This window comes from Rhopalosiphum padi, chromosome 1 (assembly GCF_020882245.1).
Source record: "Rhopalosiphum padi isolate XX-2018 chromosome 1, ASM2088224v1, whole genome shotgun sequence".
NCBI classification, from domain to species: Eukaryota; Metazoa; Arthropoda; class Insecta; order Hemiptera; family Aphididae; genus Rhopalosiphum; species Rhopalosiphum padi.
Window position 1 is genome coordinate 81,338,259 of NC_083597.1, and position 122,801 is coordinate 81,461,059.

Here is a 122,801-nt window from a genome sequence, read left to right on the forward strand (position 1 = left end):
TTTAGCATAATAAACTATAATACAATACAACAATAATATTATTATAATGAGAAAGAGATATAAAAAGATAGAGATAGATAGAGACAGATAGAGAGAAAGAGAGTGAGAGAGAACTTTTCATTGACCTGAATATGCAGAACTAATGTATACCGACGCCTAAGGTATGACCTAAGAAAAGGACTTTAATCCCCCTCTCCTAAAAAAATGTTTAGAAAAGTAAATAGGTATATTCAATACTATTCATCGGACAGATATACGGACAATATGCATTCCAACTAGTATTTTTGAAATTGATTTCCTGTAAATATTCGACGTTGCTGTAGTTGATGAGATGATGATTGCCATGCAATTTTTTATTTTTTGCGTTATTTAGAAAGTATCATGTATGTTAGTGCTCTAATAAAGCTATGATATTATATATACTAAACCAGGAAATCATTATGCATACTATCATACTATTTGTGCATTAGTTTTATTGTTATCTATAGCGGAAGGGAGTCGTCTAATATTTTATGTTAACGTAGTCGTATTATATTAAACGAATGAGACCGATGAAATCTAAAACAGACTGTATATATTATAAGGTATTTAATATTTAGATATAGTCATTAGTCACGATTTTTTTTTATTTTTCTGTTGTATGTCTAGGTACTGCTTCAACGGAAGGACACAATAATTAATTATGGACATCAACACCCACTAACCCACACATTTAGCTACCACGACTTAATCATGCTCACAGTAGTGCACGCACTTTTTTTTTATTTTGTATATATATTATTTTCTGATTTACATTACAATGTATACATTTGTAGTATTGTATTAATTTAATCGTTGTCAGTGGCGGATCTAGGATTTTTTTTATGGTGGGTGCTATTTTGTTAATAATAATAATCATAAAATACTTATTATGTACAATTTGGAGAAAAAAATTAATAATTTGGTACTTAAACATAATTAAGCAATATACAAATTATAAACAATTTAACATACTATATTTTTTTTAAATTGGCGAATTATTAGTAATTTTTAATAAAAATAAGCGAAACGGGGGGTGCTTCAGCTCCCAAGCACCCCCCTAAATCCGCCACTGATCTTTGTCTATCAGCATAATAGATGTCTAATACGAATTCTATAAAATCATTAATGTGCAGTATGCACGTATAAGATTACGATCGCGTTTTGTCAAAATAAGATTTCGTAGGAATATTATGAATTTATTTTTTACTGATAATTAAATTAATATAAATACTATAGATACAAAAAATTGAGAAGATCGCGTGAACTAAATAATTTTGCACTTTAAACAGTTGTCGATATTATTGAAATCGTTTTACTCAAGTTAATTATTATAATTTTAACGATGAAAGCGTATTTTGGCCAATTATATAGGCTATTATAATAATTGTTTTCGGTTTTTTAAACTTGAAATTGATTTTTTTAATAATACATAATAGTTACACGGTTTGAATAACGTTAATATACATCATAAATAATATTACCTACTAATACTAATGAGTAATAAAACATACTTTTGTATATTATTATATTTGTATGATGTGTGTATATACAATTTAAATTCTCTACTATTGGGGATTATGGTACAAATTGAAACATAAATGTATATGGAAATCCATAATCATAGAGGACGTTGGTTTACACGGAACTTACATAACATATGTTCAAATAAAAGTATTAAATCAAATTTGCATATTTAGTAATATGAGCAACCTTTGTTGGTGTCATGTTTAATTATATACTAATGTGTATTTCAAAAGTATATTATAATGTGACAAACGACGATATTCGAGGTTAATGAGAAAAATTGATATTGATCAAAACAGAATAAATCATCATAATATATACACTGTTAACGGTATCTGTTCGTTTTACGCGTAATATTACAGTTCCAATTCTTAATTGGCTGAACATTAACTATCGTTTATTCCCTAATTGTAGATCCATAAATTTTGTTTTTAAAAAACTTTGTTTAATTCAAGTGTCAGTGATAGTGTTTCCTAATTTGTTACATTACATTTATATTAATAATTTTCGTGAGAAACAGAACAATGACAAGTGGCGACGAATCTATTAGTGAAATACAACAATTTTTTAAAGGAACTAACGTTTTCATAACTGGCGCCACCGGATTCATTGGACACGTTTTAGTTGAAAAAATTCTTAGGTACCTATATAATATTTTTATTTATTTTTTAAACTTTATTAGAAAATATACAATCTGTGTCCTATTGCTCATACAAATATGCGCTACTAGAAAAATAACACGAAAAATGAAAGGGAAGAAGCCATTTAGTGATAGCACTGCCTAAATAATATAAATTAATTTTTATTCTATAATATATATTTTAAAAGTAAATGTAATTTATTTATATAAACGTTCAATCGTGTTATGGTCTTATGTGATTTGTGGAAAGCTTATGGGTATAATAAAATTTCGTAGTATATATACCATTTACTCATTAGTAACTGGAGTGTAAACATGTAGAAAATGTTTAAAAGATCTTTTGCTAAAATTATATATATATATATATTATATATATGTTATTTAATAATCTTACATAATGTAACAATATGTTATGTTGATATAATGTTCGGAGACAGATTTACCTGTGGGCTGCAAATATCTATAATCGTGTCAACAAACAGTTGGTACATTTATTCTTCAGTCGTATTAAGTATTATAATGACAAAAATAAATAAGTATATGTGTTGTGCGTGTTAAGTTAAAAGTTGATTTTCTATTTTTCAAATTTTTTTTCTTTGTGATTGTTTTTAATAAAAATTTCCGTTATTGTATTTTGTATCTACGCTTTTTACTTTACATGAAATTACGTTAAGAGTATCATTACAAGAAAAAATCAGCATCGATGACCAAAATAATGTTTTATGTGCAATTGATTATTATTATTTTTTTAATAGGTTTTTCTTTTTTATAACATTTTATTTTAATTGTATAGTTACAGAAATTTCATAGTATTAAATTCAATACTAGATAATTAAGATAATAATATTAAGCAGTTAATATATAAATTTCCATTTTTTATTCAAAAAAAAAAATGCTTGCAGTGATGATTAATTAGGTGTGTTTATTTATTTTGTTCAATGAACATAACTTGTAAGTAATATGTAATCAAATAAAGAATTATACAAACCTTATAGATATAATTTTACCCCTTAATACTGTTTTAGAGCTTGTACATTTTTTATTTACTATATTTAGGTACCAGTAAAAAACTTCCACCTTCTGCAGTTTGTGTGGTACGCCTTTAGTTTCTTAGATTCTAAATCGCTTTAATTATTATTATTTTTTTTAGATCATGTTTTGTAAACAAGGTGTACCTTTTAGTCAGGTCGAAGAAAAACAAAGACCCGCAGACTAGATTACGTGAAATGTTTAGTTCCCCGGTGAGTTTTGTGTGCTATTAGAAATGTTTGAAAATCTTAAATGGTAAAAATAATCGATATTTTCAGCTGTTTACGCGACTATGGGAAGAGCAACCGGACTTCATCGAAAAGGTATTGCTTATCACTGGCGATTGCGTGGAACCGAATCTAGGTTTATCGGCTGCTGACGAAGAATTCATGGTCGCCAACATGGATATTGTTATTCACTGCGCCGCCACGATCAATCTGAATGGACCACTTAAGCACACAAGTTTCATCAATGTCAGGTCTACCAAAGATTTACTATTGATTGCTCGGCGTATGCACAGACTTAAAGTAATTATGACCATTTGGAATAAATAAATTAAAAAAAAAACACCTTATAAATACGTTCAAGCATTGTTATACAATTATAAGTGTAATAAACTTATACGATTGGTTTCCGATGTTTATAGTCATTTGTGTATGTGTCCACTGCGTTTTCGAACCCAAATCAACCGATTATCGAAGAAATAATTTACGATTGTCACATACAAGGGGACGCTTTGATCAACATGGTCGAAAACATGTCGGATTCAGTTTTGAACTCGATAACGCCCGAGTAAGTTTCAACCTTTATTACTTACCAACGTCCAATGGTATTTATTTTTTTATATTTATGTTGGATACAATAATTTCTTATATTTCGATATTGTTTATTCGAATTGTATATTATGTTTTAAGACTTTTAGGGACGTGGCCAAACACGTATACGTTATCGAAATGCGTCGCAGAGAATATCGTAAAACAATATGGTCAAAATATGCCGATATGTATCACTAGACCGTGCATTGGTAACTATATTACAGTATTATTTTATACATACAAAAAATAGTTAGAGAAAATCTGAAAATATTGTGTCAAATTAACTAGACCCATATTTTTAGTAACAGCAGTAAACACTGACCAATCCAATAATACAGATTAATAATCATCACTAAAATAAATTAAATTAATCATATAATTCATCAAAACAACATAATACAACTAATAACTATAATAGTGAACTATTTGTTTTTCAATTAATGTGATAACATACAAAAAATTCATTATCATATCAATATTTACCCACTGTATATAATATACATAAATTATTATACGAGAGCGAGCATGCTTGGTGAATCACCCAGTGATTTCGAGAACTGGATAACATAAAATTATGAGAGATATCTATAAATAGGTAAAAAATCTTAGACGTACAAAATTCAAGCAAAGATTGGAGATTGGGTTCGATTAATTATTTGTTAATAATGTGTTCTGAATACCACAACATTTTTCATATCCTTGAAGAGTTATGCTTTAGAATATTATAGTATAAAAGTATAACCATTATATTATTATAAGTTTATTTATGATACCTGGTTGTGGATTATTTAGTTATAATTCTTACGTTGCAGTTGGACTGTGAAGTAGTTAAGTATGTAAAAATCGAAAAGTGATCAAAATATTATAATTTTAAAACTTGAAAATATCATGAATTTAAAAGATACTTAAAAGAACCTAACCTAAAATTAATGGTAAAAATTCATAAAATGTTTATGCAAATTTTGATCCCACTTTACTTCATGTAATGGTATTGCTAGAATTGTTCAGAATGGGTCTATTCGCATAAAGCAATGTTGTTGAATATAAAAATATTTAATACATATACCTAGCTAGGTATATATAATAGTATTTTTATATCTAATTATGTTCTGATTTTGTTTTCAACAGTCACGTTTACAGACAAAGAGCCGATAACTGGATGGGCAAATACAATGAAAAGTGTACCTGGTTTATGTATAGGGTTGGGATTAGGAGCTATACACGTGGTATATCTAGATCCGAAAATTCGAGTAGTATTAATACCAGCTGATAATGTGTCAAATATGATTATTACTGCAGCTCATCATGCGTCTAAGACACGGTAAAACCAATAAACAGAAACTACGATATTTTTGTGTAAAATATATTATTTTCAACCGAGACTGAGTTTGTTATTTGGAACGTTAAAAATATTTTACAGGAAATATTTCTTCACAAATCACGATATTTTTTTTAATATCATATAATTGTTTTAAAATTGTATAATATACTATTTGTACTATTTGTCATTTTTGACGCTATTAGTCTGTTACATAAATTATTTATGTGCTAAGAAAAATACATTGTTATTTAACTTCAATAATACGTATCAAATACCATACCCAATGCACAGAGCTTGTTCGCATTAATATTGTTTATTTTTTAATTTTATGAACAGGTTTCTAAGATCTCTTCTTTGTATTAAGTTTGTCAAAAGTAAGAAATTCCTATTTATTAATTTTCAGTAAATTGCAACATAAAAAAAAAAAATAATTGACAATTTTTTACTTTCTTGATGGTTTCAATACACAAACCTACTTACTTCACCTTACCTTTGTTAATTATATTATTAGTCTAGTTTAATTTAAAATAGGCTTTTATGTACTGTTTGGCCGATAAAATAATGTTATATTTAATAATTTATCGTTATTATATTTCATATTTAATTTTAAATATTTATACTTTTATTTTATCAGTTCAAAACCTATAATCCCAGTATTCAATTTCGTTCCAAATAATAGTGCACCACTATTGACATACGGCCAGGGTTTAAAGTATATTATGGATAATATGTCGAAAAATCAATTATATTCCGATAAACAGGTAAATATTTGAATAGAACAATAATTAAATTCAAATAATTTAAAGTATAAATAATAATTATATAATTGTAAATTGCAATAATTGCATTCGTTTTATGCTGCAGTTGTGGAAACCAAATGTGGTTGTAGCAAGATCAAAAGTATCATTTTCTATACTTTTTTTTATATACCATTATTTACCAGCATATTTCATTGATTGTTGTTTATGGATTACGGGGAATAAAATGAGGTAAATAATATATTTTTATTGAAGACAAATAAAACGTATTAAATTTAAAAAATGATAGGTACACACTACACAGGGTGATTCTTTTATCATTATACACTCATTATTTTGTCAATTACTGAATTTTTTTCATTTTTTTTTTTCAAAATATTTTGTATCATGCTCAAACTGTATGAAAATTTTATTTTTTCACCCCTTTATTTAATATTAAAACCACTATCAACTTTAAATTTTCAAATGGCAACTTACATTTAAAATGTACTACATTAATATGGCTGTTTTTTTTTTTATGAATTTTAACATTCAAATTATTATTTTTCGTTAATTTTTTGGCGAAATATAGCTTTTCAAAGTTGGGTGGTTTTTGGTTTTTATAATATTTCTTGTTTCTGAAGACCAATAGTCACATGGGTAATAGACAATAAAAGGTACATATTTCATATGTAATAATCTCGTTATCGTCTATCGACGCAGTGATGAACTTTGTACCGGTAGTTATACCAACACCTCGCAGTCGTAATAACCTGTAGGATAAACACCTAAAAACTTCAAACCACCCAACTTTGAGCAGTTATAACTCACTAATGGACAACGGTTAAATGAAAAGTAATGATTTTAACGTTAAAATTTATAAAAAAATTAGCCCTACTATTTTAAATAAAGGTTACCATTTGAAAATCAAAAGTTGATAGTGGTTTCACTATTAAATAAAAAAGTGGACAAAATAAAAATTTCATACAGTTTGAGAAAAGCCTGATACAAAATATTTTGAAAAAAAAATGAAAAAAAGTCAATACATGACGAAATAATGAGTGTATAATGATAAAAGAATCATCCTGTATAACATTTCGACGTTATGTTTTGTACTAAAATATTCTAGATACAAAATAATATATACAAAACTACATATTTTTATGACTTTAATTTTCTTATTATCTTATAGGTATGTAGATATGGTGTGCATATGATTTTTTGGCGATTAGTATTTTTACAATTTGTATACGTTTTAGAGGAGAATGGTGAATCTTTATCATGGCAATCCCTTGGCATGTTAAAACACTTAAAATTCAGCAACACATTTGATAAAGTTAACTTTAAATAATTAACTATAATAAATAAACTTGTAAATATCTCACAATTTTCCCTGGTGAAAGTTTTTAACTATCTATATTCCACTTGAATTTGTATTTTTTAAATAAAGTTAATATGTACTTTATATGTTTAACCTGTATAAACAGCATAATGTTTTTTTTTATAGAGCAACAAAAATATACAAAAAAGTAAAAGTTATGATGAATGAAATGATTTATTTTTCTACCACTGACTTTAATTTTGATGACAGACATTTAAAAGCTCTCATATCATCACAGAGTGATCAAGATAAACAATTATTTAACTTGGATATAACAAACATGAGATGGGATAAATATTTTTTAAATTCCTCATATGGAATAAAAAAATATATCTTAAAAGACTCTGAAGATCCAACAGTTGGCCAGAAACGATACCAAAAGTAATATTTAATACATAATTTAGTAAAATAAACATGTTATATAATTTAACTCGTATATTATTTTATGTTTGTTTTACAGAATTATGGTGGCTTATTACATGTTATCTGCAATTATTTATGGTTGTCTTTTGTATTTATCTTATTTATTATTGAAAATGGTATTTCCTATAAATTAATGTGTGTTTAAAACATTATAAATAGATATTAAACATTTAATATTATAGATTAACATATTAAAATAAATTTAAAAAAAGTACCTATAATAATTAATTTAATATTAGTAGTTTATCAAATTTTTATTTTTGTTATATTTTTAGGTTTGTGTGCTCTTTTTTTTATTAGAAACGCATTTATAAATTAAATAACATTTCATTCAGTTATTAACTTCCTTATAATAATTTTATTATACAAATTATAATTTATAAAATTCATACACCATAAAATATCACCCTATCCCTATCAATATTTATTTATATTCTATATGTATATCCTTTACTGAACCAAATATCAGTCATTTTTTTATAAAAAGTAGTCTTTGTAGCCCTTGTACACATATTTATTTATTTTGGGGAAAAATATATTTGTTTTGTTATTGAATAATTCATTACGTACCTACCTATTTACCTATTTAACCATTTAAACACGAAACTCTAAAAAGTTATTTAACATTATCGTGTAAATTATAATTAGTTACAATAATATGTTAGGTGAAGTATTGTGCATAGTGCTTATGATTATGAAATTAAAAAATTTACTATCTATCAAAAATCTAATCAAACGTTTGATAGTGGATTAACTGAAAAACTAAGGACAATATATAAAATATGACACTAAAATGATATTTTTCTTAAATTTTCTAAAAAGTTAATAATAATGAATGTTATTTATTATTGATACAATCACATTGACTATCAAACAATATTATATTCTGTGCGTATTTTTATCCAACATTGAACATTGGCATGAAAAAAAAAAAATTGTAAAATTAGATTGAATAAATTTATCATTTTTATCTTTTATCTTCTAATTTGTCATTTACTCATATTTTACGTATATTAAATTTGCTTATGCAGGGATTCCACAAATTCGACTTTGATCTAATTGCTCGTTTAAATATTCATTCGTTTCGTTTAAAAATATAATTATTAATTATATATTGCGATGACGTGTGCTGTATCGGATCTAGGAAAAATTAAATACAGTGTTATATTATAAGAGAATATTTATTATAGTTATATAATAATAATTTGGCAATTTTAAAAACTAAAAAAATAGAGTGTACTCATATTAATTAAACAATAGAAAAAGATAGTAAAAACGCCGATATCGTGTAAAGGTCGTGTGTGCTATCGTAAGTGATTAAGTATCGTTAGTTGATTTCTGATATTATTATTTTTAATGGTTGTGTATTGATAGAATTATTAATTATTATATTAAATAATAATATTTGTTTAATTATAAATAATAATTAATATAATGCACTATTAAGGCTGATTTTTTTAACCATTATTATGCAATTATGTAATTTTACATAAATAATAATTATCTATTTCTGAGAGACATGGGAGTAGGCAACTATAGTTTAGTCGTTTAGTGTATAAAACTCTTTTTATTTACTATTAGGATAAAAAGAAATTGTATTAATATGCTTTTGTAAGTTTTTATTGGATATTATTTCTATGAGGTATTTTTACCAGCTGGTATTTTTTACTGGGTATATTATCTGTGAGTATTTGTATTTCCTCCGGAATTGGTAAATTGGGTCCCGGAAAAAATATTTAAGTTAAAATATATATGGTTTTAATTAATTACGTTCTAAATAAGTAATACTTGGATGGTATAAAATGGTAGAAATATTGTATAAATTATAAAAATTAAAGTATATGAGGTTTTTATAATATCATGTTCTAAATAAATATTATAATATTGTATTAATAATTAAAAAATTGTGTCCTAGAAAAAATATTAGTACGCTAAATAAAGCACGAGCAATTTTAAAATATTTGGTGTAAATAATAATGGTTTAAATAATTAAAAAATTAAATCATGGAAAAAAATGTTGGTACGTATAAATATCATGTTTTAGGTAAAAACTTAAATGATAAACATTTAACGAATTTTAATTGTACGACTATATTATGCAACATGACGTATTATGGTAACAGAATTATTCAAAAATAAATTGTAAAAATATAAAATATTAAAGTTTTATGTTTTTAATATTTTAGATCTAGTTGCTGCACCAATGATTTATAGCCGGGACCCAACTTACTGTTTTCAAAATGAACACAAATTATCGCAGACCCAATTTACCTAATCCCATTTCTTCCTTGGGTATTTTTACCGATTACCGCTGTATTATTGCAGTGAATTATTTTAATTAAATGCATAATTATCACACCAGAAACACAAATATGATAACAGTTTTCAGTCCCTTACTTAATTATGGTGTACTATTTATGAGAGCAGACCTAACTTCAAATGTTTTATATGCATATAAAATAATGCTAGTCGTGATTTTCGATTTATTTACAAAATTGGCAGAACAACCTGCACGTGTAGATTTATCCTGAAAATATATTTCGGTTGTAAAATGCAATCAAAATAAATCTAAAAATGAATAACATTGATGCTGTAAATTTAATATAAGTAGATGCATTTGTACATACTACATACATATTGTATTGTATTGTATTGTATAAAGTATTTAGGTAACATATATAATATAATATTATTTTATTATATTATCATTAATGAAGCTCAAAAAATGTATTAAAATAAAATCAATTAACGATATTTAATATATTATTTTAAATGTATGTACAGCTGAGCACAAATTGTTATACCAATTTTCCTTCTGTTAGAAATATACGACGATATCATGTTTGAAACTAAAATCCAAAATTATTATTTTTATTTTATACCCTACAGCCACTGCTGTACTACGGTCCACTAACCGTTGATAAAGATTTATTGATATTTATTTATAATGCATGAATTGGATACATGGATGTACATTGTACACAATAACAAATACACACATTATGGCAATATAATATAAACGTATTAACGAACAGTTAATAGATAGGTATTAAATAAGTTTATTGAATAAATTGGTATAAATCACTAATCAGTATTTTAAGATAATTTAATAATGAATATTGAGTACGTTTTGAGGTATTTTATGTTAAAAATTTCTTTTAAATGTCATAGTTAGGTCTCAAATTTTCATGTAAATGTAAATTATTTTCTCTTAACTTAATATTTTGTTTCCATACTTGAGTAAAAAACAATAGAAATAAGTTCTTACTAGATAATTGTATAAACATTTAAAGTTAAATATTTTATACATATAAATATAAATTTGACTTAATTTGTACAATATTAAATTTATAATTTGCTATCAATGATATTTAAACTGTTATATAAATATTCTTTTACTATTTTTCAATTTTTATGCTTACAAATTGTTATACCACTTTTCGAGATACTAATTATTTACCTTTAAAAGAATCATTTTGTATATACTTATATTAAATTCTAACTCTTAAGCAAACAACCATCTCGATGTATACACGGTGTATGTATATACCGAGTATTAATCCAATTGTTTTTTAGGTGAAATAAGTGAACTTTTATCGTTTATTACCACTTCTATATTGGCATAAATCAGAGATATATTAGCGTTGTATTACTAAAATTCTATAGTATTTTAAAGTTTGCCAAGTTTTTACACTGCACAATTTGTTTGATGCTTAAATAGTTAAACGTCCTTAATATTTATACATAAATTATGTTTGCATTAATACATGATTACTCCACACGTCAACTATTTTAACAACTTAAAGAAAGTGTTCGCAACTAAAATGATAACCACCTGTATGGCTGTATAACCACAGGGTGGTAAAAATTCTACAACTGATGACGTTTCTGATTGTGATATCATATCTACGATTAGTTAAGTCTCCTTATATTTAATTTAAAGGGACCAGAAAAAAGTTTGAGATAGGAAGTGCCAAGTGTATTGACCTATCGTTTCACACGGCAGTAACCCAAACACGGAAGAAGTGGAATAACTCCTTTATAATTTCATTCATCATTATCGGAAAACGTGAACTACTGCACGTATGATTATGACGGTACTATTTATGTGTGATAACTTATAATTAATTAATAAATGGACGCTGAGAAAACAATATAAAATAAAACGATTTAGATTTAACAATTTTTTTCTAATTTGCACACTGTGAGTAAATTACTATAGGTTACCTCGTGTGTAATAATAACATCCGTAAAAATATATTAAATATAATATATAATATGTTTATGATGATGTTATCCGAATATCAATGTCCTTGGTCTGCAACACACCGTACACCATTGGAAATATTTTTCGCTGCCGCTGGTGTGTTGTATGATCGAATTTTATTTGCATAAATAGATGATTATTACGGCGCAAATGAAAGATACAGTGTCCGTAATAAGTAATAACCAAACGATTGAAGTCTAACCTTGTAAGCGTGGCCGTCGCTGTCTTTGTCCGTTTTCGAATTTACACGCAGCGATGACTATTGTTATATTATTTTCGAACAGTCGTGTTCGTACTATACTATGTCCTTTCAAGTCCCCGGATCAAGTACCTATAATTAAGTAGTACGTAGATATAACGCATATATAACGCTCGATGCCTTGGCTCTTGGTGAATATAGATAATTAAACGGAATATCGTATATAAATACGATATCTACATTAATACATTATGTTAATATGGCATTCATTATATAATATAGTGCAGATGTTAATATAAAAATTAATTATAAATTGATAATTTGCTTTTGCAAATTTTTATTAGTCAGTGAAGAAATTAACATGTTTAATATAGTGTGTACAATTTAAATTAGCATAATATTTACCTAAAGTGCATATTTAACGATTTAATTAATTTTTAATACGATTATTTTTCAAAATTTATAACATATTATATTATTCATGATACGTATGTGGTATCGTTTTTTTTTTATTTCTTTTTTTATAATATATTATTGTTATGGTTTAAAACTATAAATAATTGTTATAATAATAACAGTGGCGATTTTGAATATGAGTTTTAACTAGGTGACTACATAAAAGATACTATTAAATTATTTCCTCAATAAAAAGATATACATGCACATCATAAAAAAAGTGATTGTTTTTAAATGTTGTGGAAATCTTATAACGATACATTTACTAAAAAAATTTTAAATTTAAAAAGTATATAAAATAAATTATGTAAATAAGTAAAAATATGAATTATTTTCGTTCAAATGCAAAATTAAAGTTAAGGTAAAAATAGATCGAAATGTTTAAATTATAGACGACATCATTGAATGAAATTCAAATATTATATTTTATGAATTTGTTTTAGTAATTCGAAGAAAGAAAAAGTGTGTAGGTATTTTTCTTTAATGATAAAAATAATTAATAATTACTTTAGGCATTAAATTAGACAAGAAAAGTGTAAGTTTTCTTCTATAAATTATAAATTGTAACATATCTAAGCATTCGAAGTATATATGTGGGAGTCAACTCTAACTTGCCCTACAAAACTTATTTTCGTTTCACTATACACTTATCTCGACATAAGATGTAATTATACAGTATTTAAATATTAAATTATTGTAGTGTGTGATTTTAATTTGATGCTAAATTATCACACATGAGCAATATAATAATCGATAAAGAAAAACTATTTATTATAAAGTATAATCATTATAAATTGTAATAGATATTATTATTATTTTGTTGAAATTGTATATTATTTAAAAAAAATTAAAATATGATTGAACGTTTCATGATTACGTCTAATGTATACATTATAGTATTATACATATTTTTAAATTATTATGTATACTTAACATTATAGCTATAATTGTACATTCCGTATAGTACCTATACAGTTATCGATATCGATCAAAACAATTGTAATTAAAGCCAATTTGTTACCTTGATGAATTTATGATTACCTACGTTTTTTTAGCACGTTTTAGTGTTATAGTTTAAATTATTGTTTTGGAGCATAAAAAAAATGGTCTATTATCGTGACTATATATTTACTATACCTACCTAGTTACTTTATTTCTTATAACTAATAAGTAATCATATTAAGTAAAATCATAAGTATTCTAAATAATGCTGTTTCTATATAATTTCAGTAGTGTTATTATTTTTGAGGAATTTGAAGTCATTTATGGAAATGCGCTTTTTAAAACGTTAAGAATACGACTGGTTATCACAGATAGAATTTATGCAAATTTAACGGATCCAAACTAATTGTATGCATTGGTATATATTGTGAAGCATATAAGCTGTGTATACTATTTTAAGGTCTGTTGTATAATTTATAGTTAATTAAATAGAAAAAGTAGTATTTACATCAATACTTTAATTTATTTATTTTACGGTGTGTGATTAAGGAAACAATTAAAAATTAATTTTTTTGGCCTTATAAATAAACTTATTATTATTTGATGCAGTGATGTAGTCTTGTTACCGTAATATAGACCTCCTCAAACACGTCTATAAAGTTTTTCAGTTTTTTCCATCCACAAATTTTATACATCGTGAATCGTGATCAATAATGTGTACTGTATAGTTTGTAGAGCAGAGTTAAAAAAATAAAGAAAAGAAATAAAAAATTTTACAATTGAATAAAATCAATGATATTACTATTAAAGTAATTAATTTTATTATTGGTATTACCTAGGTTGATTAAATTTTTTTTTGAAAATATAATTGTATTTAGTATATTATTATAATCATCATAATAATATACAGTTGTATGTGGTTAATTAGAAATCGTCGATACCTTGAACTTTTTCTTCGGGCTCTAGAATTTTCTATTTAAACAATAAAAAAAAAATCATGATTAATACCAATATTTTCATATATAACTCAAAGTTTCGATTTTTTATAAAATTATATTTTCCTCGTGTATGATCATTTACTATCGAAAATAAGGATATTAGTGTTATTATTGTTACAAATAAGTGGTTTAGAGTGTTTATCAACTATATCAATATAGATAATGATTTGCAAGTGTGTGGATATTTATCAGATTGAGGCATTTTGTCAGCTGTAAGAACTGTGACAAATACTTAATCATCAGATAAACAAAGAGGAACAAGAAAATACTGAATCCCCCGCACCCAAAATTGCACAACCATTTATTTCTGGTAGATTTTTGTTTTTATTTATAAAGAAACTTATATTACATTTTCAAAATTAAAATATATGTAAAATTAATTTTGTTCATAAATTTCTTATAACTTTAAACAATATTAAAAATTTTAATTTTGTCGAAATTATAACTTTAAAGTATATAAACATTTGTTACGGACTCACCATCACTTTTTTTTATTTCTATTAATAACTTATGAGAACCTATTGTATCACATTTTAAAGATTTTTGGCTCAGATAAAAACTTGTTAATTTCAATTTTCGACGATAACTTATTGGATTTTGAATAAAATAAATTAAAAAAATTAATTTTATCAAAAACTCGTTTAACGTAATAATTCTTGTTTTCCTTAATTTTTGTTTTTGTTTTTTTAGATTATAAAGAAATACTAGGCAATTTTGATCTCTTAAACAACCAACTATGTTTAAGGGTTTCTGAAAGTTTTTGTATTATATTATAATCTCTTTGTTTTGTCTGAGCAAATCATTTACTTATTAAATATTTAGTAAATCATTATTTTCTTTATAAGAAATGTTTTCGTTATTTTTCCATGAGACAATTACGATATAATTTTTGAAACCAATTGTCTCTTTTAATTAACAAGCCTTGGCTTGTTATTAAGTAAGTCATTGTAAAAAATGTGTTAAATTTGAGTTCAATGATAGTTCATTGTAAATACATATTGATTTTGAGTGAAGATTAGAGATACTTATATATTGTTATTACTAATTTACCAATGAGGTATTTTGAACTAGTTTTATTAAAAAAAAAAAAAAATCGCATATTATATTATATTATAAAATAATAATAAATTATAATATTATTTCATATAATATTACTAGTTATTGCGATGTTTAAAACATTTTGATAAAAAATGTTGGTTAAAACGTAATCATTTAAATTAATTAAAATTTAAAAATGTATCTTAAAAGCTAAAAAATATCAAACTTTAAAATGATACCGCGTCTAGAAAATTATAATATAATTCATTATTTGATAAAAGTGTAAGAGTCTATCACAGTTATTCATTTTTGAATTACAATAAAATATCAAAATCGATATTGTCAACTTAAAATTTTAGTATTGAAGCATTTTTCTACTATAAGATATAAGAAGTTGAAACATACAAAATAAAAACAAATCATTGGATAGCTATTACATTCGTCGCTCCGCTCAAGTTAATTTATTACATTATTATTATAAAAAAATCTTGAGCTTAATTCATCTATATAATATTTTAGCTTTGAGACACATCGGTGCACAATGGAGATATTCCAACAAAAATATACGAGTAAGTTATAAAAATGGAAAGTCATCCTTATTCTTGACTTTTATTATTATATAATTATATAATAATAGGCCGAGTTATACAGTATACACTATATGTATATATAGTGCTTTTATTTATTTTGCATTATTATTTTTCAAAGTGGTTCATTGCATTGAAAATTAATCATAGCAAACATATAGTCTTTCGTTTATAGATTATTTCAAAGACGCAGCAAGAATATAATTAGTTTATAATGTAGTTTGTTTTTTGTTGTTGCTTTGTTTGTAAATAATACATACCTACTTTAATGGTATAGTCAGTGTAGGTACTATGTCTACCTTTATTGAGTGACGTCTATGATAATGGTGATTTTAAATATTTACTAATCTCGTTTTGTGATCCGATAATATGTTAGGAAGTCATTTATAAACATTTATGAGCATAAATTTGAAATTTTTAATTGATAAAGTAATATAGGGAACTAAAAATACGAAAACTACAAAAAATTATTTTTACACAACTTTTATAAAGTTGGAAGTTGATTCAAAAATTTGCAATTATGGAAAATATTATAATGATTGATAGAATGACAATATTTTATTTTCAATATTATTGAATATTATTTATTAAAATTCAGAACATAGTACATTTTATGTTTCGTCATTTATATTTTATTTTAAAAACATCAATCATATTTTTACTTTATTAAAAAAAATAAAATGACGTTATCAAAATTTTTTGTATTTATATAGGAAATTTTAGATAATATCATATATTATATAAAGAAGTCGGGCCAACGTCCGACCCCAGATAGCTAGGGTTCGTCGCCACTAGAATTATCATAATATGAAATTGTGCCAGGAACACGATTTGCATTACAAATTGTAACAGTAAAATATTTTGCCACGTCAAAAAAACATTTTGGGTAATTTATTCGCTGTGCGAGTATAGATAGGTATCTGATATATATGTGTAGTGCATCATATAGGTAGTAAACCAATAAAACAGATACTTATTCGTGTATCATAACTATACATTACTAAACCTAAAAATCGATTGATAATTACAATTTTTATTTTTATTTGAATCGATATAAAATACCAACATGTATACTTTTGCTTAATTCGACATAGGAAGCAATAAATGAACATTGTAGAAGTGCGAAAAAATATATCATTATTAAACATTTTTCCTTGAATAACAACAGTCACGTTTATTAGAAATAATTTTATAAAAAGAATCAATAAGTTATACTTTATAATAATATATCGAAATAAATTTCGCACAAGTAAATACAATTTTATAAATGAGTAATAAAATTATACATTATTAAGCAGATATTTCCTTATGGTTTACTGCTCTTTGATTATTTTACTATAAAGGAATTACTTATCTGTCATCTGTATACTATACATTGTTTAGATTCATAGCCTTCTAAATTCTCACAACAAAGTTATTTGGTGTATATGCGTTTCTAATGTTTCCATTAAGTACACATTTGTTATTTAAATCAACATTTATTTCTTACTTCCTGTAAAAAATAATAATTGGTAGGTACCTATAGTTTGAAATATTCTATGTTAAATATTAGTAAGAAATTGTTTTTAATTATAATACAGTGCAATAGACCTCCTATTAGATCACCCGAAGGTTGAATAGGTTGATACAAAATATTACATATATATATATATATAATATACTTATTTAAAATTATACATGTGATGAAAAGAAAAAATAATGTTTTAACTACACATAATACAATAATATTTAATTTACATAAGTATACAAAATTATGAATATATTTTTGAATTCTTAAAATATTGATTATAATAATTCACTACCCATAATATCATTGATATCGATTGAAACCGCATATTTTTTAACAGCTGTATTTAATAGATTTCAGACATAATATTCACAACAGTGTGTCAGTTACAAAGTTTTCCGTATAAACACATTTTCTGCAATAACTTTTTTAATCCGCTTAGTATTTACTGTTTACTAAGGACTATAGGTTATTAAAGATTCGTTTGAATGTGTATTTGATTGAATTATAAATGAAATATAAAAGCAAATTTTAGTTTAGGGTTGCTAGATTTCTTACTAAAATATGTATAAACTTATAATATTTAGTCCACGTTAAAAAAAAAAAAAAAAACTTAATAATTAATATGAAAGTATGTTCAATGATAAGGTTATATGTATATATTATACACGTTTTTTAATTTTGTAATGAGAAAGTTAATTTTAACGTTGGTTTTCTAAAATATAATATATTATAATTAAAGTGTTAAACAAATTTACAAATTATAATAACATATATTACGTATAATTAAGATTTAATAACCATAATATTTTTAAACGCAATAAAAATTTATAAATTTTTGGTTACTTTGTAGAAATAGTCAATAGGAACAAAGTTATAAAATAAAATATATCTTATTCAATTTTATAAATGCTTACGCATACTCATTATATCTGTCAAGTTATTGATCTAAATTTAAAGTCTGAATTATTAAATGTTTTTAAAACAAAACGTCCATATTTTTGATAAAATATTGATGTTTTTTAGAAGGTAATCTATAACGAATAATGATATCAAGTGTTGATACCTTAAAATAAAAAAAACATGAGGTCTAAAGAAGATATTTTAGTGTTGTGAAGATTGTTAGCATAGCAAGACAATTATTTGAAAAACGGTACATACCTGTTAAATACAATATGTCGTGTATCATTAAAAACGTTAAATTGTAATCATTTTTTTAGGTTTTGAGCGAAGTGATAAATGTTTTAATTTTACAATTATGTGTTTTTTTTCTGTCATCATTTTTTGAGGCAATAAAAATGCTTCAGTTTTCAATTTAAGTGGTGGTTTCTGGTTGTAAATTGGGTCTAGTTGGTATTTTGGGAGGTTAAAAGATCAATTCTATGTACTTTTCAAAATGTATATAAAGTTATATAATATGTAATGTTTATGTGTTGCCAAATAATGTTTACCAAACTTTTCTTAATAATTGGAAAAAACAAAAACAAATTTATAATAATAGGAATTTGTACGCTAAACCAGTTTTTGACATATTTATTTTTTAAATTCAAAAATGAATAACCGAATAAACGTAGACGGACGATTGTAAATTCCACCAATTTATTGGTTGGTAGTCAATTTTTGGGTTAAATTTAAAACATGTAAATTCCACCGGTACGTATTTTTGACCCGAAAACATGTTAACTCCATCGAATGTAAAATCCACAGATTAAAACTATTTTTAATATAGCTACACATCAACTGTCAACTATGTGTGTTTTATTTTAATTTTTTTTCAACTACCAAATAGTGATTATTATTAATTATTATATATTTGTTTTAAATTTGTGTAAACAATGATATAAGTATCTGAATATAATATGTATAAATTAAAAATCTGTACATAAATTATGTACCTTGTACCTATTACCTATTGTAATTTATTATTATTATTATTGCTTACTAATTTTATTGTTATTGCGTGTTTAATAATTTATATCATACCTATATACTGTAATACTAATTAAATTATCTCAAACGAAAAGGGTAAATCTTGAATATCTGAATAAAAATAAAAATGATGTATACTGGTGGAATTTACATGCGCCCATGTAAACACTTGAAATTTGTAAATTATGTAAATATTTTGATTTTTTGATCTGTTTATAGTAATTTTTGATTTTTTTTTTTATAAATGCTGATAAAAATGTAATGTGAAATATTTTTAAGATGCTTAAAAAAATAATACAAAGTTCTAATAAGTTTTTCGTTTCCTAATTCAAAAATACAAAAATTTATAGTCCCAACATTTTTTTATAAGAATTTAAGGTTAGAATTTCAATGAAATTCGTCAAAATCTCGAAAATTAAAAATTATATTGCAGTTAAAGATATAACAATTTTTCTATTTATACCATAGATTTCAAAAAAGTATAAATACTTATAAAAAAAGTTTTAAAACCTTTATTAAAAATAAATTTCTACCGGAAAGTCGAATTAATTTTTATGATAGTTAGAATAAAAAATGTTTACGTCAATGAATATTCACTTGCATCAAAATTCTTAAAGAATCAATATAAAATCCCGTACAAGTTGATCTTACGAATATATTATCTGTATAAAAATATTAAAAATATATAGTTGTTTAATTATCGGTTTCTATAATCTAAGTGACAACTTTTATGCACACAATAATTCTGGGAAACCAATAAAAACCATTAAATTGATTATATTATTAATTATTATATATAAATCAGATACTTGTTAACATAAATAATGTATGAATATTCATTTAACATTTAAAACGTATGGTTATTGGTTAGTATGTAACTAGCGTAACATGATAATTGATAATATATATTTATGATAACTACAAAATAATATTATATAATATATGTTGTATGTAAATGCACTTGTATATACTGTATACTGTATAGGTATAAAAATGATTATAGACAGTTTAAATCCCCAAGGTGTAGGAGGAATATTTTTGTATTATCCATGCACTTTTCTAGATAAAAATGATTTTGGGGGACTTTTAGTGATTTTTATATTTTTTATACAAATACAGTACGTACTATTATAATAATAATATATTGTTTATTATGTAATATAATATTATATAACTACAGTGTGTACCTAATACCGAATAAAATACTTCGAAAAAACGTCGTTTAACATGAAAAAATATTTAATTCGTTGGGGTTCAGTCGTAGTCTGCCGATAACGGGTTTACGAAACAGGAAATGCCATTTTTCATATACACGATGTATATTATTTTGTAAATCAGTGATTTAATTAGATAACAAACAAAAATAACGAAATATAGTTTGTTAATTGTATGCTAATGTATGGATAAAACAAGCTAAACTGCACCACATGTAATATAATTATAAGTATGAAAAAAAAATCACTTAGTATTGTCAATGGTAGATTTACTACGAGAAAAAAAATTGTTCGGTTGCATCACCCAGCAACAAAAACAATTGTTCTATGAAATCGTTTCGCATTTTATTTAGATTTATATACATAATATAGCGATAGGTATGTAGTATATACCTAATATAATAGATACCTACCTAATACCTATGTGGTGTTCGCTTTATTGTAAATTCGGTTTACGTACCTATTGTAAAGTTATAATATTAAATACATTTAAGATTGGCGATTGCATATGTTGCCTGACACTATACAACACAAGTAAATTTTACCAATAAAAAAAGAAAGATCATAATTATTGTGAACGAAAACTTTAATAACAATATATATATATATAGTATATACGTTACGTAAAATCATTAATATTACAACAACTTTTACGATACTAAAATTGTTCTCAAATTTTAGAATTTCAGAATTCCTGAATAGGTAGTATAATTTTAAATAACAAAAAAATATAAATTAGATTGCAATTAGATCTATTAGTGATCAGCTCGCTTTAATTAAATTTAATGTTAATAAAAGTTTTTTTATCTCTTATACATTATTGCTACAATAGTACCTACAGTTATTGTGAGGCGAATAATTAGTATTCTGTGAATCCAGTTTTACACATAGATAATATATATATATATATATATATATGATTTGATTGTTAAGTTTATAATTACAAGAAAACAGAAGACTTATCTAGCTTGTATAATTTTAGATTGGCAAATTATACCTTAATTAATATTTTATTATCTATAGTAAATTGGGAGTTTCTGTTTGTATCAAATAGTTTTAAAATTATTCTCGGCAACATTATTAATGAATATATATTAATATATTATATAATACATACATAAATAAAATAAATTATCCAAAATCGTTAAATTATAAATTACGTAAGTTATTAAAAAATAAAAATTAACTCATAAAAAAATTAAATATACAAATAATGCAAACGACCTTTTGTTAATCTTTACTTTGTGTTCCCAATGTAAGAAATTAAGTAAAAAACTTCAATGTTGTACGGGCTGATTGCGTAAAATTACATGTGACCGGTCACTAAAATACCTTGCATGTTAACCACCAATCAGACTTATTTATTGTGTATGTATATAACAGATTAAAGGAAGTGGATGGCAGGATTGCTGAGCAACACCATTGAGATTTTGTGTGTGTTAAATATGTATTTGAGTACTGTACATGTGTGTGTTGTTTTTTTTCATTTTATTCTTCAAGAAGATAATAAATCCCATTAAAAATGTTCGTTTGGGGGCTAAAAATATAAATATGAGAAACAACTAAAAAAATGACAATAATATAATAAGTTAAATGTCAGTACAATACGCAATATAGACAAATAATAGTAACACAAAATGTGTAATATAAATATTAACTCAATTTGCTCAACATAAAAAAAATATTATAAGAAAAAGTGGTACTTACAGTCAGTCACAAATTATAATAGTGCGCATACTGGCCGAGTACCTAAACCTAAATAACATTGAAATGCACATAGACAACGACAATTGAACATTTTTAATTGTTGTATGATATTAAATAAGTGACAAATGTTATAAGAAAAATCTATTATTTAAAACAAATTGCGTTTATAATAATGACAACCACTTCAGAAAATACGTTTGAAAATTTGCAGTATGTATATAATTTATATAATATAAATAATAATGATTTGGAGATTGGCGAACAATAGAACAATAATAATAATATGACGATTCGTGGCCATAATAAAATAAAATTTAAAAAAATAAGAATCATGAAATACAATTATATAAAATAAATATTTACAAATTTACACGCAAAGAGGGTTAGAACATTTTATGCACTATAAAAGTGATACTAAAAGCCATATAAAAATAACAACTACCATACAATTTAAATAATAGATATAAAAATAATTCACAAGAGATTAATGATATTGTTATGTATGATGTGTTTGTATGTCAGGTAACCGGCGATGAACTTAATTGGACAGCTTAATCTAACCTAAATCACAATGACGGTGTAGTGATGACGTACGGGGGTAATTTTTGTGAACACTTTTTACGGCGTTAACACTGACAAATATTTTACATGCACACATTTCCTTTGATATAAATCTACGTTATTTTTGGAAATTTATAAAAATTTGTAAGAAAAAATATGATCAACCGACAACCAATGTCCATGTGCTATGAACATATTTTTTCTACTCGCAAAGTGAAAATCGCTCATCTGTTTGAAAAATATTTTTCATCTACCAGGACCCACTAAAATTCGATATTAATATTGCCAATACAATATTAATTTAATGAAAATAAATATATTAAAATAGTACGAGTTTTATGTGAAGTTATTGGAGATCCTAATTAACATTATTCTAATGTAACTCCCGGTCCCGATAAGATTACCGCGTTTTTTTTGTTTTATGTAATTATTCTTCAACTTACACGATTTTATGTAACGTAAACTACAACTAACAGATTTTATAACTAATCATAATGATTTGCACAAATTTTTAATTTGTAGATCGGTGTTGTTTAAATTATTTTAACATAAATGTTAAAAATTATTTCCAAGTCCCTTTTACACATCTAGGAAATCCATTAATTTTTAATTATACTATTGATAATATTAAATTAGTAATTATTGTAAAATCGGCTAAAGAATTGAATGTTATTTTGACCCGCGATCTTTCACTTAAATTACATATTAATAAATTAGTATGAAAAATTGTTCACTAAATTTCATTAAGGAGCGGTGTGGTTCAACGCCTTAAGCAAAAAACCATGAAACATGATAAATAGTATTTTCATTTATAAATTGGTAAGTAATATGTTTGATTATTCAGAGATTTTAGAAAAAGTCTCTTGGATAAATCTATTATAACTACTCGAAATTTTTCCTCATTTTATGACGCAACCTATATAATTACTTATTCATATTTTTTACACTTAAACAACCTCCACAAGTCTACGACCAACCGAAGTGTTGTATCTTTATATGCGCCGTTTTATTAATTTATAATAAATTATGACACCCACAATCCACATAATCGTTCATTACTGTTTTTGTGATTTATGTTCTTACGTGCGTGAGTGTAAGTAGGTAGGTATAGGTTGCAAATTACAAATTTAAGGTTATTTGTATTTCGTATTTATAAACCAATTGTTGTATTTATAATTTATTCTGATATTCATACAGATAACTGATCCGATTAGAAACGAACCATTTAATTTAATATTTATGTATTATTATACATTATATAAAATAGTTTTCTATATTTTGTCTTCCACATAATATTATTCGTTTTAATTTTACTTTTTATGATGTAGATATTAGGGTTTAAGGTAAGATGTCTCACTGAAATCTACAAAAATATATTGCACCACGTCAAAATACTAATAAGTACAATGCATTTTAAATTACCAATTTCGTTCACCGGTGTAATAAGTATACTAGTATTATTATCATTTATTGGTATATTAAATATATTGGATGCAGATAGGTACTTCAACTATTTTAAATCAACGCAATATAACATTCACGGTCATATTATTGTATTATATTGACTAATATTTTTTTAATTTTATTAATATACACTGGTATGCAATTTTTTTAATTTATCACTAACCAATAATGTGACATATTACATAATATAGTATCAATAAAATTAATATAAAGTATTAATTATAAAATAAAGTACTTAGATTACAGAAGATGCGATTAACTGCAGTTTTTATTTTCCAAAATTCAAAAATTTGCTGGAGGTATAGGTTAGGCCTAGCGAGGTTGCTCCTGGGTTCGATATAGCTATAAGAATGAGTTATACATCTTGTATCTTTGTACTACTTATTTAATAATATATTAATCTAGTACCTATATAAAGATTTGGTTGAATATTTATACCTGGTGTACCTACTTACTTTTTTTACTTTGAATAATTGTTTTTTCATGTAGTTTGCTTGTAGCATTTTGATTATGACGATCGTTTACACATGACAACAACGGTTTTTTTAATAAGGTAATGAAAGGTTCCAAATTCCTACTGACCACTAATTGTATAGGTATATTAAACGCATAGGTAGGTCCATCGGTGAAAACTGTTGCAGTCTGCAGACTTCGGAAAAGGTAATCACACCAAATCAGACGTAGCTAAATCCATTGGTTATATAAATTCGCCGACGGCGGGTTTTTGGATAATTGTACTTTTTTTTTTAATTGTGTGATGATGTTGATGTTGTTGTTGTTGTTGTTATTCTGTAAATTCCGGTAACTATTGTGACGTATATCATTAGAAATTCGAAATGAATGTACTGTAGCCAATCCACCGTAGCCAACACTCACAGGATAATATACGTATTCATTTTATAATGACGAGGAAATAATAATTATAATTAATAATAATTGTCCAATACGTGCGTCACGTTTATAATTTTTTTTTTTGTCAAAATCATCCATATTGTTAACCGCTTAGTAACTGAAAGTATTCACGATACTATATATCATACTATTAAATAAGTATATTTTTCATTATATATTTCCATTTTCTGCCTAATTAAAAATTCCATTTTAAAGATTTTGGGATCTTTTAGTAATATAAAGCTGTTTCCTATGACTAGTTAATAGTTTACTAGTTTACTTTTCAAACTACCCCGATAACCAAATGAGCAAGTCATTTGTTCATTAAGTATCCCAACGACTGTTATATTTTTCAAGTATAATATGTATTTTTGCTGTTCCTTTGATTATTGTGTCACGTCTACCGACAAATACTATTATATCGTTTCAACGGAATGTAAAGTAACCACCAAGTTTATCAATCATTAGCAAAGTTCATTAACTGTGGAAATGTGTCTTTAAATAAAAATATTTTAATAAAATTAGAAATTTTAATATTTAGGGTCATTATAAATAAAGTTGTATTATTTTTAAAGGACTAAAAAATCTTTTTTATAATATTTATTAAAATGTGCACGTCTTAAAAATAAAATAAAAGTTTTACGCCTTACTTCATAAACTTAATAAGTGAATTTTCGAACAAAAATGGATTTATAATATGTGTACAACTTTTTATCTGCGTAAAAGCTATACCTATTTAATGAAATTGTAAAAATAAAATATCTTAGATGGATTTTTGATTAAAAGTAGTGTTATAAGCTTCATATAATAATAATTGTAATATCAGTAATAAATATTAATATGTGGGATTAATAAAATATTATATACTTAATACTTAAGATTTTTAATTAATAAAATCGTAAATTTGTTACTATGTGTAATACTAATGCTTACAAAATAATAAATTAACACGATTTTTTATAATCCTTTAAAGTTATAATTTTTATTAAAGCACTTTAAGTGGAAACTACGTATATATTTAATTTTTTTGTTTATAATAAACAAATAATCTAAAATTATCGATCAAAGATATTTATGTCTCACATAAAGCACTGTATTATATAGTTATACATATTTTGTACCAATTATGTATTAGAAAGTTGTTCTAAACTACTATTTTCCGTAGAAATATAAACAATAGTTTTTAAATATTTTCGTTCTAGAAACACGTGTTACTGTGTCCACCGTCCCGTATAATTTTCGTGCTTAATAATGATAAGTCAATCAGTATAGATGGATTTAATGTATATTATTATAATTGTGAAAAAAGTTATTTCGTAACAATTTATTCATAACATAGTTACGTTATAATATCATTATATTATTACCTATATGCTATTGGACGACCTTGGTCATCGAAGGCTATTCTTAGGAGTTACGGAGCTTACGCTTATGCTTTACGATTAACAACTTCTCCCATTAAAATATCAATACTCGACACGTAACATGCATTCCTTCCTATATGCCTACAGGTTGACATTACGAATAATGGAAAACAGGTGCCAGCTTCTTAAGAAAACACAATAAAGAATACATAATAATTATATGCATGCATTTAATATTGGTTATTATATGTATTGACGATGATCAATTGTCTTTATTACGGGCTGCATAGACTGTGACTATGTGAGTCAGCAAAAAAATTAACAAGGAAATAATATTCACGGTGAAAATGTCAGAAATCAAGAATTATAAAATTATCCAAAATCGAAAAAAAAATGTTTTAAGAGTATCGAAATAAAATTAAAGAGGATTATTCTGTAATATATGTTAACATTGTTAAACACTGTAAAAAAATAAAAATAATATTGGAGTAGTAAATAATCTAAATATTGCAAATTTCTTAAATATTATATACATTATTAAATTTTAAGTAATATTATATGTTAATATACGATTTATTTTTTTTGTAACTAGACATTTTATTTTAAGCTAGCTGATCCTGCATGGTGTCACCCGTGACAAATTAAATGTCTGTGTTTTTAATCCCTTCTTAAACTACGTTAAATGTAAGCTCCAAAAATGCCTAACAAAAACATTTGCATGATTTTAACAAAATAGGTACAAAATATAGTCCTAAAATGATCTCCAATTATAACTTTATTGTAACCAATGATAATCTTATATAAAAATAAACAAATATTCGTTTTTTATGAACTAACAAAACTGCCGTGTAAGACCTCTTTAAAATGCAAAATTAAAATAATTGGCTTTGAAAAACACATCCTCGAGTATAAGATTACATTATTTATATAATAAAATTCAGAACCACGAAAGCAATAGACTTATTTGTAAATCTCTTACACAGATATACCTAAATACTCAAACATTGTTATTTTTTCTATATAAAAGGAATAATGATGTAGTAAATTGATGTTATTTATAATTATTTTTTTAAATGGAAATCAAGGAAAAATAGAAAATTATGAAATATTATATTATACAGGTAGATACAATAAGTGATTGATTAAACCAAATAAATTGATAAAAAAAAGCCTAAGAGGATATTATGACATACTTATTCCAATCCGTTTGAACTTCGTTGTTAAATCTGCTCATTCCTATTTTTTCTTTAATAATAAATTTATTTGAATTCTGATTATTACTTTTTATTCCTCTATGTACTTATAATATGTGAGTTGAATCATATTATTATTTTATGCTAGAAAAAAAATATTTTACCACATCGTTTTATAGAGTTAAACATTTTTTTTACGGTAATTATTTATTCATTTGTCTTGTATAATTATTAATTAATTATTTTTTAAATAGTATTGTTAGATTATAATATATGTCGAGGATTTCTACCTTTTAAGTATTTAAAAATAATAGTGTAAACATGTCCAAGTGAACAAAAAAAAAATATTCATACACACGCAAAAAAGAACTGTGGTTATGCTGAAGAACTTGTCGATTATAAAGGATAAGTAATAAATCAAACATTAGAATATTTCAAATATTTTTAAATGTGTTTAATACATTTTTTATTTAAATAACTATTAATTAGTTATTAATATTGTTTTTAGAAATTATCAATTTACTAATTATAAATTATGTAATTTACGAAAACAAACTTAGGATTATTTCAAGTAATTACAACTTAAAATATATAAATTAAAAACTAATAACGTAAAAACTATTTATGATTTTACGTGAAAATTTCACTCAATCGTATATCCGGGTGTGATTAGTGAGATAAACTCCTTCTTAACCTTAACTGTTAATTATAAATAACCTTATAAAAATTAGATATTATGTATTGTAGTCATGTTCAATTTCATTCGTCTATTTATTTTATTTTCCAATATACGATTATGGGATGATACGAAAAAATTAGGTTTGTTCTCCGACCAAAACACTATCACCAATAACATCATGTATGAGTATGAGTATAATAAAGTTTCTAAGCTGTTTTTAGAACATTCGCAGTAACCCGACACAACAGTGACAGCAGTAAAGTTCGTGGGCGTCAGTCGATGGCTGTTTTACAACGCATTAACCTCATCACACCTGTTAATGTTATTCGAGTGAAGTCCTGCGGCATAACAATCAGTATTTATTCAATTAATTCTTATAAAAAAATGGTAAATTAATAAATAACCATACATACTTTTTAATCTTTGAGTTTTTTTGTTAGTGTCCTTAGATAAATATTAAAATTAGGTACCACTTCACTACTTTACCAATACACACATACCTAATTGGTGTGTATTAATGTATATTAATAAACATTTTATTCAATTTGTGGTGCATTTATAGGTCTATATAGACTTTATAAGTTAACATTCAAAATATTTTGGATAAGGTTTTTAAAATGTTGAAACGCTTAAACTATTCAATCATTTAATGTACGTGTACCTATATATATATTTATATATATTACAAAATTAACCTAATCTATATATTATATAATTATTTAAAGTAAAGTGACATTGAAATTGGTTAATTTTAATTGCAGGATATTTAGTAAGATTATGTTTTGTAGTATGATTAACAATAAATAAGAAGAATACTGCATGAATAATATTTCAAGGATCACCAAAGTACTATTCTATTTTAATAAATAGTATTTAAAATAAATGTATTTTAATATTAAACTAAGTTTAAAGTATCTATTTTAGTTTAGATATTAAATGCGTCGTCAATTTTTACGATAAAAATAAACACTCCGAGTTAAGTTATCACATGCTATTAACATTTAACAATGTACTATATTATTATTATTTTTAAATTAAAATGTATAAACATAATTATTTCTGAACCTAACTGCTCTTACACTTTTAGACTCATTGATAATACCAACCTTGGAACAAAACCGTACAATGATAGGCACTGAAGGAATGGATCGAAATCCTCGAGGACTCGCCTTGATATTTAGTAACTAATCTGCAGTGTTAAAATGTTGTGGTTAATTGTGGTTTTTGGAAACAAATCGTATTTAATTGGTAATTTCCTTAATACTCACAATAACGTAGGCAAAATTATACAGAAAAGCGAGAATAAGCATTTACACACACTAATATTTGACTAAATCAATTTTGTGGTTCTGCTAATATAAAATCAAATATTTATATTAGATATTTTAAACATGGTATGGTTTTCAAAATATTTAACCTTTTTTGAGATATTTATAGACATTAGAATTTGTCCATTAATTTATTAATATTGATAAAAATGTTATGCTCGGTCAAAAAGCTCGAATATTTAATACAATGTTTCTCATAAGTTATGTATAATAAATAAACAATTATCAATTTAAAAAAATATTTAAATAACATAATATACACAATTTGTTTATACACATTTTAAGCTTCAATTTCTATAAAATTGGACGTGTTTACAAAAAATAATGGTTTTATAATGATTGGAAAAAAAATATTACTCATAGTAACTTGAAACTTTTTGAAATTATTTATATTTCTACTAATTATACATAATAATATTTTCGAAAATCTAAACCAATTGTAAGCGATATATACGAACCTATTCATAGCATTCTACAGTTCGTTGTCTGTATGTCGTATGTCGGTATCGACTTAATACCTAGTTATGAATAAATAACGATCAAAAATATCTTATTAGTTATTATACTAATATCTTAATATCTAAACAATAAATTAATATATTTTTTCCATAGTTGATGTTAAATACAAAATAAAAAGATGACGAATATATAGTACATCGGTTCAGACTTAAGAACGAGATAAAGTTATTATTTCTACCAAAAATGAATGTAAACTTTGATATTACTAACAAGGAAATATAATTTAATATGAAATATCCCTAGAAATATATACTGAAAGTAAACAGATATAATATGATTAAAACTATTAATACCTATTATAAAGAAATATACTCGTATATAAATCTTCACTCAGAATCGTTTTCGAGTACAATTGTTAATTAATAATTAGTTGGATAAAAATAGTGATAAGTATTAATTAAATATTACACATATCTTATAAAAATTGGCCGAGTATAATAAGTACTAGACTTAGTACTACATTTACTTTATATTCAATACAAAACTAAGGATTATTATCATTAATATGATATAAAGATTAACAACTCAGAAAATATAATCATTTGAACTATTAGATGCATTTCTGATGCATCATCATTTTTAAAAATTAAATTAGCCATCTTCTTTACAACCAACAGTAAGGAAAATGGTTGTTATTTCAAAAAAGTTTAAAAGCAGTTTATACTTAAAATTATTAAAGGATAGTCCTTAAATTGTATATAAATAATCCTATTAGTACACCACACATAAATATGGCAAAAAAAAAAATGAAGGTAAAATTTCATAAAGCATACTGGTAAGAGCAGGTTGAGTATGCTTTGTAAATCATCCTGTATGGTCGTCGTAGGTTATGTACTTTGAAAAACATTACAATTTCCCGATACAATATGTATATTAACAAAAAATTATATCGAAAAAAACAGATGATCCAACACCGGTAATTTACGTATACATGTAATTTCTCAGCTGTGAATATATGATGCGCATTTCACCTGTGGGGAATTTCCCCTGTTTCACGTATGACCTAGACCGTCAAATGGTATTTAAGTGTATTGGCGCATGTTGTTGATGCGGATCCACTGTAGTTAGTTCCACTAAGGCAACCGGACAGTGCACTTGCGGCAGACCTCACGATTTCGAACGATTTTCTGTTTTGATTTTTATTTTTTACGATTCTATAGAAATATTGTACTTGTTGCTTGGATAGATTTTTATCGTAATTTTTTTTCCAAGTAAACAGTAAACAGTATATTATATAGTCATATACACGTATTATAAAACAATTATAATAGCAAACAGTATAACGTTGCGATTAGCGTGAAGTTTCCGCACCAAAATATTGAGTACCATACATTAGAGCGAAGATTTTACAGGTAATTTATATTTTAAATATCTTTATAAGTATGAAGAATATTATAAGAACAATTTGAACAGTTTTAAAATTTTAATTTTTAGAATATTTCGGTATTATTTGTTACATTTTATATGTTGCTAATCCATTGTTAGGAGTTTTTTTATGTCTTTAATTCAACTTGTTATGAAATATCTAATCAACTATAAGTCCTTACTCCTTAGAAATTATTAGGTACATAATATATGAATTATATGAATTAGGCAGATATTTATTGTTTATATAAGTTTCAAAATGTATTTATTTAAACTAAAAATAAAAATAGTTATATATTATATATACGTTTAAAAATGTATCGCTGATCAAAAAGAAAATATTTAGTACAATATTTTTAGAAGACTCATTTATATTACCATCCTATACATTTTGTATGAACAAATTGATTTCAACAATTACAATCTATGTTCAATTCAGCTCAATAAGCAAATAAGATAATCCAATTCAATTTATACAGTATAATTTATTTTTAATGTGAAATTTTTATCCAAAGAGAGAATATTTATTTCTAAGTATTTTTTATTCAACTAGGTAAACGATGTAATAGTGGTAATCAGGTAATATAATAATAATACGCGTAATTATTTTTAATATTTTTTTTTATAATTTATATTTTAATAAGTTATATCTCAGTCTATTAAATAAGTCTTCAAAATTTAAATTTATTTTTTAGTATTCAAACCTCTTTGAATATGATAAATAGAGATTTGAGGGCATAAAATTTATTTTTATTTAATTCGTTATCAGAAAAATGTATATAACTATTTGCTTTAATAAGTTCTAGTTGCTTTTCTTTTTAAATTGCATATACATTATTTAATTTCATCAATTTATTTATTAAAATAAGTGTATTATGTATTCGATTTGTGTTAAATCCACTATAAGAACTCTTTAAATTGTACTTTTGTATTTTTTCGCAAATAGTAAAATTTGAAAAATATCATATTATGCTTATACGACATCAGATTTTGAATCAATATAGTATACACCTATTAAAAATATTATAAACATTTTAGAATTTTAAATTATAATACACTACGTTCAATACCCGCTTACTTTAAGCAAATTCTATTATTGTTTTATGGTCAAAGGTCTTGACATACGATATTATACATTCATTGTGTCAATGGAAGACCGATTTGTAATTTATAATTAACACGTCTGGTTAATGTAAACATATTTAAAGAGAAATACTTTAATATTTAACCACCATAATATAACCTTTAATTATTATTTCAAGTTCAAATTTACGAATACCGGATTTTGTTAAAATATATATCAACATATTACATAGCAGTTAATAATAAAGTGTGTCATAAATTCGTATAATAATAATAATAATATGACTGTTAATCTAAACAATCTAACATTTTTGTTTCATTTATCTTTAATAGTTAATTACTCTACTCAAAAGGCCATTAGTTATAACACTTAATTACTAGTTAAAATTACTTTAAGTATTTATGAAATGTTACATTATAATATTATTATTAGATTATATTTTAGTGATCATATTGGTTGATTTTAAGAAGTATAACATTTTCTTGTTTTACTCAGGTGTCCAAGTGTAGCATCAAGGTTTTCAATCGTGTTGAGGTTTAGTTAGTCAATGTTCTTCATATCATTAACATTCCGTTATAATTGTTTTACTGTGAGCGTAATACCACATGTTTCGCATATAGGAGGTTATTTTTTGCCTCGAGAAATTCGACGAATCTAGTGTGTACAATTCTTAATCAATTTATTATTGTTCCTTAATTTTGTTTAAGAGTCGGAACTGCCTGAGTCTCATCTGTATGTCGATTTCTTAATTTGATTCGGTTTGATGTTCTAATTATTCCCGAATACATACCATTTGTATCTCACGTGTATTTATATAAAGTTTATACAGTTTTTAAAGTCATAGTAAGGAATTTCGATATAGTACGTAATACATCTGCACACGCTATACTTATAATATAACTAAATCATGTATTTTGTGTTTAAATATAAAATTCTGACATTTTTTATAAAACAATTTATAGCTATGTGTATACGTGTATTATGATAAATATATACAATAGATATACTAACAGGTATACTAGGTACAGCATCCAAAGACAAATGTTAATAAATATAATTGTATTTCGCTCAATATTATATCGCTTTATTTGATTCGGTCAACGCACTACGCATAATATATATATTATATTAGGTCTGGCCAGGTTTCGATACATTTTTTTACAGTAACTACATATAAACGTTAGTTATATGCTATAGTCTATGAGTTTTACCGTGGAAGACGATACATATTTATTATTGTTGTTGACCTTACAAAATTCGCATTTTCAGTTACATCATTGGATAAATATTTTAAAAATGTATAAAAAAAAGTAATACCTGTTTTAAGAATTAAAATAAACCTATTATAATTTATTCAGGATAGGTATTTACAGTTATATAATAATATAATAATATAATACGATAATTGGTATTTATATGACAGCTATGATACATAATAGAGTACTACCTATACAAATATTAATTTAAAAATTTAAAAATCAAAGTTAGTCGCGTGTTTGTAGGGGCGGCGTTACTCGGGAGCAAGGGTGGGCAAGTGCCCCCAACATTTTATTTTGCTCCTCCATGCCGCCCTATAATTTAATGTTAAAAATATGTAAGTAAATAGAGAAATTGTAAATCATTATTAATATATAAAATAGTATTAATTACTTTAAAGAGTTTTTAGACTTAAGTTATATTATTATAAGTTTGACTGTTATATTCAAATTCAATATGCTTTTTTGCACATTTAGAAATAAATATATTGAACAGAGTTAATACTAACAGCACACTTTCTAAAGTATCATACATTAAAAGATAAAAAGTTATGTATTGTTATATACAAAAAAAAAGAAAAAGGAGCAAATCGGTAGCAGACAACAACAATAATAACTACGATATTGATTATAGTATATTTAGTTTTTTCATTAGTTTACAGTTTAATCTATTCACGAGTTGTTCGATAAGATTATTATTTATTATAATCAATAAATATGTTGCTATGGGAATTTATTTTATTAGTTTAAATATTGAAAGATTGTTTATTTATATTCCAATATGGTTTCAACTCAAATATTAAATATATTAATTGAATGATTTTCAAATAATTACATTCCTGTTCTTCGTACTATTGACTTAAATTGATTGAAAGTTTGAAAGTAATTATTTAGTGTTTTTGTCAAAAATTATGAATTTTTGGTGTAGATACTCCCGTATTATCGGGCAACGTCAATTTTTTTAATCCCTACTTGACTTTACGACATTTATATACCTTTTTTTAAATTTTATTTAAAAATGAATCTTTCATACAGGAGACAAAACTGGTTAATGAGCACCCCCCATAATACCTTATTTGGTTTATTATTATTATAGTTGTCATTGTTTCAATTTTTGTTTGTTTTTCATTAATTTAAAATTATTTGAATTGGATTCAATCCATTTGTATTTAAGAATATAATTAATAAATAAATAAATATATTATAAATTATAATTTTATTTGTTGGGAAATATGCTGATATTTGTTTATAATTGTATTATTATTTGTATGCGGTAATTTTCTATTTGGTTTTTGGTTATACCGTCGTTTTAGTGTTTTAAATTCAAGCTTATTTTCTGTAAAATTCAACAGTTATTTATATAAATTAAAAATTTACTCAATAATAGTTATGTTTTAAATAATAAATTACAACGACAATTATGTAATCATAACGTATTCGTATTAATGAGTTATTAATAATAATATTAACACTTGATGCATAGCTAGGTCATCGCATTTTAATTTTTTTTCTTCCCAAATGTTTTTGATTTGAATTTACGTAGTTATAAAATTATGTGGCAGTTATTTATTAACAATTAGCACACAAGTACAAAAAGCTTAACATTAATGTAACAGCTAATTTCTATATTACCTTATATGTATAATAGTAGGTATACGGTATACCTTATACCTTTATGTTATATTCTAAGGACGCAATGGTAATTTTTTTGTAATATTTCACCACGCGCTTTGATAATTAACTATATAGTATTAAAAACGTATTTGGCCAGTAAAAAGTCGTACATAGTCATCTGTATTAGGCTATATACTCAAGGATACATAATTTAATTTATTTTATAAGTTACAATGTGTTTGAACAACACTAGCTGTGGGTTAATTGGTAATTCGTACAGTTTTTTATTCTGTGCATTATTTTGATATTTCAGAATGCCTGCTGATATTGCAACCATGGATAACTTTGATTCGAACAGCCAGAACACAACTCATGACATGTCAGAAATTCAATCTTTTTACGATGGTATGACGGTATTTTTGACTGGCGCCACTGGATTTGTAGGCAATTTAATACTAGAAAAACTAATCAGGTAACAGCTATTCATCCAAAAACGTCTATAATATATTACACGACACACTATTGTTTAATCGGATTTAAATTGTTAATTGTTAATTACCTACATATTTTGTGAGTTCACAGCATAGTTTTTATTAAATATATTCAGATATACAATAATATGTCAACACGACTGTATATGTATGTATACAGTCACGTGGCAAGCATTTTCAAATTTTAAGCAAAGTATTTAAAATATGACTCACTCACTACCCCCCTACAACATGATATATAATTTAAAACTGTATGCTAATTTAAGATTTTTATTATATGACAAAGTTCATTAACAATTTAATAATAAAAAAAATACAATAATAATTAATTATACATTCACAAATATTTTAATTTTTAAATTCAAGATAAATTTCTAGGGCTAAATAATTGCATTAGGCAAACGTTATTCACCACGCCACTGTATGTATAATAATATATTATGTATAAGAATATTCTTTGTAAAATGATTATATATATATATATGCCATATTATTTATAATTAACCATAATTTTAAGTTTGTTAATTTTTTTCCGAATTTTCTGTGCGTTAGAATAACCTTACGTGTAATTATAATATTGAGTTATACACAGCGAACGTTGAAATTTGAAACTATTAAGTAGAACTTAACTATAATCGATGCACTGATCAACGGCGTACCTACAGCACGTAATTGGATTATTGTTAAGAATTATTTCAAAATATTATATATAACCAAAACGGTGGACGATAACAATATTATCTGTAGGTTAGGTACTCTACAATTCTGGTTTTATAAATTAAAATTCATACTCAGGATTGTTTATTTAAAATTTAAATATATTCCTATGTTTGTAAATAAGTTTATCACGACATCAGAATACTTGAGTAGCTGTGTACCTATATGGTTTTTTGTGATTTAAAACAAAACACGGGAAACAAAGAGTATAAAATATATAGTGTGTAGGTACGTCATGCAGAATATTTAATAAGTGTAGTCTACGTAAGCTCAAGTTTGATTTTTTTATCTTATTTTTATATACATTTTGTTTCCAAATTTTATTACTTAATCAGTTTATCCTAATCACATGTATATTATTATGATTTGAAATACTAATATCCCATAAAAGGGGCTTATATGAAAGTATATATTATTTACTTCCGTATCAACTGACAATGCCAGATTTTAATTTATTTAGGTACTCAAGACAATTTACTGTCGTAACACACATTTCAATTTTAACACGCATACAGTATTATATTTTGTACAACGTATACAACCTAATGATTTTCCATTATACCTAATTGTATTATTTAATTTTAAAACGTCGTAAATTATTATACCTTAGATGTCTTAATAAAATTTTTTTTTCTTCGATAATTCAAACAGTGAATTATTATAGTATTTAAATATTAAAATAAAAAATTTAATTTTTAAATGTAGGCTAACTTAATAATTAAGAACAGTTAAACATAAATCCAATAATGTTCGATGTAATATTATATTATGACAATATTATGTATATATTTATAATAGTAAATTACCTAAAATGCATTTTATTTTTATTTTAGAACTTGTTCAGGTGTTAAAAGAATTTATGTCTTGATCAGAGAGAAAAAAGGAAAAACTACAGAAGATAGGTTTAAAGAGCTCTTTAATGACCCGGTGAGTAAATATTTTTATTTTTATCACATTTAGATAGTTTGAAGAAAATAGTTTCAGAAATTTAACTATTGTTATGCATGGATAATACATTTTCACTGTATTTTAATGTCTATAATATTATGGCTAAATTATATTACATTAAATACGTAGTATTCAAGATATATTGAATAATATACATCAAATGTATATCAGATGTTTATTCATTTTATTAAATCGAAATAATAAGATTAACATAATTATTAAATTATTTATAATTCAAACATAAATACTATCATTTAAATCAAACTTACGAGCTACTTATTGTTAAACTTAATTTTTATAAAATTACCCAGTTAAAATACTTTTTAAATATCATATATGCTCATTCACGAATTCCGAATAAATAATACATTCAAATGGATTTAGACTGAGTCATATTTATGTTGATTCATTTAATCAAATGTGTGTATCAAAAATGACATGTAAAAAACAATAATATTTATAAATAACAAGTGTAAAATAAAAACATATGAAACGAATAGCAAACACATTATACTTGAATGTCAAAAATGAAGAAGAAAAGAGTTATTGACCTTTAAAAGTGTCAATTAATACTATAAACGCAATTTAAGTATATTTAAAAATGTTATATATAATATTATACAATGTATAAATACGTATAATATAATGTATATACATACTTACAAATACATATTGAATTATTTAATTCAAAAAATATATTTACAATTTGTGTAAACTATTAATACAATTAATAAAAATGTATGTGTAAATTATGTAAAATTTAAAATTTGATATAAAAAATATATCTTTTCAATATTCATATATTTGTTTTTTAACTTTCGTATGTTATAATTGGTATAAATTTTTTTTTCATATAATTGCAGAAATATTCAATATATTTTCATTAATTTATTTGTATTGTTAATTTTTTATTTTCCAATCGTTTTTAAAATTAGTGTAATAATATTGAATAATTAAAAAATAAATTTATGTTCAGTTAAGTAAAATTCGAGGTGTTCAATTTATTATTTCAGGTATTTGAATTAATGAAAAAACAACAACCCAATTACTTGGAAAAGATTACAGCAGTTATCGGTGATTGTTCTTTACCAAATTTAGGGATAGATGTTCAATACATGAATATTATGAAAAATGAAGTAACACATATTATATAACATAAAAATAATTATATTAATCATTAACTTTTTTTTAATAATTTTTTTTTAACTAAGGTTAACATTGTTATACACTCGGCCGCCACAGTAAGATTCGACGAACAATTAAGAAAAGCCGTTAACATCAATATAATTGCCTTACAAGATATGCTGAAAATGAGCCAAGAAATGTCAAACTTAAAGGTAAATAATGCACTCGTATGCACTTGTTATTATGTATTTTTTATTTAACCAAAAGCACTTATAAAAAGGTAGGTAAGTGAGTACCGCTCTGCTGCACATTAGATGTCTAGAGGACTATTTAGGCCTGTTAAATTTTAATTTAATGATATATTTTCATTGTATACGAAAAACGATTCTGATCGGAAACAGTCTATTTAGCCTATATCACCAAGGGTTAATGTTTTTTTTGATATTGATACTTAAGTCAATTATTTTGCTTTTAGCACTTTAATAGGTTGATATAATTTTTTTCCGAAAATATTGCATTAATTATATTATTATACTTAATAATTTTAATTTAAAGTAATATATATATTTATACCATAATTATATCAACTTAATTTATAGTTCAAAAATTAATAAAATCTTTCTGTATAAATACCATAAAACAGTAAAAATAGATTCACACTTATATAATGATTAATGAGTTGGTAATTTAAAATAAATTAAGATTATTATTACGCATTAATAAACCCATAATAATATAAAGTACATACAATTTTAAGGTCCCACTAACACTTTTAAATCATAACAAAATAATATTAATTTATCGTTTAAATAATTAATTTCGTCCAAATTTTAACTTAAAATGTCTATAAAAAACTAATTGTTTTTATATATGTTTTGGGTTTTATGGTTCCGATATGAACTACTTATGTGAAATCTTGTATTAAATTTTCAATTTCTTAGATACTAAAATAAAAGTTTTTATACATTTTTGACTAAAAACTAGTTTGTGGTTTTGATGAATTTCATCAAAATTCTAACTTCAAATGCATAAAAATAAAATTGTGCCTGTGTGTTTTTAATTCCTTTATACAGATATATGAATATATTTTGTATAACATTTTCAAACATTAATTCTACTTAACAAATAATTTTATAAAAAAATATACATTTATAAACTAAAAAAATTGAAAATTTCAAATGCCTATAAATAACTCAAAAAATGTTATCAATTTTTTAAATTCTATAGTATAATATGATAATATAAATATTTGGTGAAAATATCAATTATTTACGGGTTTTGTTTTCGTGTTACATAAAAACAACAAAATTAATTTTGTTGAAAATATAATTTGTTTGAAAATTCCCGTTTTTCTTAATTTTTGTTTGCTTTTCCCAATTTTAAAAATAAGTATTGAGAATTTTTAAGTTTATCCTCTATAAAGTACAAACTGCATATAATTTAATATCAAAAATAACTTCTATTTATGAAAATTAAAGCAATTTATCGACAACTTATTGTGTTTTATTATATATAAAAAAATCACATCCATGATAAAATCAACACATTCATCGTTCCGCTCAGAATCTAAAATAATTATAATAATAACAACGACTTGTGATACTAATTAAGTACTACCAAATTAATAAGTTTTTTTATTTACTTTAATTTTATTTACACTTATTTCCGTTTAGGCTTTTGTCCACATTTCTACAGCTTACTCGAATTGCGCCGGGAGAAAAGTCGTTGATGAGATATTCTACAAACCACCAATATCTGGAGATAATTTGTTACAGCTCGTAAACAGTCTTGACGATGACTACATCGAAAGAATTACTCCTTCGTAAGTAGTATACCTACTTATCTGCATAATTCTTTCTTGGTTAATAGATAGAACAAAAATCTATTACTCAATTGAAATAAATAGAAAATAATTTATTGGTTTTTATATTGGTCAAGAATAGTCACAATTTATGAATAAAATTAATTAAGGGTCAAAAAGATTGACGAAAAAAATTTAAATGTGTTAATAATCGCTTGTTTTATTCATGTAGAGTGTTGAAAGAGTGGCCAAACACGTATGCAATGACAAAAGCTATTGCCGAAGGCGAAATTTTAACATACGGCAAAGGGTTGCCCGTCGGAGTGATAAGGCCGTCGATGAGTGAGTAAAAAGTGTATACTTGTGTTTGATTCTATGTATTATGGTGTAGCAACCAGCCTGAAACCCCTTGGCTTTCATAAGTATTCTTATTGAATTGTAATAATATCATGTATATTTTTTATATAACAATTGTTGAGCTATAATGGTTTATTCTAGTAGTTAATAAAAATAATAATAATATAAAATGTACTCTTATCAAGTGATGAAAAACAGACATACAAAAATTGTATTCTGTATTAATATTAGTTATAGTAATAATAATATTCTTGACAGTAATACTTCTATATTATATGTATAGTTATCATAAACTCTAAGTAGAAAATACAAATATTTATTACGGACCCTACTTATTTTCGTACTCCACCAAGACATTTCTATTTGCACTACTGATACAGTGGCTCATAGCTGTAGTTGTTATTATATAGAAATTATAAATTTTTGTAAATTGTTTTTGAACCGTAGTTGTTGCCACCGACGACGAACCTGTCTCCGGGTGGATCAACAACTTTTACGGACCAACGGGAGTCGTAGCGGCCACCGGCATTGGTCTTATGCGGTGCATGTGTGCTGATCCCAAACAAATAGCTGACATCATACCTGGAGATTTCGTTAGCAACGCTGTTTTGGCCTCCGCCTGGGACATCCACAATCAATGGTGAATAACGATTTTACAAATGAGTACCTGTGAGGGTTATGATATTTTATTGTGCTTTCACGTTCGTATAGCACCGATAATATCGGAGCAAATAGTCATATTATTGAAATTTGTTAAGAATTAAAACATTTGACGCTGTAGACGACTGATAGTCCCTTAAGCAATGACGTCCATAGTCATTAAAAAGATGTATTTTCAAAATATTTATATCATGTAGGGGGCCTTAATCTCGAAATATAATTAAAATATTACAGAACAGCGCTACACGGTACGTGTAATTATATTATTTTCAATCATATATACTGTTCTTTTGTTCGTATGTCAGTCGATGAAAGTATAAAATTATTATGATTTTGATAAATCTGCAGTACTATAAAGAAATAAGCAAGTCAGTAATTGAGTAAAGATCGTAAAATTGTACCAATTTTCGACGTAACTGATATAATAATTATTTTAAGAAAAAAAACGGTCTACGAGTATTTATGCAATATGTAATTATTTTTATAACCATCAAAATTATTTAATATTTGCATTGGCTTAAAGGCACGTACTTATTCAATAATATTTAGAATAAATAATATTTCATGACGGTTTTAAATACACCATGTTTGTCTAATGCAGCCGTAGTATTGGTATTAGGTACTATTACCTTATGAGTATAGTAATAATTAATTATATTGTAAGTTTTCATTTTAAATGTCTTTATATATACTTTTAATAATATAACAAGTAAAAATAAATTAAAACATACTAAACATACTAAATATCCTAGGCAAAATCATAAAAGTGCCAACGGTTTGAATAAAGAAAATCATGAGCCAAAAATTTACAATATCGTTTCTTCGAGCTCTAATCCCTTGACATGGGGAGAATTTTCATCATACAACATGACATTTGGATACAATGTACCCTCTATAAAAGCGGTGAGTGGTCCTAAAACGTTTTAAATAATTATGTTGAATGCAAGAATGAGTTTGTTTACGCACAGGCAATATTTATGATCAAATGAAAATAATTATGTTTTTTTTTTTTGCCTTCTTTTATTTATAGATCTGGCCAATTATGTTAAGACTATCCAAAAACAAATACGAATATACAATTTTATGTTTCCTTCTTCATACTTTACCTGGTTACATTATCGATTCCTTAGCCAAGCTCACGGGAAGAAAGCCACAGTAAGTAAACGATGATGAAAAACGAAAAAAAATATATTGTACTTATATTAATATTATATGACTAAATAAAAGTTTTCTCAAACAACCGGCTATATCGATGTATGTATAATTGTATACCCATATTATAATATACCTTCGATTTTTACATTTTCAGATTAATGGACGGATACAAAAAAATGCATAAATTCTCTGAAGTTATATCATACTTCAGTCTACAATCGTGGACGTTTCACGATGATAATACAAGATCGCTGATAAAAAAGATGTCCAAGTTAGACCAGTCCCTATTCAAGTTCGACATATCTAAATTAAGCTGGAATGAGTATTTCAAAAAACACGTTTTGGGAATTAGATTGTACATCATAAAAGATACAATTGACTCGGTGCCGGAAGCACTAAAACGAACTAAAAAGTCAGTAAACACAATCCGAAAGATCGGTCATTATTTTTTTATCACAAGCAATTGAAGATTATTTATTTATTTTTTTAATTTATGTTTTCAGATTGTACATGATTCACTACACGTTAATGTCTATATTGGTGGCATTATTGATTTTAATAGTGTATGGGCTGTTCATACTATTCGTGTAGGTAATTCAAATCTCTGTTGTCCTAAATGGCGATTATACATGTATAATAAACATATGTATTATATAAACATAAATCGCTTAGTTGTTATGAATTTTGTTTTGTATCTCATTATGATGTATATTACTTTTACTCAAATTTGTACAATTTTATGATAATTTTTATACTCAAAATTATTTAAAATTCTTTAATAATATTATTGTTGTACATACTCGTTTTTATGCGTCCAAGCATACTTTATAATATTAAGTAGGTATAACGTGTTTGTATTTATTATAAGTGGAGTTAATAATTATTATTGTTAATATTAAAATATTGTATGGATATAATATACTTACTTTTAAAATGTATTATATCCGAAAATAGTTTATATTACCGATTTTAAGAGTAATGTGAATAATTATTAAAAAGACTTTTAGTTATTATATAAATTATTATAATAAATATATATGGTGAAACAAACTACTTTTTAATTGTTTTCTTTTTCAACTTCAACAATGGAATTTTTCATTTAGGTAAATTTAATATAAAATGTAGACAAATTATAGTTAATTGCATCTATTTTTATCATTATAATTCTACGTTTAAATAAAATGATAATTTGAACTTGATATCAATTAGTTCCCATAAAAAAATAATAAATAATAATGATGTACGAAACTAAAATTGTACAATATTAAGTTAATTGGAATTCATTAAATATGATAGAAATAATATTGGTTTAAAGTTTAGGCTCCTCTATATAACTGGCTTTATACTGCATACTTGTTTATTCTGAATACAATATACTGTGTTTGTATACATTATTTAATTATATTAGTTTGTGCGTTGGTTAAGTAGTAGACTTCATCGTGTTGGTCATAGTACCAGACCACAGGCGTAGCTTTCGAGAAGTCAGTGCAGCTGTTTATTTAGACTGATAAAATAAAAGCTTACAGGTAAATTATTGTATTTTTTACTTTTGGTTTTCAAATGTAAGTAAGTGCATTAAATCATCAATTTCCATTTTTTAAATAAATTACCACACCACATTATACACATTTTTTACATGTTTAAGACTAAAACAAATTCAAATTTAAATTGTTTGTTTGTTTTTTGTACTAATAAATAATATTATAATATTACTGAAAATTGTGTATAGTTGATCTATTAATTGGAATAGTTGGATAAACTAATATTCATAAATACACTGGCAATTAATGTGTCTTTTGATAACATAGAATATACAATTTATTTCAATTGATAGTTTCAGTAGAATAGAGCACAAATTATTTTTTCATTGGGTACTTTGTGAATTTATTTAGTCTATGTTATTTATTAAATATTTCACGTTTTGTTAGCGCGTTTATTTTTAAAAATAAGTAACAAATCACCAGTAAATTTTCAATTATTAACAAGAATTGATTTATTATAGTTTAGTTTACAGAATTTGTCTGTAAACTATTTTTAAGCTATTAACTATTTTTAAGCTATTAACTATTTTTATGTATATAATTTATATAATAATTAATATTTTTAATATAATAAAATTATTACTACCATAACATAATATTATTACCAAATATTAAGACTGATTAATTTTCACCTAACACTCTGCTCATAAATGTTATTACCATAACATATTTTTTGGGTTCAGAACCATATAAAATATTTTTTTTAAATATGTAACTATTTTCCGTTCAACGTCTTATTTATACTTATACTTAATCGTTTTTTTCGTCAAAAGTCACGGCAGTATTTTTAATGATTATAATAAGCATTATTTAATATTATTATACTTGATGTAATTGCGAATAAGACACTTTTCTTTTTGTTGATTTTCAAGATATCTGTACAATTTTACATATTGTTGAGAATCCGTTTCAATGTTCTAAAACAAATAATAAAATATTTCATCACTTTTTATTATATTTCTTAATTAGTTGTAAATTATTAATATTCATAATTATATTTTCTTTCAATTGTAAATGATTAAAGTTTAATAACAATAATTTAATATTGGAAAGCAAAAATTGTACACAAATTGAAATAATTTAATATATTTCAAATTACATAATTAAACACATTTATTACCATTGAGGCATCAAATATTTATGTTTAAACCTACACGTGTCAATAAATTTATCCATTCGGAGTGACTTACATGGTAACCGGTCAAAATATCTTCAAAATAATATATTTGAACAAAATTTCTTTTATACTGATTTTTATTAGCTTATTAGCTGTTATATCATTATATCTACGATCAAAATTTAGTCAAGATCTTCTATATATGAATAATTCGGTAGAAGGATGCTTTCAATTATGCTTTTAATACACCATTTGGAGCAAACCACGTTTAAATATGGAAATTAATACGTTTCTTAAAATAAGAACAAGTGTTATTTATATTTTATCTTATTTAATTACAACAAATAGAATAATTATGTGATATCAGGTTCGATTGGAAAAATGATTATCGGGAGAATCAAGTCCACCAAGCCGTAAAAAGTACAATGATATCATGATATAAAAATAAAAATAATTGTGGAAAATACCAACAGTTCAATATTTTAAGATGTTTATCTAATAATATTCAGTATTAAGCACTATAATTTTAATTTAATTAATTGAGTTTTAGTATATATATAATTATTATTATTATTATACAGTACCTATATTTTTGGTTTTTGAAGAAATGTTTCTTTTTACCTATTTTTATACTTATAATATGTGTAAAAATGTATTAAATTAATTATATGAATAAATATTTTTTTTAAAACAGTTTAAAAGATACATTGATTAAAGATATTTTGACCAACGATATCATTTCGAAAATATTATGACATAGAACCACTTACATACCTAGACAGTTATCTATATTAGAAAAATACACCTTTTTTCAAAATGACAAAGAAAAACTCAAAAAAAAATCAAACTAAGCACCAATGATCTTATGAAATTATAAACCTATATAATTTGTTCTAAATAAAAAAAAATACTTTAACTGTTTCATAGGTAAATATAATAAATAAGAAAATAATTGTAAAAAAACATAATTTCAAAAAAAAAAACTACATAGGTAAAATATTGGGGAGAGAGACTTCGCGCGATAATTAGTGTTGAATTTAATCGATTTTCTCTGAAAATACTTTTATTACGTACAAATACTGATACTGGAACTTATTATTGAAAATTAATATTGTTTTACATTAAATTATATTCACATAATCTTTATTTAAAATAAATGAAACATTTTGCAAGTAGGTAACTTACACGAACAGAAATTTGTCCAGACTTGCTGATGACCACCGGGTATGATGAGAAAACGCAATCGTTAATATGTCCCGGTTGATGTATGAAAAGTGTCATACACACCGTTCTGTTATCCGTGCCTTGACACCAATCGATTATGTGATGGCAAACCGCCGATATAACGCATTGTCTATAGGTTTTAACGATTTGTACTGCTTCCTAAATACGACACGCACAATTTAAGGACAGATAATTTGACAAAAATTTAGCCAAGCTGAGCAAGTTTGGTGTGAAAAAATGTAAATTTAGAAAGTTGAAAGTCCTTAATATAATTAATACTGGCGTGTGTTAAGTTTGCTTTAATTTTGTTAAGAATTATTATTATAATAGGACCACAAAGACATTTTTTAATAAATATTTTTTTTAACGTATAAATCAGACATTAATTTCACTTGTGAATCATTTAGTCATTCATAAAATCAAAATTGAGTAAACTTTTGAAATATATTTATTGGAAAATGGGCTGTAATCATAATAATATATATTGTTGTAATTTATAAGCGGTATATGATGCGTACAAACTGCGGCGTAAAAACATTATCGATCCAATTCGAAGGCAATAGATCCATAACGTTCTGCATTTTCACCATACACTGTAAATCATATTTTCCCGGTCCAAATTTCGTTTTTTTCTTTGCGTTAGTAATGTCCAAGTGATGTTTTCCCCAAACATATACGTCTGACAGTTCTTGCATTTCACACTGTTTCACACGAATATATTGTGTAAATACTTAATTTATTATTTTTTTAGTAATTTACTATATCAACTATCATATTTGACTTTGAAATTTTTTTTACATCAGATATGATGTACATTATGACTCATGAATGGTAATTGGCCAAAATAACCAAAAGTAAAAATATCGAAATCTAAAAATACATCGCCCCAAAAAGTGATGACAGACACAATAAAAAACACACATTATTGTAAAATCAATACCACTCATCACTTCTTTAAAATTTAAAAACATTCCTGATACAAAAATAAATAATTAAAAATGTAATTTGGTATTTAACAAAGGATGTAGAGTTTATTTTTCCAGAAATTTAAAAATAAAACAACCGCATGGTTGTAAAAATATCACATTTACCACATAGGTAAAAATATCTAAAGATAGTTTAAACATTTTACTATAACAACACTTAACCTTCAAAAATGTAAGCGTTTTTGTTATAATTACAGAAAAAAATCGTAAATATTTTGATACGTTTAGTCGTTTTCCGTATTTCGAATATGACTCACGAGCAGTGTTATTAACTTATAAAAAACAAACTGTCCATACGTAGAAGACCATTCGGCAAACGGTCTATGCTCAGTGCTCACATAAAAATAATTAACATTTAAAGTATGAAAGATAAGCATTTATTTATTATACTAAACTTAATATATTTCGTCGTATTAAATTGTACTAAATATTTATCATTCATCTTTGTACAATACGTTTTTTATTTTATTTATATAATCGTTGCTAAATTTCATAACGAAGTCAAAACATAATATAATAATATAAAATATTATAAATATTATACAATATATTGTATGTATAACGTTGTTTTTATAATAATAAAAACATCTCATCGAAAGCAAAACCACAGCATTATTTAAGTATATGAATATTAATAATATACTGTTACAATGTAATATACTATTACTGTATTATATTATTATGACATATACACAATTAACTCACGTCAAGTTTTCGTGCGATGAGCCCCAACGCTTTACTCACGTGATGTCTAGACAAACCGGTAAAGTTGCACTTGCGTAGGCGTGTCGCGACTTCCGCGAAAATCTGTAACCATGTATTTGACCACGGTCCCATTACGACGATCCTAGCGTTCAGGTTGGCCAGACGATCGAACAATTTGGCCTACGTCGTATTACCATGTATTAATATTCGCAAAGTTTTTTAAACGTAGTTATATAGTATAATATATAAGCGCTTGTTAGGTTTGACCTTTTTGAAAACATGATCTAAGTTGTGGATGTTTTCGTGAATTATGCGGTCAGACGCATTCAGATTAGTCATTAGTAGAAAATAATCAGCCTTCGAAAACGCTTCGAGATAATCTTCGGTCACGATTAATTCTGCAAACAGATTTTTATGATTTTTATGACGAGGACGGTGATTGTAGTGTTGGTTTAACGTACTAATGATATTCAAAAAAAAATAAATATATACGATTAACAGCAACGAATCCAAAAATCCAAAATCGATATTAATTATTTATTCATAACTATTATTTTTATACAATATTAACGATCTATAATATGTATATATATTCTATTACGATTAAATCGATCATTAGCCTACCATAAATCATTAGATTTTGCCTATTATAAGTAAATTGTTATTTATTAGTTTATTACTAATGCAGATTAATTTTTCCAAAAAAAATAAAATATTTTGAAAATATTTGAAAAAACAAAATCTAATAGCTACCTATGACTTTAACTAAATGCAAGTTTTATTAAATATGTATAGAAATTGAACGATCTGCACTCCCGGGTAATCCATTTACCGTAAGACTCATTATTTCAGTATTTTATTTTTTCGTAAAATATATTTTTATCATTATTTATCGTTATCTTTTTTACATTTTTAATGACATCATGTATTTATAATTTTTTGAAATATTTTGATGTATAAAAATCGAATTTTGGATCAGTTTTATAATTTATAAGCATTTAAAGATAGTATGATGAATGGAAGGAAAGGATATCCGTAAAATGTTGATCTACTACTCTTCTCATCTAAACTTTAAACACCTATAATTTAAAAATTACTTGTCCGAAATTTAATTTTTAACGACCGAATCACTCCGATTAATATTTTAATTAGGAATAAGAAATTAAAAATATATATTATTATTCAAAATAGTGGAAAATTTAATTATTTTACACAAATATTGTTTTGTTACGACTTAAAATTACGTAAAAAAATACTTTCAAAAATGTTAGAGTTTTCTGTAATAATGAAGGTCTTACGTTAAATAGATCACTCTGTTAACAGGTAAATAAGTACCATTCAAGTTGGAGAAACAACATTTTTTAATATGTTCAGCCGTTTCAATTACTTCGTTAACGTCTAAAGTTAAAATAAATACGTCCAATTTATTGTCGACAAACACTTTTCTTTGGAGTATGTTGAACGCCAATTCAATGCTAAGCACATTGTGGCCCACAGATATCACGACTTTGGTAACGATAAAAGCCATTTCATACCATGTTCTATAATAGTATAATATTATATTATTATCAAAGCCTAGTTTTATAATTTATAAATTATAATCGCTTTATACATAGTATCTATAAGTTTATTGTTGAGAAATACTGCAACACGACTACCATGGTAACAAAATATTCGCAATTATATTTACGTATTACGTGAAATTTTAATTTTATTATTGTTTTTCAAACGATTCTGAGATGAGACTTTGGGTTGTCAGTATATAATTTCACTGAGAATATTTTGATATATGTTTTTTTTTATACTGCTCTAATATATTTATTTTTTATTTTTAGTCCTAGCTTTTGGGGTAGGTTGATTTAATTTTGTATGAAAATATTGCATTTACTATATTATTATTATTAATTATAATATAATTTGTGACTTTTGTTCATTGTATACCATATTATATTCTTATTATTATTAATTTATGAGTCAATACCACCTTACTGCACAACATTGTGACTAGATTTATGGTAGAAAAGTAAAAATAGATAATATCATATAATAATTTATCTTCATATTCTGAAAATGTCTTAATTGTGTCTGTACATTTTTTTAGATTTTTGGTTTGAACATAAATTAAGTAGGGCCCGGATTTCAATTCAAAATGCATCTTTTTTTGGTTAATTCAGACAATACTTATAAGTTATAATAAGGAACATTGAATTACATTTTCAAATTTTGGCTACAGAAATTGAAGGTTTTATAAATGATTTCCTTTAAAGTATTCGTAATTTGTGAATTGTTATGATTTTAATCAATATAGTCAAATTTAAAACTTCAAATATATAGAAAAAAAATTATTAAAAATTATTAATATTTTTATACTGATATTAGACCAATTTATGACAAACCTGTAAAAATTGTATTAACACTATGTTTTTTTATCCAGTGATAATTTTTTTATTGGCATTTGTAGAAAAAAAACTAAAAAAAATGAAAATTTGAATGTCTATAAAAAAGCTCCAAAAGATTCAAAATATTTTAATTTGTATAGAAAATTATAATATAAATATTTAGTGGACATTTCAAGTACTTATGGTTATTTTGAAAAATACACACAGACTTTACTTTTGATCTCCCCCAACAACCAACTACATCATATTTCTACCAAAAATCACTTGTAAAGTTTAAAATCAAAGAATACTTATTGCCCCTAAAGATGATGAAAAATAGAATAAAAAATACACATTATTGTACAAAATATATATTCATTACTTTTAATTGCATCATTTAGTTATTATTGTTATGCCCTAAATGTATATTCTCACATGTCAAACCAAAATATTTTTTTTTTTTGGATTCTTGTATTTAGGACTTAGGTAATTATTAAATTTTTATTATAATGTTTATAGATAATAAATATTCGTTCGAAATAATATTTGACATTATATTATAAAAAAATTTTATGGAAAATGAAATGAAAATTATGAGTAACAACTAATAGAAAAAGCATAAAAAATATAAACTAGAATATAATAAGCATTATATTAAATGTTATACGAATTACGAATAATGATATTTGTAAACATTAGTAAAAAGTTATAACTAATAGATATATCGGTCATTGATAACGTACTATTTTTTTAAGAAACTATTACCTTAGAAATCAAGGAATAAATAAACACATCACTAACTACTTAGTATTTATATATTTATAATAATATTACAACTATTAATTATTTTTAACTTTTATAAAATAATGATTAATGATAATGGAACTTTAACATATTGATTTCATCATATATATATCTATATATAACAAAACAAAAATTGTATCTATATAATGTTTATAATTTGTTAACTAAAAGAAAAAATTGTATAATATAATTATTATAGTGCAATGTGCACGATAATGTTTAACGAATATTATAATATTATATTATTTTTTTTACTATCCAAAGTAAATCATATAACAAACAACAACAAATAAATTAAAACTAAATAAATTAAATAAATAACAACTGTAAAATCATTAGCTGTATAAATATTAGTCTCTTGTAATATAGATATAAAAATATAATTAATATTTTAGCAGTTATTATTTTTTTCTAGCGTATATATGCATTAATAAATACATTATGTTTTACTAATCTATACGTCATGTTTGTAACATTAATTATTATAACCATCAAGAAATACATATCCATCACAGATATAATATTATATGTTTCTATGAAAAATAATTAAACATAAAATAAAATAGTAAGTATACAATTTTGATGTAAAAACCTTAACAATGTCGAGTGATGGGAATTGACTATATTTTTTTCAAAATAGTTTGATTACCCTGTATTGTATATAATTAATCATCAAAAACGATTTTTTTTTAATATTTAAAACTAGGTATGCATATAATACTTAGAAAATATATGCAATAATAATAATAACAACAATAATAATAGATAATAATAATACGACTATTTATGTCTATATGTCTATATAGTACCTATATACATACTATTATATAATCGTACTTACTATAAAATACTGTATAATGGGTATTGTATGATGTTCATTCGATATTACGAAGAAGACGTGTCACGCGATACCAATAAATTACGGCGCATATTTTCAATGCTGAGCAGTGAACACATTTTAATCATAGTGCTCCAAAAAGCTTCTCTTAGATTAAGAAATGGAATTCTATTCATACGTCAACAAATAATTACATAAAAATGAAATTTAATGCTAACGTTTTTCGAGGATTATCTAAAAGCCTGTTCGAAATATCAACCGCAGTGACCCGTTTCCGTCATAAATCTGAAAAGTGCTATACTCTGATTATCGATGTGATCAATATCACGCAGGTACTTCGCACGTAGACAAAATATTAAAAACTAAAAAAAAAAAAAAAAAAAAAAATCGTCTGTATATTCTTAGTACAACTGAATCAGCTGTCGCAGTGCGCATGCAGCGGTGACAAGATCGCGTGTACTCGGTCGACGGTTTGCAGGTCGCGCGAAGCGATAACACCGTCCGCGTTGCAGTGAGCCCGTCCGCCGCCGGTGGTCTTGGGCCGGTACGTGAGAGGCCCGGCGGACGTGCGACAGTGACACGCCGTGCCACCCTGGGACGCCAACATCGCGTGCGCGGCGCACGTGTCCCACGCGTACGTCGAGTCTTTGGTCAGCGCGTAGCACTTGACGACACCTATCGCCACGCACAGCATCTTGTAACCGGCCCCGGACGCCGTGGCCACGATGTAACCGGACCGCTGCAACGCCTCCTTGGCTTCGTCTGTCTCGCTGCTGCTAGTCACCACCAATTCCTGTCGGACGTATAATACACGAAAAAAGCATATATTATTATTATTATAATTTCGTATTGTATTTTGTATTCATAAATACGTGAAAATCCCCCTCCAAAACAACGAGGTCAAGATAATATTCGATAATATAATGATAAACAGCGTTTAATATGCATTTAAGTTTACACAATACATCTGGTCTGAAGATTAAAATTGGTGTCTGATTTTAAGTAGTTTTCTATACAATGTGACTGGTAAGTGTGTGGTTTTTTGATTTCAACCGATAGACAAATTGGTTGATAGAATAATATACAAATTAACTGACGTATACACAAGTTTGAGTAAAAAATTGAGGTCATGGTTTGCGAACGACGAGCATAAGCTGGACAATTGAGAAATTGTCAAAATGGTTTACCAGAGGGATTGGGATAGTATGTATAACGAGGTATGTGAGTAGGTAAAGCGATAAGGGACATTGAAAGTAACGATGGTGTCAAAAAGTCGATTTACTAGTTAGGGGGTTGGATTGAAATCCAAGACTTGTTGCGTGTCTACGATCAGCGAACTATTTGATAGATTGAGGAAAACTTTCAGCAGTGGTGCAGTCATATCAAAGACAAGGAATAAAATTTAGTCCCTAATATTATTATATAATACAACACCATTTTTTAAACAGTGTGTCGCGAGATATGATGTTATCATATTAGTACAACGAACGACCGTCCTATATAATAAAAACGTTTTTTGTATTTTTATAGTATACTCGTATAACATTTTACTTTAGTTTTAAATTTCAGTATAACGTTTTTGTAACGAAAAAGTATCGAATATAGTATACAGAGTATGGTTATAATAATATATTATATGATTTGTAGAAACAAATAAATAAAATGGTCGAATTTGACTTTCTACTGAAAACGTTGTTTTTAAAATATAAATGGATAATTAAAGTTTTTTAGAGTTCTATGATGAAGTATATTATAAAATATTTTAAATTAATTAGTATTTATAAAATATTTAATATATTGGTACTTATTATTTTACTACTTAAAAACAATATAAAATTATTTAAAACCATAAATTGTATGCTATTTGAATGTAGGCTTTTTAAACACGACTTACTTAGTGATATTTTCTCATAAATTTAGAGTAATTACAAAACTATTGAATATTATCCGAAATATTGCATATTTTAAATATTTAAATAAAAAATAAAATAAAAATACTTAAATAAAATAATATCTAATATTAGAATTTTTCTTGAGTACACTATTTTCTCCTTACAGTTTTATTATTCTTATTATATTGTTGTATTATTAAAGTGTAGAAGAAAAATGATTTAAATCTGCCTGACTCCATTCGTGACAAATATGCAGACGCATTATATTTGTAATTAGAAAGGATTTTTTTTTTATTTTTTTTTTTTTAGGTTGTCGAATGCTTCCATTCTTGTATAAAAATATGTTTCGTAATATCTATTTTCAAAATATTAAAATTTTATTTTGCACATAATTGCACGTTTTAACTTTTTAAATTATAAGTCCATTATTTGTGTTTTTTCTTTGTTTTTAAGCGCATATTTGACGATTATTTGATGTAAAACGCTAAAAAATACTGTAATTTATATTTTACTAACCAAATATGAAATAAGTTTGATTATTTGTATTTTACAAATTATCAATTATTTATTGTTTAGGGTCTAATATGGTAATACGGAGTAAAGATACCTACTTAAATATATATGTATTAGCACCAAATAGACGAAGTATTTACAACGGAACATTTAAAACATACAATAATTATTCAATGCAACTCTTTTTAATACAATTTTTTTAAATTTTATATAGTTATTAAGAAAATTCAAAAATGTAATAGACAATAGTTAATATAACGAGCACATAAAAATAGTACCGACTCAATTTATTTATATTCCATTAATAATTAAATTTGTCTCTATGTATTTATTGCATTTTTTTTGTCCACGTATTTTTATTTTTCAAATTTTTCGTGGATATTTAGTTGCTTTTTAGTGTATAAGTGCATAAGTGCATACATATTCATACATTGTTTAGTGCATAAACATCCTAACCCTATTCATAATTAATAATTATATCTGAGTATCTGACATCATCTGTAATTTGTACATGAATTGGCGAATTTAGTCTTTTTAAAATAGTATAGAATTCACTACTCACCATTATATTGTATTATGTATAATTATCTAGACTATTACTTATATATATATATATATATATATAAAAAGACTATATAACTATGTTTAACAGTCATTTATCCCACTTTAAGTTAACGATCGATATGCTCATTAATCATTACTAATTTATGTTTTTTCTTCACCTGATTGCAGCTAATGAATTCTGGCAATGAGTTTAAACTTTTCTGTCCGTCGCAATATGCCCAGTAACATCTTCCACTCCACCTACGAATACACAGACGTTATGAAACGTGTTCTTAAAATACGTTTTGTAGTCGCTTCACGATTCGTTATTATGTTTACATAAATAATTTTATATTTTTATAAATATACATTTTTACCAAATGCATATGCCTCATCTATACGAATTCACATATTATAATAATATAATACAATATTGAAATAATTTATTTTAAATTTGTAATAATATACTATAAAAGTGTAAGCATTGTAGATGAGTATAATAATATTATATCTATTTAAAAAAATAATCAAAAAGATTGTATTGTATATATGTTGCAAATAGTATACCTACCTAAAGTAAGTAGGTTGTCAAAATAGTATTTTACAATGTTTAAATAAATAATATTGCAGTGATGTCATAACGTTAAAACAAACTGTTCGTTATTAAACACAAAACGTGCGTTCTAGTTTTAAACAATTAGCTAAAAAATACGTGATGTTCAGTTAAAATAATTAACGCTTCCGTATAAAACAAACCATTAACTTGGTGTTTAATGTGTATTACTAAATATAATAGTTGGTTTTGTTAGTTTAGAAAAAAACTATTAGATATTAAATAATCGATTACTACTTTTATTGATGTCTACTTCGAAAACTATTCTATTTACAATTTACAACTGTAAATCGGTTATTAAAAACCTTACCCTTTGATTGTGTCAAATTTGAAAAACGGTTGATTGATTACGCCGGCGATAGGTTTTCCGCTGTGCTTATCGAATAAACCAATATTAATTGTAACGCAATGTAGTCCGCTCGAGTGAAATCCGTATTCATTTATATTATCGACATTTCCGTTTATATATTCGTTTGTTGAATCTATAAAGTAGTAGGTAGTAGGTATAGTAAATATTTTGTATTATTGTATTACAATAATTTTATACTATAGACTATTTGCATAGTAAAATTAATAAAAAAACGAACAAATTATTAAAGTATAAAATAAATATGAATTGTAACGTGATGATTATACGGCTGGGATTTCGATGCATTCTGCTTGTATTGTCACAAATTTGTTTCATCAAAGTTTATTTTGCTTTTTCTTGTATGTTTTGATATTTTTTAGTTTTTAGGTCATTTTCTTAATTTCTCAGGACATTTTAGAGATTTTAGAAATAAAGTATGAATTTTAAATTTTATTTTAAGACTTATGCACACCAATATAATTTTTATACATAAATATAACAGATTATAAAGTAAGTACTCGTAATTCGTATTATATTATCGGACATGAGTTGAAATGACATAACTTAGATAACGAGTCTAGACGACATCTACGGTAAAACTAACGTGGTTTATTTAAAACCACTACCTATATTTCCTGTTTAATAATCTTAAATTAGCAAAATTGACGTCCGATTATATCGTTCAGTACGAGTTTTGTTGTTGTAACTACCGTTTGAATTTATTTTCTATTATCTTATTATTCTAATTAATTTCCTTTGATAATTTAATAATAAAAATGCCAAAAGTAAAATATTCGACGGCTAGTCGTCTGCGTGCGTTTGTACAAGAATACACTTGTAATGTATTTTTTTTAAATAAATTTAAAGTCATTTTTATAATGCATTTTTTAAGGCATTAAAATCCCAGTCCTAGTGATGACTATTAATATTATCGTTAAACTGTACATTTTCAATATTGGAAATTGTTAAAATATAATTGTTATCCATCATTCATCAGCGGTTATTGCTTTCAAAGTCATTACATTTTTTTTTAGTAATAATTCAACGAGGTACATTGACATAATTTTGTTCGCTCTATAATAATATTATATTATTATAACATACGTATTATAATATACGGTGATTACCAATAGGATCGATCCATATTCCGATTTTCTTCATATCTAAATTTTCCTCTTCGGGTGGATAACAGTCAACATTGAGATCATTCAATCCGAACTCTATGTGAGCAGCTTCAGCTAAGCTCTTTGCTGAGTCTAAATCATCGCCTAGAGCTTTGGACAAACACTGAAATGTTTCTTCTATTGTCTCTCCGACTAGTATGGTCACGTCTTGACCTTTATTATTCTGTATTGTATCGTTTTCTTCCCCATACACGTTTTCATCAAGTTTTGGGAACTATAAATAGTAATTAAAATATATATGATTCCTATAAAAATATGTTCACAAGGCTTCATGGTTCGTGAGAAATACGGTATGTGAATTCTCCTTGTTTAAGATTGGATCAAAACCAAATTAAACAATGGCCATGCAACACTAAACACTAACATACACAATTTAAATTTTCGACTTTCATAACATTTTTGTCGATAAAAAATGTAATAAAAAATTCTTCATCAGTTGCTATAACAGAAAACGAGCGTAAGAAGTTAAAATTTCGAAAAAAATTTGTAAAAACTCAAAAATATTAAAATTGTTTCTTAGTTCAAAATCTTTAATGCTTAATTTGTATATAATTATGATGACTTTAAAATTGAATAGAAGGTTCCCCATAACTCATAAGTAGTTCATACTGAAACCAAATAATCTAAGAAACACATAATTACATTTGTTTTTTTTGTAATAGCTATTTGAACTTAAAATTTAATAAAATTAGATGTTTAAATGATAAATATCAATTTTAGTTATTTTGTTATAGTAATATTATAATTTAAAAATATTATTTACAGAAATTTAAAATTGAACGTGTATTTGAAATTTAAAGATTTTAATTTTTGTAAATTAACTTATAGATAATATCTATTTATACTACGAACCTATTCACACTGTTTTATGATAAAATGGTATTGACTCAAAAGTTAATGACAACAATGCACTACGGTATACTATTATAATGATTAATTATTAATAATATGTATTAATACAATGGTTTCAGCCAAAATTAAATTAACCTACCACCCTACCGTAATACTAATAGTAAAATAAATCACTTTAATTGAAATGAATAAATGCGAATTCTATTTCAAATAAAAAAATTGCAATTTGAAAATAATGTTTCTATTATTTATTGTTAACTAGGTTTAGATATTATTAAATATGTTAAAATTAAAACATATTTATAGGAAGATTGCCAAAGTGGAGCGCCAAAGCAAACAATTATTATTATCGATCTAATGACCTACAATAATATTATATATATATTGTGTTTATGTTTATACATGTGAATACTTTTACTTCTTTTATAATATTCGTATTGCACTTATATCGGCGCATCTCAAGGTAAGCTTTACTAGCTACTTGTTAACCTTATATCCCTATAGCCAATAACCATTCAGTAATAGCCGTAATGCAGTATGTACTTATGCAGTTATGAATTATAATACAGTTATATACGGCGTATTATAATAGGTATTAGATGCGCTAATGCACTATAGTCTAATATTCTACAATAAAGGAATATAAATATATTATAAAAATGTAATTATTATTTAAAATCTATGATTTTATACGTATTACGAGGGGAGCAAGGACTATGAATTCCACCACGTGCTAAATATTTAATTTAACGTTTGATAGGTATTAATAATTGTATGATAAATATTAAATAGGACCCGGAAATATATTGATGTACCTAAAATTATTTTATTTACTTTATATATTATCTATTAAATTTATATATTATGGTATTATGTAGGTATATTCTATCAAATCATACAACAATACAATTTTTGTTTGGAAGTGGTAGGAAGTTAATAAAAAAAATGTATTAACAGAATTGATTGCATTATAATGTTTTTTTTAAACTAATTAATTCATTTAAAAATTACAACCATGTTATAAGTACTATTCTTATTCATTTTTCGTAATTTTTCGTGTTTGTTTACGGGCTATAAATGATGGGAAAACCCCATTTTTTTAATAAAATCAAATTTTCGAATTATGTCAGTAACGGTAAACGTGAATAATATTTTTGAACGCATTATTACGTAGGTACATGTAATACAGTAAAGTTCCGATTCCTGAATTCAAATAGCACGTGCCCCGCACGTGTAATAGGCAACATTGGCAACACGACTAATCGGCCGACATTTGCACATCGAACACACTCGCACACGCGCGACATTCGATCGCAATAACAAAAATATCGTCACATGTTATACAACACGCACCTGTGCACCGTATAGCACCGCAGGCCCGCTAATAAACGTGACCTATATAATATGCGTGTACTTGCGTTATATACCTGTCGGCTGATGCGTTTGGCCACGATGCGCTGCACTAGCACGTCGGCCAGCGTCTTGAAGTCGTGCGCGAACCGGCTACTGTTGGCGTCTTCGCCGCATTTCTCCTGGACCAGCATGGACAGCAGCCGCGGATTGGACCGGCACAGCCGTGCGACGTGGGCGGCCGCTTCGGAAGCGAGAAGCGCGCAACCGGTCAAGCCGCCGCTGCACCGTCGCTCGGGGCGAGCTTCGGTTCCGTCGCCGTCGCAGGGGAACATGGTGCAGTCACGGTGCGTGCCGCGTGAAACTCGAACGTGATGTGCGGCGTGCGCGCCGCCGCGACAACATCGGCCGGCGGCGAGAAAATCAATCACTGCGTTGCGAGGTAGTCGGCGGCGGCGGCGGAGGGCGCGTGCGCGGCCGCTTGTAAAGTAACAATATTATGATACGATGCGGCGGAAAGTTGTGTAGGAATCATATGGATATTTTCGTTAAGCGCCAATTTAAGCGTAAATTAAAAATCGGTACGTTAAACTAAAGGCGTAATCTATAAAGGATACACGTATAGGTATAATGTATAGAATATCATTTCGTGCTGAATTCTGTGCGGATTTGTTTGTTGACTTTACACCGTACTGCGATACCATATCGCATATTAATAAATGTATGTATAATAAAATAAAAGTTATCTGGAAAACTTCCGGTCTTGAGTTAGTCTCATGCCCTATAATGGTATTGAAAGGCATATGAAATATATATTTTTTTATAGAATACCATTTTTATTAAAATATTTAAAAAAAAACCTATCAAAAATTTTAAATAAATTGTTTCAAAAGCGTTTATAACAAATGTGTCTACGACACGATATATGTATATACTAAGTGAAATGAGGTTCGGTTTTTGTGTTGTTTTTTTTTTAATTCAATTATAATTAGTAAATTTACATATTAAATGTATAAGAATAACCCAGCCTTAAAGCGTCTTTTGATCATTTAACCACATGCGAGTAAAAAGTCATCTGTTAAAATAAAATATGTTAAAATTTAAAGCGGTATTATTAAATTGAGTCCCATGAATATATTTATGTTGTCGGAATTGAGTCTAACAAATTTGGTTGTTCGGTTTGAAAATTTGGTCTTCTCAGTAAATTGACGTTGTTCAGAAGATATCACATGGAGATTGGCTGAGTTATAATACAAAAAATGTTTATGCTATAATATTTAAAAATGTTCAAAAATACTTACTATCTTTTTATTTTTAATGATTTTTAGAACTAACTATGAATGTAAAAATGTCAATAGTTGTTGGTAAAAATTTAAATGGTATAGATTTTATTTAGACAAATCTGAAAATGTATTAATTTTATACAATGTTTAATCTGCATCCATGTTGTTATTTTTCAATAAAAATCCACATGGCTTTTACTTTTTTAGATTCTGATCGGAGCGATTGATTTTACAATGATGTTTGGTTTTTTAACAGCTTTTGAAATTATAAAAATGCTTCAATTTCTAATTTTTGGAATGGTTTTTGGTAAATTGGATTTAGTAAGTACTTTAGGCGATCAAAAATTAAAATTCTCAGTTTCTCTCAGATTCTTGAGACATCTTTTTTTATTAACAGAATTTATTAGACTAAGCATTTCTCAAACAAACCTATAACTTCTTATTTTAATAAAATTACAACTTTCACTAATTAATTATAAAAATTGTTTTTTGTTTTTCATTCGACAAATACTCCATGATTACGCACATGCAATATTATATTGTATGTTTACGACGTATTTGTGAATACAACCGTGGACTGTAGTAGTACGAACGAATACTATTAGTACTTACTGTGAACATCACTGAACCGTTGACGAATATATCTAAACGTTGCGTACCTATTGGACGTTGTGTGAAGTTCAACAAACTTAAATCAAATACATTAAGATAATTAATTGGACTCAATCAAACACACCTAAAAGTAGCCCGGACTTAATTCAGAATTATCTGTTTAAAGTGGTAACATTTTTAATTAGACTGGAACTAATAAAATTGAAGATATCGCTTTTACATGTTCCATCATGTCCAGAATAAACGCGAATTTTATACATATTTATTACACAAATACAACCAGCTGCAATTTTGGGTTATGATATCATTGTTTGACATTTATTTTAGGATACAGTTAAATATTTAAGCTGAACGTCTTGACAATTCAGCTTTTATACTTCAATTTATTGAAACGCAGCGACTTCAGTTTATTATGTTTAAATAGGTACCAATGTATAAATGGTACAAATAATGTGTAATAATATAACGTGTGTTGTGTCGTATTGTTCGCTACGTAATACGTGGGCGTTGCATTTACGTCACCAGAAAGCCGTATAATGACGACAACTATATGGTGACGATTGTTAATTATATATGTATACATAATATATTATGCATACAAAAAAAATCGCTTTTCGAGGTCCCTTTGTAGCCAATTAACTAGAGTACAGTTCACCGGGCAGTATTACATTATTACATTAGGAGGATGACAATGATCTATAATTCATAAGAATATTTTGTACTACTTAAGGAGTATTCTGTGACGGTAGTGCAGTACAAACTTCATTTTTTAAATTAAAATATTCCTTTATTACTGTAAAATGTAAATTATTTAGTAAATAATTCAGATAATTGTTTTAAATATTTTAATGTATTTAATTCAAAATTCGAATAAACAGTTTCTCAATAATTATTAAAATGTTTATCCCAAGGAATAGTGAGAATAATAATACTAAAAAATAGTTTTACAAAAATATAAAATATACGTCTTATTGGATTTAGTATTTATAATACTTTTCAGATTATTTTTAAAATTAAAAATGTTGATAGATTAATATTAATTCCTAAAATGTTCAATAATTTGCATTTTTTTCGACAATAGGTACTATAATATATTATTATCCACTATTGGCGAAATAATACACGTGTCTGAATTAACATTAATTAATTTATAGACATTTTTCAAAAACTTTTGATTATTATTTTGTAAGTTTGTGATTAACGTACCTAACTATGATATAATATTATGGGCTCATATATTATGATCCATCATATTGATTTTATTTAACATAGTTGGATCACCTACGCTAAGAAAAACTATATTACGGGAGTAGTGTACAATAATATATATTTAACTAAATTTTGTGCAAAAATTGTTGAATATATTCCTTAAATACTTCACATTGTCGGACATAGTATACCTACACGAAAAGTATATAATATATACTTTATATATTCTTATAGTATGTATAATATGAATGATGTATGTAATACGTATATTATGTAAATAGGTATATCAGTTGTTATTATTATTCGCCTTGCATTTAGTCGTATTACCTAAATGTTTAGTGTTTATTAATATTTTCATCCATACTTTATAATTATTCTCCGGCCGTAATATGGCAACAGCTGAGGGTGACATACTAAAACTCATTTATCAATGTTTAATTTAATTTATTCGAACTATTTGAAGGTTTAAAATTATTATTATTTACTGTTATAATGTATCATGTAATACGGTAGTGATCAGTTTAGTCAACGTATAATACAATATGACTAAAAATACATATGCACACATTACCCAAATATATGTGATTATTATCCTTTTCATGTGTTAATTTGTTAATTTGTTATTAGCGCTCCATAACTTATAAGTACAGCGTAGTTTTAATTTAAAAATGATATAAATACTTTAATTTAATATACTTCATTACTATATTAATATATTACAATATTGTCTACATGATCATAGATTCTGAGTTGTTTAAAAGTTTTAAAAATATATAAGAATTTTTTTTAAGCATTCAAAGTTCAATTTTTAACAAAATCCTAAAAATTTACAAATAATTTTATAGTTAAAATATTGTAAGATATTTAAATGTTATAGCATAAGGTTGAAGTCTCAATATAAAGTTTTTTATAGATATTTTGTACAAACAATTAAGAAAAAATATTTATACATCATTTTTTTATATTTAAAGTTTAAATTTCAACAAAATTAGATATTTAAACAAAGCGATTTATATCATTTGTGTACCGGATTTAAATTTATATTATACTAATTGGATCCTATGTTAAAAATTATATTGTATTAATTAAGTGTTATTATCAAGTTATGATAATAGAATGCATTGTACTTTACATTTTAACAGACTTAAAATTATCTGTATAATTTATTTTCTAGTTATACACTATACAGATATGGTTAAAATGCTTTTTTCTCTTTTGTGTGTTTTTTCATAAATCTAATTAGGTATTTAATATTTCGTTTACTTTTTGATAATTAGGTTAATATTTATAAGATATAGTTTTAACAAATTAGTAGCAATAAAAAAATCTTCCTTAGATATTTTACTGTTTCTTACATATGATATAATTTTGTCATATTTGTAAACGTGATAGTATTTCATGTAAATAAGGTAATCATGAAATTATTTAGTATATTTTTACTTTATATTACTAAACAATAAAATGAATAAATGTAAATGGACCCAATTTAGTAAAGTTATTTTATTCACTCAGACCGAATTTTTACAAAATTTAGAACTGTAATTATTTACTGAAAAAAATCAGTTACAGTAAAACAAACAATAATGATTTTAGTTATTTCGTTTTACTTAAAAAAAATATTATTTGTGGATATTGATACTTTTAAACGTACGTGTATATATGTATATAATATTATATGCATAATAACAATTTCAAATTAATTTATTTTGGCAAAAAATAATTACCTACCGCGTATTACTATATAATAGTAAAATAAATTACTTTAGTAGCAATATAAATATAATATGTTAAATCATATTACATAATATAGGCTGTCATCGTATTTGATCAAAATCATTTTTTGTATGCAATTATTTGGCTGCATACTAGTCATGGTCATGTTTGATTTTTGAGATATCCATATACAACAGTTACGATCACTGCAATTGTAGGTAATATCCTAGTTGCGGTCACATCAAAAACTGAGCTTTTACAGTGATAATAAAATGAGTTAAAAAATTAAGAACTGTAATTTAAAGCCGGCGGTTTTTAAGTAGCCCAATCAGGAAATTGTTTTGGTATGTACAAGTTCAATGCTTTTATATTGGAGTTGACTTCAGAGCTATTAAATACCATTTGATGTAAGTTTATGCTATATAATATACTGTATAGTAATCTTAAATGATTATAAACCGTCACCATAGTTTTTTACGATAAAAAACAATATGATAATTATAATACATAATATATTTTGAATTATTATGATTAATAATACATAAATATAAATATAAGAAATTTGTATCAATATATTAATATTTATTATACTTTTGATCAACAATGAATATGCTATTCATTAATGTTACATTTATGAAAAAAAAAATCATGGTTACTATTAGTTATGGGACCTATAATCATTGATTAAATATACCTACTATAGTCTATATTATACTCAATAATATAGGGCCGTCGTGTATGTCATGTAAATATACACAGAACAACATCTGTACTTTCATCTGATACACAATATAATATAATGTATCAATTAATTATAAATTGTAGTAATAATATATTTTCTTTAAGTAAGTATTTTCTCTAGTAATCGATGGAAATATTTCTTAAGGTAATAGGGTATAGGTATAATAGATACGAGAATAAAATATTTCGTAGGGCGTAATAAATGCTATCTATATAGTAAATAAAATAGATTATTTAACATAGTTTATTAGGATTGAGGTGATATATGTTTACTTAATATATATCATACAGTGAATACGTATATCATCACGCGTTAGACATTTAATTGCCAAATCTAAATTGTATGTCATATAAAACCGTTATATGGCACACATCTGTAGTGTTTAAATTATATTAAATATTTTATCAACACGTTATGTACCAGAGTGTTTAAATATTATGTAATGATAAATGATAATATAATAGTATAATAAGTGCATATTAAAAGTTTATTTATTTGAAAAATTCTTATTAACTGAATTATAAACACATGGTGTATAATACCTATATACGTATATTATGACGTCCTAAATTATAGAAATAATTAGTAATCATAGTAGGTACCTATCGTATTGCTGTTTCATTACCTATAGGTACCTATGATAACATGAATATAACAATTTAGGTATAATATAAAATTATATAAAAACATAGGCCCCTTTTGCACGCTAAAACATTTTCGGAAGCTCCCTTTACGATCTACACATTTAAAAATACGTAAAACTATTTTTTTTATAAAAACATAGGCCAAGTTTTATGTAATATTAGGTGTATTATTTTAGATAAATTTACAAACAACGAGACATCGCTAATTATTCATACATTGTTTAGATGACATAGGTGTATATATGTTACTGCGAATGTCCGCAATTGGTGAGTACTGACAGTCACCGATTAATGTCGTCATACACCAAAGTCATTGGTGAATGTTGGAATATTGATTATATTTGTACTGTTTATAAACATTTATTAGCAAATGTCGACATTAATATAACGATATTGATGAATGTTGGTAATGCCGATATTATTTAATCTGATCTTATCTAAAATTCTAGTACCTACCTATAAAAAGTGCAAGTGTGGTTGTAGAAATGTTGGCATTTTATGCAGTTCAAAATGTCATGACAGTTTGTCGTGTTGCAATAATTAGAACAATTTTCGCCGTTGTTTTAAAATAATAATTTTTGTATGGCAAAATAATCATAATTTAAATTAATAATACAGGTATAATATTGTTCAATAATAACAATCATAATTAATAAAAGTAATTGTTAATATTTATAACTAAACATTTCATTTCTATTTTATATTATTGTCTATACTCTATACTCTATAGTACTATACTATAATATTATGTGCGAATACATAATCTATGTCAACATTAACCAAAACCGTGTTGTGCATGTCAACATTGACCAAAATCCTAATGTAAATGTCAATATCCACTAGTACATGTTTATATTATTTTAATTTTTCAACATTCATCAATTTAGTAGATGTATATCGACATTCACTAGGTGATTGTCAGCACTCACCAATTGCGGACATTCATAGTAACATATACACATATAAGAAAATACAATCATCAGAATGATGCGGTTCTGTAGATTCGAGTTCGATGATACACTTTTTTCTTTTTCATCTCCTAGCATGATTGGCCTTTGACATATTGCTAAATACAAAATATCTAATTATCTGTCACTCTTCTCCGAATTATTTCTGGACCAAGTGTATATCCCTCTTTCATAAGTCTTCCAGTCTTAAATTTAGTCACCTTATATAGTCTCTTCCGATAGGTTATTCTTCAATGATCGGTTTTAATAGAGATCTTTGTGACACGGGCTGGTACAAATATTATTTTGTGTTGAAACGGCCGTAGCAGTTCGGTCGCAGGTGAAGTTCCCTACAAACTAGAAATACTTTGAGTGTAGAGTGTTTTACACAGACATTTAAAAGAATAATAATTTTGATGAACTAGAAATTTACAACTGAAAGCCTTAAAAAAAAACATAAAAAAATTACAACTCATGCATTAACTTGGTAAAGGAATAAGTTTTCGACTTAATAACGTCTTATCCATGATTAGGTGTGTTGCTAAAACAATATAAGCACATAAAACCGTTAAAAAAGTCAATTTAATTTTTTCATATGGGTCACGGCCATCTATGGCCTGTCTTTTCAAATAAAAAAACTTAGTATTTTTATGATGTAGAGTTTTGATTAGACTACTACAAGTATGCAAGTATGCTAAGTTGAAATGTATCGTCTATTCTATTGATTTATTATATTATTCTATGCATCATCTAGAATCTAGGTTGGACCACCTAGATACTAGGCGATGGAGTCGGTTTTGAATATTGAAATTTTATTCGAAGGATAAAAGTCGACTTGACATAGTAATAAAATCTATTTTAATAGTTATTATCGCAATAAAATACAAGTCAGCAAGTATGTCCATTTTTCCCTATAAAACGGTAATGTTGATTCCTCTTTTAAGGTTTTTGAAAGCGGTGATCTTCTAGTTTTGTCAAATATACGCTTAAAACAATATTATAGAGATGTTTTATTTGCAATTTATCAATTGATATTACTAATAAGCTCATTTTAAAAATATATTTAAATTATTTGCCGAGTCTACTTGAGATCGACTTTCTCTTATTTTTGATAACATCCACCAAAATATTAAAATCCTTATACTTAATACTTAATAATTAGGGCTCGGATTTATATGCAAAAATTATTGTTAAATATATACATATTTATGCACTCAACAATTCAAAAATATGCAAACAAAAAACTTATTGTGTGTTATTAAAACCAAACATATAAAAAAATATAGTATTGAGTGAAAAAAAAATACAATTTAAATATCAGTACTTAGAATATATATTCTATATAATATAGCATAAAAATGTGTATTAATTATTGAATAAGTATTTGCATGATGTAACAAAATGTGCTTTATTAATAATAAGTGTAACATTTATTATTTTTAAATTGAAATATTTAATTTTTCAGAAAAGGTTCAATCAAAAGTTCATGAATTATGGAAAGTTTTCACATGAGACAAAGATGATGAATATACGTGTCCTCTCTCTTAATTAGAGTTTCTTATTAATTATTACCTTAAGTAACCGGCAAAAGTCTCGCCAATTTGAGATCTTATTCTAATAAATAATAATCAGTAATAATAAAACAATAATAATAATAATAACAATAATAATAAATTAAACTAATTCAATGGATGAATATGGTATAGAATATTAGAATAAAAAGTACAATTTGCGCAATCAGCAGTTAATGTACATGCGCTAAGATAGTTACTTAAATCAGTGATTTGTAAATGAGCGAGGATATAATATAAGGGTTAATTTGATACCACTATTTTTTTTCTGTTTCTTATTGATGTACCTACCATAAAATTAATAAACATACCAATGCATAAAAAAAGTTAAGATATAATGGTCGTATAATATATAATATAAAGTATATAACTAATTTTTTTTTTTACTTTTGTTTACTTATATATTATATCATTTATGGATGTAATAATATTATTTTTATATTATATGATGCTTATAATGAGTTAAAAATAATATTAGAATAGTATAAATTTTATATTAATGTAATATATATATATATATATATATATATATAATATTTCTAGTTTATTTTTTATTTTGCTTAAACCCCATCGCCATATTAACTGGCTATAGTGAGTAAACCAACTAAAATTATGGTGTTATAATTTTAATTTTAGTCTTACATAATTTTGTTGTTGGTAAATAAAAATATATATACATATTATTGACATGCATGACAAAAGTTTTTCCATGTTCCAGCTTCCCATATTTTTTAGTTCATTAAAGTATTAAATATATAACCCTTCAACAATCAATGCCATACATGTTATACGATATATAATATATATATGCGATACATACGTGTATTTGTAGTATGATGAAGAAAAATAGTTTTAGGATGAAAAATATCAGACTACTTAAATTTTACACCACTAAATTAAAAAACTCAAATGATGTTGCTCGCTTAAATCAATATTCTTAACACTGATTTTAATATTATAACTGATTCATTATTTACTACGTCTATACACCCCAGTCCTCTTTAATCATATCGGACGCTTTTTCCGCGATCATAATCGTCGGCGCGTTCGTATGGGCCGCCGGTATTTCTGGTATAATCGATGCGTCCACCACTCTCAGACCGCCGACGCCGTGCACGCGCAGTCTCGGGTCCACGACAGCCGTCGGATCCGAGGCCGGTCCCATCTTGCACGTGCCGGATAGGTGATAGATCGTGAACGATATCTGTCGAGCGGAACACTTCCAGTAGGCGTCCGTGTCGAACACGTGTTGTCGGCATCCGGGTAGCGGAGTGTCCAGGATCTTAGCGTTGAGTGACTTCATCGAGTCCGTGCGCAGCATTCGCTGGAACAGTCGGACTCCGGCTACTATAACGTCCAGATCAGTCTCGTCGGCGAAATAATTGGGGTCGATTAGCGGGTGGTGAAACGGATTGGCATCCCTCAGCCACACCCGACCGCGACTCTTGGGACGCATTACCATTGGGAACACTGTGAATCCGTCCATACCTTCGGTTGGCCGGTATACAGCATCGTACAGATCATTCCTCATACCACACAGCTTAGGCATGAGTTCGTGGGACGAGTATAGTCCTGACACCAGCAGCAGCTCGAGATTGGTACGACCATTTTCCGAAATCGGCCTATCCGCATCCACAAAGGCCAGAGCTTCGGGGCCACCCGGCACTGTATAAATGCCGTTGTTGTTCAGCAAAAAGTCGTTTAGAATATTTGGATCATCAAACACCTTATGCAGCCTTATTGATACGGTGTCGTTCACCGTCACTGCCAGACCTCCCAGTGACACGTGATCCATCAGGTTCTCACCAACGGCCAAGTCTTTCACCAACGGGATCCGAAGGTCCTCCAAGTGTTGCTTGGGCCCTATTCCGGACAACATTAGCAGCTGCGGAGTGTTTATGGCTCCACCTGAAACGATCACTTCCTTTCGAGCGTAAACTCTGGTTTTTTTCCCACCCCTGACAAACTCCACGCCGATTGCTTTCTTCGTCGATCCGTCGATCAGTATGCGCGTTACCATACTGAGCTTTTTTACGTGCAGATTTGATCTCCTTTTCGCTGGGAATAGAAACGCTGTGTTCGTACTATAACGGAGACCATTTTTCATGGTCGTCTAAAATAATTTTTAATAATTTTAAAATTAAAATATGTACGATTTCATAATGTTTGATTGAATTGTAATAATTATAGTACTGTTATTTACTTGTATCTTTATGTTTTTACAATTGTGTTATATATATATATATATATTATTGAATTCCACTCACTAATATAAGCTTAGGTAATTGCAGATAACCAGTCGTATACATATTTTTATTGAAAAAAATTTGCAGCTTTATTGTAACTTTATTATTCCTAAATAGTTTATTAGTGTTATTATTTTAACATTTTTAATGAGGGGGTCAATTTTGTGTTATTAAACAACTAATGAAACTATTATATAATATTAGAATAGCTTTATTTTAATATTCGTTTTATAATATTATGATAATATGATATATTTACGATATTTTTAATGTTTTTAGTATGTTACAAATTATTTGTATGTTCGTAAAACTGTGATGTTAAAACTATACACGTATGACGTATACCACGTTGATTTCAAATTACCTGTAAATAATTTATCCCGATTTGTTTTTCCCCGTTGACATCTATAACTGGAAGTCCGATTTGCGAGCCAGCTTCCACAAATGCCTTTGCTATTTGAGTTTTGTAAGGAACATTTGTCACCGATAACAATCCGTTTCTTCCGTGATAACTCGGATCGGCATCTGACAAGTTAGCACTTTCTGATTTAATGAAGTACTTGAAAACACTGTCATAGTCCCAACCTTAAAATACGTATTAAAATTTAAAATTTAAAAGTTTTATTTTTTGAATTTTATAGTCTGAGAAAAGTCATGAATGTATTGATTCTACGATGTGTGTGTTTTTTTTTATCTGTTAACACGATAGATAACCAAATTTTTAACTCTAAAGGTAGTTTTGGAAAAAAAATAGATCCAGTTTGTACTTTATAAAAGTCAAAATTTAAAAGTTACATTTTTTTAAAAAAATAATCATTATAAAATATAAAAAAATTAAGGAATAACGGGAATTTCTACGCAAATCCAATTTTTAATAAAAGTTTTTTTGGTGTAAATCAATAACAAATAATTGTAGATACTTGAAATTTTCACCAAATATTTTTATGATTATTTTCTATTCATAATATAATTTTCATTTTTATTTTAAGTTATTAATGTAGATTTGGAATTTTCAAATTTGTTATTCATAAATGTGTATAAAAAATTATTTGCTGATTAGTTTAGGTTACTATACTTAAAAATTTAATACAAGGTTTCTCATGCGTTGTTCATTTACCATTCAAAAAATATCGAAAATGTATAACCTCAGTATATTTTCATAGACGTTTAAATTTAAAATTTTAATAAAATTAGTGAAATCTATAAGTTAAATTTTATTTTATTAGGTACTACATAAAAATATAGTGGAATTTTAAATTAATTTTTTATGAGCGTTTAAAATATTTCTAACATTTCATATCACTAGTAATATACCTAACTATTTATTCTCGAAAGATTTTAATATTTTGCTGTAAATAAAAAACAAATAATCCTAGATAATTGAAATTTTCACTTATTGTTTAAATGATAATTTACCATACATTATAGACTTTTAAAAATATTTATACTAATTTTGAGTTATTTATAGATATTTTGATATATGAAATTATTTGTGGGATAAAAATACTTGAACATTTTATACAAGTTTTCCTTACAGATACAGTACAAATTTTGATAAAATTCATCAAAATCATGAAAACTTGAAATTAATTGCAGTTGAAAATGTATAAAACGTGAAATTTTTAAAGAACAATTTTGAAAACCTTATATTATAAAATCACACTTAATATTAAGTTCCCTATAAGTAGTTATAATTATTACTCGAACTTAAAAATTTTCTGCAAATTTTATATTATTGAAATAAAATTTGCACAATTACCTGTGTTACCCATATCTGCCCAATCGTCATAATCCTTTCTGTTACCACGTGTATATATCATGTAATTTAGTACACTGCTGCCACCCATGACTTTGCCCCTAGGAAATTTACACCGTCTACCCTCGAAACCTATAAATCACAAAAGTCAAACGTTTATTGCGAATATACAGACAATTGACTCTATTAATTGAGTACAAAAGATTATTTGATTATATAATAGTACCTAAGCACGAATTGTTCATCGGTACTGTCCTGTATTTCCAATTGATCGAAGAATATTGTAAAAACGGAGCAGCCAATGGCACATCCATGATATGTGTGGCATGTTGTCCAGCTTCAATTAACAGTACCTGCCATTTTTTGACCTGCCCATCGAATATAAAACCGTATTATTCGTTATGAAAAATTGCAATATAAAACTATAGGTAAACTATATATCTGTTTAGGGTTTTCCCGGTCCAAATTATATTTATTTTAAACATTATAATATAAATTATAAATATTTAAGTTTTTAACGAAGGTACCTACTTTTATGCCATCGTGATCCTATTAAATTTATTTGATTTTCAAAAATAGATAACTGTTTAAATATTATTAATTTATTGGTTATTACTTTTATTACTTTATTAGTTATAACTTAAATATTATATAATTAACTAACTTTTTAACAAATATTTTGTTGATTCTACGATTGTAGAAATGTATTCAATTTGTATTCAAAACCTTGGAGGAAGAGGTTATGAATAGCCAAAGTATCTGTGTAATATTATTAATATTATTATTATTTTTTCTATTTTGAAATTGTAACAATGTTTTAAACGAATAATTATTAAAGTAATAAATTATCTACTATTTATGAACTATTATTTTATTTTATTGTTATACATTATGAAATTACATAATTTATTAAAATAAAATGTATTTTCAGAAAAGAAAATTCTAAATTTATATATTTTTTTAACAAAACCATACATTTTTATTTACAAATATTATATATTATATTATACATTTATTACTTTAATAATAAATATATAATGTATCATATGGTGCTTAGAACAAAAAAATACGTATAAATAAATATATAATACATATAAAACATTCAAATGATATTCAGTGCTTTTCAAACTTTTTTTGTCATGGGGCCCCCCTTTAATTTAATGTGAAACTTTCAAGGCTCCCTTAATCAAAATCATTAATTATTTTATGAACTACAGGATTAGGTTTGATATTTATTATATATTTCACTGTCCACTAGTCATATAGCCGCGGTCCCCCAGTTTAAAAAATCTGATATAAACTATCAATATGCTACTATAACTTGGATATTTTTAAAATAAATTAAAATCTTTGAAAACTACTTAACGAATATTTTAAGTATACTCACTTCGGACAGTCTGCTCGCCACTACTGATCCGGCACTTCCGGCACCGACAATGACAAAATCGTATTCTGGAAGCACGTTTTTCTGATCAATGGTTTCATTTGATTCCCATTCTAGAGTTTCTCCCAAATACTTTAGTGCCGATTCGAATAGCGGCGGATAGTATGACGGCGACGGTAAACTTCGAACGATGACCACAAACGAGCATTGTAACATTAATAACAAAACCATGATTGTCTGTGTCTGAAACTGTAATGAAGCGAAAACCATAATAATATATATTCGCGAATAGATGATTTAAATACGATGAACGTTATATTTTAACCACGAGTTCACGGCAAATGTAAATTAAATCAACAAAATTCACAGCAGCTGTACGCGACGATCCTTATATGTTATTATTTAAAATTTTAGTCGTTTAACTGTATGATCAGGTGGTCGCATTGTACGTCCTCCCAGGATATATAAAACCGATATTAACTTATACTAACCTCACTCATTAGTTCATTACCAATGGCATGGACCTCGAAGGTCATTCTGCGCATAACTCGTTTCTTGTTTTTTTTCGCTCTCTTGATATTCGCAGCATTTAAATGTAAGATAAGATGTATTCTACAATCATTAATTTTACACTATTCATTTTCCGTTTAGTTATTTTCTCAAAAGTCGTAAGAATTTGTGTATATATTTGTAAAGGATTTAATATTTGAAACGAATATATTATTGTATGAGTATTAAAGACTATTACATTTTGATTGCTTGATATATATTTTCCATGTGCGGCGTGCGCCAACATTTTCATTATTTACGAGCACTAACGGTTTATCAAATTATTCAAATTACAAGTATATGATCAAAATGGTTGTCATTTAACAAATCGATATGAAGATATTTTTTTTTAAGTGACGAGCGAAAGGGCAATTATAGTTAATCTACTATTACAAGTAGGTACTACGAATAGTATTGGTAGGTATTTGGTATCTGAAAATGTATAATTTAGACACATAGTCGTTCAATAACCTTTCAGATTTGTCTGATGAAATAATATTTTTACACGCCCAGTTTTATGTTGTTGTGCTTAATTACTTAAACCAGATAGGGTTTTAATTATTTTTATATTCAACGGTGAACAACATTGCGATTTAACATTCAACAGTATAAAAACAAATATTCTGTAAAGTTATATGCATTATCGTATAATTCTAAGATAAAATCGCTTAAAATACTAAAATATGTTCCTTAAAATTGGCACTATTATAATTAATAATTTATGTAAAAGTTTAAAGTTAACCATCATTGTGCCAAAATAATTATTTATTTTAAGAATAACATTAGATTTGCGTAAAAATTTCAGTTTTTCCCTAATTTGTTTGCTTGTTTTTTTCCTATTATAAAAAACAGTAATGAGGATATTAATTTTGATCTTTCTAAAGTACAAACTAGACACAGTTATTTACCATTATTTAAGATAAAAATCGAAACTTTTTTCGACAGACAAAATAAAACACACATGACACATCTTTATAAAATCAATACATTTATATCTCTTCGTTCAGAATCTAAAATACATAATTACATTATTATTAATTATTTTATTCGTTTTTTTATCAATTTCTTAAAATCGGAGGAAACTGTTCTATGTTCTATTTATAAGTTGTTCTCTTATTCTACTGAATGCTAACCAAGCAAAATCGGAAACTTAAGTAATATTGTATACACTTAGTTTAAAACTAATTTATGATTAGATTTAGTTTTTAATTTTAAAATATTAAACAAATTAAATATAAAAATTTTATTTTACATTATTTTGTAATATACGAGTATACAATTAAATAAGTTATTGTTTCTTTTACCATACAAATTGAATCAAAAAAATTATAAACAAAATAATATGTAGAATATTGGGAATACATCGATGTATTATTTTTTTTAACATGGATAAAATATATGAGGCAATTTTTGAGCCGACCTATAATATGATAAATCAAACATATAAATAAACTTAAATGAAACAACTTTATCGTATTATAGTTTTTTAAATTCAATAAAAATGGTTATGTATTTCAATAAACCGTTCGTTAATAAAATATTAAATCTAGCAATAAATTAAAAAGTGTTGAGTTGTGTAACTTAAACAAATATATGCTAATAAACTCCTAATAATTACTTACTTATGGTTGTCTAATTGAAATGTTATATCAGCCAAAATCAATAAATTTATATTCTATAAGAATGTAGACTGTTATTAAATAAAAATTGTCAACCAATTTCATCACGATATAGGTAATATATTAAAAAAATTATAAATTTAAATGGGATTATCCATTTAAAAATAATGTTTATTTACATTATTACACAATTGGATAGCGTCCCATAAAAAAAAAAAAAAAAAAAGAAGAAGAAAAAGAAAAAGCGCATTTTTACACTATACCAGTTTTTGACAATATGAAAATAAAAATAAAATATATTTATATATAATAAATAATTATTTTATACGCATAATAAAAATAAATAAAAATAAAATACATAATATGCAATTTTCTAATAAACATTTGATATTTAAATTGGACGAAATTAAATATTTAAACAAAGAATAACTATTTGTTATATTTTAAAGTATTGTTAGTAGGGTATAAGTTTTTGTTTATTATTAGATTTTATTTAACGAACAGTGACGTTTTCATAGCATTTAGATAATTATTTATGCAATTTTCTCTAGTATAGTTAATTTATAGTTACTATAATTAATAGTTAAATTATTCAATATAATAATTAATTGCTGTAACATATTAATTAGTTAATATATTTATATGATATTAGACTGACAGACTATCTTCACTCAAAATTGTTAATCATAAGCAATGCTTTATCATTGAGTTACAATTTAACATATCCTTTATTTCTGTAACCTATTTGTGGTAAGTGGTTACCTATTTCCTTCTTTTTTCGTTTAATAATCCAATTTTGTCAAAATTAAAACATTAAATGTTTGGGAGTTTACCAATTGCGCTTAAAATTACCTTTTCATATACCAATTGCGCTCAATACATTTTACATTACCTAAGGAAAACTTAATAACCGATTTTTTTGCGAGTTAAAAGTAAAAGTCTTACTAAGTCAGTGAAACGTATAGGCTTTATACAGTTTAGTTAATGAAAATTAAAATAAAATAATATTAATAATAATAAGAGACTAGGTGGGTAAATCATAAAGATATAATAATAATAATATGATTTTGAGGTAATCATGATGTTTGTATTTTGCTCGTTTTAAGAATAATAATAATTTTTTAAATAATAATTTGAGCATGGCAATTGGAATAATAATATTTGAATACAAACGCAATTGATATATTGACAGTAAAATATATGCAGCGCAATTGGTATATTGACCCTAGTATAAAAATTTTGTTTTAGGCGCAATTTGTCCATGCCCAAATTTTTATATAAAAATAAATTATAGATATATGTAATTTCAGACATTTTAAAATGTCATAAAAAATATGAAGAACTTTGAAATATATTTTCAAGTATTAACTAATAAAATCCAAAAAATAATTTAATAATTTTTTTAAAATTTTGATTTTTTAGATACTCATTAAAATAATTGTACCTACCTAATGTGTATTTTTGGTATTTATAAATTATCATTAGTAATAATTATAAGAGCCTTGCATTATCCAAGTCCAAGCTTATTTAACTTAAAATATTTGAAAATATAAATTACCAATATTTACTTACCTATAAACAGTTTAAAATATTTAAAAAAAATGTATTTATTTTAGATAAACAATTTAATTAAGCTGTATACAGTAGTGAAATATTTCAATTTTCGATAATTTTTTTATTTATTTTTAATAATATAACAAATATTATTTGAAGAAAAATCGTTAAAAAAAAACTTTAAATAATGTGATAATCTTCTAAATAGTACGAGATGGAGGACTTTCAATAGCCTTGCAGTCTATAAGACCATATAAACCACTATATCTTATTACCTTTACTCAATGATAATGACTTTCTGAAACAAATATGTTGTTATATCATAGTAAATATAAAATGTTATAAAGTTGTACACTAAATAGTACTATTCAGTTTTAAAAGTACTATATTAATTATAGTTTGTTCCCCATTTATTTTAGATATATGACTATATAGTAAGAATCGACTGGACTGGTTTTATTCAGTTATCTTTCAATTTTATTGTATTATATCAGTGATGTAGCCAGGGGACTCAGGTGGCTGCAGCAGTGCAGCCCCCCTAAATATTAAGAAAATTAAAAAATTATTTTTAGATATTCTAGGTAGGCGACACACGTCCGAATTGGTTCCCGATAAAGACTTACGAAAAATCAAAATACGAATAGAACGAACTACTATAATTGTTGTGAATCATTTCACAGCAAATTCAACAGTTGCTTTTATTCCACACATCCCAAAATATTTCAATTTATGGACGTATTAAAAGAAGTTCAAATTGAAACTTATATAAAATTGCGAAGTTCGAACAAACAACAAAACTTGAAGTCTAAAAATGAGGAAATATTCATAAAAACAGAAATGGATAAATATAAAAATAACGAAATCAGTAGATTTGAATTTTTAAAAAATGTTTGTTAAAAGTTTTTACATTAATAAAAGAAAATAATAACTATAAAAAAAAATGTACGAATTAAAAAAAACAATATACCTAAATGTATTATATTTATTTTATATTTTAAATTAAGATTTGAAATTTTATAAAAATGTATGTTATAAATTATTTATAAAGCCACAATTTTTAACAACTCGGGAACCAATTCGGATATACCCTTTGTAACAACCCGGGAACCAATTCAGACGTTTCGAAACCAATTCGGATACTCTTTTCTTACGACAACAATAACTAATAACTAATATTATTTATGTACGTTAGTCACCACTAACGATTAATTGATTCATTCTACAAAATATCGTAATGTCGTACCTATATGTAAAACATTTTTCTAATATTTTTCGTTTTTAATTAAAAGTTTATAAATACGATATAAATCACGTACTTAATCACGTCTGGAATATAGGTAATACACGTAATACGTCTTCTACACAATAATGCAAATTTAAATAAAATAAAAATTATACAAAACATACACACCTATCGGACCAAATTGCGGACTAGCTACAATGAATACAATTATTTGCACATATTAATACATAAAAAATAATTTGTCTTTTAAACTTACTACCGCCGATTGATGGCGTCGATACAAGAACAAATATCGAATAGGTGATTTTTTTGAATTTATATGTGTTGATTAGGCTCTGATTGCAAAATACATAATATGCGCATTGTGCAATTTATTGAAAATATTGTAATATATTATTATTATTTCATAAGAAATGTATTTTAAACTAACATAACATCTATATATTTAATAATAATTACGTACATACATATTTTTATTTTAGTGGGACTTTTTCCCAATTATCTTAAACGTTTCGGTACCATATAGCGAGTTCTATAAACATTAATTAGTGCATTTTAACACGTAATTTAATAGCAATTGTAAGAAGATAGTTATTAATAAGGGTCTCTTTGAATTTCTTCGTATATTTGATGAATATCAAATTTACTATCATTATAATGTCAATTTAATAATATACTATACATAAATAATAATTTGGATGCAGGAGCTAAGTAATTTCATATAATGTGTATATTTTATGTTAGTAAGTTAGTTAAGTATACCGGGTAATCAATTTAACGAATAAGACACTCATTTTTTGAATAGCTATAAAAGTTTATTAAATATTTTCTTTATTGAAAAGTGTTAATGTAAATAACAATTTTCTAAAATATTATATTTTTACTATTTTTTAAAATTTGTATAGATAACCATGTATTACATAGTGTAATTTACACTCATCTATATTTAAAATACTATTATAACTAGTAACCTCCTTGTCTAAAATATGATTTTAATGTAAGTATCAAAATACTTTAAATCGTATTATAATGATTTGAGGTTAAGTTACGAAAATTAAAAATACATGTTTTCATTTAAAATGAAAAATAATAAAAAAATTTTTTACAATAATATTGTTTTAAAACGACTAAAAAATATGTAGAAAGAATTATACACGTGTATAAGGATGTTTTTTGTTACATAATAACTTCATACAAAAAGTTGAATTAGTATCTAATTTATATACATAATAGGAAGTAAATAATATTACAGAGTGATGTTTTTAAATTACATATGTATACAAAAAATTATATAATATATCAATAGAAGTATGTATCCACTGTACAGTGGATAGAGTCATAGAGATGATATTATGATAATCCTAACAAGGCCAGTAAAGTAATAATTAAATTAGCTCAACACAAATTATACGTGCATAATAATAATGTGAAAAATGTAGATGTGCATTGTGTGAAATATTCTTAACACGCTGAACGGGCCATAATAATATCACATAGGTAGATTATATACGAGTTTAAATATAACACACTACCGTCGGTGGTGTTGCAAATGTTATATATATTAACAAGATCGTTAATTAGCAATAAAATTGGTGGTCCTTATTATATAATAGTTAAATCGGTTGGTAGATAGCAGATACACACGAAATCTTAGACTGGACTGAATTATCTAAGTTATTTGTACATAATAATCAATCGTCTCTATACAAAAATAATTTTTAAAAAACTATAGCCATAACCGCAAGTAAACGTATGCGTATTATTGTCACGTCTATACGTCCCAGTCCTCTTTGATCATGTCGGACGCTTTTTCCGCGATCATAATCGTCGGCGCGTTGGTGTGGGCCGACGGTACTTCCGGCATAATCGATGCGTCCACCACCCTCAGCCCGCGGACGCCATGCACGCGCAGTCTCGGGTCCACGACGGCCGTCGCATCCGAGGCCGGTCCCATCTTGCACGTGCCGGACAGGTGATAGATCGTGAACGATATCTGTCGAGCGGAACACTTCCAGTAGGCGTCCGTGTCGAACACGTGTTGCCGGCATCCGGGCAGCGGAGTGTCCAGGATTTTAGCGTCGAGCGACTTCATCGGGCCTGTGCGCAGCATTTGCTGGAACAGACGGACTCCGGCTACTATAACGTCCAGATCAGTCTCGTCGGCGAAATAGTTGGGGTCGATTAGCGGGTGGCGGAACGGATCGGCGTTCTTGAGCCACACCCGACCGCGGCTCTTGGGATGCATCAACATCGGGAACACCGTGAACCCGCCCGCGCCCTCGGTGGCCCGGTACACGGCGTTGTACAGATCGTCTCTCATGCCACAAAGGCCAGGCATCAGCTCGTGGGACGAATACGTTCCCGACGCCATCAGCAGCTCGAGATTGGCTCGTCCGTCTGACGACCCGGGCCTTTCCGTGTCCACCAACGCCAGAGCCTCGGCGCCCCCAGGCACAGTGTTTATGCCGACACCGCGCACGAGGTAGTCGTTCAGAGCGTTCGGATCTTCAAAAGAGTTATTCAGTCGGATCGAAACGGATTCGTTTATCGACATTATCAAACTGCCGAGCGCTACGTGGTCCATCAGGTTCTCGCCGACCGGCAAGTCTTTCACCAACGGGATACGATGGTCAGCCAGATGTTGTTTCGGACCGATTCCGGACAGCATGAGTAGCTGTGGCGAGTTTATGGAACCACCGGAAACGATCACTTCCTTCCGCACAAACACTCTATATTTCTTGCCTTTTGAGACAAACTCTACACCAATCGCGTTTTTCGTTTCTCTATCTATCAATATCCTGGTTACTGTGCTGAGCTTTTTCACGTGCAGGTTCAGTCTTCTTTTCGCAGGGAACAGAAACGCAGTGTTTGTGCTCCAACGGCGACCGTTTTTCATGGTGGTCTGAAATTTAAAAAAAAATCAAAATATATTTTTATATAACCATAATAATATGAAACTAGATAATTTTAATAACTATGTTAAATATTTAAATTACCGAATATCCATAACCTTATTTCAAATTTAAGTTAAAAACAACAAAATTGCGCGTAATTAATTTTAATCTTAATTATAAATTTGTATTTAAAATTTATGCTCACATTTAATTTTAATTTAACACAATAACACACAAATAATTACAGTAGTAATAAGTGACCAACAGTTTACCTAACCTATTGTATTACAAAGTACAAGTATCGCTTGCCACCTTTTTTTATAATTTCTTAAATATGCTGTCTTGAATTAGTTATGATTAAAGTTTATCTAAATAGACGATATACAATGTTTTTAACATACAGTCAAATTAAAAACAACATTATAATTAGTATACTGTAATACAGTAAAAAAATATTTATATATTATAAATTATTTAAATTTATAATATATAATTTTATTAGGATATGATATTTAACAGTACCTATAATAAGTATTCGTAAGTATTTATTACAACACCAATAGGTATATGCGCAGTAGGTTCAAGGTCGTTCATTATTTTTAATTTTCTTTAACTAGTATTTTTACATTTTCTCAGTTCTGTCTATCTGTTCAATACAATTTTAGATTGTAAAATTTACCATATTATGCTAATATATTTATTTAAAAATTATGCATATTAGTATATTACTAAGATTTTTTAAATTATGGCTATAAATAAAAATTGTAGTTGTTCAAGTATTGACAATTTTAAACCTCCTTCACAACCAATAATTAAATATAAACAATCTAGCTCAGGGGTCGGAAAATTGCGGCTTTCAATCTTAAGTTATGGATCTCTAGGTCCATACACAAAAATAAGTATTTTATTACCAATAAAAAAAAATATATCATACATATCATTATATATATAAATATATACTATTTTACATTACATATTTGTTGCTTTTAATAATATGAAATATCTACACAGGCCATCATAATCAACTATAATTGAAATTGTGTACCAAACTTTCCAAGTACACGTAAAACCAATAATGCTCTGTAATAATAACGATTTAACTGTCTGTTATCCAAAAACTGTATTATCTATAATTATAGCTAAAATACTTGAATATGTTTTATGCAAAAATATTTGTATGTTATTACATGAATAAATATTTTTTCACGTATAGATTCGTTTATTTTTTATTGAAAATCAATTATCTGTATACAAAACAAATACTAAAATATTGAAACAAAAAGTTTTTATGGCTCTTTAAAAACTGCTGGGAAATTATGTAAATTATAATTTTTGGCTCCGCTGTATCAAAAGGTTGCCATCTTGCCGACCCCTGATCTAGCATAATCGTATCTAGCTCAGTATCATCTACTTATTTACAAAATTTTAAAACGTCGGTTACTAGTACGAGTATATAAACACTGTATAAGAACTAACATATAGATAATAATATTTGTATTTATATACGTACCCTGTGCGTATTTCAGCAATTGATAATATTACGCACAGTTAGTTTGAAACCAATTCAATTTATTTCTAAATATCTTTTTTTCAATAAAGTACCTAAATAAAAATTATGATAATCTCAATAAAATTGTATAAATTGTACATTAAAATCATATTCTTTTAAGAAACAGCGTAGGCAATAACTATACACGTACAATATACAATTTTTTTTTGTAATACGGAGTAGTTTTAATATCTAAAATAATTTAATAATACTTAAAAATTACAAGTATTAAAATTAAATTATTTATGAAACCGATCTTAAGTAAGTAAAGCACCTTTACAGTATTAGTGAATACATATTTTTTAACTTGTAAATCACACCATAATAAAGGGTAGTTAATTTGTATAAAATCAACAGTAATATATACCAATATTTAACATAAAAGGAGTTTTTAATTATTTTTGTGTTTCCAACATAATTCCATTTTAAATGTTTTGTGTATATATTATGATTCGTTTTAAATGTGAAACGAAATATTTCAGTCTAGTGGCCTCAGATTGATATCAGATTTTCATAGGGAGATAGGGAATACCTAAACACACATATTTTGATTATTTTAATTTTTATTTTTCAGTGTGCGCATGCGTAATACAACATGCATGTTTTTTAATAACAACAGGTGTTTTCAATACAAATTCAGAGAGACCAAATTTTTTTGAGTCATTTTGAACTCTTAACATTGCCTCTAGAACCAAAATCCACGGAAGACAACGAGAAAATGTTTTAATTTAAATTATTAAATTTTTTGACGATTATTCTATGATTTTACAAATTTTCATGAGTAATAACTGATAAGATTTAACAACCTACGGGTACCAAAGGTCTTAATCCGGACTTAAATACAAATAATATATAAAAGTAAAAATAATATTATTATATAATAATATTTTGTATTTTTGTAAGTAGTGTGCGAGTTTCAGTTTTTATTATAATATGCTCTGTGATTATTTCAATAAGCTTAAAATAATAATTATTATACATTGAAATTAGATTTTTATAAGGAAATACATAGGCAATAACAATTCACACGTGCACATATTTTTGTTTTGTTTTGTAGTAACAGTTAATAAATTAACAGTTTTAATCATTTGTTATTAATAGATTATAAATTTAAAATTAATTTTAATTCATCAAGGGACAAAATAAATTATTTAAGAAACCATTTAAATATAAATGAATACATATTTTTCAATCCTTATATTATCATGTGATAGACAGGAGTAAATGTTTATAAAAACCACACAAATGTAATTTAATTTATGTAAATAATGTAGCTATTGGGTTCAATTGAACCAATGTAATATTGATAATATAAACCAAAATTTAATATTTTAGCTGTTTTTAGTTATTTTTGTGTTTCCAAGATTATTGAAAACGTGGGGTTAATAGCGCACAATTATATTTTAAATGTTTTGTATAATATATTATACAAAAATATACAAGAACAGAATTTATTTCTATTATTTACCTGTAAATAATTGATTCCGATTTGTTTTTCCCCGTTTACGTCGACAACAGGAAGTCCGATTTGCGATCCGGCATCAACAAAAGCCTTGGCTATTGGCGTCCTATAAGGGACGTCGGTCACCGACAACAATCCATTTTTTCCATGATAACCCGAATCGGCCTGTGACAAGTTAGCGTTTTCCGACTTCATAAAATACTTCAGAACACTGTCGTAGTCCCAACCTTAAAAAACGTATTCAAATGTTTTGATTTTTGAGTTTCTCGATGAGATAGTTGCATATTATTGCATTATTGTAATACAATTTGTACAATTACCTGTGTTACCCATTTTAGCCCAATCGTCATAATCCTTTCTGTTACCACGTGTATATATCATGTAATTTAGTATGCTACTGCCACCCATGACTTTGCCCCTAGGAAATTTACACCGTCTACCCTCGAAACCTATAAATCGTGGAAATCAAACGTTTATAGCAAAATATACAGAAAACTTATTCTATATTAATTTATTCCAAAATATTAATTGGTTATATAAACTACCTAGGCATGAGTTATTCATCGGCACCGTCTTATAGTTCCAATTGATTGTGGAAAATTGCCAAAGCGGAGCAGCCAATGGTATGTCCATGAGATGAGTGGCGTGTTGACCAGCTTCTATCAACAGCACCTGCCATTTTTTGATCTGATCGTCACAAACACCAAACAAATCACCATCATCGGATTAATAATATTTTATAAATTAAAATGGAAAACACCAAAATCATATCAATTATGTTTTAATTCAAACGTTACTCTATTATACTCGTATATTTTCGGTAAGGACACTCACTTCGGACAATCGACTCGCCACTACCGCTCCCGCACTTCCGGCGCCGACGACGATGAAATCGTATTCCGGAAGAACTCTTGCCTGGTTGATGGGCTCCTGTGAGTCCCATTCTAAAGTTTCAGCCAAATACTTGAATGTCGATTCTAATAATGGAGGAAATCCTGTACTACTTGATATTGTAAATCCACGTTCAATTGAAACTATAAATATATACAATGATATTCGCAACTGAATCGATAGTGAAATTATTTTTTTAAATTTCATTTTCTTAAAAATAATTATATGCACCACTATTATTTATGCTATGATATATCGTATTTTTATATGCAAGTTAGTATATTATATAATGATCGAAAAATAATATATTTTAGTACACAATTTTAAAAATCACTGTAGGAATGATGGAATTCACAAATCAAGTTACACGTGTAACACTTTTCTTTAAACATAGTTTGACTGCATCTGGATTTAAACTGAGACTAGATTCAATTATAAATTCACTATGAGTATTTTTCTAATTTTACAATATTAAGAATTTTCTAGTGAAGGTCGTGTAGATAAAAAGTAGTTTATTACTTTATTAGTAAGCATATATTTTTTTTTCGTTTTTATTTTTAAGTCCTTTTTTACCTTCCTATAATCCTTATTAATTACAATTATTCAAAATAATAAATATTTAAAAATGTTTCCTAGTGAGGTCGCAAGGTTATGCCACTCCCAATGGCTAGAAATTTAGTATTATTATCTCTTGCAGAATATGTCACTGTTTATTTAGCAACAATGTAACTATGTAAGTACATTTTTATTTTTGTCATATATTTAATTATAATTATATTTTAGTTCAATAAAAATATCAAAATATCAGAGAATAACTTGATTATTATTTATTTATTAAATGAATAACTATAAATGTTATCTATGTTATTAAATTGATTATAGGCTCAGTTTAAAATTATCTAGCTATAGCAGCCATATCGCTTTACTTATAAAGTTTATAGTATACACTATAAAGAGCTTGCTTTTTTTCGTAATAATAAATGTAGTTAATTTAATTATATTATAACATACATATGTTTTTTTTTTATGTAAGCGATCCATTGCCAAGTCTATCGCACTCGTATTTCTGGATTTTGGTTAATAGATTATGCTATACACAAAGGTGGACTACTAGGCAACTTGAGTTCAATTTTACTACAAACTTATATTTATCTTAACATTCTTATAATTGTAAATATTTAAATATAGGTGTCGTGAACATGTACCCCTTAATAGAGTGTAGTAAAATATATGGGTGTACATTTTGAATTTTGATCATAAGCTTTAATTTGTTGAACATCATAATTAAACATTGTGTTATTATTTTACTTATTAATAATATTATTTAAACTTATATATTTATATAGTGATATCAGATTTTTTTTTTGTTCAAGGATATTAAGGTGGATATATATAATTATAATTATTTATATTATTAATAATATCAATATAATTATAGTTTTCTAGTAATACAACCTTATATTGATTTGTGGACTACTATCCTTTCCTAAGTTTAATGGTACTTAATTTAGGAATTTAAAAACATTAATAATTAGTAATAACACCGATATTATATAATTTAATATACACTGAACACTCGATAAGTTGAATACCAAGGAGAACAGAAAAATTCAAGATATTGTGTTTTATTTTAATGGCACTATTGTGAAATAGTATAGTTTCAAGGAAATTTTCGTGTAGCTCAAGATGACAAAAAATTCGAGATATAAATGTTCAGTATTTTAAGAATTTAATGTATATAATTTCAATGTTATAAGACACAATATATATTCATAACAGTTCTATATTTAAAAAATAATAAATTAATCAACACCATTGTTATAGTAAATCATGTGTAACCAACAAAAATAATACTTTAGTTAGTATACTAATACGTAAATACTACTAGTTTTAGTAGATATAACACGTACCTAACATAATAATATACATTTTATATTATCCTTTCCATTATTCACTAAAAGTTTTTCTCTTGTTTCAAGTAGAGATTTTACATTTAAAATTGAATAAAGGTATTTTTCGTCAGTATTTTATTAGCATTTAAAAAATACAATAAAATAAAATACAAAAACAACGTTTTAAACGAATATTTTTTCTTCGACATATTTTAGAAGAAAGTTATAAAATTAAAATCAAGAACGATGTCCATTAACGTCTTATCTGAGATCTAAATTCTATAAAATACAATAAAACTATGAGAAGCATTCAACATTTGATATTTTATTTATCAACATTTAAAAAAAATTATTATGATTTAGGTTATTAATTTAAAAATATATATAGATTAAAATTTTTAAAATCAAAAATTATTGGTATTTGTTAAAGAGGGCATAACAAGAATGAAAAAACAAGGTTAATATAAATGTTTGATAATAATTAACTATATATTTTTATATTGCTATATTGTATATTATATACCATGTATACTTTCCAAAAATAATTGATTCTTTTCGAAATAATTCATACTCAAAAAATCTTTATACATAGTATAAAGTAGGATAACCACTAACTAGACGTCCCGTTTAAAACGGGATTGTCATTTTTTTTAATTATCATATCCCGCTGTCCCAACAAACTTCTAATGGGAAGTTTTTTATCCCGTTTTTACATATTATTACGATATATCTTTAAAAGAAATCAATTTAAATCAAACAAATTTAAAACAGTTTTATAACCAACATTTTAACGAAATTAAATGTTTATATGGAAAATAATGGGTTTTTTTTTATCTTTATTTGTCTTTAGTGCTATGTAATTTATAATTCATCAGCTTTTAAATCACGTACTACTGTATCAAATAACAGTTACAACCGTAGCTTAAAGACCTGATGAAACAATTTTGGTGAGGATTGTGAGCCTGTGTGAGCTTCATCCCTTCAAATAGTATACGCTCAATGAACTTAATCTTTATACAAATATATAGTAGTTTTTTTCTTTTAAATATAATCATGTATTAAACATATTTTACACAATATATTATAAGTAGGTATAATCATAAACCTATAGATCTATGGGTATAATAGAATAAAATAAGTATAAAGGCAAAGATAAAGTAAATGTCTATACAATATTATTTGGTGGTTAACATTAAGAAACATATGTTTAAATTACTTAGTAATGGTTGTAGCTAAAACCACTAGAGTAATCTCATTCGATATATTTTGTTTTGCTTATTAGTAGGTAATCTGGTGATATAGTAAAGATTTCCCAAGTGGTGGATACGTTTGCCTGTTCGCCATCGATAATCTGTACAATGACTTGAGACGATACTATGATAAACAACATAATTAGTAAAATAGTGAATTATGTTCAGAACATATTATTCGATAAAAATCACTGGTGTGACGTTGTGCATTGAGTTGCATAAAATATTATCAACACTTGTTGACCATAATATTATTATAATACAAGAATAATATACCAGAGCATTCAAATAATACTAGTTTAATTATAAAAAAAAAAAATTATGCACAATAATTAATAAATAACAGCAGCTTATATTAAAAATATAAAATATATATATATACCTCAAACCTATACAAAAGAAATCGTTTATTAACCCGCATAATCGGCTATTATAACTCGACATAGTATAGGTTAATATGAACAAATCATAGAAGCCTGAGCTCTGAATTTCCTAAATTTTTTTTTGTATCGTTTTGTGTTACCTATTAGTAAATGTGACCAACGTTTAGTTGTCAAAAACATGTAACCTTTGGTGTCGCATTTAGTGTTTTCTTTATACTATATATAATAAAAATATATATAGACTTTAAAGACAAGCATGTCCAAATATTTGTACATTTCGCGTCTTTAACTACGACGTCTATACGTTCCAGTCCTCTTTGATCATGTCGGACGCTTTTTCCGCGATCATAATCGTCGGCGCGTTGGTGTGGGCCGACGGTACTTCCGGCATAATCGATGCGTCCACCACTCTCAGCCCGCGGACCCCGTGGACGCGCAGTCTCGGGTCCACGACGGCCGTCGGATCCGAGGCCGGTCCCATCTTGCACGTGCCGGACAGGTGATAGATCGTGAACGATATCTGTCGAGCGGAACACTTCCAGTAGGCGTCCGTGTCGAACACGTGTTGCCGGCATCCGGGCAGCGGAGTGTCCAGGATCTTAGCGCCGAATGACTTCATCGGGCCTGTGCGCAACATTCGTTGGAACAGTCGGACTCCGGCTACCATCACGTCTAGGTCGGTCTCGTCGGCGAAATAATTGGGGTCGATTAGCGGGTGGCGGAACGGGTCGGCGTTCTGGAGCCACACCCGACCGCGGCTCTTGGGACGCATCAACATCGGGAACACCGTGAACCCGCCCGCGCCCTCGGTGGCCCGGTACACGGCATTGTACAGATCGTCTCTCATGCCACAAAGGCTAGGCATCAGCTGGTGGGACGAATACGTTCCCGACGCCATCAACAGCTCGAGATTGGCTTGTCCATCTGTCGACCCGGGACTTTCCGTGTCCACCAACACCAGAGCCTCGGCGCCCCCGGGCACAGTGTTTATGCCGACACCGCGCACGAGGTAGTCGTTCAGAGCGTTCGGATCTTCAAAAGAGTTATCCATTCGGATCGAAACGGATTCGTTTATCGACATTATCAAACTGCCGAGCGCTACATGGTCCATCAGGTTCTCGCCGACCGGCAAGTCTTTCACCAACGGGATGCGATGGTCAGCCAGATGTTGTTTCGGACCGATTCCGGACAGCATGAGCAGCTGTGGCGAGTTTATGGAACCCCCAGAAACGATCACTTCCTTCCGCACGAACACTCTATATTTCTTGCCTTTTGTGAAAAACTCTACACCGATCGTGTTTTTCGTTTCTCTATCTATCAATATCCGGGTTACAGTACTGAACTTTTTCACGTGCAGGTTCGGTCTTCTTTTCGCAGGGAACAGAAACGCAGTGTTTGTGCTCCAACGGCGACCGTTTTTAATAGTAGCCTGAAATTTAAATAAGATCTATTATTATATAAATTATAAGCAATTAACAATAATTATGTTGTTATACGTATTTATTTAAAATATGTCAACGCACAATGGGATTTGTTCGATGCACATTTTCTATGTTGCAATGCATGAATCAGAGAAATAGAAAAAAAACATAATAGTACGCTGCCATTATTTTGATTATAGATTTGTCTATGTTCTACATAATATTAATAACATTTTGAATTTATGCGCCAAAGTTAATTAAAGACATTATATTATTATTAGTTATTTATTTTGGTAACCAATAAATATGTTTACAAGTTGATTTACATATGATTGTATAATGTATAACATTAGTTGTAAAACTGGAATTAACTTTTTTTTTTTTAATTATGTACTTAGGAGACCCACTGCTATCGTCAATTTTGCATAAAAGGTCTAAAGTTTTAAAAATATTAAAATTTTTTTAGTCACCTAATGTTAATTTAAATTAAACAGACAGTAAACGAAATTTTTATAGATCGATCTTATGGATCACTTTATGTTTAGTTAATGACATATGATTTTGTGTACAATAGACTATAGTGCAATGATCATTTACGATTAATACATCTATCTCAGGCGACAACATTCAGATTAGAGATTGTCTAATTGTTTCCTCTTAAATGAAAAACATTGAAAGCACCTTTAGGTTTTTAATTTTGTCCAGGATGAGTTGATATTGTAATCTACCTCTCTAGACATACACAATGTTCTAATAAAAAACAAATGAAATAAAATTTTTTTTTTATTCATATATTATTATGTAATACTAGGTATACATACATAATTATTTTATGTAATACAAATTTATTTAATACATCAATAGAAGGTTGTTTCTCATTACTTGTATTTCCTGAAACAATATTATATTGTTCCTCGATTTTTTTCTTTGAGATAAAATATTGAACTAGTATATGTACTATATCATGCAAATATCGATATATTAGATAATAAAAAAAACACGAGTTATTATACTTGTATTACTTGTGTCCGATCACACAAATGTAGACAGTTTTCGTGTTTCGACAACCTTGTAAAATTTCAACACTAATAACTGTTAATTAAGAAAATGACCAAGTACAATTATCTATAATGTATCACCTACCAACTTGTCAAATTACAATAGAATATATTTACTAGTATAAATAGGTACAGGGACGGATTGACAGAATTTTTCGGCCCGGGAAAATTATTTAAACCGTCCCTCTATATTATAATATCTAATATTAATTATTATACATAAAAACAAATATTAGGTACTAGTGTTTTTTTAAGGAAATAGGTGGTTCAACTTCCCCCCCTCCATATATAATTTTAAAAATTACAATTTTGTTTACTGACTTTTATATTTATTATTTTATTAAAATAAAATGTGCACATGAATAATATAGCAAAACAATTTAATATGAGTTCTTTAATTAATAATGCACTTTTTTTTAACTCAAAAAAGCTATCTAAAACAAGGGCACCAGGTTTTTTTTAAAGATTGTTAAATCCAATTCCTTTTTACATAATTTTTCCTATAATTCTAACATAAATATTTATATTTCTATGAATAAAATGTTGAGATTAAATAACATAAGCAATTTTAACATACAATGTGTCGATGCATTAACATGATATAAAAAAAATGTATATTTTTATATACGTTATTATTATTTTTTGTTAATTTGTTATTCCTACTTAAAATATAAGTTAAATACTTAAAGGTAAGTTCCTTTATTATAGCTCGATTCGCGGCTACAACGTATGTTGCATACGTGCATATTATACACGTGTCATCACAATAGCCTTGATAAGAAGTCAGAAATCACGAACTAAGATATACTATAACTAGTATTAGATATTAAAGATCTACAATAAGGACAGGCTCGACTCAACGCGATCCTCAAAAAGCCCGGTTCGTCTAAGACTGGACTGGGCTGGGCTTTAAAAAAAAATAAAAAGAGCTAGATGAGATTGTTTTGATAGAACTTTTCGGGCCGGGCCAAGCTGGACTTAAACCAAGGTTGAATCGAGCTTTTTAAGAATTTTTTACATTTGGCTTAGGCATTTTTTGGTTTTTTTTTGTATGACAAATAATCATTATTTAAAACTTAAATGATAAGTTTACAGTTCGATGTTGGAGTAATCATGGATAAGTAATAAGTGGTATAGTATACACGAAAAAAGCCTTCTCAAAGTTATTTTGGATCTAGAAAAATTATTATCATAGGACTGACATAGATTCCTAAGCTATCGTAGCACGATACGATAAAAGAAACGGCCAAAGACATTTACAAATTAATAGCAAATTTGACCAACAAAATCTTGGTTATCAAGATCATTCAAACTCATGATATTGGTGTAATGTAACTTAATTTGTCTTCAGTATTAAAATAATAACAATTTGGCAACTTTATTAACTGTAAGTACCAAACTAAAAAATGAAAACGTAATAATGAAATTATTGATGATTTAATAATTTTCCAATGATAATAAATAAAATTCGGGATTTTTTGCACTAAAAATAATCGAAATATTCAGTCAATATAATCAATATACGCTTAAAAATATGAGGATATTTATTAAAAGCTTTTTTTTTTTTGAAAAAACGCATAAAACATATTAAAATTGTATAAATAAAAAACTTAAATCGGGTAGGTACTTTTGAATAGCCGACATTCTCGGTCACCGAATTTTGTCAACTATTTGGAGGTACCGCTATTCAGATGGGTACATTTTTAAAATCCATGAATGGTAACTGTTTAAAAGGAAAAATGCATCATGTTAAATTTAACTATAGTGTTTAACATTGAAAAATTAGTCAAATAAAATATAAATAAATATTACTGTTATCATTTAAAATATAATATCAATACAACATCCAGTTTTTTTTTAAAGAAATCGAAAGATTATTAAGGTAAGCAAGTTACAAGTGGACAATTTTAATGGATGTGTTCAATTTAAATTCATTATTACAATACATTTTATATACAATTTTGATGAATAAACTTATAAAGAGACTTATATTCAATTTCAAGCACCTTAAACCAAAAAAATGTAATCAACATTTAAAGAGTTCAAAAAGAAAATATTTAGAAAATAATTTCATAGTTATGTTGAAAATTTTAACGTAAATATTTTGTGAAATTTTCAAGTATCTACGGTTATTCGTTGTTGAGTTATACTAAAAAAAAAGGATTTTATCAAATACTTGTTTTGCGTAAAAATGTATGTTATTTATGATTTTTTTTTTAAATATGTGTTCATTATTCGAAGGTTTTCACATTGAAAAGTCATGAAAATCTCCCCGCCCACAAGAAATCGTCCGTTATTGAGATGTGTCTGTTAGCGGAGGTTTCACTGTATAATATTATAATAAAAATAATTTTTACATGATTTTCATTTCTTCGTAAAATTTAGATGTCATTAAATTTTACCATAACTATATATATAGTTGTCGATACTTTCGATAATAAGGTTAATTATTAAATGATAAAAACTTATATAATCTTACAGTACCTAACTACGCAAATATGATTTATTTTAAGAAATATTTTTAATCACTTACCATCACGCCGTCGCATCTAGAAAAAAAACAAAACACATCATACAGTATGCATTTTTTTTTTTTTTTGTAACACGGAGTAGTTGTAATATTCAAAATAATTTAATAATACTTATAAATAACGAATATTAAAATTAATTTAAATTATTCACGAAACCGATCTTAAGTAGGTATAGCACCTTTACAGTATAAGTTACCTAATACATATTATTCTTTAACTCTTAAATCACGTTAAAACTTTTAATCAGCAGTGTTTTGTAGATGTTTACAAAAACAACAAAAATGAATATATTGTACCAAAATTTAACATTTATTTCCAATTAAAATGATTTGTGTATATTATTATATAATAATTTTATTAAATAATTGAAAATAATATTATTATATTATTTAGCTATACATATATTTTGTATTTTGCATATTGATTAAAAAATTTAAGCAGTTTGTGCGAAAAATTTATAAAAATAAATTAAATAATTTAAAAAAATATTAGTGGAGTAGTGATAGTAGTTAAATAGAAGCATCAAATTTTTCACAACCTACGGGTACCAAAGGTCTTAATCCGAGTAATATTTTGTATTTTTTTACGTATTGTGTGAGTTTCAGTTTTGATTATAATATATTGTTCTGTAATTATTTCAATAAACTTAATGTATCTACATTGAAATTAGATTTCTTAAGGAAATACGTAGGCAATAACCATTCACGCGTGTAAATTTATTTGTTTTGTTTTGTAGTAACAGTTAATAAATTAACAGTTTTAATCATTTGTTATTAATAGATTATAAATGTTAAAATTAATTTTAATTTATCAAGAGACAAAATAAATTGTTTATGAAACCATTTAAGTATAAATAATAAATTAATACATATTTTAACCCTTATATTAGTATATGATAGTCAGGAGTAAATGTTTACAAAAACAACACAAATGTAATTTAATTTATATGTTACAGTTAAAGTGTTGAATTCCGTTATTTTATGAAATAAATAAGCATTTAGAGTTGCACAGTACTTTTAATTATTCGTAAAGACGCCGCTTTGTATCACATTTTTTGGTACAAGTGCACTTAAAGAAACCCTGACCAGTTCTCAGTCACTGCGCAGTTTCCGCAGATCTTAATGTAAAACTTTCATTTGGAGAAAAATTCCATAATTAACAAACTTTCTGGACACACTGTGAACTGGAATCGAGAGTATAGTTGTTTAATCAATCTTGAATTATAACGTGTAGATATAGGTATCAAATAAATTAACAACAATAATCTTATCAGTCTTATCTAATTTATAACTACCGCTGGACAGTAAAATAACGATATTATATTATTGTATGATATTGTATATGTAATATGTTTATATTATTTTATATTATATTTTGTATATAAATTATATTTTATACAATTTGATACATTAACGAAATGATGCCAGGGAATGTATAAAATAACTAGTTTAAGCAAAAATTATATACATTACTGACACGTTTTTATTATTTCATAAACTAACTGATTTAATACTTGTAACATATATAAATATTGTTCCAATTGGATTCAATTGAACCAACGTAATATTGATAATATAAACCAAAATTTAATATTTTAGCTGTTTTTAGTTATTTTTGTGTTTCCAAGATTATTGAAAACGTGGGGTTAATAGCGCACAATTATATTTTAAATGTTTTGTATAATATATTATACAAAAATATACAAGAACAGAATTTATTTCTATTATTTACCTGTAAATAATTGATTCCGATTTGTTTTTCCCCGTTTACGTCGACAACAGGAAGTCCGATTTGCGATCCGGCATCAACAAAAGCCTTGGCTATTGGCGTCCTATAAGGGACGTCGGTCACCGACAACAATCCATTTTTTCCATGATAACCCGAATCGGCCTGTGACAAGTTAGCGTTTTCCGACTTAATAAAATACTTCAGAACACTGTCGTAGTCCCAACCTTAAAAAACGTATTCAAATGTTTTAATTTTTGAGTTTCTCGATGAGATAGTTGCATATTATTGCATTATTGTAATACAATTTGTACATTTACCTGTGTTACCCATTTTAGCCCAATCGTCATAATCCTTTCTGTTACCACGTGTATATATCATGTAATTTAGTATGCTACTGCCACCCATGACTTTGCCCCTAGGAAATTTACACTGTCTACCCTCGAAACCTATAAATCGTGGAAATCAAACGTTTATAGCAAAATATACAGAAAACTTATTCTATATTAATTTATTCCAAAATATTAATTGGTTATATAAACTACCTAGGCACGAGTTATTCATCGGCACCGTCTTATAGTTCCAATTGATTGTGGAAAATTGCCAAAGCGGAGCAGCCAATGGTACGTCCATGAGATGAGTGGCGTGTTGTCCAGCTTCTATCAACAGAACCTGCCATTTTTTGATCTGATCGTCACAAACACCAAACAAATCAACATCATCGGATTAATAATATTTTATAAATTAAAATGCAAAACACCGAAATCATATCAATTATATTTTAATTCAAACGTTACTCTATTATACTTGTATATTTTCGGTAAGGACACTCACTTCGGACAATCGACTCGCCACTACCGCTCCCGCACTTCCGGCGCCGACGACGATGAAATCGTATTCCGGAAGAACTCTTGCCTGGTTGATGGGCTCCTGTGACTCCCATTTTAAAGTTTCAGCCATATACTTGATCCCCGATTCAAATAATGGAGGAAATTCTGTACTACTCGATGTTGTAAATCCACGTTCGATTAAAACTATAAATAAATACATTGATATTCGCAACTGAATCGATAATGAAACCATTTTTATAAATTCTGCACTCCTTTTAATTTTCTTAAACAATTTGTGTGCACCAGTATTATATTTTTAGCTACAATAAATCGATAAAGAAGTTAGTTTACTTGATTATAAAAATAATATATTTTAAGATTCACTAACGAAAAATCACGTTATGAATTTAAAATTTTTGTTTGAACATAGTTTGACTACCCTCATATATAAACTGAGGTGTAATCATATCGATTAGCCAATAAGGTTAATCTTTTATATAACTTATTAGTTATTATGTAACTCAATTCAATTGAAGGTTAATTCAACAAAACCAGTTCTAAAAATTACTTGTGCATCTAATATGGATGTATAGGTTGATATGACACTACACTACGCCATGACAGTTCTTTTTAAACTAAAAAATTAGGCGTATACTTTAATTGAAATTTATATTATAATGTAACATCATAATAGGATCAGAAAAAAAGTTAGTCTATATTGATTATTTCCAAGGAACAGTGGTTCAAATATGGTCACAGACTTTAGGACAAATATTGAAATTCGTAATACCTCGTATTTTCAATTTTTTTTTTTATTGTTATAGGATTCAAAAAAATGTACCATTAAATATCTAAACGTTCCATTACTGCTTACATTTTTATTTTTTATAAACAATTAAATTTTATAAAATATTTTTAACTACTTATAAGGTAGGTTAAGTAACTTAAATAGGTAAATATAAGTATTTGAAATTGTCGAATGTTCATTAACAGATTTGTCGCGGTCAATAAGCATGATTAAATTAATAATCATAATTTATATTTATATATACGATGCTCTAATTTTGACCAATTTCGGTTATTTAAACGAAAAAGGGGAAAAAACAGATAATAAGTTTTCATTACATAAAATAATTTAGACGAAATATGAATAATGTCAGAATAAAAAATTGAAAAAAAATCAATAAAAATAGCTAAAATAATTAAAAAAAATTAATAATCAACACATAAAAATTAAAATTTGTTGTATTATATCTTAGCATAGTTTTTGTGGTTTAAATGTATTTTCCAATGTTATCAATTAAGTTTTTAATAAAATTTATTTTATTGTTTGTGGTTGTCCTAATTGTTTTGGTTTCCGTTTTTAATGATCTAATTAATTTAATATTGTTGAAAATTACAGAAAACGATATAAAAATCGATAGTACATGTAAAACTATCGATAATCTAAGTGTGCTATGAGTTACAATTCGAGTAAACTCGAACTGCCTCCGAAAACATCCGGAGGCAATTCAAGTGAAAAAAGGTTACCTACCTAAATTTGAGAGACAATTCGAGTGTCACCAAAAAGGTAGTCTGATTTCATGGCAAATATAAGTATGTTATTCTGGATCAAATACACATTGGTTTAATTACATTAAAATAACGTATAATTTATAAAACAATTATATAGGTATAGGTAAAATAAAAATACATTTTTATAGGCATACATTTTCATTAAAATGTATCATAAAAAGTATATTATAGATAAAAAATATAGTTTAATTCATAAAAGGCAAAAAATGTTTATAATTAAAAAAGATATAATAAAGAAATACAATAAATATGAAATTATAAATATACACATAGCAATAATATTAAAATACCAATTTTAATATCAAGTCAATAAATAGAAGTATAATAAAAATTAAATTATAGTTTCGTAAGTAGATTTTTATAACTTATTTTTACAAACTTAAAATTACATATTTCCTACTTTTTAATTTTTTAATTTAGATTTATGCACATTTTTATTAATTTGTTTATTTTTTTGCCTATGAGTAGAAACTATTAATTGCATTTTTATTTTAAAATCTGTTTAGTTTTGTCTTAAAATTTCCAAAAATTAAAATGTACTTAGATGTGAAATATAAAATAAAAAATTTAATTTTGTTAAAATTTTCACACGCATTTGTTGTTAAATACATACTAGAACTACAAGCAGTCCATATTTCAAGTGAAAAATCAGAATCATTAGTTTATATCTGCTTTTTTTTTATCTTTAATGGATTAGAAATTATCACGCTGAGTATTGGTAATCATATGAATTTATTGTGAATATGATAATTATATTTATATCAAAATACTTATCCGACGCAAAATAAGGTTTTTAGTTTAATTAATTTAGTTTTAATTATCACTAAAAATAGTATTTCTTACCTATTATGTACAGGCCACAATCAGAATAGGTAAAAAGGTTACTTTTGGATGTAATCATCTTTTGGTGATGTTCCAAAAAAACGGGTGTTGACCAGTTGCCTTAATGGCTGTTTTTGGCATTTTAAAAATGTATCAGTTGTCCTCAACTAAGAGTACCAATAAATTGCTCTCACATATTATTATATACATGATAATACCAATCCGTAAAATAGAAGAGGTAATAATATGTAAATAATAGTATATAAAAATAAAAATTGTAATTTTAGACGCGTCTAAGTATACTTATAAATTATAACTATTGTACCTATTCATATTATTTATATAAATTTTATACTATTTTTTTTACAATACCTACATATTTTTATACATATTATATATTATATAATTACAAATATCAACTTTTTTATCATGCTTTACTATCTTATCGTTTTGGAAAATTACATTGTATACCGCTTATAATTATTGTATTCGATCTTTTATTATAAATATTATTATTATTTACATATTTACCTACCCTATTTACGGATTGGTATTATAATGCATGTATATAATATGTGAGGGCATCTGGTACATTTGGTTGAGGACAACTAGCGAATTTTGTTCTAGGTAGTTTTGGGGGGGATTGGTATAAAAAAAGTACTTTTGAGGGCAACTGGTATACGCCCCATAATATCGCTAGATGTTGCCCGGCATTGCCCTTTTTGGCATTATAAACATTAATTGTCATATTTTTTTCTCATAAACGTATTTTCCACATATTATGTATAAAATAAATACTAAAACTACTATAAAATTGTATAAGTATTTATTTTATAAATATTGGGAAAATAAGTTAGGTTTCGTGTACCGTTATAGTGAGTAAGAAAAAATAGCGTTGTAGACAGTTATAGTAGATATGACATATTACACAACATTTATCGATACGTTCGTCTAAATAAATCTGTTTGGACAGTAACTAGAGATTTTCAATTTATCAGCCACTGATCGAATAAAAAAAAGTTTTATTCCAAAACCACCAACATCAAAAATTAAACTTTCAATACAGGCGTTGCAAAAATCGTTTAATTATAATAATAGATAGATATAATAACAAAAAAAAAAAAATTCAATAAACATAGGTACAATACATTAAAGTTTATAATGTTGTTATCTTTATAAATCATGATGACACGCAACATTATAAATACTACAGTTTACATTGTTTTTACTCGCTATGCATACATCGTGACCTATACACAATATTTACACACTAAATTAATGTTACAGTAAAACAAAAAGTTCAATATAATAATTAACATAGCCAAAATAACTGTGACAAATTATTCTGAAAAAAAAATGGAATTTGCTAATATATCAATAGCATGAGCAAATTCAGAGCACTTGCGTATTTTTACACAGAAAGTTTATATAATTATAGTTAAAATACCTATATCAAGATACAATGATAAGACTTACGTATTATAATTTACAGTAGTACTTACTTAGTATAATAATAATTTATTGAAATGTACAAGACATAAATATGAAAAAAACATTACGATACCTACACCTAATTAAATAAATTATAACCGGCGTTGGTCGTCCACCAAAAGTTCGGACATCCTATGTTGAACGCGTACTCGAGACATCGCCGACTGATGAACAAACGGTCGGTGTAGTCCCTGTCCCAGGGACATCCGTTTTGATGGGCATACACGAGACACGCCAATTGATCCAACATTGCGGCCAGAAAACACGTGTGTTCGTCCCACGGACATCCATTTTCGTGCGCATACTTCAGACAGTCCAGGTGTCCGCCCGCCGCAGCATCGGCGCACGTGAGCTCGTGCCACGGACATCCGTTTTCGTGCGCATACCTGAGACAGTGCAAGTTGCCCGCGCCCGCCGCTTTGTTGCACGTCCGTTCGTCCCACGCGCACGAGTTGTCGTGCATGTACATCAGGCACTCCAGGTGTCCGCCGAGGGCCGCGACCGAGGGCGTCGACGCGTCCCATGGGCAGCCGATCTCGTGGGCCAGCCTCAGACAGTCGACGTGCCCGTAACTGGCGGCCATCTCGCACACGGCCCCAAACCCGCGGCCGCCGTTGCCGCCGCGGCGCATCACCTTCCGGTACATGGACCGCCTGTCGCCTTCCGGGTCGAAACCGCCGGCTTCCGTGTTCAGCTTCAAGATTTCGAACAGCGACTTGCAACAGCGCTGCATGTCGACGCGCGGAAGCGTACAGTAATCCGTCCGGTACGTGTGCCGCTGGATCTTGTCGCACGCCCGGTACGCCAACTTGATGAGGCTGGGTACGGCGTACCGTCTCGCCTCGGCGGTCATCTCTTGTACACACTTCTAATGACGGCCTTGTGTCAGACGGTGCCTCGACTGCAGCGTACGTATTATAATGTCAAAACTAAAAACAACGAACGACGTGTCCGCACTCGCGTTCAGTGGGTATGATACGGCCCGTGATATTGTACGCGCGCGACACGAGAGGATCGTGTGTGTATACATGGGACAGAGAACGTAACTCGAAACTCGATGGCGCACATATCATGACAATAACAATCATAAATAGATAAACGAAGAATGTATGCGATTAAGCGAAATCCAAAAACATATTATATTTTATTAAATATATTATATTACGCGCGTGAAAAAAAAAATATTAATATACTTATATAGTTATATATATATATATAGTCGTACGCGAAAGCGCCGATTACGGACCCGGAAATAAACCAAACGTTATAGATAATAACCAATATTTCGGATTGTTTTTGTATTGTTCAAGTGTCGACTGTTGGTGTAAACTTAAGAGGACGTTTACCCGAATCTAGGTAAAAATGTCCGAGGAAAAAATGTCCACGGTAAAATTGTCCAAAACCAAAAATGTACATGGTAAAATTGTCCAAAATAAACTAAGTAAAAGACCTCCTTAAATATATTTACAACATTGATTATAATAATATTTAAAAAAAAAATAAACAATTATTTCATTATTGCGGTAGTCAGATATGAAAGGTGTATTTATAGAATATTGATTATAATATTTAAAAAAATAATTAATAATTCTTTCGTTATTGAATATAAAATATAAATAAAAAAATTGATTATAAAAATGTCCAAATAATAGTTAATAATTAATAATTCTTTCGTTATTGAATATAAAAATAAATAAAAAAATAGATTATATAAATGTCCAAAAAAAACCCAGATAATTATTGCCTAATTAAAATTTACGAATGTCAACGATATACATTTTAAAAAGTTGTCTATACTTTTTTCTTTATTATTATACACTTTGCAAATTTTTTTAAATTTTTCTTGCATATTAATATACATTTTTTTTTTTTGCCGGAGGTTGTCCTATATCTCTTTGCCCAATTATAACTAAATTTTACCATGGACATTCTTGGTTTCTGACATTTTCACCTAGGACATTCTTGATTTCGGACATTTTTGTATAATACCGTTTACCCGCACATGTGTTGTATCCAGGCGGCAGGCACGTATACATGGGGGAAGGGTTGATGCTCAAACACTCCCGAAATAATTTCGAGTAACGAGGAAAAAATTGTTTTATTATGTTGTGGCACAATTTGTATTGCTACATTTTGTACCCCCCCCCCCCCCCCCCGATTTTTTTTTTATACATGCCTGGTTGTATCTGTCTTACTAACGTATATCATAGCAAATTTGCGTTCAGCAGAACACATTTTGTGATGTTAGCTTTAATATTAAAGTCAATTTAAAGGTAAGAATTATCTAAAGAAAATGTAATTTTTTACTATGATTTTAAAGTGTGTTACAGGTATGTAAAATACTACAACTTTAAAATGTTCATAACTCACTTTAAAATCATAATACCAATAAAAGCATATGACATTTTCTACATAATATTCTTACCTTTAAATTTAATAATAGGTAAATTTACTCTAATGTTAAACCTAACATCACAAAATGTGATCTTCTGAACGCAAATTTGCTACCATATTCATCATGTGCGTTAGTAAGACAAAGACGACACATGCGGAATTAACGTCCTCTTAACAGCGGTTTTTAAAAATTAGTCATAACTTTTTAAGCGCCACCCAACTAATTATAAAAACATTCTAATGCTATCCAACAAATGGTAAACAAAATTGTTGGATAGGTTTAATTGAATTCTGTTTCATCGTTATACGTGTGTCGCTAAATGCGTAGACATAATATGAAATAAATATGTAATTTAATAATACAAAATATGTGATGATAATCGTTGAACATGATGGTAACAAATAATTCAGTATGATTTACTTACCCGTACACAGTTTATTATAAATAAAATCGCTGTAAGCCCCAAAAAATTCTGCTGGGGGGCAATTGTTTGTCTCCACTCCTTAAAATATACAGAACCGTATGTAGTAGTGTACTGTAATAAATTATTCAATGTATTTTTTAATATTTTTATCTATATACATATATGATTTGTTATTCCACTTGTAATTTATGTACTTCTATCGATTTCGTAACCACAGGCCATTTACAGATATTACTTTGTATGCTCTTGTCCATACAAGCAATATATTGTATGCTTACTTATAATATTATACATTTATGCTTGTAATATAGATAATAGTATGGTGACGTACAGCATCATTACATAATATTTTTATGTGACGTATCTGCTTTAAAATTTTAATATAATATTATGTTCTCTTAATGACGTCACCGTACAATCACCTTATAAATTAAACATGTAAATAATATTACTTTGTCATCGTATATATATCGTATACTGAGCAGGGTCAAATGTATACAACCACATTAAACCTAATCGGGTATTTTCCTGTTATACAAGATTTTTTTATAATGTGAAACGTCACAATCCTGTAATTATCTGAGATTTTTAAATTTTACCGCTTTACAGGCTTTTCTATATTAATACTTTACCTATACGAATGTATAGGTAGCAATAAACTAATAAATAATAATATATTTTAAATTTTGAAATGTGATCAACGAGACCACTTTTATAACTAGTGAAAAATTAATAATATAATAAGAGGTCATGACTTATGACTAGGGAACTGCAGATTTAAATACAAATTGCATTTTTTTTTGAGTGTCCAAAAACATTGCTTTCCAAGCACAAAGTTTATTTGATACACAGTGGCGTAGCCAGGATTTTTTTTAGGGGGTGTTTTTTTAGTAATATAATAAAATAAATCTACAACCGTATAAAAATAATAAAATAATTGAATGATAATGATTATTATCACCAGTGCAGTCGATAACGTAAATACGGCATAACAGAATGCATTTCACCACGAATAAATGATTGTATTCCTATATTACAAACATTATATTTTTGATAAAAATACGGCCGAAGGGGGGTGTTTCAACACCCAAACCCCCCTGGCTACGCCACTGTTGATACATCAAGGAATTATAAAATGTAACTTTCATTTTGTATTTTTCTACATTCTTAAGACTTTTTTGCTTCTTGGAATAAATTTTTACATTTTTATGTTATTAAGTCATTTTTATTTAGGAATTGATAAAATTTGGTAAAAATTAAGCAGCACCTGATTATACAATGTGGCACAGTGCTATTATGAAACACAAGGTAAAAGTATGATTAATGTATCTATCTAAATAGTATATTCATTTTTTGGAAATAATTTTCAAAGTAAAAAAAAGATAGGAGAACTAGAGGATGATGAAAATGATAAGATAATTAATACCTAAGAATAAAAAATTATATAATTAAACAAATTTTAAAAGTATTTTTAAAAATAATTCTGTTATGAGTGCATAAATCTGTTTTTTTTAAGGCATTTTTCTTGTTTTTTATAGAGAATTTAAATCCGTTCCCTAATTATGACTTACGAGTTACGAATAAGTAATAATTGTAAATTTGAAAATTGAAACGTGGCGCGTGAATATGGTTAAGATTGTGTTGTTCATAATAAAGACGATTAACGAAGGTAGTTTTGGGTCAGAGTCTCGATAATAGACATAGTCTAATAAATATTGGTTCTTGTATAACAAGAATGTACCAACGATTCGTGTCAACTGTTAACTAATCCTAAATAATTAAGTGTATTCAATATAGATGAATATTGAACAGTGAGGTTTAACCCAACCAGGAAGAGCTGATATTTATACCTGGCACTTGTCCATTTTTTTTCTGTCTTCATGATCTTTTTTTTGTGATTTTAGATTTTGAACAGAACAATGAATGAATTAATTTTACAATGTTGTGTGTTTTGTTTTTATGAGTGGCGGTTTTAATATAACATAGAGAGGAGAGGAGGGGGGCTATTTTCAATTGTTTACTCCCTCCCCCGTCATAATTACATATCAAATAAAGAATAAAATTAGTAGGTAAATGGCCCTATAATAAATGACATATGTATAACTTTCATTTTTTACTTCATAATTCAAATAGTTCAGTTTTATTGGTAGGTATATCATTATAAAGCACTAGCCTCTGAATTATACTTAGGCCTTTAACTGTGTATACAATGTTATATAATTATAATATAGTATAAAGTCCGTAGATTTTACTATAGTCTATATTGTCTATAATCTAAAAAAAATTGGCTAATAAATGCGGAACAAATGCAGTTTAGTTCCTACGAGATTTTTTCGACCCCCCCCCCCCAGTGTTCCACCCATAGTGTTTTAAAGCACTGAATACAAAAGTCTAACTCAAAAATTCTCGCAAATCATTATTTTAGAAGTTATCAATGTTATCATTTCTCAGGCCTTTATCATTTTTGTGATAAGCGCTTATCACTAGGATTTGTACGCCCCGTGTGATAAGGTTATCTTATGTTGATACCGCACAGTTGGTAACTGGGATATGAGTAACAGCGGTCACGTTCTACCAATAATATTCCTTGACGGTGTTTTCAGTGTGTGTTTTGTTGACAATTTTTCGTGATTATAACAATTGTTGATAAATGTAATATGTAACTGTTAAAAAAGAGAATATCGCTGCAGTTGTCTTATACTTTCCCTCAACGATTCTGACGGATACATCGCCGCCGTCCGATGGCGTCATCTCAAGACGCTTGGTACCTGTCGCTGCTGGGGCTGGCAGAAAACTTCCGGACGTCAAATCGCATCAAGATGTGCATCCAGTGCTTACAGGCAGTGTTCAGTTTCAAACCTCCGCCAAGGGTCGAAGCCCGGACCCATCTGCAGCTGGGCAACATACTCCTCCAGTACACGAAGAACACGGACCTGGCTCGGACGCACCTCGAACAAGCGGTAATTTCGCTGCCGATCGGACATCGTCCCCCCTCCCCACCCCACGGGCCAACGACATACTTAATTCAATTTTTGCCTGTCCTTAGTGGTTGCTGTCGCAGTCCATCAACGCGTTCGACGACGTCAAATTCGAGGCAGCTAGTGTCGTGGCCGAGCTCTACCAGCAACAGAACCAATCGAATCTAGCCAAACCCATTCTGAGGAAAGCCGTCGAACTGTCACAGCACAACATCTACTGGCATTGTAGACTTATATTTCAATTAGCCGTGAGTACAAACGCTCATGGCTGTTTCTGCAAATGCGTGACCAACTTTATTGTTCATAATTTTTTCAATGTTAATTTTTGTTTCTTTTTTCTAGCAAATACATGCTGTAGAAAAAGATTACGAATTGGCTAGCAGCTTACTTGGTGTTGGCGTCGATTACGCTCACATATCGTCAGCAGCTTATACCAGAGTACTTTTTCTGCTCAGTAGATGCATGGTAGGAATTTTTTTTTGCAACATTTAATAAGAAATTTTTTATAATCTGATATTTTAAATGTTTATTGTTTTATTCTTTTAACCAGTTACTGCTTATTGACAAAAAAATCACAGAAGTTTCTCCATTATTAACCCAAGCCGGATATTTAGTTGATAACTGGCAAGCCAGCCAATATCAGAAAGAATATCTAAAAGTTTTCTTTTTAGTTTTACAAGTAATGATTTTAATTTTATTGAACCTCTCATGTACGTATTTTTCAACTTTTGTCATTATTTTAAAGGTATGTCATTATTTAATGGCTGGACAAGTAAAGAGTGTCAAACCGTGTTTAAAACAATTACAACAAAGTATTCTGACAATCATGCAGCCTACTTGGCCCTCTGATGAAGGTTACTATTGACTTAAATAAATCCTTGTCTTTATCCTTTAGCTATTTACTAATTTATTTTAGTCTTTATTTTTGATTCAAGAATATTAAATATAATAAAATATTAAATTATTTAAATATGCTATAAAATAAAAAAAAATCTACATTCAACTTATTTAAAAGATTACTTTACTTTGAAAAATTACACATTAATTTTGATTAAATGAAAATTGCTATAATATGAAAATTGTTTAAAAGTTAGTTATTAGATATTATTTTACAAAATAACAGATTTTTTTCTAGTAAAAATTAAATTATAAATTATAAATGTATAGCCTTTTTTTTAATGTTTTAATATCAAAATAGTACTTAAATATACTACATAATACATATCAGTATATAATGTTTATTTGTTAAATATTGGTAGTATTTATTTTATTTTTTTAAATAAATTTCAATTTTTCCAACATTCTTTCTGTAGATAAAATAATGTAATTAACATCCAATTTATATCCCTTGCTAAACGTTTTCATATGAAAATAAGTTTTTATTAAGGATTAGTACAATTATTTTTCTTCAAAGTGAATTTCTAATTAAAATAACTTCATTTTTATTTTATACAATGAAGATGTTAGTTATTGTAATTTAACATAAAAAATAATTTTGTTGCAGTTGTTTGTGGATCAAACATGGGTGATATGTTTATATGGATGCCTAAAGAACAATTATATGTTGTAGTCTATCTAGTGACTGTAATGCATAGTATGCAGGCAGGGTACATGGACAAAGCACAAAAGTATACTGATAAAGCTTTGGCACAGATTGAAAAACTAAAAGGTAATCTATGAGTTAAAAAATAAAAGATAATTAATTTATAATTGTACTGCTTACATTTTTTAACAGCTGGTGACAACAAAACGCCAATATTGTCAGTCTTCCAGTTAATGTTGCTCGAAAATATGGTTATGTGTCGACTAGTTACAGGAAATAAATCACAAGCATTACGTGAAATGTCTCAAGTATGTAGTATTTGTCAAAGACATCCACGGCTTTTAAACTCTCATCGACCTCAACTTCATATGCTTATTGGCCTATATGCAATGAGTATGAATTGTATGGATGCTGCTGAAATGCAATTTACTACTTCTTTAAGGGTAGGTATACTTTACAGTAAGACATCTAATATAATGCAATAATATACATAATATAACATAACTATTGCCTTACATTTTTTTTATTTTACAACAATTGTCTTTCACTGTCACAATATTTCACATAAATTAAAAATTTAATACTCTTTCACTTAACATTTTATATTTTGATGACATCGGAAATTTATCTTAAAATTATGAACATAATCAAATCTATTTTCAGTTCAATATTGTTTTTAAATATTTTATTTTATTTTTGTTTCAAAATATAGCTAAAAATTAAGTCAAAAGTAATTTGACTTTCATATAGTTGTACTCAAGATCCAATACAATCAATTATTTATTAATCTATATTATGGAATTACTTAATAGTGAATTTACACTGTTTTAAACGAATAAATGTCAGTTACACCTGTCCTATTATAGTGGTTTTTTTCAAGTCTAAAATTTTATCAAATTATAATGACCATCTTATTTTCTGTATCCATTGGTAACTCTATACAAACAAAAAATATTTGTTTTTTATGAGCCAACAAATCCCTGAGTGATCCATGTTAAAAATGCAAAATTTAAAAATTTGTCTGTGAGGTACACATCTTTACGTATATGATTACCTATGTACTAAATTTCAGAACCATAAGTACGATCAACTTGACTGTTGATATCTAATACATACATACTAACAATTTCTTTAATTCATATTAACAAACAAAATGTATTGTAAGAGATGAATAAAACATGTTGTGTATATTATATAAATATTTATTGAAAATATATCATAAATCTTATTTTACAGTTGTCACAAGAACGTGAGTTATGGACATTTGCGAACCTCAATTTAGCAATTGTATACTTAAGAGGTAAAAGAGATGTTGAACTAAATGCTCTTTTAGATCGTATAAACCCAGAAACTCTAACATCGCATTCGCACAGTCTCAGAGCTGCTGCATACTATGTTCAAGGGTTGCAATCATTTTTTCAAGCCCGTTATAATGAAGCAAAGTAAGTAAACCATTTAATCTAAACACAAAGTCTTCAAATATTATACTATAAATAGCTAAAGTCACCTAACATTCATTTTTTATTAAGGTTTTAAATATTTATTGTTCATAAGTTATTAATTGGCAAGCTTTTATTTTTAATCATGTTTAATATTAGATACAATCTGTACTCATAATTCTTTGTTAATTAGAATAATTTTTAATTCTTTTTCAAGAACTGGAATAATTAATAACTTCTTTTAAATTTAAAATAATAATAATACAATATTGAAGTTCTTTGAATTCAATCAAATAAACATTTATATTTATAGTTTAAACTTTTTCTAAAATGTTATACATAAGCTCAATATGAAACAGCTCTTCTAATTTTATCTTGATTTTCAATTTTTGTGAATTGAAATGTATTAAAACATATATTTATATATATATATATATTTTAAAAACGTATTTAATGTTTATTTTTTTATTATTGTTATCTAGGAGATACTTAAGAGAAACATTAAAAATGGCTAATGCAGAAGATTTAAATCGTCTAACAAGTTGTTCCTTAGTTTTGCTTGGCCATATATTTTTATCATTAGGCAATAGTAGAGAAAGTATGAATATGGTTACACCTGCTATGCAACTAGCTAGTAAAATTCCTGATGTCCATGTACAACTTTGGGCTTCAGCTATTCTTAAAGGTATTATAAATTATATTTGTATTGTATTATTATAAATATTTATATTTGAATATTATTTTTAGCTTATTATTTTTTTTATGTAGTCATTTGAGTATTTTCTAATTTTTTACAAATGTGTTTAGATTTATATAGAATGTGCAATGATCCAGTTAGAGAAAATGAAGCACTGCAGATGCACTCAAACTTTTCACAAACATTACTTAAGGATCATTTTCAATCATCCGAAATGCCTGAACATGCACTTATATCGTGGACAGACGGACAATTTCCAATTCAATTGAAACCATTTGTATCACCACCTCAACAACATCAACTTCATTTACAACAACAACAACTTCATATGCAACAACAAATGCACCTACAACAACAAAGTTTACACATGCAACAACAACACATGCAATTGCAGTCTAAACAGCCTAACCCCGCAGCTCTTGGACTCCCTTCTTAGCACCTGCCATATACCAATGCGATCAAAGCACATACATTGTGCCATCGACATGTCTTAAAAACTGTCATTATAAAGGTATGTTAGTTAAATTTGTAATTATGCACACACATGTTTTGTATTGTGTAAATAGCTTGAATGTGTAAAGCGTATATAAAGGTCCTTTTATACTTTAAAGTTGTATCCTTGGTATATATAAACCATAAGTTTTATACATTTATCAATGTATTTTTTTTTTTTTTATTTATATCTATTAAATTAAAATGTTATACAGTAAGTGCACTGTACAGTATTCACTTTGAGTACATTGAATAGAAAACAATTTACTCCTTTCAAAATATTAACTCTAAACGTTTAATGAGTAACAGTATTTTTGTTTGAAACCTATTATCCTTATATTACAAATAAAAACCGTGAAAGCCCATTTATCCTATCATTAATTTTAAACATTTTTTTTTTTGTTTTGTGTAATTAGAGTTTTTTGAAATGTATTTTAAGATTTTTAAAATAATTATTTGTATATATGTATGTTTTTTTTTTTTTTTGGTAAAAGTGATTTTTGTCAAATGAATTTATATTGAGACCAAAATGTTGACATAAGTGTGTTATACCCTATTGTATAAGTAATAGCTCAGCTTTTGAGCTAAACTTAATAATCTTTCTTCCTGTAAAATAAACAGGTTGAAAACTCTTATTGATCACTGAGCAACGATGGCAATTAAATTATTAAGATGTCTGCTTACTATTACCATATATATATATATATATAATTTATAAATTTTAATACCTGTTATTATTATTTTTTATATTTATTATTCATTTAATTTCTTTTTTATTTAATGAACATGTGTACATATATTATTTATTATAAAGTCAATAAAGCTTTAAGTTCATACAATTTAAAATCTAATGTTTGTATCTATTTATGAAAAAATATATACATTTTTTTCACTTGCAATACTAATGATACCCATAAAATATTTCAATGTATATAAAAAGAAAGAATCAGAAATTGAAACTGAATATCCTGATAAATTAGTTAATTGACTAGAGATTAATAGTTAATACAATGTAAACGGTTTATTCGCACATACATACAGTACATCTTACAGACTATAATATAAATATATAGTAAAATAAAATTGTTCAAAGGTGAACAGAACATGGGAAGTCACAGTTAATGCTCTCCGGCTATAGTACAAATTGTATATTTTAATCGTACACTTAAACTCACCTAGCTAGTAACTATCATTGGATTTATAATATAGGTATTGTGGAAATCTATTGCAAAACACATTTAAGTTCCTGTGCGTACAATAATCATTCAAGTTCATTAAAAATGAATTATAATAATTATATATGTATGTATCGCATTACGGTCAATGACGGGTAGGTATGATATTATATCATACGATTCATACGGCGGCATAGGTGTTACGTAGGGCTTGTATAGGTTATAATACGTAAACATGTTCTGCACAGATTGCTGTGTATACAGTTTATTATGTGGTTGTGCAATCATACACATTGCGCATTGGTGATGCCTTGTGGTGCCTATGTGTCTGTGGTAGGTATGCACAATAATACTATACGTATCTACCCACATGATATTATATACGACGAGGTGACAAATTACGAACGAAAATATAATAGGACCGGAACTAAGTTTTAGAATTTAAATATATATATATATATACAAATAAAACCTATCTGGAGAACTCAGCTGTATAGTTACAACTTACAAGTGTTACAACTGTAGATACCACTGAACTGGTTTTGTTCCTTATTCGTTATCGTTATGGATGTGTTAAATTTGAATTCAAGGACAGAGTGTCATTGTATACGAAAAACAGTTCTGAGCAAAGATGGTCTGTCAGAATGTCAGCTTTACCACTGAGTATATTTTATATTTATTTTTTATTAGTCATGTATTTTACTTTTAGTATTACGGTATGTTGAGAAAATGTTTACAGTAACATGTTTCTGTAAATACCGTAAAAACTTCAAAGTATGCTAATCTTCATAGTATTAATGGATAATATTAACTTAAAATAAATAAAAAAATTACTGTGCTTAATAAAATTTATAATAATATAAAATATATAAAAGTTTAATAATATTTTTTAAATAACAAAATAATTAATATCATTATTTATTGTTTACATAAGTAATTTCGTCCAAATTGAATTCTATAAAAAATAATTGTTTGTATATTTTTTAAATTTTTCAGTTGTAGTATGAACTACTTATTAAGTATCTTGTATTAAATTTTGAAGAATTCTGCAGACCAAGCAAATAATATTTTATGAACATATATAGAAAAAAAATTTTAATTTATCATGCCTAAAATAACACAAAAAGGCTAAGAAATTTTTAAAATGTTATTTTAGATAAAAAAGATTATATAAACACTTGGTGAAAATTTAATATATCTATAGTTATTCTATTTCGAGTTACGTCAAAAAACAACATTTTATCGAAATTGGATTAGCGTAGAAATTCGTGTTTTTCCTTAAGTTTGTTGTTCTTTTTTTGTTAATTATAAGTTATAACAATTTAAAAACAATAATTTTTAAGTTTAGCCTCTTCAAACTAGACATAATTAGATAGCCAAAACCACTCGTTTTTGCGAATCTAAGCGTTTTATCTACAACTTACGTGTTACGTATTCTCATCAAGTCATCTACAAAAAAAAAAAACACGTAGTAAAATCAATGCATGATCGGCCATCGCTCCGATCAGAATCTAATATAATGTACAAAATATAATTTCATAGGATGTAAAATCAGAAATTATAGATTCTCATCATGATACAAACAATCCGGTAACGAATCTGATTTAATATTTAAAACCATGTAGAACGCACGAGGTGTTTTTTCATAATAAAACAATAAAGAAAGTATATTCATTGTACATTAATAATGATCTTAAAACTATAATATGATCCCGACAAAAATCATTTGTGAGATCGCTAAAACAACGCACGACGCTCATACGCGACGAACGGTGTTCTCCAAAGCATCGTGACCATTTGCAGTGGGTTAAGGTAATTATTTAATTAAGCACACATCTCATGGCCATGCCCGGCGTCCCAATAAATATTCAAAGTAGGTATATATTTGTTCCCTTAATCATAAATATCATGTAGATAAATTTAATTATAAAGTTATCGAACAATTATGTGCGATTATACAATTATATAAACGATATATTATGTACAATAATTAACTAATAAATAATATGTATAAAAGTATAAACAAGTATCTATATACATTACAGTTTAGGTAATTATAGTAATAATCAAACATATAATTTATCAAAACATCAAGTTTATTTCAACATGATACGTGTTGTCTAAACACATATAAAATATATTAAATTATAAAAATAGCTTTGAAAATGCTGCGTTTTGTGGCACAGACGTTTTCAAAATATTTATCATGTCATAACACTCATAACATTATAAACTATGATTATATACAATGTATGGGAAATAAATTATAAGTTTATTTTGATAAGACTACACCATTTGGTGATTTCTAGTGGTGAAATATGATATAAAAAACTGATACCTATTTATTTTTTTGATAAATTTCGTGAACATTTTTATAAATAATGAAACTTATATCTTATATCCTATATGTATATAAAACATTAACATTTTATATACATAAGTATTTTTAATTGAGTAGAAAAATTTCTCAGAAAAAAAGATATATTATAATAACTATTATATTTCTACTTGGCATTTATAAAAATATAAGTACGATAAGTATTTATTATTTATAGAAATTAAGACAACTAGTATTAGTGTTTATAGGAAATAACAACGTACATTGTGAGAAAGCGAGTGTATATACCTAGTACCTACATATGATTACAATTATTAAAAAGATAAAAAGGGAAACTCAAAATAAACCTGAACCTACTTATATATATATATATAATTTTATTTAAATTAATATATCAAAAAGATTACTAAACCTCATTTAGAAAAACTCGTGTGGAGACCAAGCCGCCCAGGGTTATCTTAGTTTACAAACATTCTTAATGATATAGGGGCATATTCGCAAGTTTATATAAATATAGCTGTTTTCCTAAGGTTGAAGTTCAATTTTTCAATTTTCAAGTGTATCGACATCTTTTGAAAAATATTCTACATGAGATGATGTAATATAAAAGTTATAGGTTGCATTACAAATTTACAATAATCAAAAGTTTTTTCACCAAACAAACTATAGAGTGTGAAAAATAAAGTAACGATAAAATGTTATATAAGATTGTGTTTTATATCTATAACCAAAAAATAAAAACGAAAAAAAATTATGCTTTTCGAATTGATAGTACATGTTTAGGTAATATAAAAATCGCCTTGTATAGTCAGTTGGAAATGTCGTTAGGGGCACAGGACACAAACAGCGAGAGGGGGATACGCTTACATGCAGTAAGTATAGCAACTATAGCAACTGCCAACTGCAACACCAAACTGAACTGTAAAATACTTCCAAATTTCCAAGTTGATAAAAAAATCAAAGTTTAATATTTATATGATACTATTATAGTTAATGTCCAAGTCAGTAATACAACTAGAATATTTTCAAGGGTGTTCAATGGGTCCATATCATCCCATTTGATGAGGCAAACTTTACGCCATGTAATTATGTTCATTTAACATATCGACTATCGTTTTTGTTATCGTATTGTTTGCGAGAGTTAGGTACCTATTTGATACAATGAATGTCCCATCTTAAGTCACGAAACAATTTATATTTCTGTAACCAATAAATTAATAATAATATTTTAAATCCTGTTTTGATAGTGATCTATAGTTACTATATCGATGTCATTGAGAAAAAATACTGTTATTCCAATATAACTACTTCATAGCATTCAAAAATAAAAATAAAACCCGATTCTTGAGTATTTTTTAAATAGGTTTTACTATAGATTTTCTTCTATTTTATCCTATGCCGTACTAGGTATTGTGGTCAATATGTCATCTATACAAAACCGAGCACAGAAAAAGATTAGTATGGTACAGATTACAGAATAAAACATTTATAATTTCTTATAAAGTCAATTTTGAAACACTATTATATGATTGAATAACCAAATTAAACATACTTGAATATATCGTTTTATTGAATATAATTTTGTTGGATAAAATAAACTACAAACATTGATCGCGTTTATCCGCATCCATCACTTACCTGTATAATAATACATTTACATAATAAATACTATCCAAAATTTAATATTTAAATTAATTATACGCTTCTAATGAATTATTTATGAACAAATTTTTTTGAAATCTGTTGCAAATATTATTATGTAAATTTAATTGTATTTAAAATACATCATTAAAAAAATAACTAAGTGGGTACCACTCAGCTGTATATTAGGTGTCGAGTGGTTCCCTATTATAGGTGTCTTGAATTGGAATTAATCAATTATATGATATATTATCATTATTGTGTACGAAAAATGATTCTAAACGGAAACGGTCAATCAGCTTATATTATCATACGACAAATAGTGATATGTTTTTTTGATATAGCTATTAAAGTAATTTATTTTACTTTTAGTATTATGAACTACGGTACGCTGATAAAAGTCTTTCCAAAAGTATTGTATTTATTATATTATAAGTATTTAATTATTATAATAATATATTGGTATAATATATTTATACCATACTATATCAACTTTTATAACATAAAATATAATAACATATCTTTTTGTAAATACAGTAAAAATATATTTATTGTAGGTACCTGTAATTTATAGATAATATTATTTTAAAATAAATCAAAAATGTTATTGCCTATAGTAAAATTCATAATAATATAAAATGCATTAAAGTTTAATAATATTTTAAAATTATAACAAAACAATTAACATATATTTTTTTTATGTCATTCATCGCTGAAATAAGACATTTTGTCGAAAACTTGAAATGTCTAAAAAAAAATTAACTGTATTTATACATTTTTTATATTTTATAATTTCAGTATGAACTATTCATGAAGAATCTTGAGTTACATTTTTAAAACTTAGATATAAAAAATTATTTTTTTTGAGTTTTAACTACAAAATAGTTTGCAATTATGTACGATTCTAACGAATTATGAAATTTTTCAAAATTCTAACTTCAAATGCATATAAAAAAAATATATGCCTAAGTATTTTAAACATTTTTAGATATAAGATAACTTTTGTGGGATCTTGTATTACATTTTTAAGAATTTCAACTTTCAACCCAGCGAATAATTTTTAATCAATTTTATAGAAAAAAAACTGAAAAAAGACGGAAATACTCATGTCTATAAATTAATTCAAATTATAAATATAATTTTATATACTCGTATAAATCTTATTTCCAGAATATAACCACTCTATAACCAGAATTGTTTATCACATAATAAAGGAAATCTGAAGTTTGGATTAGCCAGTATTCAGTAGGTAGGTATTTCGATATAAATATGATGTATTAAATACGTAAATAATATAAAATAATGTTTATATATAATACACATTTGAAGAATAAATTATAATTTAAACTCATAATATTATTAAACATTCATCATCTTACATATGTAAAATCTTCTCGGGTGCATTCAAGGTTGCTAACATAAATAAGTGAACGCAATATACCTATATAATTAAAAACGTGTAGAATTATGTATTTAAGTACCTACCCACCTTTATATAATGTATTAATGTTATGTTTATGTATTATTAAAATAACAAAATGTCTAAAATGATATCATGATTATAAAATAAAATATATAATATATCAAGCTGCAGCTAGTATTTGTTATTATTGTTAATTAATATTAAATATTTATTTAAATGAATATAAAACAAGAATAGTATTTGATAAGTAGCTCTTATAGCATAAAAATTTGAAATAATTAATATTTTATGGATTATAAAAATAGTTTCATTTGGTCATTTGGTGTCAATAACATAATAGTTTAATTTTTCTGACTTCGCGATGGGTAGCAGGTAGATCCTATATACGTATATATGTATTTATATGAATATGTAATTTTGAGTTTAAGACAATTAAATATTTTGTACAAATGTGTACAAATATATATAAAATGTATTTGTTTTCTATAACTAATAAAAAGTATTTCACCGTTAGTTTATCTTGGAATAATACTTATATTTTTTGTATAACTATTGGCCATTGATTATAAAAGTAATGTTTATAATCAATGGTAGTGGGAATATTTATTTTATCTATAATACAGTATTACAATAATATATGGAAAATCATCGAACACTTAAATTAAATAATATATAATTTTTTATGTCGAATAATGACTCATTGAAAATGCTTATAATGAGGCGAATATATAAATCTCTAAGCCGCCGTTATTAGGTACTTAATTTGACCAATTCTTAGCACTTTCCAAACAGCAAATAATAGATGAATGTATGAATATTAGGTATAAGTATAGTTACTTATCTACCTATATAATATGTGTTACTTGTTACATCTAAGTAGGTAGTTAAGATTTATAAGAAACTAGAAAGTTGTAAGGTTTAACGAATATATATAACACCGCAATACAATAAAACACAATTACTTATCACATATTTAAGTTTAAGTATAATATAGCCAATAGAGGGTTGGGCCATTTGGCTATATCACATAATAAGCGCCAAAATAACATACCATTTGTGCCAACATTTGTAGGACAATTATATGCATAGGTACCTACAATTTTGATGCTTTGTACGATATGATTTTTTTTTCTTACTTCATTTTGGCACTGGTGTCTTCTATCGGGCTCTTTATATTCTCACGACCACGGATGTGTGTGATTTCGGAGAAGAAAATGACTACATAATATAATAATAGGTGTCGATTAAACAGTTTTAGAGTATTTACAAATGTACGAATATAAGAAAAAGCTTTACGATTATTTTCCAAATCGACCGTTGTAGCGGTAGTAAAAAAATCTAGATGGTCCAAAATTCGAATAAATTAATATCCATGTCGTTGATAAATTTATGAATCCAGTTTATTCTTTATGGTGTTTATGCCTATAGAATTCATTGCAATTTGGAATATATAATATTTAAATGTTCAGTGCACGAGAAAGTATAGTACACCTTAAGTCCTACTTAACTAAAAATAAAAATAAAATCGTTTCAAGTTACGAATCACGACTTATTACGATTAGTAAGTCAAATTTCAGCTTAACCTTAGCTCGCCAACTCTTGACAACAGCTAACTATAGATGCTATTTTGAAAGCCTGGGACAAAATGGAAGGGTATATACTTTAAAAGTTCATATTGGCCGAGGAATTGACTTTAAAGTTTTAGAGATGAGCCTACAAATTTTACTAACTATAAACAATGTTTGGTAATCTGTTTGAACTATGATGGGTTCCGTGAAGTTGGTCCTGCTATGCAAAAATCTTCGTCTAAAAACATATTTATATTAATGGCATTTATTTATATAATAATCGCTTCTATGTATTGATATCATATTATTATTATTATATATCATGATATTGATCAATAACACATTTTTTAATTACCTATTCTTTAAAAGAATATAGGTGTATAACAATAATGGACTTAAAAAATAATTCAGTCCGCATATCAAAGAAAACCATTGTTGTCGATAATCGTATATATATATATATATATATATATGTATTATATTATCATCGCCATTTCGCCATTTGGCGAATAAGAATTATATTAACACGCGTGAAATAACATTATTATACTGCAGGAGCTGCAGATGTTAGATACGAACTGCGGTGCGCACTATAAAAACAATTGTTATTTATTATTGTCGTGCGGATGCGAAAACCAGAATGGGTATATCAACCCGCATGGGACTTGGCCTCAGAAACACACCCATTCCTTGTACGACATACGCACTTATAATACCATAATACTTCCCGGTGAACTAATCTCGGGCCGCCCATCTCGTACGACGCGGGTTCAACAGACGTGAAACAAATGCAGAATTACATCACAATCATCGCGGGCATTGTAATGTGTATGCGTACACGTCATTTTCTATACTATATATTATCATTATATGTAGCAGCAGCAGCAGCAGCAACAGCAAATACGTCAGAATATTGTTATTCGGGTGTGCATGTGCAGGGCATTAGTCGGTTGTCTGCTGTAAGACATACCGCGAACGCGACATTACAGTCTTTATTCGTTCTGTATATGTATAGCGTATAACAGGTACAAGTATAATATAGTATAATATCTAGAATACGTGCTACGTGCGGCTCTGTCTTGTTCAAACGCATTTCGTCATAATATTATTTAATTATTATCGCTCTCGAGCTCATTTCGGATCGTACAACGGCTGCAGTGTTTCGGCGGTACCTGCGAAGTAAAATTCAATTATTATTATTATTAAACGCGCTGCAGCTGCTGCTGTGATGTGTTTCTGGGGATATTAAACGTCTTTGTTCTGCGTTTAGTATCGTAACATACAAGTACATACAAGTACGGTATAATAATAATTAGCACCATTAAGAAGTAACAATAACCGCATGATAGAGAAGGTTGTGAATTCTTAATAATGCGCTTGCACATTCTTTTTTATTTGTTCGCCACTTTGTAATTACATAAAAAGAAGCAATTGAATTTGATCAACATTTTGTTCTACGATGCTATAAAATAGTAACAATCTGTCAGTCTGCAAACATTAGATAATTAATTTACTTTTCACACTTTGACAGACCAAAATGTGTGTATATTGTATGCCTAGATGTTACTCCTTTAAATTATTATGTATTATACACATTTCACGTGCTACAGCTGCTTTGCATAAAATTCGTTGTTTGATGTTTATTCGCTATCAAAATCTAACTTGTGATATATTTAGTTGGTGTTATTGTACTAGGTAGCGAGAAAGTTTTTTTAATTTTAAAAATCAGTGCTTATGCGGATATTATTATAATAAAATATACTATTAAAGAGACTTACTCGCCTTAACCTAACGCGAGACATAATATTAATTTAATTTGTGGTCAGAACAATTAATATTTTTAAATGATATTATAAAATATTTCTCTAAACATAGACTAACTAGATAGATGTTTGCATGTAGTGTGATATTATTAGCCGACACGAGTGTTTCATTCTACATCCAACGTTGTAAAATATCATTTCTGCATTAAATTATGCATAATATGCATGGTTTTCCGAATATAAACGACTTGGATCGACAATAGAGAACCATACACGAATGACCTAGCCACATAAGTTGAACACATACTGTTATTTAAATTAAACAATTATCCTATACTTACTTCTAAAGTAGTAAGTAGTAAGTTGTATTTTTTATTATTTTAATATTTTTTTTATAACTACATTATGATTATTTACATATACATATGTACATATGATATATACTATATATGTATTTAAAATTAAAAATGATGACCGTTTTTAGTCATTTAAATTCACAGTTCTGTTAATAATTATACAGATCTATAAGTATTAAAAAAGATATAATGAGTTGATATTATAAACATACGTTTTAACCATATTTTAAATTTATCGTTTGCCTATCTGCTGTAAAGATAGTTTTGGAAAAAGTGAAAAAAGTTAAATACAAAACTAATTATAAAATAATAATAATCTGAAGTGCATAAATAAAATTGCTTTAACAAAGCTGAAGATGAGTACTTATTTAAAACTGTATAGTTATGGGTTAATCGTGCGTATTATTATTTAGTATTATACAAGCCTAATATACGTATACTGTAATTGTCTTCATGGATCGTTATTGCTCTCTAGTTCCGAAGAAGAAAATTATGTCACATTTTTTAGAGAGGCGAAGGATTTAATTACATTAATAAAGTAATTCTTTGTTTTCATATCAGTGTACGGGACGAATACATATATTGTACAAATTTTACATTATATATTTGAGTAGGTAAAAAAATTGTATTTTATCTTTAGAGAAAAAAAAAATTTGTAATCGAATAATTATTGTTAAATATTAATGCGGTCTGTGAAATATTAGTTTGACAGAACTCAAAGTTCTATTCATATAAATATATATTAATAGATCTCATGTGCTAAGATCTTTTCCAAAGAAAATGTATTTAGATTAAGATTTTCTGGAATCATTATATAGGTACATGAACAGCGGCGTGGCAAGAGGAGTAATCGAGAGGCAGTGGCCTCTAATTTTTTTAAGAATTGGTGGGAGGCCAATACGTAATAATTTAGTATTGGCTAGTATTCTAGTAATTACTACGATAGGTAGTTTAATTTAAAACATAGAAGTATAGACGCCTCTATAGCAGGGTTACAGTATAGGTGGATGTCGGATGGAATAGATTAGCTTCTGAACAATTTCGAGTTCATCACGCCACGCCACTTACGTGAACCAGTTCAGCTGCAGTTACCACTGTACTAAGTACCTTAAGTTTCGTACCTATACTGATTAAACTAATCATAATAATAATTATTTAATAGGATTAGCAAAAATGCATTAAAGTAGAATCTAATTTAATTATAATATTGTGTTTTATTAAAATATATTTAGACTGAAAGAACTATTCATATGGTGTTTACTACTGGCTCACATTATATTAAATAGATAGAACTCGGTAAGTGTCAGTTTATTTAGTCGAAACAAAATGTAATAAGGAATGTCACAAATCGTTAATGTGAAAAAAATCGAAATTTCTAATGCACACACCAACCTAGCTGTGTACATCTATCTATTATTATATAGTTTAATCTATGTAATAAGATATAAGAAAACGCTATTTTGTCGTAGTTGACACGAATGTAATACAACGATCTGAACGTTTTTTGTAACCGACACATTTCGAAGA

At 26.7% G+C, this 122,801-nt stretch overlaps 9 protein-coding genes and 1 pseudogene across 11 annotated transcripts; 3 read left to right on the forward strand and 7 right to left on the reverse strand.

Annotated features, from left to right (window-relative positions):
- The first annotated feature begins 1,873 nt into the window (after nucleotides 1-1,873).
- Nucleotides 1,874-8,868, forward strand: LOC132920173 (fatty acyl-CoA reductase wat-like). Its single transcript, XM_060982347.1, has 10 exons — nucleotides 1,874-2,185; nucleotides 3,336-3,426; nucleotides 3,493-3,741; nucleotides 3,861-4,006; nucleotides 4,129-4,238; nucleotides 5,158-5,350; nucleotides 5,985-6,111; nucleotides 6,215-6,339; nucleotides 7,595-7,849; nucleotides 7,929-8,868. The coding sequence occupies exons 1-10, from the start codon at nucleotides 2,070-2,072 to the stop codon at nucleotides 8,023-8,025; spliced, it is 1,509 nt and encodes a 502-aa protein (XP_060838330.1). The 5' UTR covers nucleotides 1,874-2,069; the 3' UTR covers nucleotides 8,026-8,868.
- A 22,905-nt stretch (nucleotides 8,869-31,773) lies between these two features.
- On the forward strand, nucleotides 31,774-44,360 carry LOC132920148 (fatty acyl-CoA reductase wat-like). Its single transcript, XM_060982316.1, has 12 exons — nucleotides 31,774-32,086; nucleotides 36,367-36,525; nucleotides 38,095-38,188; nucleotides 39,223-39,345; nucleotides 39,421-39,546; nucleotides 41,008-41,156; nucleotides 41,368-41,477; nucleotides 41,940-42,132; nucleotides 42,905-43,055; nucleotides 43,183-43,307; nucleotides 43,462-43,719; nucleotides 43,811-44,360. Exons 2-12 carry the CDS (start codon nucleotides 36,368-36,370, stop codon nucleotides 43,896-43,898), a joined length of 1,575 nt encoding a protein of 524 aa, XP_060838299.1. The 5' UTR covers nucleotides 31,774-32,086; nucleotide 36,367; the 3' UTR covers nucleotides 43,899-44,360.
- Nucleotides 44,361-45,654: 1,294 nt separating this feature from the next.
- Nucleotides 45,655-47,926, reverse strand: LOC132926996 (uncharacterized; annotated as a pseudogene).
- A 945-nt stretch (nucleotides 47,927-48,871) lies between these two features.
- On the reverse strand, nucleotides 48,872-50,408 carry LOC132923475 (uncharacterized). The gene is made up of 3 exons (XM_060987504.1): nucleotides 50,216-50,408; nucleotides 49,148-49,278; nucleotides 48,872-49,060 (listed from the first exon to the last, which is right to left on the reverse strand). Exons 1-3 carry the CDS (start codon nucleotides 50,406-50,408, stop codon nucleotides 48,872-48,874), a joined length of 513 nt encoding a protein of 170 aa, XP_060843487.1.
- A 1,647-nt stretch (nucleotides 50,409-52,055) lies between these two features.
- On the reverse strand, nucleotides 52,056-60,534 carry LOC132928310 (inositol polyphosphate 1-phosphatase). The gene is made up of 5 exons (XM_060992893.1): nucleotides 60,274-60,534; nucleotides 57,938-58,208; nucleotides 56,772-56,943; nucleotides 56,028-56,109; nucleotides 52,056-53,693 (listed from the first exon to the last, which is right to left on the reverse strand). Exons 1-5 carry the CDS (start codon nucleotides 60,529-60,531, stop codon nucleotides 53,316-53,318), a joined length of 1,161 nt encoding a protein of 386 aa, XP_060848876.1. The 5' UTR covers nucleotides 60,532-60,534; the 3' UTR covers nucleotides 52,056-53,315.
- Nucleotides 60,535-68,337: 7,803 nt separating this feature from the next.
- LOC132928293 (glucose dehydrogenase [FAD, quinone]-like) lies at nucleotides 68,338-79,544 on the reverse strand. 3 transcript variants are annotated; one of them, XM_060992872.1, is made up of 6 exons: nucleotides 79,437-79,544; nucleotides 74,307-74,552; nucleotides 73,146-73,287; nucleotides 72,923-73,051; nucleotides 71,528-71,748; nucleotides 68,338-71,030 (listed from the first exon to the last, which is right to left on the reverse strand). In XM_060992872.1, the coding sequence occupies exons 2-6, from the start codon at nucleotides 74,532-74,534 to the stop codon at nucleotides 69,900-69,902; spliced, it is 1,851 nt and encodes a 616-aa protein (XP_060848855.1). In that variant the 5' UTR covers nucleotides 74,535-74,552; nucleotides 79,437-79,544; the 3' UTR covers nucleotides 68,338-69,899. The 3 variants fall into 3 exon arrangements, with proteins under 3 accessions (XP_060848855.1, XP_060848864.1, XP_060848848.1); XM_060992881.1 differs by lacking the exon at nucleotides 79,437-79,544 and adding an exon at nucleotides 78,301-78,325; XM_060992865.1 differs by lacking the exon at nucleotides 79,437-79,544 and adding an exon at nucleotides 74,795-74,854.
- Nucleotides 79,545-80,806: 1,262 nt separating this feature from the next.
- On the reverse strand, nucleotides 80,807-86,485 carry LOC132917907 (glucose dehydrogenase [FAD, quinone]-like). The gene is made up of 5 exons (XM_060978899.1): nucleotides 86,008-86,485; nucleotides 85,719-85,860; nucleotides 85,494-85,622; nucleotides 85,180-85,400; nucleotides 80,807-82,170 (listed from the first exon to the last, which is right to left on the reverse strand). The coding sequence occupies exons 1-5, from the start codon at nucleotides 86,269-86,271 to the stop codon at nucleotides 81,040-81,042; spliced, it is 1,887 nt and encodes a 628-aa protein (XP_060834882.1). The 5' UTR covers nucleotides 86,272-86,485; the 3' UTR covers nucleotides 80,807-81,039.
- Nucleotides 86,486-89,031: 2,546 nt separating this feature from the next.
- On the reverse strand, nucleotides 89,032-97,601 carry LOC132918116 (glucose dehydrogenase [FAD, quinone]-like). Its single transcript, XM_060979214.1, has 5 exons — nucleotides 97,159-97,601; nucleotides 96,870-97,011; nucleotides 96,645-96,773; nucleotides 96,331-96,551; nucleotides 89,032-91,018 (listed from the first exon to the last, which is right to left on the reverse strand). The coding sequence occupies exons 1-5, from the start codon at nucleotides 97,405-97,407 to the stop codon at nucleotides 89,888-89,890; spliced, it is 1,872 nt and encodes a 623-aa protein (XP_060835197.1). The 5' UTR covers nucleotides 97,408-97,601; the 3' UTR covers nucleotides 89,032-89,887.
- Nucleotides 97,602-100,612: 3,011 nt separating this feature from the next.
- LOC132932115 (uncharacterized) lies at nucleotides 100,613-102,055 on the reverse strand. The gene has a single exon (XM_060998334.1). It carries the CDS (start codon nucleotides 101,893-101,895, stop codon nucleotides 101,122-101,124), a length of 774 nt encoding a protein of 257 aa, XP_060854317.1. The 5' UTR covers nucleotides 101,896-102,055; the 3' UTR covers nucleotides 100,613-101,121.
- A 4,443-nt stretch (nucleotides 102,056-106,498) lies between these two features.
- Nucleotides 106,499-111,856, forward strand: LOC132917099 (MAU2 chromatid cohesion factor homolog). The gene is made up of 10 exons (XM_060977657.1): nucleotides 106,499-106,821; nucleotides 106,908-107,087; nucleotides 107,182-107,304; nucleotides 107,390-107,518; nucleotides 107,585-107,693; nucleotides 108,344-108,508; nucleotides 108,575-108,825; nucleotides 109,619-109,824; nucleotides 110,304-110,506; nucleotides 110,629-111,856. The coding sequence occupies exons 1-10, from the start codon at nucleotides 106,603-106,605 to the stop codon at nucleotides 110,952-110,954; spliced, it is 1,911 nt and encodes a 636-aa protein (XP_060833640.1). The 5' UTR covers nucleotides 106,499-106,602; the 3' UTR covers nucleotides 110,955-111,856.
- Nucleotides 111,857-122,801: the final 10,945 nt, after the last annotated feature.

Excerpts from the sequence above, each read along its gene's own strand:
- LOC132920173 (XM_060982347.1), top strand. The coding sequence starts at position 2,070 with ATGACAAGTGGCGACGAATCTATTAGTGAAATACAACAATTTTTTAAA. Across the intron at positions 3,742-3,860 it reads GGCGTATGCACAGACTTAAA|TCATTTGTGTATGTGTCCAC; the intron begins GTAATTATGACC and ends CGATGTTTATAG. Across the intron at positions 6,340-7,594 it reads ATTACGGGGAATAAAATGAG|AGCAACAAAAATATACAAAA; the intron begins GTAAATAATATA and ends TTTTTTTTATAG.
- LOC132920148 (XM_060982316.1), top strand. The coding sequence starts at position 36,368 with ATGCCTGCTGATATTGCAACCATGGATAACTTTGATTCGAACAGCCAG. Across the intron at positions 36,526-38,094 it reads ATACTAGAAAAACTAATCAG|AACTTGTTCAGGTGTTAAAA; the intron begins GTAACAGCTATT and ends TTTTTATTTTAG. Across the intron at positions 43,720-43,810 it reads GCACTAAAACGAACTAAAAA|ATTGTACATGATTCACTACA; the intron begins GTCAGTAAACAC and ends TTATGTTTTCAG.
- LOC132923475 (XM_060987504.1), bottom strand. The coding sequence starts at position 50,408 with ATGGCTTTTATCGTTACCAAAGTCGTGATATCTGTGGGCCACAATGTG. Across the intron at positions 49,279-50,215 it reads TTGTTTCTCCAACTTGAATG|AATTAATCGTGACCGAAGAT; the intron begins GTACTTATTTAC and ends ATCTGTTTGCAG. Across the intron at positions 49,061-49,147 it reads TAGATCATGTTTTCAAAAAG|GCCAAATTGTTCGATCGTCT; the intron begins GTCAAACCTAAC and ends AATACGACGTAG.
- LOC132928310 (XM_060992893.1), bottom strand. The coding sequence starts at position 60,531 with ATGTTCCCCTGCGACGGCGACGGAACCGAAGCTCGCCCCGAGCGACGG. Across the intron at positions 58,209-60,273 it reads CCAAACGCATCAGCCGACAG|TTCCCAAAACTTGATGAAAA; the intron begins GTATATAACGCA and ends TACTATTTATAG. Across the intron at positions 53,694-56,027 it reads AATTCATTAGCTGCAATCAG|GAATTGGTGGTGACTAGCAG; the intron begins GTGAAGAAAAAA and ends TACGTCCGACAG.
- LOC132928293 (XM_060992865.1), bottom strand. The coding sequence starts at position 74,848 with ATGCGCAGAATGACCTTCGAGGTCCATGCCATTGGTAATGAACTAATG. Across the intron at positions 74,553-74,794 it reads GTAATGAACTAATGAGTGAG|TTTCAGACACAGACAATCAT; the intron begins GTTAGTATAAGT and ends GCTTCATTACAG. Across the intron at positions 71,031-71,527 it reads TCGGGATAAATTATTTACAG|ACGACCATGAAAAATGGTCT; the intron begins GTAATTTGAAAT and ends AAATTATTTTAG.
- LOC132917907 (XM_060978899.1), bottom strand. The coding sequence starts at position 86,271 with ATGAAATTTAAAAAAATAATTTCACTATCGATTCAGTTGCGAATATCA. Across the intron at positions 85,861-86,007 it reads TGGCGAGTCGATTGTCCGAA|ATCAAAAAATGGCAGGTGCT; the intron begins GTGAGTGTCCTT and ends TGTGACGATCAG. Across the intron at positions 85,623-85,718 it reads GATGAATAACTCATGCCTAG|GTTTCGAGGGTAGACGGTGT; the intron begins GTAGTTTATATA and ends CACGATTTATAG.
- LOC132918116 (XM_060979214.1), bottom strand. The coding sequence starts at position 97,407 with ATGGTTTCATTATCGATTCAGTTGCGAATATCAATGTATTTATTTATA. Across the intron at positions 97,012-97,158 it reads TGGCGAGTCGATTGTCCGAA|ATCAAAAAATGGCAGGTTCT; the intron begins GTGAGTGTCCTT and ends TGTGACGATCAG. Across the intron at positions 96,552-96,644 it reads GGCTAAAATGGGTAACACAG|GTTGGGACTACGACAGTGTT; the intron begins GTAAATGTACAA and ends ACGTTTTTTAAG.
- LOC132932115 (XM_060998334.1), bottom strand. The coding sequence starts at position 101,895 with ATGACCGCCGAGGCGAGACGGTACGCCGTACCCAGCCTCATCAAGTTG.
- LOC132917099 (XM_060977657.1), top strand. The coding sequence starts at position 106,603 with ATGGCGTCATCTCAAGACGCTTGGTACCTGTCGCTGCTGGGGCTGGCA. Across the intron at positions 107,519-107,584 it reads TTTTCTTTTTAGTTTTACAA|GTATGTCATTATTTAATGGC; the intron begins GTAATGATTTTA and ends ATTATTTTAAAG. Across the intron at positions 108,509-108,574 it reads ACAGATTGAAAAACTAAAAG|CTGGTGACAACAAAACGCCA; the intron begins GTAATCTATGAG and ends ATTTTTTAACAG.